At 41.9% G+C, this 139,225-nt stretch overlaps 10 protein-coding genes across 18 annotated transcripts; 4 read left to right on the top strand and 6 right to left on the bottom strand.

Annotated features, from left to right (window-relative positions):
- Positions 1–19,298: 19,298 nt before the first annotated feature.
- prr35 (proline rich 35) lies at positions 19,299–21,726 on the top strand. The gene is made up of 2 exons (XM_070852504.1): positions 19,299–20,704; positions 20,910–21,726. Exons 1-2 carry the CDS (start codon positions 19,299–19,301, stop codon positions 21,724–21,726), a joined length of 2,223 nt encoding a protein of 740 aa, XP_070708605.1.
- Positions 21,727–24,828: 3,102 nt separating this feature from the next.
- Positions 24,829–28,691, top strand: LOC139220010 (toll-like receptor 13). The gene is made up of 6 exons (XM_070852047.1): positions 24,829–25,650; positions 25,744–26,306; positions 26,397–26,544; positions 26,646–27,016; positions 27,724–27,817; positions 27,942–28,691. Exons 1-6 carry the CDS (start codon positions 24,829–24,831, stop codon positions 28,689–28,691), a joined length of 2,748 nt encoding a protein of 915 aa, XP_070708148.1.
- Positions 28,692–29,538: 847 nt separating this feature from the next.
- On the bottom strand, positions 29,539–78,149 carry LOC139219405 (myosin phosphatase Rho-interacting protein). Of its 9 annotated transcripts, none has more exons than XR_011585722.1 (26): positions 77,238–78,149; positions 74,857–74,934; positions 72,724–72,789; positions 54,595–54,746; positions 52,950–53,034; positions 50,159–50,212; positions 48,934–49,159; positions 48,091–48,622; positions 46,573–46,708; positions 46,373–46,489; positions 44,612–44,668; positions 44,417–44,485; positions 44,236–44,325; positions 42,149–42,258; positions 41,963–42,001; positions 40,055–40,826; positions 39,846–39,962; positions 34,379–34,526; positions 34,174–34,279; positions 33,749–33,908; positions 33,558–33,665; positions 33,358–33,444; positions 33,117–33,279; positions 32,133–32,218; positions 31,762–31,848; positions 29,539–30,886 (listed from the first exon to the last, which is right to left on the bottom strand). XR_011585722.1 is itself a non-coding variant. In XM_070851233.1 (26 exons), exons 1-26 carry the CDS (start codon positions 77,355–77,357, stop codon positions 30,815–30,817), a joined length of 3,663 nt encoding a protein of 1,220 aa, XP_070707334.1. In that variant the 5' UTR covers positions 77,358–78,149; the 3' UTR covers positions 29,539–30,814. The 9 variants fall into 9 exon arrangements, 6 of the variants coding, with proteins under 6 accessions (XP_070707334.1, XP_070707330.1, XP_070707335.1 ...); XM_070851233.1 differs by lacking the exon at positions 31,762–31,848 and having other exon boundaries at positions 48,091–48,354; positions 48,442–48,622; XM_070851229.1 differs by lacking the exon at positions 31,762–31,848.
- A 2,889-nt stretch (positions 78,150–81,038) lies between these two features.
- Positions 81,039–96,748, bottom strand: LOC139219589 (actin-binding LIM protein 1-like). The gene is made up of 20 exons (XM_070851507.1): positions 96,433–96,748; positions 95,819–95,836; positions 93,074–93,098; positions 91,411–91,511; positions 89,303–89,486; positions 89,098–89,207; positions 87,983–88,109; positions 87,716–87,809; positions 87,010–87,097; positions 86,870–86,928; positions 86,524–86,580; positions 85,964–86,041; positions 85,014–85,184; positions 84,359–84,388; positions 84,136–84,265; positions 83,885–83,971; positions 82,686–82,733; positions 82,273–82,337; positions 81,861–81,914; positions 81,039–81,422 (listed from the first exon to the last, which is right to left on the bottom strand). Exons 1-20 carry the CDS (start codon positions 96,746–96,748, stop codon positions 81,198–81,200), a joined length of 2,067 nt encoding a protein of 688 aa, XP_070707608.1. The 3' UTR covers positions 81,039–81,197.
- Positions 96,749–98,251: 1,503 nt separating this feature from the next.
- On the bottom strand, positions 98,252–102,971 carry mfsd1l (major facilitator superfamily domain containing 1-like). Its single transcript, XM_070851906.1, has 13 exons — positions 102,849–102,971; positions 101,685–101,785; positions 101,452–101,546; positions 101,309–101,364; positions 101,079–101,222; positions 100,824–100,982; positions 100,623–100,738; positions 100,378–100,478; positions 99,994–100,105; positions 99,743–99,880; positions 99,170–99,309; positions 98,949–99,060; positions 98,252–98,840 (listed from the first exon to the last, which is right to left on the bottom strand). Exons 1-13 carry the CDS (start codon positions 102,868–102,870, stop codon positions 98,700–98,702), a joined length of 1,437 nt encoding a protein of 478 aa, XP_070708007.1. The 5' UTR covers positions 102,871–102,971; the 3' UTR covers positions 98,252–98,699.
- A 520-nt stretch (positions 102,972–103,491) lies between these two features.
- eme2 (essential meiotic structure-specific endonuclease subunit 2) lies at positions 103,492–107,113 on the top strand. Its single transcript, XM_070851422.1, has 8 exons — positions 103,492–103,956; positions 104,512–104,633; positions 104,953–105,048; positions 105,228–105,352; positions 105,456–105,534; positions 106,051–106,166; positions 106,287–106,476; positions 106,684–107,113. The coding sequence occupies exons 1-8, from the start codon at positions 103,500–103,502 to the stop codon at positions 106,837–106,839; spliced, it is 1,341 nt and encodes a 446-aa protein (XP_070707523.1). The 5' UTR covers positions 103,492–103,499; the 3' UTR covers positions 106,840–107,113.
- Positions 107,114–107,172: 59 nt separating this feature from the next.
- On the bottom strand, positions 107,173–114,141 carry spsb3b (splA/ryanodine receptor domain and SOCS box containing 3b). The gene is made up of 7 exons (XM_070851655.1): positions 114,055–114,141; positions 112,171–112,306; positions 111,446–111,617; positions 109,340–109,527; positions 109,025–109,127; positions 108,360–108,485; positions 107,173–108,253 (listed from the first exon to the last, which is right to left on the bottom strand). Exons 1-7 carry the CDS (start codon positions 114,093–114,095, stop codon positions 107,721–107,723), a joined length of 1,299 nt encoding a protein of 432 aa, XP_070707756.1. The 5' UTR covers positions 114,096–114,141; the 3' UTR covers positions 107,173–107,720.
- A 480-nt stretch (positions 114,142–114,621) lies between these two features.
- Positions 114,622–117,840, top strand: nubp2 (nucleotide binding protein 2 (MinD homolog, E. coli)). Its single transcript, XM_070851423.1, has 7 exons — positions 114,622–114,701; positions 115,224–115,339; positions 115,614–115,812; positions 116,063–116,220; positions 116,517–116,627; positions 116,766–116,835; positions 117,372–117,840. Exons 1-7 carry the CDS (start codon positions 114,686–114,688, stop codon positions 117,509–117,511), a joined length of 810 nt encoding a protein of 269 aa, XP_070707524.1. The 5' UTR covers positions 114,622–114,685; the 3' UTR covers positions 117,512–117,840.
- A 102-nt stretch (positions 117,841–117,942) lies between these two features.
- On the bottom strand, positions 117,943–126,258 carry atp6v0cb (ATPase H+ transporting V0 subunit cb). Its single transcript, XM_070851424.1, has 3 exons — positions 125,986–126,258; positions 120,112–120,295; positions 117,943–119,475 (listed from the first exon to the last, which is right to left on the bottom strand). Exons 1-3 carry the CDS (start codon positions 126,053–126,055, stop codon positions 119,271–119,273), a joined length of 459 nt encoding a protein of 152 aa, XP_070707525.1. The 5' UTR covers positions 126,056–126,258; the 3' UTR covers positions 117,943–119,270.
- A 3,259-nt stretch (positions 126,259–129,517) lies between these two features.
- On the bottom strand, positions 129,518–135,548 carry tbc1d24 (TBC1 domain family, member 24). The gene is made up of 6 exons (XM_070851652.1): positions 134,536–135,548; positions 133,334–133,492; positions 132,746–132,809; positions 132,052–132,147; positions 130,897–131,143; positions 129,518–130,788 (listed from the first exon to the last, which is right to left on the bottom strand). The coding sequence occupies exons 1-6, from the start codon at positions 135,522–135,524 to the stop codon at positions 130,634–130,636; spliced, it is 1,710 nt and encodes a 569-aa protein (XP_070707753.1). The 5' UTR covers positions 135,525–135,548; the 3' UTR covers positions 129,518–130,633.
- Between the last annotated feature and the right edge of the window lie 3,677 nt (positions 135,549–139,225).

Below are 139,225 nucleotides of genomic sequence, written 5' to 3'. Positions count from 1 at the left end.
TGTTCATTGATGTACATTCACATCTGGGAATCCACGCACCAACAAAGACAGAAGACAGACTTCCTTTGTTTTGAATTCAGTCATTTCTCCAAACACTTCAGTCACCACAGAAACTCAACTGAGCTGCAAAAAAATACGTCTTTAAAAGTGAACCTGTCAAAAGCACCACAGTATGCCACCTCATGATTATCTTTGGTGCTGCACTAAATATAAAAAAGATTTGAGTCTTGTTTGAAGCATTTGTCTTACTGTTTTACTGTAGCTCGCTTTTTTTTCCAGAAGAAAAATATGAAATATGAAAATTGCACTTTAAGAGGGAATCTTGTGACTTCTACTCAAGTTTGATTCACTTATTCTTTTCTCAGCAAATCTTCACAAAAAGCGTTGTGGAGGGTGAAGCTATGACCTGAATATCAGATTACTCCTTCACTTTTCTGCTCTCTCTCTCTTAGACGTTGTAATCTGCCAGTATGGTCACTCGTCCTCCCCCTCTGGGCTGTATGAAAAATTCACCAGGCCTTGCCATTAGAGTCAGTCTGAATCAGGGAACAGGCGTTACAATGGCCACACACACAAAACACTTTTATCAATCGACACTTAGCAACGCAAATGTTGTGTTTACGAAACACAAAATCACAGCAGTTGCCAGTTTTTTTTTTTTTTTGTGCTGTAGGTCAGATGAAGCACCTACTGTACACCATGTACATACAGATGCACGCTTGTAACCGTAAGCAGTCCTGAATGGTTAACAACAGATGGACTATACCCTTTTCAGTACAGGCTTTTCACACCGATGGTGCGAAATCTGACCTTTAGTGTGTGATTGTGAGAGCATTTGGCTGTTTCCGGTGTGATACCTTCAGGCGGGACGGCTAAAACCGTGCAGTCTGCCTCAGAGCGCGCTCCCTTCCCACTGTCAGGAAACCTGAACACTGAGGGTGTACAGGGAATGGCCAGAATAATAGGAACACCTGACGAGACAACAGCTCATCAACAACTCAGAGCTCTATGAAGGATGAAATGTTCAGGTTTTGTTGAGACTGTGTCTGAGAGGTGTTGATTCAACTCCTTGTGATTTCCCAACAGCCAGTGAAAACACTTACATAATGTTTTCTGTGCTTCCTGGAGGAGTTTTGTCAAGTCTGAGAAAATTACATCATTTGAGTTTCTCTCGGCTTGGACTTCAAATTTTGACACACAAATAAGACATGGAGCTGTCAAATGCACAAATGTGACAAAAATGTGTAATGCCAAATATTTGCACAAATACCTTTTTTTGTAATATCACTATAACGTCCAAGGCTCTAATCTGAACAATGCTGAACTGCGTTGAGGCTCGGATCCCTTGCTTTTGGAGGTTTGCTCACTCCAGTGACTAAAAGTCAGAATATCTCAGTGTCTGCTGCACCGATTTTGACCATTCTTCTTAAAATCTGTGTCTTGTGAGTCTTGTGAGTGCAGTACAAAATCACTGGAATGTGCCTTTAATTTAACAATTTTTAAATTTGATTATCTATAAACTGGTTTCAGATTCAGAAATTGATCATTTTTATTGTAAATTGAATTTGCCAATTTGGACTCAGGGAACTTTTTAAGGCATTATTCCCTATTTTAAACCCTTTTTAAAAAAATACCTGAATCAAATATTTGAAAAATACTAAAATATAATAAAGAAATACAATATTAAATGAAAAAATTAAATGAAAAAAAAAAGAATATTAAATGAAAAATTCTAATTTATTTTGTCCATCTCCTACAGAAACCTTTAATTTAGAATGAGGCAAATTTCAATAATTTGTATATATACATAAAGAAAAGTGACAATACATGTCTGTGTTATGTCTGTGTTATATTCATGAGACTGAAAACACAATCAGTTGTAGTTTGTCAGTGCAGGGGATGACAGACAGAAGAGAACAATCACAGTAATGAAAAGTAAAGGACATATTCTAGTAGTATGCACCGTACAAAGCATATTTAACAAAGACACTATAAAACAAACGTCCAAACGCTTAACATCCTTCCAGTCCATCTTGGTGCTTTCCGGCCTCCTCGACCCCAAAGGATCGTGGCATCAGAGAGTGGAGGAGAGTGAGCGGCTCTGTGGTTGAATGCGTTGTGGCTTTTAGCAGTGAATTCCCCTCCGTCGCCTCTGGGCTGGCCTCTCCTGTGAACATATGAACCGTGCCACAGCGTGTGGTGCTGGGAGACGGTCCAGGGCCTCCTGATTAAATATTACAGCCCTCTAAATGGATGGAGATTAGCCTCTGTGGGAATGTTAGGGCTTAATTTACCCCCCGGCCAGATGTGTGTGTGTGCGTGTGTGAGCGTGTGTATATGAGAGAGTGTGTGTGTGTAGATATGAAAGGCAAAGCAGGGAGGGAAGGCATTGTTGTACATGTGCTCCTCTGTAAATGGACTGCATGTTTCCAGGAGTAGGTCAGAGCTGCGGTTTCATGAGGTGAATGTTCTGCAGCGGCTCAGAGGTGTGAGCTGTTTGACAGGATCCACCATCTGATCTGCCTGTAAACTCTGGATTTTTATTTTATTCATTTTAAAGAATCAGCCAGGTTTTCCAAGTCAAACACATGGCACACATAACACAAAGAGAAAACACAGCAGCACACTAGATTGAAGAAGTGAGAATGAGCACCTCATGTCAGAGACTTGGATCATCCAAACTTGCACATATAACCTGATTTATACCTGCGTTCAGAGAGTCACACAGTTCAGCTCATCTACTATATGAATGTTTTTCTTTTCATGTATTGGACATTCATTAAAACAGAAAAAGATGATTGCTCACACCTTTTTTCAAATATTTTGCAGGAATGAAAGAAACATATCATCTTTGTATTCTTATCTCACATAGCAATATAGACTTGAATCCTGCATTAAGTTATTTCACTGGCAGGATTTGAATTTATTATTACTGATAACTTAGATGAGAAATCAGTTTTGCACAGATAGATAAATATGGGAATAAATGTTTAAGAAATAAATGGAAAAACAACATGACAAAATAAGGTATTAAATGAAAAAATTAGAATCAAAAAACTGAACAAACAAAAAATTGATTATATGAAGTTACAGAAAATCTAGTAAAAAAAAAAGGTTATTTCAAGTATAACGTTTATTATATATCATATTCACTGTCTCCAAGAATTGTAAAATAGCTTTTGTGATCCTTTGTAATCAAACTAGTTTCTTCAGTCATGAGACACTGCAGAACTAATAGGACTTTTTTAAATTAAAATTTTCGTTGTTTCTTTGTTCTGTCTGACTTGATGATAAGATGTGCAGAGTAGAAACCATTAGAAGCATTAGTCACTGCACACATACACACACACACACATATATATTGTTATATTGTTCTAGGTCGCAAGGAGCCCATTCTGTTAGACCGCGGGTGTGAGTCGTTACAGGGTGAAAGGTGTAAGGAAATTATCTAGTTCACACATATGGAATAAATGACTGTCATTTTAATTGCATGCTGTTTCCTGTGTTCTGTTATGCCATCTCGACATTTGCTCTGAATTATTGATTGGTTGGTTTTGTAGTTCACCGCGTTTAAAATGCTTTTAAGGATGTGAGTGCGTGTTTTGAGGTCTTTGCATGAAAACTCTGAACTTTATTATTTATAAATGCACGTAACCTTTCTGGAAAGGTAGATCTATTTAATCATCCACTCGATTCCTGCACCTCTAATGTAGACACGACGGTGGTGACAGTCTGATAAACACATGCTTGTGTCTTTTATCTTTTTCTGCAAAGGTGTGTATCAGATGTATCATTGCAAGGCTTTAATTCTCTGTTAATTTTTCCTCTCGTAATGGACAAACACATCCATCAAACACACACCACATATGTGTGCAGCATTCACAGAAACACACCGCATCTGCACACACACACAGGCACACAGCAAAACACCAGCTCTCACACACACACACACACACACACACACACACAAGCACTCTGCGCCACTGGGCAGGGACTAGCCTGAAAGATTGAAAGCAATTAAAACTATCATCTGCAGTGGCTCTGGGCAGGCCTGTGGCTGCGAGGGGGGAGCTGCCACTGTGCATCAGCCTCTCAGTCTCAGCAACGCGCAGCGACATGAGAGGGAGTCGCAGCCCTCTCCGAAACACACAGGCACTGCCACAGCTCCCCTCGTAACATACACACATGTATGCTTTGTCATACGACTGCCATAACACTTAATCCTGCTGCTGATCTTTCACCTGCTCCTGTGTTTCAGTGTCTTCTTCTGAACACACGATGAGGCTCGAAGCTGAAGTATCCCAACACCGTTAGTCTCGGTGAAGTTGGAGAACGCCATGTGCAGTAACTGGGCTGAGTCGCTGCGTTAAAACTCAATATAATTGAGATTTAGTGCAGGCGCACTATGTATGGCTTCATAATGGCCTGGCCTGAAGCACAAGTAACCCAAGTGTCTCCAGAGGTGAAGTAACACAAACAGTAAAGAGAGAAAAAGTTGAAGTTACAATGCAATGATAAGAAAATGTGCAAGATGCCTTCGGTGCCCGGATAAATGCTTGTTTTTCTCATGTGCATGTTTTACACAAAAAAGTCTGCAGAGCCTTGGGTATGTGCGATGGCCAACAGAGGAAATAGTTATTGTTCCAGTAAATACTTTAGTGGTTTGGGATGTTTCATCAGAGCACACACACACACACACACACACACACTCACACACACACACCTGCACACAGGACTCATCAGTCTGATCTCATTAAGTGGAAGTACTGTAACTCCAAGCTGTTTGGGCCAAACTTGGAGCAGTTTACCTGCGTTTAGATCCTTGGGAATGGTGGCTGTCTGGCGCTGTCTGGACTGGCCCTTAACAAGTCTCCTCAGGACAACCACGCCACCATTATCAACTACTGTTACTGTCTCTCTCTCTCTCTCTCTCTCTCTCTCTCTCTTTCTCTCTCTCCATCCTCTCTCTCCGATCAGCTCTCAACCTGTCACTCTCACTTAGCGTCGACATTAGCACCGGTGGTTTCCTCATCCTGGTTCTCTTCACCCCTCCCCGCCACCATCTCCCCTTGGTGCGTTTGAATACATATCTCCGATATTCAGCCCCTACTTAATTTGACAGGCCCCTGTTTTGTCAGTCTGACAGGCCCATAGCAAGACACTAATAGGCCACGGAGACCACCAGCAAAGGCACCAGCCAGGGAGGCCCCTGCGGTGCCAGTCCCCATCACCCTCCACGTCTCTCGGGGCGATGCAGGCAGGAGAGAAGGGGTCAGGGGTGGGGTGGTCAGGCAGCGGGGCTGTCACACCAGGCCACAGCAGACTGGACCAGGCCTCAGTACTGACACCCGTCACGGCTCCTCTGCACCACCCCACCACCACCACCACCACTCAGCGTACACACACACACACGCACACACAAAAGAGGGTAAAAAGAGCAGCCAGTGGGGGCATCTAGGGATCTAATGACTGTGCCTGCCACTCACAGCCATGACTGCAGTCGTCACAGAGATGGCTGCTGAGAGAAGGAATTAACTCCACGCTGCTTGTTTGATGATGGACCCGTGGTGGAGCAGCTGGGACGGAGGAGGCTTATCTGTGCATGCGTGTCTCGCTTTAGGCTGCCTGTCTGACTGATTGTGACCTGCTAAACTCTGATCATGCTTAATTGGTGGCCGGTGGAGGTGGAAGGAGGTACCCTAAATAAAACCTAAATAAACAGTGGTTATTGCTCTACTTTTGTCTGCTCCCGAGGCAGGTGAGGGGGGAGCCCAAAACATGACATTGATGCAGTGGATGGTCTGTCTGTCCACCACTTTGTGTTATTGGATAAATTGCTATCAACATTTCTACACACACGGTTCCCAGAGGATAAATCCTACTGAACTGGTGAACTGGTGAGGCTAATTTTTACGTGTTTTCCTGGTCTAGATGGATTACCACTCTTGATATTCAGACATTTTTATAGCGCCACCAGCTGGTTAAAAGTTTTATCCTATAAAATATCTCATCATCTCCTGCTTGGATTAACAGAAAACATTTTGTATGTATTTCATATTTATGATTCTCAGGAGTTAGATGCCAGTGATTTGATGAACCCCTCACCTTTCTGCTACTGTGAGGTACACATAAGTGGAATGGGTCAACTCTAATTATTGAATGCATTGCTGCGAAATCTGATACAGACGCGACACCTTTTAGTCTTTTATCTATCATATCAAGCATCTTTACATTACAGTTGGTGGCGTCTGCAGAGGGATGGGAGGTTGAGTTTTCTGAGCACAAAAAAACAAAACAAAAAATCGATGGAAATCATCCTGCAGAAGTCCATCTGCTGATGAAGATCATGTGACATGTACAGTTACAGTTAGCTGCACATGCACGGCTAGTAAATTCACTTTGTGGTGAGATTGTTTTCTCTACTACTGTCGGACCTCATTCAGCTTGAGTTCTCATTGAGAGGCATAATTCATTACGCATCCGAGCAATATGATTAATCACATATTAAATGTCAGTTTTGAAGAGTATTTACTATTTTAGGCTTCCTAGGGTTTGCTGTCGGTTTGCAAGGCCAATAGATTAAAGGAAAAATGCCCTAAATTACATTGTCAGTCAGCTGTGATCTGCATCCTTCTTGTCTTTGATTTTGACTGTTAGCAGGCTGTCTGATAGAGAGACAGATCCAGAGGATGTGAGGGCTGGGATGAGACAGGGGGCCAGTCTGGGGGACTCCCGGGGTCTTTCATTTAGTGAATTATTAAGGTTTACTAATACTTCATAAATCTCCTCTTTGTCCTGTCCATTACCAGCCTGTCACATCCTCTCGCCGCTCCGAGACTGACTCACTTGCTTCATCTTAATGACAGAAGTTAAACTGTGTTCCAGAGGAGATGGGGGATGAGGGGTGGGGGTGGTGGTGGTGGTAGGGGGGTTGGAGTTGGGGCAACAGCACTCTGCAAGTAGGCCCCAGGGCTGGATGGGTTGGTGAGGGTGCGCGTCACTTCAGATTGTGTGCTTGTGTGTGTGTGTGTGAGTGTGTTGCTGCTCCTGTGTGCGTGTTTGTGTATTGTCCTGTGTATTTCTCGACTCAAAATCAAAGCATAAAAGTGCATTTGAAGACGGTGAGTGAGTGAGTGAGTGAGTGAGTGGATCACAGGAAGAAGACAGTGTGTATCATTTCTAAGATCCATGCTTCCTCATTAACTCCCCACGCAACTACACCACCAGCTCGCTCCCTGTCTTCCCTCCTCCCATCCTCCATCTCTCCTCCTCCCAAAACAGCAAACCTTGCCTCAGTGCGTGCCTGGCGGACTCTCGACAGCCGAGCTGGTCGTTGCCCCGAGCGCTGAGGAGCTGTCGCCTCTCGTTAGTGTCGCTGTGGCGACCCAGAGTCCTGCTTGCCTGCTCCTTGATTAGAGAGTGAGGTGGATGGAGTGTGTGTATGTGTGTCTCTGTGTGACTGTATGTGTGTGCGTTTTAGTAGAGGAGGGAGTTGGAGGGTGCGACTCAACCCCTCCTGCCCGCAGAGCTGCTTTTAAAGATCAGTGATTTGGTCAATTGGCCTGGCAACTCCAATCCCACGGAAGGTCACTGATGACTCAATGGACCAGTCAGTGAGGCATGCTGTCATGTCACTATGCAAGTGTCCATGTTTGTGTGTGTTTGTGTGTATATGTGTGTGGCAGTTACCAAGCCCCCTGACAAAATCAATGAGGGCAAAATCTATGAAGATGTGATCAGGATGCCAGAAATTCCACAAGATTGTCCAGGCTTGTTCTAATTCAGATTCACGATCAAATTATTGTACCATTAAATCAGGTGAATGTATGGACTGTGTGCAGTCAAGAATATTTGCTCATACCTGACCAAGATTACAGTATATTCCACATTCTTTCTCTCTGCTGTTTTAGTGCTTGTGTTCTTCTTTCTTTTCCGTCACTGTATGCTTGGCTTACTCTTTTTAATGATTAATTTCCCTGTAAAGCATGGAATTGAATGGTGCTATACATCGGATTTTCCGGTAGACATACCATAACATCTCTGGGTTTCCATTGTTACATGTCATCCTCCATGTCTACTTCCCCATCTTTCCTGTCTGTATCTCTATTGTGAACTATCCAATGAAGACACAACTGCATCCAAAAATAGAAATGATACATATAAACTAACTATTCACAGCCATAGATGTGAAATATATAGTAAAATATACTGAAAGAAACCTTTCACCTCTGTAGAGGTGAGAGTTTCATTACTGTATGTTCAGTACAGGTCGTGAGAAAATACTGTAGAAGTGCAGTTCTGTTAAACAAAACAATGGTGGTAGTTCTATCTCATCCTCTAACTGAAAACTGTGATGGATGGTGGCTGACCTTGTGAAAAACTTTGGACAGCCAACCGTCTGCCTGTGTGCTGCTGGATGGCCAGGTCAGTGAGTCACCAGACCCTGAGGGAGCCATAAATACTGTGTGCGATTTCACTTCCTATATGCCCTGCCCTGGGCACAGCTGTCCATCTCTGGACAATTTTTCTGCCCAAAGGGAGGACTGACTGGCTCCGCGGACCTTGTACACAAGCTGCCCATCTGTTTGGGACTGTCTCTCATTCACCCCTTGGAAAACAGAAACGGACAACTTGGTTAATTTTGAATTAAAATGACATTAAATTAAAAATAAAGACTGGATCATTGTTCCCTGGTGTATAAAAGGTCAGATTTAAAAGGGCATGCCACTATAGCTGAGTATAGTCCAAAATCTTTAGCTGTGCCAGCAGCAAGGCTGCTGATCGGTCGTTGGTCCATTGCTTTGATCCAAATTGACATATCTCAATAACTATTGGATAGATGGACATTAAATTTGGTACAAATTCATGGTGCCCAGAGGATGAATCCTAATGACTTTGATAATCTCCTGACTTTCCCCCTAGTTTCATACTGTCCAATATTAATGCCATTCCCATCAGCTTCAGCTGCACCTTGTATAAGTGATCAACTTAATCATTAGAAAATTGAAATGTGTACCTTAAAAACTGTTCCTTACTTTTTAGATTAATTATGTGACTGTGATGTTAAAAACATTAGTAGCTGTACATATGTAGTTCTAGAGTACTTCACAACTGCTATCATTACACATTTATTGATTAGAGTGAGAAAATATTTTGCAATATTAAAAGGATTGTCTTTCACACACACACACACACACACACTGAAGCGCACACTAAACTAAGATGGTGATAATGGAAAACATTGTACCTGCTAAACATTATATCATTGAGAGCAACGCTAGCATGCCAACAGTAGCGTTTAGCTCAAAGCACCACTGTGCCAAAGTACAACCTAGCGTGGCTTTAGACTCTTAGTCTTGTTAAGAATACTCATGATAATAACATATCTAAGTTTTGGTGCAGATATTTACATAATTTTCATAACCTATAAAATTAACCAATGTACCAATGCAATGAACTGTTGTTGTTTTTTACATCCAGTGCATGTAACAATGGCATTGATAAAGTTGGGGAAAGACCATGGTGATGAAAAAAATAACCCTACCTTCACTATGGTGAAGGTTAAACACACTTGCCACGAGACAGGTAAAGATCAGGGTCACCTGTAAATGCAGGTCTGTGATAGGACATGACCTGGACTTCACAAAGACTCACGACACAGCACAACTCATTTTCACAAATTAAGTCCAAAAAGTTTTTTCTTAGTCAAAAACGAGGGACTCAAAATAAAAGACACTTAACAAAAACACAAAAAGATATCACACACTCTCCATCACCATCTTCTGTGTCACAGCTCCAAATTGTTGGATGTGAGAGGAGAGAGTCTGTCAGCGACAGTGAGAATACGCGAGAACGACAGCCAGTGAGAAGGAAACAAGACTTCCCTCTAGCTATGGCTTCCTGACTTGTTTATTTGCTAACTGGGTGCGGGGGTTGGGTGGGGGAGAGGGTGAACATATGGTTTGCTAAAACATGGACTTGTAGTTGGGAGGCCAAGGCACCCTAAGGGATGGAGCTGACGGGCTTTGGTCCCTGTCTCCCTCAATTCCTCCCGCTTGGACAGCCAGAGCCGAACAGCCGTCCTCCAGGAGTTAGCAGCACAGTCAAGCCTCTCGCTCTCCCTCCCTCTCCCTGCTGCTGCCCACAACCCCACACCCATCCTGAGTCAAACCCAGAGATAGCGAAGAGGGGGAGGTGAGGAGCCACTGGCTTTGGGATGTACACTGGGGGGGCTGCAGCTGGGAAACTGACTGACACCATCTTCTTGTCCCTGGTCCCCAGAGTGTAGTGCTGTGCTGAACCCTGTTGCTAAGGGAATAAAATCCCCGGTCCCCACAAGAGGACATGCTGGTACTGTGGTCCCCACACATATGGACATTTGCTGTGCATTAGGCTTCAGATTCTGGACACGTTTGTCGGGTAACGGATACTCTCTTCTCTGGGAATTTGTCAGAAGTCAAAGATACCGAGTGAGGTCAGGAGCTTTGGATTTCTGTTGTCAATGACCTGCCAGCTACTGCAGCTATGTTATACAGATCACTGCACTGAGAGAGACAGTTATACACACACTCATACACACACCCTGAAGGTCTATGTGTTTACAGACACACTCACTCACTGGGATCAAGGCGCTAATGTACACACATGGTCTCACACACCCTGCATTGATGAACAAACATATGCACACACTCACATACACTCTCTGTGGGTCAGTGACTTAATATGCACATACTTACACACACACACACACATACGTACACATTCACATATACACACACAGGGTTAGTTGTTGATAGACTTATACACGCACACGCTCGCACACACCCTGAAGGTCAGCTCCATGATGGACAGCGGTCCTGATGCGCTCTGACAGACTCGGCTGCTTCCTTTCATTTCCACTTGCTTTTCCCCCATCAGGTGACACCCACAGGTGCCTTGGCGAGAGAGACCCCGCCTCCTGCGGCTGTGTTTGGGGGCAGCTGGTGGACACGGGAGGGCGGAGACTGAGACCATGAGTGAAAAAGCGGGCGACAGAGGCACCAGCTGCTTCCTGTCAGTGACCCACAGCACAGGCGTTGGTGTGAACTCCACCTCTCCTCACACTTACGGATATATGAATGATAAACAGTGAATGTTAGGCATCAGCTGCATCTCATTCCAAATGAATGCCTGCGACAGACTGATGGTAACGAGGACTTCTCACCTACTGATCCTGCATCCTTATCTGATGTTAAGACTTGGAGAAGGGCGTAGATATCTGCAGAGAAAAATCCAACGAGTCATAGGTCCAGTCATTACTGAACCTTCACATCTGCCCTTTTCAGATATCAACCCAGCTCACATTGAAGGCTGTGTTTTCACGTTGGAAAACAGCCAGTGTTCGTCTAGCCCTCCTCTGTATAATTGTGTGTGCTCATTTAAGTATGAAGCTGAAAATGTCTCATTAGGTGCTCCCAGCGCTGTTCCCTGACATACTGTGGGGGCAATTCACCTCTGAAAAGGACACTCGGCTGTTTTGTCAGGACTTTTGGATGTGAAAAGTGGGTCTGATAGCTTAAAAGACATTGATGATCTTTGAAAGGGACAGTTTTGATAGAGATGCTCATTTACTCTCTGGTCAAAAGTTAGATACGATTGATACCACTCTCATGTCTGTCCATTAAATATGAAGGTACCTTAGCTTAGGACAAAGACTGAAAACAGGGGGAAGTGGCAGGGATGGCTCTCTCCAGAGGTGAACAAATCCACCTACCAGCACCACAAAAGCTCACTAATAACACATGTCATCACTATGAGGTTGCCAGGCAACCAGCAGAGACTCCAACTCCCAGACAAGAAATAGTCCCTCACATAACTCCTAGTAAAACCACAACTTGTCAATTTTGCACTTCTGTTTTTGTGCTTTCTAAACTAACTGGTAAACTGACCACTTGACTTAACATTTGAACTTGTGAGCCATATACTAGTTGCCTGCAGGCTGTACCTTCATATTTAGAGTAATGACATGAGAAGGGCATTGATTTTCTCATCTAACTCTCGGCAAGAAAGCCAATAAGTGTATTGCCCCAAATCTGAAGTGAACCTCCTTTTAACAGGTTTGTGCATTGCTTCATTAAAACCTTAGAATGTACAGATGCATCACATCCATGCAGAAGAAAACAGAGACATGAGCGCACTCATAGCCAAAAACAATGGTTTAGTTTGCAAATCAATCACATACTGTGCACTTTACACACCACGGCCATCTGAACTGAAAGTCCATTAACATTCAAGTTGCAGAGAGGCCAAGCAGTTTGAGAAGCTGTATTCAGCTGCAGATCCCGGGTTCAAGCCTCTGCTGGTGAGGGTCCTGCCCTGCTGAGTAAAACACTGAAGATCCATTTGCTTCAGGACAGCTGAGATGCCTGGAAGGAAAAGCAAAAAAACGCTAAAAGTTTTCAATTTGTGCTCCAACATTGTGAGGAATGAACGCAATTATACATGGAACAGCAACGCCATACTGTACAGAAACTATATTATTGCAACAATGATGTAAGACAGTTAGGAGAGTGCTAAAGAATGTTATTAAGATAAAAACACACAAGGTGCTAAAGGTACTAAAGAAAACCAAAGGAAGTCACCAAAGGCGTGAGGTTGTTTTGTCACTGTGGCTGTGTGTTGGTAAAGATGGGAACGGCTGTTGGAGTTGTTCTCCTTTGAAAACGAGGGGAAAGGGGGAAATAGGGAAGGGGGGTGGTGAATAATTGATAGTGGCTGAGAGCGATATGAGTTTAGTTAATGTGCCCAGCAGCACAGGCTAAGAGAGGAGCTGTTAGCTATTCCACCTCAGGCCTAAAACTCAGGCAGTGGAAAGAACTAAAGACTAACCCTGGGTTGGTGGTCGCTGTTTAGTCATCCATCTTCCCATCTATATTTCTTTCTATTACACCATATAGTCCATCTTGTTGGATGGTGGGTGCACGCGAGTGTTGAAGATTTTTTTCTTCATTTGCATGGGTTTGGTTGTGTGTGTATATGTGTGTGTGTGTGTGTGTGTGTGTGTGTGTTTGGAGGCATCTGCACAGCTGGATCTCGCTCGTAGCGCTGTTGTTGCAGCCCTCAGGTTCCTTTCTCTGAGTGGTAATAGAGTGCTCCTGTCAGCCTCCCCAGATGCCGCTCCATAAGGACCCTCAACTCACTTAACTCGCCAGGAGAGTTCTGTGTTCACACTGCAAGTCTCAGCTTCTTCCTATTCCTGCTTTTCTTACTGAAGGTAAAACACTGCAGTCTGGGGTACGCTGTGATACTTGGAGTACATAGACGTTTTGGGTCAGACTGCCAGTTTGTTTGCTATCTGTTAAAAGAGGAATAATATACAAGCACACAAAAATCAAGGCCAAGCATAGTATTCACAACTGGGCTACCATTTAATCCTTTGATACAAAACACTCATTTAATTGAATAATTGAATACAGATTAAAGTGATTCATAAGCTACCACAGCAAACAAATAAATTAAACAATCTTTAATGCATAACCAGTGTCCATGTCCAAACAGACTCATATCAAACCGTGGATCCGTATAATCACAACATATAACACTAAAGTTTGAATGGGAGTTTTGTGCTCAGAAATAACATTATTATTATTTATTCTACTGTTATTTCAAAAATGAGAACATTTATAACTGTAGCAGTGATACGATGATGCATTACGGCACATTACGCAGCCAGATTTGGCAAAAACCTGCTGTAATACTATCAGCTGCTGCGGTACCTGTTCACACAGCAGATGAGGACAGTGGAGGGCTACAGTGTGCGCTGCTAAAAAGCATCGTGCAGGTGACGAATGTATTAATGTACCCACCTCAAATGAAATTAACCTCACTTGTGATACATGAATGAACTAGTGACAAAATGTTTTACTACTAAAAGACATGTCTTCTTATTCCAGATAACTAGTGAGTGTCATTAAATGCAGTGCATTTATCACAATGTAGCACCAGAGACGGTGATCTATCCACCTTTCTATGACTCTTTAACACATGGTTCTGTGGCTATATCATCAGCAATTTAACACTATTTTTTAATTTATGATCATTCAATTCAGAGGGAAAACATTACATATTAGTAATTTATTCCAATTTAACTCAATTAACTCATTGTCCAGCAGTGTCACTAAAGCTAAACCTAAAGTATATCACACTTAACCAAAACACACATTTTACGGCTGCACCCTTCAATCATTAAGAAAATACATGAGGTTCAGTACATTTGATTTACTTCCAAGTAATATTTGCTGTCTATGACAACTTATAGATCTTTACAAATAATAAAATGAATTTGTAATCAGTGCAAGAGATGGTGTTGGCACCTTTAACACCAGCAATGTCTCCCCAAACCACAACAGACTTGTGGATCCGACAATAAAGAAGCTGAGGGAGTCGGTCCTCACTTAACACGCTTACACTGAACGGAGCAGGAGAACATGACACTGTCTCCGAAGTGTCTCTGTAGCTGGACAGAAACAGTCTGTTACTCTCTTGGAAAAATAACTGACATCATCTCCCATGTGCCCTTGCTTTAAGAAGCAGAGGATCTTTCACTTGCTTCTCTTTACTTGTCCACTTCCCCCTCCATGTGATAGCGCGCTCCTGCCATTCCTCCTGATTTACCAGACATCCTCTTTCCCCTGCTGTCACATTTGGTACAGATGGTTAGGCTCTATGGAGTGGCCTGTCAGTCTCCATTTGGCCGCCTCGATGTGACAGCGGGTCTGATGGCTCGTGAAGGGCCCCCGACTTTCCCAGCACACCGACACTGACATTTCTCAAAGGGGCTCTCATGCACACTTCCCACCCAGCCGGAGGAGGGAAATGAAGAACCTGGAGTCGACCCAAAGCCTGCCACAGGCTAGGAGAGCCAGAGATGGAGGGAGGAGGGAGAAGGAGAAACTGGAGGTTGAAGTTGAGGTTAGAGTTGGGTTTGGAAGAGGAGAAAAGAAAGCGGAAGGGGTAGAAGATAAGAAGTGAGTGGTAGACATAGGGAGAAATAAGAAGGGGAGGCAAGAGAGGAGAGATTAAAGAGAAGTGAGTCTGAACTGTCAGAGGACACACACGTCAGTCACTGCCTGTGGATGCCATGTTACAGCTCACGCCAGTAATCCATCCAGCACCCTGTACCCCTGCACGCTTCCCTCTGAGTGATCCTGCCCTAAATGCCAGCCTCCCCCCTGCACCCCTCATCATCCGACTGCCTGCATGCTGTTAGTGATGCAGGTGAAGCGAAGCAGAGAGGAGAGAACTCCAAAACACACTTTTACCTCCACTGGCTGACTCAAGCTCAGTCAGACAGTCAGAGGTGCAGGTATATGAAATTCATTGATTTATTATTATTACTGTGTGAAAAAGATAAATAAATATTTTTAATAAGTGTTTTCTTGGGTGCCATTAATATACTGCATTTCAAAAGTCAGATACAGTTAGTAAAACTAGATGGTGAAACTAGGGGACAATAGTCTGTCTACAAATGCTTGACTGAGTATTTCCAAGCAGAAGAGAGAGGCTCTCTGACACGGAAAGATATCTGCAACATAAACTGAGGGATGGGAGGAATATTCTCTCAGTCTCTTTCAGTCTTTTGGTCTCCTAAATCAACCTGCATTACACTTCATTTGTATCGATGAATTATTACCAATAACAAGATAGATAGATAGATAGATAGATAGATAGATAGATGAAATATCAAAAAAAATTGATTAAGAAATAAAAAACTGTAAACTTAACAAGTCAGAGCATACAGTTTTTTTTACAGTGATCATTGAACATAAATCAGTGTGTTTTAACAAGACTTTTCTTGCAGCACTTAGAGACCTAGTTGTATCTTAACTCCAGAAAATGATTTTCTTATATTCACATAATTCTGATAGTGAAATAGCCTCACAGTTGATTGAAAACAAGAAATGATTAATAACGTTATTTTGTATGTTTTTCTTGATCCTGTTTCAGGTCTTATCCTCTTATCTCTGCTGTGTGATGTAAAATCAATCTTAATGCCTTTCAAGAGGGTTAAAATCGAGAGTTGCTGATAATCAGACAAACAGTGGTCATTGTTTCAGCTTCCAGTGCACACATTTGGTTGAGAAACAATAAAACATGCGTGCAGTTACTTCGGGAAATTGCCTCACAATGGAGGAATTAACCCGAACCAAAGTCCCATCTGCCCTGCGTTATAACGAGAAAGCAGCACCAAGTTAACCTTTGCCAATATTGTGTAAGTTGTTATATTGCGTCCTGGCTGCAAGGTAGAGACCACGTTTGACAGTCCGGGTTGGAGGGGGGGGGGGGGGGGGTGATGGAGGGGGGGGGGGGGGGGGGCGAGCTGCTGTATTGTAGCGCCTGAGGGCAATGCTCCCAGTCAATATATATCTCCACACTCGCTGCTGCGCTCCTATTTGAGCGGGACGCGCTGCCCTCTCAGTGCCGCTGCAGAGGAGTGACAGCACAGCAGCACCGGGACGCTCTCTAGGTACGGATGAATACATTTCTCCTCTACTCCCAAGTAGCTCATGGCATGCGAGCAGGTTAGTTTATTTAGATTAAGTGGTTTTAAAAAAGGAAGTTCAGGAGAGGCCTGTTGTACATGCTGCTTTTGGTGCTGTTTCATTTGATCATGTGTGGGTACATAAAGGTAGATTTGAAGAAGAGCTTTACTTTTAGTTTCATTTGCAACGAGGTTGGTAATTTCTAATACCGATTGTGGTCACAATATTTGATCAAATATGGTTTTTTTTTATTGCCATGTATGCACATTTGAAGTTCAAGTGTATACACTGCATTGCCTTTGATTTTACACAAGCAATGTGACATTAGAAATTAAGTTCTAATGTATGTAACCAAGACTCTATCATATTAAACTAGATTTAAAGTATCAGCAGCAGCATCTGATGTCTGACTGTCAAATTTAAATGCCCATAAATCCTTTTTCTATTCATGCATACAATAGATTTATGCATTTTGTTTGTAGAAGATGTGTGTGTTTGAAGATGTTTGGTTGCAGTATTAAAGTTTAATACAGTTTATATTGAGGATTATATTTTCAATTTAATGACAATAAATTTGTGATTTCACTGTTCCTTTCCAGACAAACAACCCATCATCCAGACAGCCATATTAGGTAAAGTATTTAACTTAAAGTATGAATTTTAAAACACATAATTCAAAAGCAATTTCACTTACAGTTGTTGTTTGCATGTACATACAGTACAGACGGCCTGTCCCACAGGCCGACTGTGGTGTGGTTACTGTTGCATGTAACTTGTCAAAGCTTTTAGTGATGGTGAGCCTCCTTAATTGCAACAATAGATGTTCAAGCGGTTAGACGTGTTTGATCATCAGCCCTAAAAGCTTAAAACAAGACCGCAGGGTTTGGATATGGGGCAGCGGCAGGGGGGGGGGGCAAAGTGCACAGTCAGTGGAGAGGCAAGTGGATAGCAGTGGCCAGGAGAGAAAAAAATCTACTGTAAAAATGATTTTTATTGATTGGATCGTAGCAGCAGCTGTTAGGCCCCATTATGAGCTCAAAGCCCAGGTCAGAGCCCCGGGGCGGACATGTGAGCCAATCAAATGGTCCGCCACTAAACAAGCCAATTCTGGGGGTCCAATTGGGAGGGCATTTGGCAACAACCTGCCATCCTGTGTTAGACTCACTACGTCTTTCATCATCACTGTTCCTGCTGTGGGTTTTATAGATGAGGTTGTCTGCTGTCTCTCAGTGTAGCCGGCCATCCATCACCTGTGTTTGCTTCACTGACCTTTATCTCAAAACTTTGTCTGCATGAGACAGAAAAAAAATTATTATTTTTTTTTTTTACTTCAGCTTGGACCCTGAACATTACAGAGACTTTCATCTTTGAATGACCTGGGGAAAAAGACAAAATAAAAGCCTCAAAGCAAAGTGTTTTAAATTGAGGAGCACACTCCTCCTCACATCTTCTTTCACCGCAGGGTTCACCCGTCGGCCTGGCTTAAAGTATAAAAAGATCACAAAGTTTCTGTGATTTAACAGATGAAAAAAAAATTTTTTTTTTCTACTATTTAAACTCATTTCAGGGGATTAGAGAGGAGAGGGATATTAATTAAAAGAAAGCCATGGAATTCCCGTCTTTACTGGAAGATGAAGAGAGACAAAAAATAAAAAGAGAGAAAACAATGGGAGAAAATGGCTTGAACAGTTTGCATAAGTAACTCTAGAAGCTGTGTTTGAAAACGTGTAATTACAAGCTGCTTGCTACAAATTTCGTAGAAGGTAGACAAAATAAAATATTGTAAGAAATAATAAATTAATAAAAATGTCGTTCATGAGATTTATCAGTGCAGAATAATTATCACAATAATTACATCTTTTTTTTAATTGCTTCATATCTTATTCGACACTAAAAAACTCCAATGTAACATCTAATAATTCATGCTGTTATTGCTTATCGAGTAATAAAGTATGATCCAACTCTAAATGCAGAGGTAGGAAGACGAAACAGAGGACAGGAGAGCATTTGAACTTATGCACCATGTCCTGACCCAGATCCCAGTCCTGGCACTAATGACGCCCCATAGGCATGACGCCAGGCTCTCATTAGGAACCAGGCCTCAAACCCCCAACTCCTCTCCCTTCCACACATGCCTCTGTGCAACCCACAGCCTGGCCGTGTTGTGCCTGTAGCCGGCCTCCAAGGGTCCGGCACAAACTCAAGCGGGCCTGTGAGTGTTGTTAGGGCCCCCTGCACAGGTGCAGAGTCCCCTGTGACGGTCCCGTTTGCCCCCCAGCCCCGGACCCTGCTAGCGCCTGGTACTGCACTGGAACTAATGAGTAGTGGCAGGTACAGTGAGAGCAGAGCAGCGTGGGCCTCCCTGCAGTTAGGTTAGTGGCAACACTCAGCTTAGGCAGACAACAAATGTGCTCTCCTTGTACACATATGTGCATAATGATAGATATGCCACCCTTCAGTGCACACACAACTTTACCTCCAATATTAAGCTTTTGTACGGAGCTGAACTTCTGCAAGCTGTCTCTCTTTTTTTTTTCAGAAAAAAGAAAGTGAAAATATCAGTAAATATGAAACTGTTGATTTTTTAGTAATGCAAAACTGTCTTGTGTGTTCACAGGATCAAGAAATGCTCTTTTTCATCTACCTGCCAAACTGAGGAAAAGCTCCCATCCACTGACATGTACCCTGGCAAACATCTACAACCAATCTAAAAATCTATCCTGAATTATCACTACTTTAACTCAATCACGCAATCTTCATAAATATTAAGACTCAATCATGTCCAAGGACGATGCTTGTAAAGTGACATCTGTCAGCAAACACAAGGAGCGCAAGCCTAAGAAGCCTCACTATATTCCCCGGCCATGGGGAAAACCGTACAACTACAAATGCTTCCAGTGCCCCTTCACCTGCATGGAGAAGTCCCACCTGTACAACCACATGAAGTACAGCCTGTGCAAGAACTCCCTCTCTCTCCTCATAGAGTCAGACTGGCCGTACAAAAAGGGGAACATCCTGCACCCAGAGCAGCTACGACCCTTTCAGCAGGCGCACGGCCTCCACGTCGCTGGGAAAGACGGGCTGGAGCAGGTAACGGGGACTGAGGAGAGACAGAGGCAACGAAGGGCCGTGGAGGAGGAAGGTGAGGACCGGGAAAGCCAGGGACCAGAGGATGAAGAAGAGGGAGGACGAGGAGAGGGAGCAGAGGTCCCTCCGCTGACGAAAGAGAGCTCCACAAACAACAACGGAGGAGACGCTGCAGAGTGCGCTACCAAGAAGATCAAACAGCCGGAGTCAGAGCTTCTGATGGCTGACATGCTCTCCCTGGAAGATCAGCTTTTACGAGCACGCTCAGTAGAGGTAGAGGCCCAGCTCAAACACTATAAACTATCCAAGACATGTCTAAGAGCCCCTGGCCTGCTGTCAGAACAGTGGCGGCTGTTAGCGTCCAGCCACACTAAGGCCAAGGCCGAAGGTGCTCAGCCTCGAGTGACTAGTTCAATCCCCTGCTACCCTCCTCCACCAAACCTGGTGGACTACCAGGATCCCACTGGACTCAACCTGTCAATGCTCGGGGTGGGCTACCCCATCAGCCCTAGCCTCTTCTCCTACATGAACTCAGCCATTCCCACTGCTGCCACGGGTGTCACTGCCCAGACCCACGCGCAGCTCGCCCAGCTCCCCTTCCTGGCATCGGCTGCTCAGCTGATGCACCCTGCCTCCAGCACCCACGCGGACAGAGCTCTTATCCCCCCTCGTCTCTACTATCCCTTCCTGTGTGAGCACACATTCGGACCGGCTGCAGGACAGACTGACGCAAGCAAAGCCCTCAAGACGTCCACAAACAGTTTAGAAGCGAATCCCCTGTCTGGCTTCCAGCCTAAAGTTAATCTGTGGAAAGTGCCTGCTTTGCGGCCAGCGGCCACCACGGTCTCCCCTGCTGGCTGGGTGTCACCTCAGAGAGACTCCCCTGACCAGGGCTACAGGTTGGGGGATAAACCGCAGGCTACAGCCAAGGAAGGTAAAGCAAGCTGGGGCCTCAAGAGGACAGGAGCACCTCTGGGGAACCATGAGGCGCCTGTGGAGAAGAAGCCAGCCATGGGATTCACGTTGGACCTTCTGAAGAATATTCAGACTGCATCAACTTTTAATATGGCAGCGGACAAACTTCTCATCCACAGCAGGTATAGATTTCCATAAAATGTCCTGATTTTGTAATAATTACTGTGAGTGCTGAAAACAGATTTTAGTACAACTGTGATCATCATGTTATCCATCATGTAATTAGTAACAGGGAAAATTCAGACTGTATGGGTAGTTCATTTTGTTATACTGTCACCATTTCTATATATTTTCAAATAGAAAGCCTTATATTTCTCCTTTCCTTAGTTTACAGGATGCTCAGCTTCAGACCCGGCCCACTGAACTGTGGTACAACGATCCTCTCACCAGCCCCAACAGTGAAACATCCTCTCTCTCTACCTGTGGGGGACCCAATACCCAGGACTCCACTGCTGCCCGGACAATGGGGGATGGAGCTTCAGAGTCAGTGGCTGCTCTCCTCAGTGACCTCTCCAAGGCCCTTCAGGAGTACCAGGAGGCCGAGCGCAAAATCTCCCACCTGGAGAAGGAGGACCTTCCCGCCCAGCGCCACCTCTGGGAGCACCTGAGCAAAATCCGCAGCGAGCTCTCCCACATCCACCAGGCGCTGGAGCGGACGGCTCGTCAAAGCGACGGGCCTCTCGACCTGTCCGTCAAAAGGGGCTCGACAGATTCGGCTGGTGAACACGGCATGAGAGAGGATTTCAGCCTTAAAGACAACATGACGGAGACGGAGGAGGAGGACGAAGAGATGGAGGAGAAGAGGGAGGACGAAGAGAATGAGAGTGAGAGGAAGGCGATGAAGGCTTCGTTGGAGAGTCGGAAGCAGTCATTGGACATGCTGATCAAGATGAGTCAGGCATCGGTGGTAAACACAGAGGTTCTCTCTCCTGGTCTTGGCTTGAGGCCCAGTTCTGCTGAGGCTTTATGGCCAAGCAGAACCACAAAGTGTGAGGCGGACTCCAGCGTCCTGCTCTGCCCCGACGGCCGATCAGTGGTGTTCACAGACGTTCCCTCCTCTGCCAAAACCTCAAAGAGACCCCCGTCCATCCAGCGACTAGAAGCCCAGTGTCCTCCGAGCCCTTTGACAGCTACTGACAATTAAACCTCTGCTCCTCTGACTGTAATATAGCTGATTGCATACAGTGGCTCTAATGCAGTTGTCTTCATTATTACTGGCATGCCTTTGATTTTCAGTGGCTGGAAGAGGACTCTCACTCTTATTCTCAGTTTAGACCTCACAACAACCTCAAACATTTTGCACCTTATAAGACAAAGAGAGAATGAATGACAATAATTAAAAGAAGTCTGGCAAATGCACTACGGACATTGATTGTTATAATAAGTTTCTCCTGAAAATCATTTTAAAATGTAACATCAGCACTTAACATTTCCAAGTTCCACCAGGATCATTTGAACAATGAAGTCCATTACAATCATGTTGAGAGACAATCCTTTGTCTGGATTTGTAAATATTGTAATTACAAGAGATGTAAGTAAAATGTTTTAAAGGGTAAATGGTTTTATATGGATGATGTCATGTTGGACTGCATCATTTGACGTGATGACAATAAATTGTATTATACACACTGTATTTCTTTGAATAAACTGAGTAAAAAACACTGAGTTTAATCATTTTTGTCAAAGTGGAGCAATAAAAGGAAAAACTGGAACAGGAAGAGAACCAAAAAGCATATGAAATAATAAAATAATACACTGTGATCAAATTGTGCAAAGGAAAAATCATAAATTGGTCAGTTTGCTGGTGGACCGGAAGGCTAAATGCCATCATCACGATCATTTAGAGTTTACATTAGAGACAAACAGATTCACAGTGGCAGCAGCGCTTCCTCTATCAGCTCTGGCTGTGCTAAAGGTGAAGCAGTTCCTTAAGCGAAATCGCCATCAGTGAGGTCACCTGCGCCTCTCCAAGTGGACCCAGGAAACCCCCCACCCCCACCCCCGCAAAGGTCAGGGCCCCGAGGCCGAGCTCCACATAGGCTAAACGGAGGACTACCTGTCGCCCCCAGGACGAGGGGCGCTGCCCTACGTCCTCTGGCCCCTTCACCAACCTCACACTCAAGACTCTGCGGCAAAGGTCATCTGCCATGACCAGGAGAGCCCACAGCGGATGTTCAGGCTGAAGAGGTCAACATGTCTGCCTGGTCTTTTTAACTTTTGTCAGTTTAGATTCGATATAGGCCAAATGTCCTTATTGAGTTATCACCAAAAACATGTTTGTAATTTTAACTGCTATGTATTTAAGCTATAAAACAAAATCTGCATATATATATTAAGAAATGTTAAAGCAAATATTTGCTGTCTTTTATGTGCACATTCATACTTTTGCCAAACATTTGCTTTTGCAAATGACAGATATGTAGCAGTGTTCATCAATTGTTGTATGTAAAGGCAACAACAGAAGAGTTTAGCATCACCTGGAGAAAAAGAAACAATCACAGTGTTGAAAGAACATCTTCTTTCACATCACATCTCTGATTGGTTTAAGGGTGTCTGCTAAATGTTAATTTGGTCATTTTAGACATGAAAAGTATTGCACTATCTCTGTTGTAGCATCACTACAACCGGGATCTAAGTAGAGAGCTCCCTCATGTGGGCAAATGATTTAGAGCCAGAGGGATGGCATGTTCACCGCTCTGTCAGCACACACACACACACACACACAGCGACAGAAACAAGGAAAAGAAAAGATATAAAAGAAACTCACTGTGATGATCTTTGTACACAGTCAGCTGACACTAACACTAAAATCAGTGTGTCTGTAAATATCATTACCACAGATTGTCACCTGGACTCCATAGAGGAGGTGGGTGTGTGGAGGACATTAACAAAACTCAAGTCCATCATGGACAACCCCTCTCACCCCCTGCACGAGACTGTGGGGGCCCTCAGCAGCTCATTCAGCAACACGCTGAGGCACCCATCCTGCAAGAAGGAACGCTACCACAGGTTATTTCTCCCTTCAGCCATCAGACTCTTCAACAGCAGCATCACTGGCTGATGTTAACACACTGAGAAACAGTCCATAGTTACTACATAGTTGCTAATTGGCACTGTTTTTCACTCATATCATTCCATTCGTTTCATATTCCTGTCCATACTTGTACATTTATGTCCATAGTGTAAATATTTATTTATCATTACAACATATATTTATTTACTATTTATTTTACTTATTGCTCTACTGTTGTTTTCTTTCTTCTTTTTTTTTCTATTACTTGTTGCTGCTGTAAAATGTGAATTTCCCCCTATGGGGGATCAATAAAGAAAATCTAAGTTTAAGTCTAAGTCAACAGTGTGAAAACAAAGAGTGCACAGCCTGAGACAACATCCTTCCCCAAAAGAGGCTATGATTAGACCTGCACAAACTTTAGAGAACTGACGCCAGTTGCACAAATTAAAGCAACATAAAAGGAGCGTGCGAGGGTAAGTTCTAATATTTTATAATTGTTAAGAACTTGCTTAATGATGTTGTAAAATATACTCAATATTAGACTTAATCAAGATGAATTTACGTATGTACCGGAGATGAAATATATAATGTTACAGAGTCAGGCTGGAGGAGTAACACAGTACTGTAAGATAGGAGGAAGTCGCTGTCACATTGATTTAATATTGTCAGAGATTTTTCTTCTATGTAATTATGAAGGACAGAGAGGCAAAATATCTGTATTGGATGAAAATAACGATGCAGGTCCAGATTTTCTTTGTCTGACTGATCATTCACTGCAACTCTGGCACTGATGCCGTATCTATGTAGAGTGGACATTATTTAGAATTTAGCAATGCTTGAAGTTGAAAGACAATTTTTAATTTCAAAAACGTTCAAAAAAGTTATTATGTTTTACTTCCTAATCCTAAATATTAAAGCAGCTATAATGAATATTTTTGTAACAATGGAGCAAATGAGAATGTGAAAACAATGTGACAATGTGAAAGGCGTCATCGCTCAGAGTAGTGAACCAAAGAGCATTATCACCTGAGCATCTCCTCTTGGTTTCCTCTTGGTATGTGAGTGTTTAAATGCTTTGTCTTGAATGCATGCTTTGTTTGTATTGAAAACGTCAGCGCAGCTATCTTGTAAGATTATTTTTTAACCTCTGCATAATGCAGCGGCTTTTGCTATCTTACTATTTCTTTCATGTGACCTCTGTGCAGTCTGTGCAAACGGAACTGTCAAGTAAAGATGATGGGAACTGTCCTCTTCCTGCTTCTGCTCAACACCTCGGCCTGCTGTGGTTTTGGCTTCAGAGGTTGCTCTCAGAACTTCCCCAAGACAGACACCCTGTGGTGCTTCAACCAGAACATTGCCAACCTCTCTGACGTTGTCAGCATGATCCCACATAACATAACAACCATCAATCTGTCGAAGAACAAGGTCAGAGTCATCCCGCCTGGATCATTCAGTAAGGTGACTGGGCTAAAACATCTGGACCTGAGCCAGAATCAGCTGGCTTTTCTAAAAGGAGGAGAATTCAGAGGCCTGGATGTCCTGGAGTGTCTGAACCTAACCAGCAACAACCTCTCACACATCCACTCTAGTGCCTTTGATGGACTCACCAGGCTACAAATGCTGCTCCTGACCTACAACATGCTTGCAACAATCCCTTCAGGTATCTTTAATTTCCTCCCAGCGATTCAAGAGGTCAATTTGTCTCTGAACAGGGTCACGGCTTTCAGCTGTGGAGAGTCTGGTGGATCCTCCACTCTTCTGCGGCTCGATCTTTTCGCAAACAACATCCAGAGGGTTAATGTGAGCTGCTTTCCTGCCCTTGAGTACATCAGGTTGTCCAACAACTCAAAGCTGGAGCTGCAGGCAGATGTTTTTGCCTCCAACCCCAGGCTGAAGAGTTTGCTTTGTCAGGGAGTTAAAGCAGAAGTGCTGGCAGGCCTCTCTGCGGAAACAAAGAAGAATCTCACTACGGTGGCGTTTTCTCTGTTTATTGAGAAATCTCCACTGACAATCTGTGGACTGCTAAAAGGAATGGACCAGCTTGAGAAAGTAGAGGTATGTGCACCTGTTGAGATGCAGCAACTTCTTGCTTATGTATCCTTAATGTGTTTTAAAGAAAAATGATTGATGACATTTAATTTGATACAGGTTGACCTGAAAGGATCCAGGTTACCTCAGACTAACTACAGCTTGCTGGACTGTGCCACTCCACCTGTGGTCGTTATTGCGGACGCAGACCTCGGGAATGTCGACCACTTGTCGCTTGGGAGGGGGAACACGAGCAGACTTTATCTCATCAACTGTGGGTTGAAGAGGATATCTCGCACCACATTTGACAGCTACCAAGGACTGAAGACACTGCAGCTGAATCAAAATAAGGTCGTCATTCAGCCGGACACATTCAAAGGCCTGAGCAGCCTCACATTTTTAAGCTTCGACAAGGGCAAAATCCGTGACATTGACCCCAAATGGTTCGCCCCCCTGAAAAGGCTGACTCGCCTGTCTCTCATGAAAAATGAAATCACTGAGTTGGCTCCAAAGGTATTCAGTGTCCACACGCAACTTGAGCAGCTCTACCTCCAGTTCAACCTGCTGAAATACATCACCAAGAACCCCTTCAGTAAGCTGCGGAGGCTGACGAAGCTCAACCTCAGTTTGAACATCATTGATTTCATCGAAGAAGGCTCCTTCCAAGACCTGACCAGGCTCAAGTATTGAGTGTTCTCTGCTTGCGAATTCATCCTTTCTTCACTGTCCATTTATTTAACAAATTCATCTGTCCACATTCTTCTGTCCTTTAGCTACCTGGACTTAAGTGGGAACCGCATCAGGAGGCTGACACCATCTATTCTTTCTGGCCTGATGAATTTGAAGAAATTTGTTCTGTACAACAACCGGCTCCATTTTAAATCCTATGAAACTCCTTTCATCAACGTCACTTCTCTGGAGGTATTTTAGAGTCAGTTATTTGGAAGAGAGATGTACTGAGGGTATAAATCTATCTTTTTTAAATCTGTCTAACTGTCTGTCTTCCATGTTTAATTAATTAGTATCTGGAGATGAACTACCAGGGGCCTGGAGGTAGAGGCATTGGTGACATCGGACCACATTTCTTCCAAGGTCCACGTCGACTTACCTCAGTTGCCATCGGGCACAGCATCATGGTCAACTTCCATCCTGATGCCTTCGTTCCTCTGATCAATTTGAAATACCTGTACATAGCTGGAGTGATAATGAAAACCACCAACCTGAGTGCAGTGTTGTCCCCTCTGAAAAGGCTTCAGAAGCTGACTCTTTACAGGGCAGACCTCGATGCTCTGCCCGCTAACCTGCTGCCTCCAGATAATTCACTGGAAATTCTCAAAGTCCAGTCAAACCACCTCCACATTGTGGACAAAATCATGCTGGATGCCCTGCCGAGGTACAGGAGCTTTTGAAACATCTGTCAAAAGGAAAAAGTTTAACATTTAAGAGAGATAATACGAGAAATTATTTTCTTACCAAGAATTAGATGATGAATCATGATGAATGAAACTACAACTTTTCTCACATGACCTTTTTTAGTTAAACAAGATATAACGTGTTTATTTGTGAGTGTTTGAGCTTTGTTGCTGGTAGGAGGATTTTGTTACCTTTTAACAAAGCCAGACTGGCTGTTCCCCCATTTCCAGTCATTGTCTTAAGCTAAGCTAACAGTTACCACACACAGCTGTGACAGTAAATAAGCACATCTCTCAATAATAAGGTCACAAACTCTAAACCTTGTCCCTGTCGTTCTACATCTCATCCACATCATATGACATCATCCACTCACTGCGCCTACACATTAGCCCAGACACCCTGGTTAATTTACTTTTCCCAACAAGAGCCTCACAGGATGGGGATCTCAACACGTGTGCTCTATTATGTGTAATTAACTTTATTAACTATTTTTGATACGTCTGTGTTGAAAGCAGAAATGTCAGCAAAATAAAATCTATTAAACATAAAAACAAAATGTATCATTTCTATGAATGAACTACGAATGTTTCTAAATTAAAGCTACTGCTTCTGTGTCCACTTCTCCTTTTTAATATCTGGTGCAAATTTAAATGTGATAAATCAAACTGTGCATGTTTGTGTTTCCAGACTGCGACTTTTGGACATTACAGAAAACCCACTAACCTGCACTTGTGATAACGCCTGGTTCAAGACCTGGGCCATCCACAACACTCAAACACAGGTAAGAGCAGCTGAAGATCGCCACATGCTTTTAGTCGATTCATAATACATTATAAACCATCTTGAAATACATGGCTAAGATTTTCTTTGATTGCTCAATTTTCACGATTGAAATATCTGTCCAGGTGTCCTACCTGTACAACCTGCAGTGTGACAATGACAGGAGATCTCCATACCTGTGGCAGTTTGACGATAAGACCTGCTCCTACGAACAGGTCTCCTTCACTCTCTTCGTCACCTGCTCTGTGATGGATCTGTTGTTTGTATGTGTGTGTCTGGCCTGGCACACACAGGGCCCTGCTCTGCGCTACCTGCTGCTCATCCTCAGGGCAAAACTACGCGGACGCAGAGGGGCAGCAGGGGCCAGATTCCAGTATGATGCCTTCATCTCCTACAGCTCTAAGGATGAGGTCTGGGTGATGCAACAGCTGGTGCCCAATCTAGAGAGGCCAGCTGCTGGTGCACCGGGGCTCCGAGTTTGCCTTCACCACAGAGACTTCCGCCCCGGCGCTGCAGTTCTGGACAACATCGAGGCAGCCATTTACAGCTCCCGCCACACCATCTGTGTGATGACACGTCACTTCCTGCAAAGTGAGTGGTGCTCTGTGGAGTTTCAGCTGGCCAGTATGAGGTTTTTATGTGATGGGAGTGATGTGCTGCTGCTGGTGTTCCTGGAGGAGATACCTGAACACTGTCTGTCACCCTATGCACGCTTACGCAGGATCGTACGGAAGAAGACCTACCTGCTGTGGCCTGAGGAACCACAGGAGCAGGATGCTTTCTGGGTCAGACTGATTGATGCTTTAAAAGACAATGAGGAGATGGAGGGAGGAGGAGGAGGAGGAGATGATGAGTTGGCACAGCTATTTGGCTAGACTAAATGTTCATTATTATCTTTTGATGGATTGCAAAATGTATTAAGCATTACGCTTTTGTGATTTACAGGCTGCTAATGACTTGGTAATTATGACTTACTAAATAAATAACTTCAATAACTTACCAATCCAATAGGAAATTATAGTACAAAAATGAAGTAATGACAAGACACAACACAGCCCAACTGAATATGTAATGGGGAGTTGTGCCGCTGTACTGAAGTGACATGTAGTTACAGAGTAAGACATTGCAACAGTAAATGGCTAGCTCTTTCTTCATAATGTGTCGTGTTTCCTCAGGACCTTTTCACAGCCTGATAAGAGTGCTCATTGTTTCTCACATGAATGGTTTCCACATGAAAAACTCATAATTCCACTATAATTTCATTACTGTGGTTTGTAAAGTCTGTGCTGTTTCTTTCAAATGTTGGTGATTAAGCCAATTGTGATTTCTTATTTATACAAAGAATACACCTTTCTGTGGTCTGCACACTTGGTGTCTACAGGCCAGTGGATGTTGTATTAACTAGAGCTGTTAACAGACTGCTTTAGTGACTGTGATATTTTAGAAACGCTGTCTTGAGGAACTAATATATAAAGCTAGCAGTGACAATGACCCTTACTACTTGTTTGTTCTCTTCCTTTTATATTACTAAACTGCAAACACTGACGACTCAGTTTGCTAGGCTCAAGTGCCGTTTAGTGACCTTTCAAGCCTCCTGAAGGAGAACAAAGAAAAAATGGGCAGTTTATTACTGCTAAACTGATTAATCTGGATTTTCATTATTTCAGGGGACAGTTGGCCAACAAATAATCTTGAGGAAAAAAAAATACTCCAAGATTTCCAAACACTTCATTTAATTGACGTTATACATTCAAATGAAAATAAAAAATATTCATATATATTTCATATAGAGCTAGTGAGCAAGGTACAAGTTTAAAACAAAACACAGAAGTCTTCCGTGTGGCATATATATGTACAAGGCGTGGTTTGAATACTATACAGTGTGTATCCATAGCTGCACAGGTTTCATGGATGTTTATATTCTTCACTCAGTTGAGGCACGACTAGATTTCAGTGAGAGGTCAGGGATTGGGCCAAGTGCTTCAAGACTGCCACTTACAGTAAAACATTTCAATCTCAACACCTAAACAGTAGGACTTGCAAAGCAAAGCTTATTAGTGTTAAGAGATCCACACTAAAGCATAAGTAGGAAAATGAGGCAACATGATCATTCTGCAAGTCAAATGATACTGTACAGTCATGCAAAGTCCTAAATAGATTTTTTTTTCTGAGATGATACTGTCACACCAAAGTCAAAACTGAGCAAACAAATTCAGATTTTAAGAAACATAAAAAAAAAAAAAGAGAAATCCAGTATCACTAACAAGTCACGGTTGTTCACTAAATTTGACAGAAGTCAGGATGTTTGGTTGCACTGCAATAATTGACTTGAAGTCACTACACCAATTTGAGACAAATAAAAAAAAGAAAAGATTCCTCAAGTAGTCAAGTGATAAGTGCAATCCCAGCCCTCTTTTCCCCCCTTCACACACAAACACTCCATTTTATAAAACTCTCATACATAAGCAAGTTAAGCATCACATTGTTTTCCACTATCAATCAAACCATAGTTATAGTACAGCAGATGCCCCAACAATCAATAGCAAACCACACTCTTACATATATCCAGCAGTTATGTACAACAGAACTGGTGCAACATAAACACATTAAAATTATATAGATATAGAAACTGTAACAATACTAAAATACAGCAGATATTTAATTCATATTGGGAAATATATATTATTCATACTGTGTATTGCTGTCTGTTTTGGCATTCTGGAGGATCAATAAAAATGCTGATGTGTCCTCTCACAGCTTATTTGACACATCTCCAACTGGGACAGATTATACATCTGTGGATATTTTAAAGAAACCGTACACAGGATTGATTCAATAAAACTCCCCCCCTCCCATTAATTACAAAAACAATAAACAACTTATCAGAGGCATTGAAGCAGCAGGTCCGAGTTTAGAGGTGATTCTGCAGATGATGCTGGCACGGCCGTAGGTGAAAAACCAAGATGAGGAAAGGGAAAAGAAACTTCAGTCTTGATTTTCAAATCTTTTTGGAGTCTTTCGCCTCAAAAAGCTTCATGCGCTCCTGCACAGTTAGTCCCTCTTTCAGGCTCTGTCAAAGATGATAAAGTAATTTATTGTTAATAAGGGTGCATGTGGCTAGAGAAGAGCTTTAAAAAAAAAAAGAAAAACAACACACAGATGATCATGTTTAATGACAGCCACCTGTCAATTCCAGGCATTTTTCTGCTCTGGACAACATACGGTGCTTTAATTTCAATGTGAGATGTACAGGAAAAAGTAGTTATTTCACACAAGAAAACCTACTGGTGCACACAAAGTACAAACAAGGTCCAACAGTGAAGGTGTGAAAACTCACAGACAAGACGACAATTACAGAAAGAGTTTCACATTAATGGAGCCAAACAATGTTAACACACACGAGATACATTTCATAAAAAGGCGCTCTCATTGCTCTGTATGATAACCTGTGATAATTCATTAGTCTGACATTCACAAACTATTATTGCAAACAATATCAGCTTACTGTCAATTTGACTAGTGACAAATCATTTGATTAATTTTTATGACTAAGCAGAAACACTTAAACATTAGATTTTTTTTTTTAATGAAAGCTAAGCAGGCTCTGTAGAGATGATACCAAATCTGCATACCTGCACCTCTAAACCTCACAAATTAACATGTTATATCTCATTTGTTTAACCACATTATTACACTTTGGTGTAAACACACAAAATGTCAAACTCTTTTACTTTACAGGAGAGGAATGTAACCAGAAAGGTTTTTAGCATGATGCTGTTTTTAGACTGTTCACCAAGAAGTGCTCCTGCTCACACCTGTGGTATTTAACTGAGGGGTGGACGCTATAGCCAGCTTTGGTGGTGGAGGTTGGGGCAATAAGGAGGGGTGGGAGGATCATGCGAAGGTGGCGAGGGCATGCTTTGCTCTACATCATGCTATACCTACAGCACATCTTGGGGCGGGGGTTGTGGGGGGGGGGATCACCCCACAATGGGAATGTCAGCTATCCCATGAGACCTGTTCAGTGACAGACTGATGGACAAAACAGACAGATGACAAACTTACAGGACAGGAGACTTTCAGTAAAAACGTCCTGACCGACCGACTGTGGGACACATCTCTACAGTATGTGGTGGCTAAGTTGCAACAGTTAACAGTGATTTAGCAGTGAAGTCTGCATGACAAAAGCTGGAACATCACATCAAACAGCAAACTGAACTGTAGCTTTTGACTGAATGAGTTTTACTTTGTATGTCTGAATTTGAGACAACATTTCTGTACTAGGGGAAGGAAAAACAATTGAACTTGACACTCACCTTTGACCTTAGGCCTCTTGATTGTTTGGAGGTTGTTGATTTTTCCTTTTTCAAGAAATCTGGATTACTTTTTGATTTCATGATATCTACAAAACACAATAAAGGTATACAATAATTAACATAAAGTAGCACAAGTCAGTCAAGCTCTCAAACTGATACACTTCCATGGCTGCAGCAACAACCGTTATGCTTCGTTAAGGTTCTGTAGATGGGATCTCAGCATCTCAGACCAAAACAAATGTGCTATGAATGCACAAGTAGTTTTCCTGGCCAGAGGATCACACCAGGGATGCACTTTCCTGGAAAACCTTGGCCTTCAGCTGCTGTGGCTGGAGAAAAGGAAAAAGGTGCCACGACTTCCAAAAGCTGATGGATGCTCTTCTTTCCAGAAACAGCTGAGGAAATCCCACAAAAACGCTGGAGATGCCACAGGCGTCTATCCATGCTTGACTGCAGTGGAGTGAGCGGTGGGTGCAGTGTGCACAACCATGTTGCAATGAGCACGAACAAGAGACTGCGATCTGTGATTACTGTGCTGACTAATTCAAGTACAAAAGGGTCTGGGTCGCTGAACACCTGAGCTATGTAGGAATGTTTGAAAAAACACCCAAAGCAATTAAAGTATCAAGATGTTCAACTAACTGATTTGCAAAAGAAAGTCTGTTCCCCTCAACACTTCATCCACAAAAAAAAAAATAAATAAATAAAAAAAATAAAACTTAAGAGACGTAACAACCATTGTAACTTCTGTAATCTAAATGTGTTTCCATCAAGATTATATGGAGCACAATCAGGGCCAAACAGTATATTTCTGATCCAGGAAACACTTCAAAGGGTGTATAGATTTTTAAACTTAACCAGTCGAAACAACAGTGATAAAACTGGTTGTCTTTACAGTACATGACTTCTGACTGGCTTCATTACATATGAAACTTTGGGTTAATGTAATAGGGTGTAAATGGTGATTAAACACTTCTTATTTACCGTATCCAGATGTGACCGCTCCATCCACAGTCCTCTCGCCTAAAGCTTCTGTGGCAATGAGCAGTTTCTCCTTCAGTTTGCTGATGTCGCAGTCGGCCTTTGCTTTCACAATGCTGAGCTCTGTGTAGATGTCCTTATATTTGTCTGTGGCATATTTCTTGTCCTTTTGAAATGACATCAATGAGACATGGAGAGGTACAGGTACAGACCTAAATTGTTTGCAACACTTAATGATTCTTACCCTTAATGCAGACTGCAGTTCATCTTTCAAAGAGTGGATTTCCTGTTTAAGATACTGGATCTCTGACTCCTTGATTCGTAGCAACACCTGCAAGATTGATTAAAAACTCTCATAAGATTAAATAACAAATCCTTAGTGTGTCTGTGTGTGTGTGTGTGTGTGTGTGTGTGTGTGTGTGTACATGGTGCGTTTCCACATACCTCTAGTTCATACACATCTTTGCCCTGGGTAACTGGTGACAGCGCTGTCTCACCACTGAAACAGGAGCGCATCCGAGTGATCTCTGCAGTCAGCCTGTTATTTAATTCCTGTTGAACAGAGTAAAGTTATATTTCAACCTGTGGACAGAAATGTTTTAGTGTGTACATGTACATTGTATGCGAGCTGAGACCTGGTTGTGAGCGTTGAGCTCCTGGTTCTCTCTCTGGCACTGCCTGAGGGCCTGCCTCTCGGCCTCCAGTGCCTGGGCCAGGTGAGCATTCTCCAGACATTTCTGAGAGTACTGCTCTGACAGCACCTCCAGTTCCCTCTGGATGGACTGCAGCTCCTCCCTAAACAGCCACATCGTCACAGTTCCCATCTGACGTTTACATAAGCCATCCAATTAAGCCAGTTCTTGTGACAAACATACTCCTAACACCTGAATAGTGTTTTCAGGGTTTGAGTGTTAAGCTTTACCTCTGTATGCTCTCACATTTAAAAAAAAATAATCAAGGACAAAGTCAAATAAACATGTCAAGCTCTTCTCTAGGAACTTGTGCGCAAAGCTTAATGGTTTTCATGTCCATGTAAAAAAAATAAAAAATAAAAACATACTCATATTGTAAGCGAAGTTCATCAATGTCAGAGTTCAGACCACTCAGTTGGGAGCGCTGGGTCTTCTCCAATTCCTCCTTGTGTGCATTCTTCATAGCTTCAATAGCTTCATTAGACAGACAAGACAGATCGCACACATTTCATTACTGTATGTCGGCCTTAAAATATAGCAGCTATGGAGGGGTAATCCAATTAATGTCTTTACCAGCAATTGTGGCAGCAGTCTCCTCAGCCAGCAGTCTCTCCCGCTCCTCCATAAGTTTGGAAATCTCCCTCTGATGCTGCCTCTGGAGGTCTAGAATTACTTTGTGGTGCGTTTCTTCCATTGCTGCAAAGCCACGTTCGCATGTGGCCTGAGGGAAGAGTGTCAATCTGTCATCACCACATTACATTTGCACTCACCAATGTTTTTACTTGTGACTAGTGATTCAGTGCAAAATCTATTAACTGTTTACTAGGCTACATGGTTTATCGTGTAAAATCAGTGATAGAAGCCATGCAAGCCTTTTATGATCTAAAGCCCAGCTACGTTAGTAATAGAGCAAGTTAAAGCAGTGAAACTATTCCAGCGGAGCAGCATTTTTCTCATTAGTAGACTTCCTTCTATTGAATGTGGGAAATGGTGTGATTGTTGATGCTCAAATTAAGAGGCAATGTTGGAGGCAACAGAGACATTTTACGCTCTTAACGGTCAGCATGTAATTCAATGGTGATAACCTGCAACAGATCACTTTGCATCATTACTCTAAGCTACTCGAGATGTCCCACTTTCTTTTGTCTATCATCTTGACTATATCATTTTTGATGCTGCAAAGATAATTTCACCTCATTCTGGTGAGATTTTCAAAACATTTTGGAGGTCTCAAAGTTCATCTCTAATCACACCATTTTCCAACTCCAAATCCTCTGTGCATAATTAGTAGATTGATGAACAAGAGCAGCAAGTTATTTATCTTTTTTACTATTTATCTACTACTCTCTCACTTATTGAAAAAAAAAAAAAGAATTCACTAAGGTAAAATGAAAGAGCAAAAACCTTAAGACTTTCAAAGTCTCTCTGGTATTTCTCTCTCAGGCTCGCCACGTCTCCTTCTAGGTGCTTGTTCTCCAGTTCGTCCTTCATGGTGTTCATCTGAGTCTCCAGCTCTTGGATCCGATCCTTAAGAACCACCATGGAGTCCACCTCCGACATATTCTGCGCATTCTCCCCCTTCCCCTGCTCTTCCTCTTCCATTGGTGTGGTGGCCTCATCACATGGAAGCAAGTGGGAAACCTCTTTCTGTTGGACGCCTTGAATATTTTCCATATACTGGGAATGTAACTTTTCAATCTCCTCTTTGTGGATATGTTGAAGCTCACAGATCCTCTGTTCAAACTGCTCCTCCAGTTTCCTCACATGACTCTCGTGCCGCTCCTCCATGGTGTCCATGTCCATCAGCAGAACCTCTAGCTTTCGCTGACTGTCAGCTGTTGTCTCCATGAGGGCCAGCTCTGTTGAGGCACGACCTTTCTCTGCTTGGCTTAGCTCTTGCTTGTGCCTCTGCTTCATCTCTTCGGTCTCCTGCTTGAAATGCTCCTCCAGGAGAGCAAGTTGCTCCTGCTGCTGGGAGAGCTGGTTCACACGTCTGCTGATCTCACTCGTCAGTGTTTGGTTCTCCTTTTGGAAACCGGCCACTGTTTGTGTGAAGCTGAGGCGCTCCTCCTGTAAGGACGCTTCATATTTCTCTTGGATTTCACTGACAGTGCGGGCATGCTGCTGGACAAGAGCATCCATGTTCTGACCCGTCTGCTTACACCAGCCCAAGTCTTGTTCATGCATGGCCCGTAACCTGCAAGCCACATAAGCCACTTGAGCCTGGATTAGGGCTTCACGCATACAAAGAGAGGTACTTGTAAAATTCTGACAAGCTTGCTGCCCTAGAAGAGCATGGATCATTTTAGCCAGAACAGGATGGTTTCCACCACTCTCTATCTCTTGAGCATACCTATGGAGAATTGCTGCTTGTCTCTGAAGCTCAGTAGCTAGGATGTCATGTGCATTTTTCAGTGATTCAATAGAGTCAACACCACAAGAGGGCATTTCTTCAGCCAAGTGTCGGTCTATGATTTCCTCCGCCAAGTCTCTCGCCTCTTCCATTTCAATCTGCTCCATGTAGGGAGCAAGTTCAGGGGGGTGAATGTCAGCTAACTTTTGTTTACTAAACCCAAAATTATTTTTGACTTCTTTGATTACATTTTTCAAATCAGGCCTTTTGGAGGCTTCAATGATTGCTTTCAGAGCCATTTCCCTTTGATGTAGGTTATTACGAGCTTCAGTCAATTCCCTTTTCAGTATTCTGAATTTCTCTTCATAACAATGTTTAAGGTTTTGAATAGAGTAGGATAGCTCTGACTTAATGAAGGTGTTAAAAATATCAGTGGCATCAACATCTACATCAGCTGAAACACTGCCCTCTTTGGATTTAACAATATCCATCTCAGCTTTCTCCAACTCTTTCCAGAATGTACTCTCTAACATCAACTTCCTGGTCAAGACATCAGCATAAACTATGGCCAAGCAGTCTTTATCGCTCCTTTTAATGTTCTCTATGTCTTCCCATATCTCTGCAAGAGCTTGCAGGAGGTCAGACTTTGAAGACTGTATTAACAAAGCCATCTTGTTCAAAACTACTGCCTCAAAAGACAGAGTTTTGGCAAAGAGGTGCAAAGCTTCTTTATCTAGGGTTTCTGGGGTTTGATTTTGATGGACAACTGGTGATTGCCCTTCCAATGTCTTTTGTCCTTGTCGGATGTACAGTGATGCATTGAACAAATCGCTTTCTATCTCGGACAATGAATGTAGCTGTGAATCAGTGGTATCATGAGAGCCACTGAGAATAGCCCTGACTTTATCTCGACTGTTTTCCACACAAGCCAGGGCTTTGGTATAATGTTTACTGGCAACACTCTGAATACCACTTTCACGTGTGAACTCTTTATCAGGGCTAGGTTTTGTTTCTGTCATTTTTAGATCAATCTTGGTTATGTGTTCAGCTTGGATGGATCCTTGCTCTTCTAGATTCTGTGTGAGGTTTCTTAGTTTGTCCTCAGTGGCCAGCAGCTTAGTCTCTAGGGCATGTATGATGGAGATAAACTTCTCTGGGTCACTACTGTGAGGGAATGTGGAATCAGAGGGAATGTTTTCTTCACTTGGATGAATGTCTTCATTTACATCCTGGTTAGCTTTTTGTCTTGTGTCTGCAAAGGTATTGTTCGCATGACTTGCGTCCAGGCACTCTAGATTCATGTATTTTTGGCACTGAATACTGGAAAAACGTATCCTTGGTCTCTTAGCTTGAGACTCCTTAACATCTGGGGAGTTCTCGGTGTTGGATGTATTGTCAAAGGAATCTGTGAGCTCCGTGTTTGCTGAGAAGGAGGTTGACGTTTTCCCCCTCCCTTTCTTGCTCTGCTCTGGAACTTGCTGCCTTTCCATGCGTAAGTCAGCATAGCCCAGCTGCAGGGCATTGAGATGCTGCTCTAGCTCAGCTATGCGGTCCTCTGCAACCACAAGCTTGGCTTGCAGATCCTTTTCAGCACTACATGGTGCAACCTTATCTAAGAGACTTTGGCTCATTTGACAAAGAAGCTCCTCCTTAGCTTGCAACTTCTGTTCGGTTTCCTCCAAACTGTTGCCAAGTGCAGTCATTTTAACAAGGGCCTCTTTCAGGTCCTCTTCCTTGCGTTCCACCAGCCTCTCATACATTTCCTTTGTCTGCCTGATCTCTTCCTCTTTTTCTCTAAGGAACTGGCTCATTTTCTGAAATTCTTGGGTAGCCCTCTCATATGAATGCTCTAGGGTGTAGTAATCAGCCTCTTCTGTTTCCAAACGATTGCGGAGCTTAGTCACCTCACGGTCTGCCTCTGCAATCTGGTTTAGAAGCTCCTGACAACGGCAAGTGAGATGGCCTTTCTCTTCTTCTAGCCTACGCACACTCTCCCTCAGTGACTCAACCATGTCAGTCTTCTGGGCAAGTTCCTCTTGCAACTTCAGTATTTCCTCCCTGCATTCTTTTCCTCCTGAGGCCTGCCTCCCTCTTAGCAGGGCCTCCACCTGCTGCTCAGCCTCCAGCAGTCTGTTTTCCATCTCTTTCTGTGCAGTTTCAGCCTCAGCTAATCGTCTACACAGATTCTGTCTTTCCCTCTCGTGACTCTCTTGCATACTATGCTGTTCCTTCCTCAGGCGCTCTTCCTTGAGTGCCTGACCCTCTTCAGTGGCAATTAGTCGAGCGGTCACCTCTTGCAGCCTCTCCTGCAGCCTCTGTATCTCTCTCATGTGGTCTCGCTGCAGGGCCTGCTGGCGCTCCAGATGCCTAAGGGCCTGGTTTCTCTCTAAGAGGCTGGCCTCTACTTCACGGAGTCTATCCTCACTGTCTTTTAGCTGGGCTCGTAGGGTGGTCTCACTACAACCATATTCCTCTTCTTGTTCCTTTGAACGTTGCTGCTCGAGCTTGAGCTCATTGCGCATTCTGGCCACAGACTGTTCACTGGCCAAGATTTCAGCCATTGCAGATGCTAGTTTAGCCTGCAGAGCTTGAATATCAGTCTCATGGCGGTCAACAGCATCCTGAGCTTCTGTGTAGCTTCTCTTTAGTGTCCGAATCTGCTGCTGAGCGAGGTCCTGCTTGCGCTTTTGGGCCTCCAACTCACCCTGCAAATCTTGATTAAGCGTGTGCAAGCGCTGCCATGGCACTCTGTGCGGTGAAGAGGAAGGGGGTGTTGCATTCTTGAAAAAGATTGATGAGACAGTTTCATTAATGACATCACCTTACTTCCTCAACCATATACGGAGAACCACATCTCGGAGGGTACCAGGAAAATAAGTTCTCCTTTCCCGATATCAATCTCGCTTTTGATAAGTGCTCCAAGCTTCCACTGTGCTTTTTCAGAGGTGACTTGTAAAGTGAAAGGTTAAAATGCCCCCCCCCTCCAAAAAAACAAACAGTGGGTGACTACTATAGTGATTTAAAGATAAAAACCAGAACAGCTACTTAACTTAAATAAATAAGGTCAATTGGATGTATGTGTATATATGTATGTGACAAGTTCACTGTATGACTTAAAACTGCACAATGAAAAAGAGCAATTAGTTAAAGTATGCAATTCTGAAACACCAAAAAGCATGCGGAAATCAAGCCGGGAAAGGACACACAGACAAAGCACAAATGAACAGAGAGAAAAAGCACAGCGCAAGGCTTCTTGATCAAGTTCTTACCTTAAGCATATCAGATCAAATCAATTATTTTCCCAGGAGATGTGAAACTCCGTAAAAACAGTTAGTGAAAACTCATGCTAAGAACACCACAACCATGCATATCAGTTTCAGAGAATAAGCACCCACACCTGTTAGTAGAATTTTACACAAATTACAGGAGCCACACAAATCTGATCTATCGTGAGCCAGTAGACTGTATTTTTAATACAATCTACACAGCACTGCTGATAAGATTAACAGCACTACATGTTTAACCACTACATGTATCCATCTTGCAAACCTCAATACCATAAAAAAATATTTAATACTCAAACTTTTTTTTGTCAAAATTTGTGTTGCAATGCTAATTGTACATGGTATAGATAGATAGAAGATATAGATAAAATTAATCCTAAATCATGAGTGGTGAGTGTAGTACCTGCAGTACATAGCCCTCTCTGGCACTTTGTTCTCTGCCTAGTGCACTGTCCAACTGCTCTTTCAAAACGTTGTTTTGCCTCTGTAGTTGGTCCAGTTCCTTCTGCTTCTGTCCCAGCTGAACAAAGAAACAAAGAAGAAATAATGAATGAACAGCACAAGATGCTCTGATGCCATAAAGATGTATATGACCACATTGAGGAAACACACCTCTTTGTCTAGCAGCGCAGCAAGCTCATGTGCAGGCAGTCTGTCAGAGTTACCAGCTGTGCTGATGGGCACTTGCTTTTCTTCCCTTAATGGTGTTGTCTCCACCTGATGCCATCGCTGCTCAATCTCTTCTTGGACATCTGAGGTTCCTGTGTCCTTCTTATCACTACTATTAGGATGCATGGCTGTAGGGTGGTCTACTTCCATCTTTCCTTGCTCTTGGCATTCATGTATCGATGGCTGTGCCGGTGGTGTAGTGTTAAGTGTTGAGGTCATAGTAACGGTGACAGTATTTGGCATGCGGGTGGCACTGCTTGTACTATGTGGAGAGGTACCCCTCCTAACATTCTCCTTTTGTTTCTCTTCTGTTATAGACGGTGGGTGAGCACCCGACACTGAAGAGGTTTGGAGGGAGGAGGTAGAGACAGGAGAGGAAGCTAATGAGGAAGGGGAGGAGGAGGAGGGAGAGCAATATGACGAGGTTGTGGAGAATGATGAGCTGAGGTCGACTGTGTCTGCTCGTTCCTTCACAGGCTTTTCTGTCTGTTCCATTTTGAACTCAGACCAGTCAAAAGTCTTGGAGCGACCCTCTCGTCTGCGCTCACGAACGCGGCTTTTACGGGGCTCAGAGGGAGGGGCAGACGTGTTGTTGCCAGCTGGCTGTCTGCGGACGTCAGACTCCGGGGCCTCAGGACTGGGGCTTGGCTCAGGGTTGACTTGTGGACATGGCTCCAACATCACTTGGGCTTTTATCTTCTCCTCAGGGAGGGATCTGAATGAACAAAAACACACAAAAAAATAAAATGATATACAAGTTGGCTTTAACAGAACACAATGATAAATTCAGACATTTACATCAGCTAAAGCTACAGTACTATTACATGAAGCTCTGCTGGACAAACAACAATGCAGACATTTCTGACTGAGCAGCATCATTTGATTGTGTATTAAAAGCATGATAAAAATCAGTGAAATGTACCACAGTCAAAGCATCAACATTATAACACTTAAATGACACACTGCATTAGGCTGGAAGCAGCTTTGGTGATGATCTGAGCCAAGCCTGGTGGCAGATGCTTGCCTTTAGCTGCTATGTTAATGCAATTTCTATAGTAGCTTAATGGGAAGAATGCTTTCGCAGTGAACTGCGCGCTGATTGGCACTTGTAGTGTCAAGGGGCAGAGCATCTTTTGAAAAGTGACCTGATGAAGAATCTATTTTCGCCCTGATGCGTGGAGGTGTCAGGAAGTGTGAGTGAGGGGAAACTGAGAAGGGCCAGAGCTCAAGAATGAGAAAGAGGTGTCTGTGAGGCGTCTATGTAGAAATACCAAAAATATCACACATTCTGTCCCCTTGGAGAGAGCTGCCCAAGTGACACACAGGGATAAAAAGGTGTGTGACTCAGTAAATATGGATCAGAGCCTGTATGCAGTATCACATTTGATGAGCCACCTGAAAGGCAATACTCAGCTTTTAAAAAACACAAAAATAAATGTTTAAGTAAAGAAATGTTTATAAGTTTAAGTAATAAATGTTGAAGAAACATCCTCAGGTGAACTGTACCAGAAAAAATAGCCCAGCTCTTCTCTCTATTCACATTTTCCATCTGTGTTTCAGTTGTGATTTTGTTGTTCTGTTAATATTTCCAAAAATTACTGGGTGGACAGTCACACAGCAGTGATCATTAAAATCAGTCTCTGCTGTTGATCTTCAGAAGGTTGGGTAGCTTATTCTAGTATGTTGATGTGATTGTAGTGTGCGTCTCTACAGTGGCACGACTGACAAGGAGACATTACTCAACAATCACATGACATAGGGTGGGACGACAAACACGCTGGGGCTGACATTGCTGAGCCATAACATCACTGTTCGAGGAGGGGGAGATATTCAACACACAAGCACTCCAACCTGGGCTTCAGAACGGATAGTTTCAGAGAGATGTTTTTCCTGGAGGCAGGTTGAAAATACCAGTTGAGGGAGGAAGAGAAAGAAGGAAAGAGGGTGAGGAGGAGAGAGGGATTAAGATAAAATGAGTGAGAAAAGAACTCTTTATATCTGCCAGTGGTTAAAGTGTCAATCCTCTTTGGGTATTACCGGGTGACATCGGGGGCGATAGTGGGTCGCACATTCTTCATAATGGCCTGAATCCAGTTGCGACGGATTCCAGAGGTCATGGCCGACAGTGTGCATGCTCCCTCTTTGCACTGAAAACAGACAAGGCATTTCATGACTGACAGGGATGAGACATGGTGATTAAAATACCTTTTTCACAGCTCTAAAATATCTAAGCATGTTTTCTTTACAAGATATGCAGCAGTGGAAGTGCCTACACAATGAAAGGCTTTTCCTGTTTCAGTGCACAGACTCCTTTGCTGCATTTCTTTGGCTGACTATAACCAGAGGTGGGTAGAAAATGTACCACATTAGATGTCCCTCAGTAACTTCTTAAAAACAATTACATTCTAAAAGTAACTTTAAAGCAGGATATGTCTAACTCCAAATGGAATACATTTAATCTACCATCTTTCTCAACTGCTCAGAAGGCTGTTTTATCACAGGTAGAATAATGATTGAATGTGAAATGAGGCAGAAGATCCTCAGCCTCCTCCTTTGCTTTACCTGGTTGTGCTGTTAAACTACAATGAGCTCAAATTTTGAAAGCTTGCTTTCATGTCAATAGACTCTGAGTTTAGAATGAATTGAGGCAGATGCAACACGTTTACAAATATCATTACATTTATAGACACCGGTCCTCTTACCCCAGAAATGTTCTGTTCTGAGCAGCATGCATCTCTCTTTAAACTAAGGTATCCTACACTCCTAGCCCTGTAACTCAGCTTTAAATTGAAATGTAGTGCATTCACAATAAACAGTGACCCCTAGTGGAAGTTAAATGATTTCTACAAAACCACAGTTGCGCTGCGTTCAAATGGATTAAATCATTTTAGTGGATGAGAGGAAAGATAGTAAAATTAGGTGAAGCCAGCAGAGAAAACCAACAATGGTAACAGTAGAAGGCATTATTGTCCAAAGTCTCCGGATGTTAGGAAGCTCCCAAAACACAAGGAGAGAACTTGTAATAATGCATAATATACTGAATAATGCTATATTAGCATACAGTAATTTTTATTTAATATAGTTCACTCATTCATTTTTTGTAAACAGTACGACATGACCATAGCATAGTCATCTATATTTCATTTTGCTGTGCTGCCATTCAGTTTTTCTTGTGCCATCCAGAGGGTGTTGTCCATCTGCCATCTACCTGAATCCATGTGAATCCTGGATTATTCATTAAAGCTGCCAGACATCAGGATTTTATCTCGTGTTCACAAATTACACTACACTGCTTTAGTTGCAATAACAAAACAGCGCCTTCCTGTGTGACCATGGAGCAAAGGGAGTAGACATAAATACTGGAGTTATTAATTTCCCGACACCAAATCCATGTTGTTCTCAGCCAAAGAGACACGATCCCCTCGACTTCTCTATTTCTGACTTACTCCAGAAAATAAGTGGGGGGGGCTGTTTCAAGCAAATGCAAACAAAAGAAATTACTTTGTAGCTGCTGTTCTCCTCATATAGGATTAGTACGGCAAGTTTAAGTCTATATGTAGCAGGAACAAAACCCCCACTGACATCAAATGGATAACGAAAGCATTGCATTGCAACTATATGAGTCCTGTAAGTGTTTTGCCAGCAACTAGTGCTAAAAATGTTTAATGGTCAAAGGATTATGTGACGAACGTATTCTGTCATAGGTTTCACTGCACAACTGCAATTATGGTTCAGAGTAAAGCTAGCATAAACAGAAATGTTTTTAAAATGTGGGTGTTGAGCAAATGCGGACAAGGACGGGGCTTTTGAATGCAAGAGGTTAGGTAAACAATGACTTCATAGAGACAAGCAGGGCTGGCAACGGCTGCAGCAGATTTAGACCACTATGATGTCAGCCTCTCACAGAGAGATGACAAGTCAAGTGACATCCATCCTGACAGACAAAGAATACTTTCAGAAAGAGAAATGGCAAAACCTGATACCCAAAGTTGCACCACATGGTTTCTACGTCTGTTTATAGACTGGCAGGAGACAGCAGAGCTTGAGAGTGTAGACAATGAGTTTAATCTTTACTGGTGATTAATGGCAAAGGACAATCGATGACATGAAGAATCAACGCTCACCAGGATTTGGAAGCCGTAATTCCTCTGGACAGGGTACTCTTTCACATCATAACATGTGGAAAGGTCAATCTCACCATCCAGTTCTGAAGCCTGAGGTAAACAACAGAACAAACAACATCAGCAAAAATCCATGTAAATTGCCCATTTATTGAAGGTAACTTCTCTTGAAGATGAGTTTTACCTCTTCAGCGATTGAGTCCTTGTAGTACCTCAAACTCTGATCTGTCAGGACAAACCAATGCTTCTTCCACTATGGGGAAAAAAAAACACTAAAAATTGGATTTCACCAGTCTGCAATAAGTAAAGTATGACATGATCTCATTCAGTAGGGGAAGAGGCAGGTGATCATTTAATCCAACTAATGAAAAGAAATTACCATTCCATCTTCATAAAGCTTTGTCATCCATCCTTTTTTGAAGTTCAGCAGATCTGGCTGCAATTAAGACAGATCAAAGTGATGTAATATGTGATGCAACTAGATTGACTCATTAATAAAAATCAATAATAGGAAATTCATTCATCATTCAATTAAGCATTAACCACAGTAAGAGCAAAACAATAAAATTAGATTTTGTGGAAACGTTTTGTAATAATTTGTCACTAAATTAAAAGTAGCCATTAATGGATTATCCATCAATCTTGTAATCAGAATATGTAGCTCACGTCTCCCTAAACACTCTTGCATTTCGTGCTTTTGTTTACATTAAGGTCGCTGCCGTTCGCTCAAGACGTTTAACTGCCAATACGTGGCTCCAGCTAAAGAGACTGACTGGCGGGAGCTGGATTTTCCCTGTGAAACACAAACTGCCACACATTGAAACCAAGCTCAAGTCTGTTTATAGACCCTAAAGTAAATTATTCGTCCAAAACCTGGCTTCTGCTCACTCAACAATACCTTGTTTTTGTTGAGCTTCATCAGGTGTGGTGTCACCGCCTGGCACAGAGTCATTCTGATGGCCAACTGCCTTCAACTCATATGCTGACAATCTGTTTCTTTCTGTCTGTCTCAGGGACATACACACAACTGCGGCTGCTTCTGTGCCTGCTATTTATAATCATCGGTAGCAGTGGCGGCAGTGGTGTGTACATGAACGTGTGTGTGTGCGTGAGGGGGTGGGGGTTCTGGCAGCTGCAGCTCGGCCAGAGAGACCAACCACACACTGACTGGATATCCCTTGCTGAACTCTCTGAACAGACCTCAGATCAGTAGTAGTTTGTCAGACTGGTAGGAGTCTGTCCTCAGGAGGACACCAGTGCCACCTTAAGCAACTTGAGGGCTACTTTAATCTCACATGTAAAGAAAACAAGTGTTGATATGATACTGTATATGTGGTTGTGTGTGGAACTGCAGAAGTATTTGGGTGCGTGCATTATTAATGTCAAATTATGCACCCTGATATTAATGCTGACTGGCGCATACCGTCATTCTTAGCAGTGCACATTACAAAAAGGTTAACATGGGTGACTGGAGCAATGAGTCCAGCTGATCATTTATACATCACACAACAACTTATAGTTGTTAATTACTGTACTGGTTATTTGATTCCGCAAAGTGTTTTTTATGTTGTGGGGAAAACATGCTATGTTGATATCATCTTGCATACTACAAATTTCTAGAACACATTAGTCATTTCACATACTCTGTCAATGAGGCAGATTTGTGAAGCATTTTGGTGGCAGACATCTTGTCTTTGACCCTGCACCCTCCTTGAAATACCTACCAGCCTGAGTGTCTAAAGTATTAAATGAAAAATGCCTTTTCCATAATACCGTATGCCAGAGTGTAGCTCTTAATATCTCTCTCTTGTAATCTGCCAAATACATATCAAAATTCATTTTTGAGTCCATCTCATGCCAAATCATACTCCTTTGCACATTTAAGAGCAAAACAAACTTAAAAAAACATAGCACCACTGAAGCACGATGGGTTCAATGTCTGCAGCAGTGCTTCTGGATTGGCCTGAAGCTGTATTGAACTGGCAGTTGTAATGAGTGGGAGGGCAGTAAGGGATCACAACCTATTCTCGCACTACCTCACTAATACATCACAAATCCATTTCTGAGACTTTGAAATGATTTCGTACTCCACTGGTTATGGCCCCTATGCACTAGGAGCAAAAGTACTGTCAGTACTCACAGTCATTGAGGACTCGGTGACTCTGCGGTCCAGTGACTTGGCTCTCCTTAAATTGGCAAAAGTGGAGCTGGACACATCGGGGACTGATCGGTCCTTCCCTGCATCGAGTGACATCTCCTATACATATAAAATTAGATTTAGAAACTACAAGTAAGCCCTTATGAATATTTTTCATGTTTAGATTTAAGAGAATGGCGTACATGTTTGTTAGCTAGGTAGCGTCTCTCGCTGCGGCCTTGTCTCAACGAAGTGTTAGATGAGGGCTCATTTGAGCTGCTTGTGTCCATGCTCTCAACATGCTGACCCTCCTCGAACCGGCCGATGATTTGAGAACGCCTTAGAGACACAATAAGACCATTCATTTCAAAGTATTAAATACACAGAACATACAGTCTCACTCAACATATGGCTTGTCTGACAAAAAATGTAATATCTCAATCATTTAAAAGTGACATTTTGCACATTACTAAAAGAATAAGTCAAATAAATTGCTTGCTCTTAAAAACATAATAATGCCGCATATCATTCTGAAACGGTGCTAGAACCAGCATAAAAACAAGACCAAAGCATGATATGAAAGAAAATTTGAGTTTTTGCCAAACTCACTTTCTCATTTTAATGAATACAAGTCCTTTCTGTTTCTTGTCTACAGAATGCAATGCTGCCATTACTGCACAGCATTTATATACAATATGCAAGACGTTAGACTTTGGATATCATTCTATACTCAAAGTCCCTTTCATTTCATTCATGTACAATGTGCAACATAAGGCAGAATATCCCCAAAGAGAACAATCCATAGATGTATCAAAGAACAGAGAGTAGTGTTATATGATGAGAGATTAAACTTTAGAAGAAAAGGAAAATGACCAGGATGGTGGATTAAACAAATTGCAGAAGTAGCAGCAATGGCAACTGGCATTACCTTAAGACACTGCACTTGTTAATTTCTGTATGTAGTGTGCGTGCGTGTGTGTGTATGTGTGTGTTGGCGTGGGATAGGTGAAGAGATCCAACAGTATGTAAACCCACCATCTGTACCAACCATCAGCATGTTTGAGTGTGCACAGCATATACAGGAAAACAAGTTTTTATGAATCAGTGGATGTGTGTGCTCCCAGGCAGCGCAGAGATGAAATGATAGAAAGCAGGAATCAGCGGTGACCAGCAGGGAACAGCATTGGGACAGGGGTGGAAGGGTTGGTTGAGCATTAGCTCTGAGAAGCTCTGTTCAGAAGCCCCTGGAAAAGATCGAAACAACAAAACTAGCAAAGTAGCAAGAGCAAAAGGTAGAGAATACAGAAAAGAAATGAACACATGCATATATATCCCCCAAATCATTAATGGCAAACCACTGGTAAGCCTTGGGTAGTCAGCAATAGCAAAAAATGCTGAAGAGATAGGAGTACCTCAAGCACAGCAGCCACAGGGTGGTGCTACAAAGCTAAAATGCTGAATGCTTTAAGTTATGCATGAGCTTCTCTTCATAGTTTACTTGGCATGTTATCTTATTTTAAGGCTGTGCCAAGGGCTAACATCCAGTGACTCATTAATGATCATCAATTATGTTTGGCTGGCATCATCACCATGTACGTTTCTGCTATCCGATATGTCTTTGGCATGTATTTGATCTATCAGACAGCAGATGCAAGAAACTCTGTCTCTGAAGAATCTTTTTTGCTTTGTGCTGAGCATGACACTCGTCCATAACCTCTTACCTGCGCTCCTCACCAAACAGTCGAGCCACCTCTTCTCTGCCAGGACTCCGTGTCCGTGCCCGCAGCTCTTGACGCTTTTTCTCTGAGCGGAAGGCCTCGCGGTAGCTCAGTCGGCGAGCTCGTGGCACATCAGACAGTGTTGCGTACTCCCTGCCAGACCTGCCCACTCTGCTTCCTCCACCACCACTGTGTCCCTCCCAGGTGGGTGTGGTCCCGCTGGGTTCAGAGTCCAGCGAGCTCTGGGAGGAGCTGATGGTGGAGTAGCTGGGGGAAACAAGTGCACCTGGAGAAGGGAAAGGATCTTGGGAGGGTTGATAGGGGGAAGTTTGGGGTTCTGACTCAGTGTTGTACCTGGGACTGGGAGCTCCTAAAGAGGAGGAGGATGCTGAAGAGGACAGGGGCAGATGCTGGGGAGGCTGGGGTGGCTGCGAATGCTGTGCGGACTGTGGAGAAGGCTCTGACTTGGTCTTCTCCAGGGAAAAGTAACCACTCTCCACTCGTACCTTGCGTCCGGTGCTCACGCTGCCGCCATCTGAAACAATGACAGTGTTACTGACGAGAAACACTCAAAACAGTGAAAAAAGAATGTGCTATATACTATAAAACCCCTAAAATAAAATTTCCCTTAACAATTGATAGTCAGACTAATGTATGAGCGCCTGAAGAATCTTATGCTATAACTCAAGTCATTTGAGATTTTACATCCACGTGTAAAATTGAGACAAGCTGTGTGACGATGCCTCTATGTCAGCTGTGACTAGCAAACCTTCTCAAAAGTGAAACAACTGCTGCAGATATATACATGATGTTGAGGAATTTTCATGCCGCCGTCTCAGTCCTCACCATCTTGAGTAGTGATACTGGAGTCTGGTTGGCTCTGGCTCAGCTGGCTGATACAGGAGGCACTGCGGCTGCAGGGGATGGTGGCCCTGCTCCAGCGGCTCTCCTCCTGCCACAGAGTGGCACGGCTCATCGGGACACGCTCAGCACTGGCAATGCTGCTGGGAAGGCAAGAGATGCTTCCTCCGCTGCTGCTGCTGGTCACTGTCACCTTGGCTGGACCGGGCTCCTGGGTGGGGGTTTGGGTCGGAAGGAGTGGATGTGAAGAGGAGAGGACATAATGGGAGGTAAGGTCACAGAAAGACTACAAATGGGAATACAAGGAGGAAAGAGAGTGACGAACAATTACAGACTGAAAAGTTCATGTGAAAACTCATATATTGGAAATACATGTATATATTTTAATTCCTGACTTCTTGAGTATACACAGTCCATTGCATGCCTACTCTCAACTGCAGGGATGTCCAATCACAATATCACTGTATCATTATACCAGGTCATTATATTCACTTGTACTCAGTTGCTTCCTGTCTGTTTGAGGGGCTAGATAGGCTAGTCTCTATGCAAGTGAGTAAATGCTCTCTGCACAGCACAGTATATCCTATGTGTGTGTGTCAGGTAAATCCAATAACAAAGTGACATAGCAAAAGGAAATTGCTTTCATCGTTGGTAAAATAACTAATTCTGGGAAGAGAGGAGGAGGATGTGTGGAAAGAGACTGACAGCTTGACAAAGAACAAAGAGTTCATTCATTGCAAACACCTGTATTACTGAGGGATATAGAGAACAAAAAACACAACAAGAATATTCTGCGCAGGTGGAATCAACTGGATAATAAACTGTAAAAATTATATAGATTTTCTTCATCTGTTTAAAGACTACATAAGAGCAAACACAATTAAGCACTTGCTGCTTTTGAGTTCAAAGTGTGATGTCACCAGTACATATTGGAATCAGCAGACTCACGAGTTCATAAGAGAAAGCAAGATTTCCAAAGCAAAGCAACCCTCAAACATCGACTTCAGAGCCAGTCTACTCTAATCACCACACACATGCTGTTGTGCCAAGAATGACTCTTTCAGTATCAGAGAGAGAAGGAAAATCATGTGCTTTTTAATTCACCCTTCACCTGGATTGATTGGGATTATCATATATGTAATTTATTAGGGCTGGGATTCCAGAGCCAGAGGGTGAAGCAGGATAAAAGGTTTGGCCAAGCTGAACTCACTGGGTGTCCATTCATGTCTTCAGTGGAAAAACACTGGCTTGGAGTTACTCCACCCTGCCAATCACAAAAAGCCTTTGATGTTAATGCTTGCTCATGTAGTGCTGATTATAATCTATACAGGTAGACCCAAAAATCTGTCTCCATGATTTCATAGTTCCTGTATTATTTGAACTATGTGGCTGAGTTTACAATAAGGCCAAATTCATGTAAATGTATTATCTATTAAATTAAATGTGGGGCGGCACTGTGGTGCAGTGGTTAGCAACCTTCACAGCAAGAAGGCTCCGGGTTCGAATCCAGGTTTGAACCTGGGGTCTGTGTGGAGTTTGCATTCTCTTGGTACTTCGGCTTCTTCCCACAGTCCAAAGACATGAAGGTTAGGTTAACTGGTTGCTCTAAACTGCCTGTAGGTGTGCGCGTGAATAATCGTCTGTCTCTATTTGTGAGCCCTGTGATTGACTGGCAACCAGTCCAAAGTGTACCCCGCCTCTCGCCCAAAGTCAGCTGGGATAAGCGGTTTAGACAATGGATGGATGGATTATAATTAAATGTATTATTCATTACAAGATGTTAAGTGTTTTGTTGTTTCAGAGCCAGCACAAGAATCTGAAAGTAAAACCTCCATTCAGTTAGGATATGAGACACAATAATACAAGTGTTGCCAAGGTCAGGGGCTTCAATGTAGGGGCACTACCCAGAAGGCAAACATCACTCTGCTCAAGTATTTACAACAGTTTCTGAGCACGTCTCAAGTATCTAAGTAAAAGAGGGAGAAGAGCTTTGAGTTGGAAATCTGATGTATATGAAATCTATGTCACATTTCCACCCCCAAGCAAATGAACAGTGAACCAGACATTGTTAGAAACAAAGATAGCTGATATAACTGACAGAGGTCACATTGGAAATGGTCAAGGTCATCACAGTGCCACCACTGTCCCTCTGCAAATGAGCCTGTTTAAGCCCAGCAAAGTCAGTCTGATCCAGGGCGCCATCATTAGAGGAACCAGACAATAAACTTCAGGGAGATTTTTGTGTCGACTCACCACAAATTTGGCCTCACATCAAAAAGGAGGTATTGAAGGGGAAACTGTATTCCACAATGGGTGGTCTGTACAATATCATGTGATATGCCTACATCTCTTCTTGTCATTGACAGTGTTATTATGGTAATAAAGCTTTACCCAGTCCTGCTATTTTGTTTCTACTAACCGAGGAGAAATCTGACTGTGGTGACATGAAAAGTTCATTTTCATTTCCTATGTGATTAAAGGATGTCACGTGACTGGCTTGAATCACTTTGCTCCCAGAATTTTGGTGTCTAGTTGTTAACTTTGTGTAGATATACTGAATATCATTTCATTTCTCTCTAGATTCTTTCTATACACACTGCTCTCCAAAGGGAGAGTTTGCCTTTAAAGTCTTGCAGACTTTGACATGTGTTCTCAATTAGTCTGCAAGGGCTCAGGGCTGTCACAGTGTGAAATCAGAAAATCTGTCTGGGACAGCAATTTACAACATTGAAATGTTAAAAATGGGTTACATGAGGTAGTCTGAATTCAGGAATGATGGTGATTGATTTGTTTTCACAATTTAAGCTCCTGCACTCACCCTTTCACAGGACACATGGGTGATCATTTATTTTAAAAAAAAATCTGGTTTGACCCAGCATGCAAAGTTAATAAATGAGCAGGCAGGACACTGGGCAAAAGCCTGGCAGGTGAGACAGCAGCTGCTGGATGTGACAATGAAACTGAGTGCACCAGCAAATTCATAAGCGAGAGGTTCACGGTCACATTGCTGAAAGTTACTGCTGAATGTTATTTTAGCAGGCAGCTGTTATCATTACCCTTGATGCTTTGCTCAGGAATATTTTGATAGCTCACAAATGTTTGCAGACTTCTGACTAGGTGATACTCTGTATATATTAAAAGGCAGGTAGCTGTTACTAGAAATATTACTTTGTAGAAAAGCTGACAATATGTGAACTTGTAATTCACCCATGGTACCATCCAATCACTTGTTAACACTATAATTAGTTTGCTACTGTTTACCAAAGACCATTGCAATTCATTTGGACAAGTATGAGGCACACAGTCTATTCGCCTCTAGAGAATGATACATCATGTGACTCAAGAATGCAAATATGGAAAGCATAAACTGTTGATCATGTTGCTGGTAGAAAAACAAAACATCTCTCTCCCCCTCTGAGAGGAAAACAGCTGGTGCAGAATCCATACTGCATACTTCCACAGCACATGCTGTCCTTAAATATATGTTTATATTCTTACTTTGCTGTAGCAATGGCACAACTGCCACACGCTGATGTTCACCTTATTGACATAGAGTCATATCCACCTACAAAGTGTGAGCATGAACTTGTCACACCAGGAGCCAAACTGGGCTCCATATCTGTCATTTGAAAATACTTCAGTTATATTGCAGAGATTAAGCAAGATTTGCATCAGAATTGTTGCTGCACTTGCCAATATGACAGAGTTATTCCTACCACCTAATAATCTCAAAATACTGTTCATCTGTATTCTCACTAAAGTTGCATCATCCTCTCCTTATTCTCTGCTCTACGTCTAAGCACAGGACTCTCCTGGTTTATGTTTGCCAGGATTATGCAGCATTCAAGCGCCCATCAATAAACAATAGGAAAGAGAAATCAGAGCAAAAAATATCACAAGCATGACCATCTGATTCTGGTTACTTACTATTCCCATCTCACCTTGTTCAGTGTGAGCAGGTGAAAGCACTCCACTATGGAGTGTGTGAATCGGTGCATTACCTGGTGAGTGGGTGGGTCAACCTTGCGTTTTTTCTTCTGGTTCTGCTTGTTGGTCCTGGGGTATACAGTCAGAGCCTCCTGCCACCTACGAATAGTGAAAACAGTCTTGTTATTTTTTGAACACTATGTGCAGAGTATGCAAACTCAGCACCCATGGAGGATCAATATATGACTGGGACAAAATTCTTTGCAGCAAAATATAAACAATTACACTTGCCAGGACAAGCATGTAACAAAATGTTACAACAACGCTGCAGTACATTAACCACCCTCTACTCTGTAAACAGTGGACAAATGCAGTGAAGAAGAACTCTTTTCAGTATTTAATCCTGAGTGTCAACACAAAGCATCTTAACACTTTGTGCTGTATGGGAACATTGATTTTCCTTGAAAAAGGAATGTTTGCTTTTTTGCTCTTTGTGAAGATGCACAATATCATGTCATTCATGAGGAATTTTAACCTGGAAGCGGTTTGCTGACATTTTACTAAAATGTTTTTGGTCATAACTACAACTAGATAAAACTGTCATGTTTTTCCTTGATTAAGACAAGACTTAAGTGTTCAGAGTTTTAGTCTCCTAAAACTGGCTAAAAATAGGATTCACTCCTGATATCAGGACTAACATATGTAGAACCTGAAAATAGCCATCAAGATAAACGCTATTCTTCATGAAATTGTAAAGCATATGACTTCATGTTCTATAGAAAACCCCTGGCTATTTTGTGATCGGAGTAATTAAGCCTGTGACTATGGTAAAGAACGCTTTTGCATTATCAAACATTTCTCTACTCCACCCACTTTGTAAATACTGAAAGCCTTTGGTGTGGAGACACACACTGTAAACGTTCATTCTGTAGATACAATCGTGGCACATATGAATTAGTGAGTGCCCACAGCGGACTGTAACACATACTACAGCATAACATGAGTCAAAAGACATTTGTGAGGAGCATAACGTAACCAGGAAAACACACAAAATATTACATATATGATTTAAAAATCCTGATTGTCAGTTAATGGCAACCTTGCGAGGGTTAATATGATTGTGTGATGGCTCAAAACCAACACATGGGAGCCAGATGATAGGAGAGTGGGAGGTGTACAGTGATAGAGCAGGTACCATAACGGAGAGTGGGTGTTGTGAGTCACAGTTCCCTAAGAATAGCCATAATATGTATGCTACAGCCAGGGAGGGAGAGTGCAGAGCAGACACACACTTTGAATGTGCAGGAGTGGAGGAAAGGCACAAGAGACAACCAAATTATGAGACTCAAAGCTTGAGTGTTGTGATCTGTGTCCTGGCATATGGGGGTCTGTGAACAGAGGGCGAGAGGCAGGGAGAGGAAACAGTTCAAGAATGTGCACTGTCACTGCAGTGTGGATTTCAAGTCTCTGAAAAGCACAGCCCGAAGGAGACAGCAGGGGGCAGAGCAGTTTTGGCAGCAAAGGCAGTTGCGCACAGCTATGCTTTCCTTGTCCAAGTCTCTGTCATCAATAACCACTTGAACCAAAAGAGACAGCAACGCAAACCTTACTGCCCACCTGAGGCTGCAGTTATTTTTCAGTATCTCTCATATACAAAGACTTGACAGCAGATTGTATTCCCAACATTAAGAGAGCACATTCCTGGTTATTGTGTCTTACCCATTGATGATTTCTTTACACTCAGCCCGTATGAAGTGCTCTTTCTCAGGGGTCAGGATGCACAGCGAGTTCTTCTGACCTGTCCTGGACTCTCCATCGATTACGTCAGAGCACTGGTTCATATTGATTGTACCCTGGGGTAGAGTGCTGGGCTGGAAGACACAGAGAGACACACAGATAGTGTTTAGTGAGGAAGTGAGCAGACGTGCCCACATATCCCTCCACATGGTCCGTCTTCTCACATAATCCACCCCATCATCAATATTCATGCCAAGCTTGGCATGCCACACACTGATATGACAGTCTGTGCACAGGCAAATGTTCTTGTTAGGGCTCACTGTGATATTTTTGCTTCTTGTGATATTCATTGCAGCATCTAAAAAACCTGAATTACATAATTGCATCATATACACAACTTTTTACTTCACAAGCTCCATCTGTAAAAGAAAGTATCACTCTAATAATGATTTGGGTGATTTTAGACAGGGAAATTATGTAGTTGTTCACAACTCTGTGAATAGAGTGGCTGCTATTAACCAAATGCAATAATGTCCTGCTGAGTCCGTCACTGAAGTCCATAATCAACACAGTAATAATGATGCACTTAATGTGGTTGTTAAAGAAGTGGGGTGATTTTTGAACAGGTTGAAAAGGGCTGGTATCTTGAATCAGGTGCAAACAAAGACATAGAAAAGAAATAGTTTACATTATTTATCAAATTAACTGTTTTACAGCAAGATTACGTACATTGTGTCTGCTCCAATGGGAATACAGCCTGTTACACAGCTACACAGCCATGTTGTATATTGTAGCACTAGAAAGAGCATGAAAGGACCTGTAAAAAGGACTGTCTGTTCCATTTACAAACAGTGTTAGTTCATAGGTTCACTGAAGTTTTGAGTTTAATCTGTCTGATGCCTCGCTGTGAGGTGTAAACCCAACTATGCACACCAACATGGATACCATCTGTCAGCCATAAATAACATGACCACAGGACTTCCACAATAATACTACTTTGTGTACAATGACTTAAGGTTTCACATGCAGGTTTATGAAAGCACACAGTGGCTTTGTGCGTAGGCACGACTCATTTACAATGAATGGAGACATGCTAGCTTAACCTGGAACAGATAAGATCGTCTATTTATAGTCCACTGCGCTGCATCTCTCCGAGTGAGCCTGTTGTGCTAGGCATACAGTTTTTGCAAAATGATGTGTTTCTTGGTGCATTAGTCAGAAAAATACTGCATATGCATTCTGCGAAAGACAGCACCTAAAGAAAAAATATTTGCACATCCATGACCACAAAACAGACTTCTGCTAAGTCCGACCTCCAAGTGACTTGCGCGAGCAAAGGGAGAAGCCTTGATAATCTTATGTTGACTGCGGGATTTATATTTGTTCAATGAAGTAAATGAGTACTGCATAACTAAGCACAGTGGGCATGGGTAGCTGTTTGAACAGCTTTTGGGCCCTATTTTCACTGCACTAAACATACAGGCAGAATTATAGACACCAAAATACCACAGTGGTTCCACACATAAGTACCAGGTAGCCACAGATGATAAATTATAGCCCTCAGTGAATTGGAATATATTAGGAGATAGAGCTGGAAACAAAATTAAAAGGTATTACATTCATGTTTGCTAGTGACCAAATAAATCTAACTCAAGGACCCAATTTGTGCAGCATAACCATAGCCTGTCAGCAAAGGAGTAATTAAAGCCTATGGATGGCCTCTAATGTGTACAGTGAAGTCAATAGTTAGCAGTTCTAACAGTTCGTAGTAATTCTCATCCTGTTTAGACCCTGTTTACTTTGTCACTGTTAAATGTCACTTCCATTCTCAATTCTTTTATCACGGTCTATATCATAACAGCTAGCAGTGGAGTTAAAATTTGGCACAACCAACTGGAAAAGGAAGATAGAGGGTTGGTCTAACTGGGCTACGAATATGAGAAAAATCTGAGGCAGCCTCAGAAACAACAGCTTCAGGTATAAATTTTGCAGTTTCTTATGTATCATGGTAAAACCACAGACGCAGTGACTTAGTTGGCCATTATGTTTTGGTTCAACTTCTTATGCCCGTGGCTTTAAAATGGTCCACCACCAAAGGGCTCTTGACACTGAGGTGAGAGGCCAGGGCAACAGCCGGGCTTGACAGACAGACGGACAAATAGACGTTAGGACAGCTGGGCGAGGGCCTGGGCCTGCTTCAGACTGGACAGAGAGACCGGCGTCAGCTTGACCTGAGAGCCCTGTCATTCTCAGACATGGAGAGAGGAAGGAGGTTTGGGGACAGAGAGTGGAAACAGTAAGAGAAAAGGGAGATTAAGTCTCAAGCTGGTGGTCAAGGAGAACAGCAGGGCAGCAGAAAAAATGGGGTTTGTGGACGATGACTTTGGACTGCTAGGCCATCTGTCTGAGTAAATAAATCTAGAGTACACTGCACATGTGGGCTTGTCCTTGAGTCAAAAGGGGGATAAACAGCAAAATATTTCAGATTCTGTTGTTCAGTTGTACAAGCGGCTTAAACCTCCGGGTTTATAATCACAGTATTGGATTCTCTAGGAAATAAATCAGACTGACAACAGCTCTGATTAAAAACCTATTTTCATAAAGCTGCTCACCTCTAAGAAAGATTTGTGTGCTTATATATGAGGTAGGTGGTGGTTGTGTGGGAGTACAGTGTATGTTTTGCACTGAAGCTGTGTGGCATGCAGCACGGGACTCCTCTCACACGTGTGCACCCTCCCTGCCCCAGAACTGTGTCAGCTGAGCACCAAAACACACCCCTACTTTGGGCCAGCCATCGCGGCAGTAGCCCCCAGACCCAGGCCCCCCGAACCCACACCTCTCTGTCACCTAGCCTAGACCCAGTCCCCTCTCCCTGGGCCACCGCTCTCCACAATGGTCCCTTTGTGAGGCAGCACCAGTTCACACAATGTGGGATTGTCAGCCGCCACAGTCCACAGAGCCACTCCTCCCCTTAACCCTCAACAAGGAAATGACTGAGAGACAAGTGTCCTTTTGTGATCAGAGCATGGAAATTATGAAGCCAGCATAAACTTATTCTAGTCTCTGAAGTTGTTCAGACAATAAGATAAATATTGTCTCGATGGGAGTAATTGAGCAGAGTCTCAAGGGAAGTTAGGGACAAATCAGAAGGAGGTCTGGATTCTCGAGGCCAGTCTGTGATGACTGTATGGGCAGGACGGCATTTGGTATCAGCAACGGTAATTAACGGAATACTTCTATGAAAATATTATGAAAGCAGCAGCCAGATGTGCCATTTTAGCTGTCGTTGTCAAGTCATTAGGTCTTAACCGGAATACTGTGCTTCAGTGGCAAACATCAAAATGAAATATTGTCAAGCAAGTGGTGGAAGTTCATGAGTATATAACTCATTAATTATAAAACATTTTTATTAGTTCACTCAACATTTTTAATCATTTTGTTTTAGTCAACAGGTGTTAGTTGATAAACAAATTAGAAGTACCCAAAGTGAGATCTTTAAAATCCATGCAATATGAGGAAATGGAGACACCATTCCCAGTTGACCTACTCAGTGAGCTACAGCTGATGAAAAAATAAAAATACTATCATGGCCAGAGTGCTTTCAATCAAAACTTTTTATTCCCAGTTCAGCATTGCATTAAATGCAAGCCCATTGCATAGTTTAGGTCCATCTCTCCTCTGCTTTCCATTTAGTATTCATATGTCTTGTGATCTCTGTCCAGATGCTGTGTAGCCTGACAGTGTTCATTAGGAACCCACTCTCTGTTTAGAAAAAAGGTAATTAGTAAGCTCTATGCATGCATGCATGCATGCCTTTTTGCCCTTGGCTTCCTTCACTCTGGCCATTCTGCATCTTAGCAAAACATCTCATTCTCCCTTATGACACAGTGAGAGAAATATTTGCTTCTTTTGGCAGCTGGCTAATGGTCTAACTTTCATTTTTGGTTGCAGCAAATGCTCTTCCTCTGCCATCAACATTTTTGGGTTTGACAGACTCATTTCTGGTCATGGAAAGCAAGAGTGCAGTTAAACTGACTCAGAGCATGAGGGAATTAAATGGCATTTAACTATGTGAATGAGTCATATATTGCAACATCCTTTTTGAAGCATTCAAATTGTTTTCTATAAGTATGAATTCACCTGAAATATTGCTCAATGTTAGTTATGAACACCTGTTAGCTGATTAGAAACATCTGTTATTTAGTACTGGGTGCCAGGTTGTCTGCCAACATTGATGGTGACAAATTCAAAAGCTACAACTTCACTCGTTAAGTTACATTACTCTTCTTTAGACATGTAACAGCAGGATGCTCAAGCACTGTTGCCAAGTTCCTCGCCCTGCATCCAAAGCTATTTGACTTTGATCATTTAAGACACAGGAGCCTAAAGGAAAGCTGATGAACTGGCACTACTTCATCCTGACTCATGAACATGGCCTAGACTCAGGTCTTTTCAGGGTCCAACATCCTCTGCTCATTACCGATAACAGCAATTATGCAATAAATCTTTCCTTAGCAACTTAGGACAACAGAGGTAAACATACATTTTTGATACCAGCGAGCATGCCAACAACCAGCTGTGGGGAAATGTCCTCAGGTGCCAGACAGATGGAGTCACCTCTAGTCTTGTTACAGAGGAATATCAAACCGTGTCTCCCCTCTTCCCAAGTCCACAATAATCATACAGACACAGAAAAACAAAGCAATGAGGCCAGGAACAAGAGTTGACAGATTGGTCATTGACATGATTACAATCATCACTGTTTCATAGTGCTCACAGTCCTATAATTTCACCATAATATCACAACAATGTTAAGCCAGTACAATCACACATGATATTTACCTTAATCTCAGCTATAATACCAGCCCTAACCCCAGTCTGTACTTTAGGCAAACATATAGCTCTAAAAAGCCATACGGTGGATATCTGACATCTCTGTTGCAGGGCCAAGCACAGTCCTCCAGGCATTCTCAGATACACCTCACTCCACTGGTATGCATTCAAGACGTTCAGATGAATGCTACAGTATAGGCATCTGCTCTAAACCTGGTTACACAGCAACAGCACTGCCGTGAAGACTAACTGCAAGAAATACATCAAACACAATATTCTGAGAAAAACGAACATTTAAAAAAATAAATAAATCAAAACGGCACACATTTCACACATATTTATGCCAGGTATTTCAGAGTGGACTGTGGGTGGTAGCTGTGCTGCTCTTCTTATGGAGAATGGTGAGAGGATGTGGGTGGTTGAATGCTGTGTTAGGGGTCCAGCAGTTAACAAATGCAGAGGAGGAGGAAGACGAGGCAGAGTTGGAGGATGAAGATCATTTTCTCTAATGGTATGGCAGGATTCTTGTCAAATGAAGGCTAGGGCTGTGCTATCAGGCAATCAGATACTGTTGTACTGGATCTACATGAAGCAGATCTTTTCTAGTCCAAGGTAGAATAAACACACGTGTGGGTACCAAATTTAACAATTTATCTACGATATATTAGGTTCTTATTCTATAACATTCAGTGCTGCAATTGGATCTTTATCAGTAGTGTTTATGTAATGCACAGAATAATAAAAAATGAATAACTGCATGACAGAGAGTGTGAGAAACCAGTACGTCTATGTCTGGGTGGTGACAGAGTAGAAGGGCCGGCTGCAGAAACAGGTGCTACGATCGAGTTGTGTCATGTTGCGTTGGCTGTTCAGACTCAGACCGTCTACGGAGAATTATTGTGAGTGTGTGTGGGTTCACAGTCTGGTAACTTTTTCCTTTCTTTGCTGTCCAACGCCCTTTTAATATTTGTCAAAGCTGCTTCTTCTCTCTCCTGCTTTTTTCCACATCGCTTTCTTTACAGAGGTATCGTTCATCACAGATGAGAAGTAATGTCTGCTTGCTCTGCTTATCAGTTCAGTTTTTACCCATCCGCTCTAAGTTCTATAATCAGGGGTGACTAGGGATGAGAGATATGTCAAATTAATTGATTGATTAACAATTTGATAACTTGTTGTTGTTTTGCATGATATGTAAAATGTCTAAATAATCAAAACTGACTTATTTCAATGTACACAAAAGGGTTACTAGTCAGTGTCAGCCAAACTGTCTTGTTGGTTTATGTTACGGGCGGCCACCAGTTTTAAATATTTCAACTTTGTTCGTGTTAAATTATGTTTTTGTCCATTATTTTAGCATGGCAGACAACTCATAATATTACAATACCCATCAGATTTTGCCACTGTTGCCATGGTGAAGCAGCCATGGTGATGCTATGGGAATCAACTGAATAGTGTACAGAATTCATTTTGTTCAGTCTGTCCCTGTCAAGTAGCCGGGTAGGCTAATATCTTGCAATATAACAGCAGATGCCGATGACTTTTCTGCTCCAGAAACTGACTATTATGCAGAATCTGATTGTTGAAGTGGATTTTTGTGCACTGTTTTGGGTCTTCAGATCAGGAAAAATGAATTATAACCAAAACTTGTCCTTAAGCTTGAAATACTGAAGGCTGTTGCCATCTCTAAATTAGGTGTTGTGAAAGATTTTAGTTTTGTCACTAATCACAGTCAGGGCAGTGGACCATGGAGGCAGGAAAGCATGGCTTATCTAAATCCCTAGGTGGCTTGGCGCAGAGTTCACAAATGCATGTCGCACTGATAACGCAATTAGGTCCTAAATAAAGCACCTGCATCAACAGCACGCTCCAAAACATAAGATCATTACGACTGTGACAACAATGGTTACAAATGAATGCTCTGCACATTGAACAAGTTTTCATCTATGGAACAAATAAATTATTAACCTGCATTGTTTTTCCAAGTATCTTATCTTCTTTTCCAATAATGGTGCCACTCACTCACTAACTGACTTCTAGAGCAGTAAAACCCTCAAGTTGCAGCTCTAGCAGCAGGTTTTTGTCTCATTGCCGTTTGGGGGCACATTGTGATCTTAAAGCAACTGTTCTTTTGCAGTGTCTGGATTACTGCAGCGTCCCATACGGCGCTCTGACACTGCACTTCAGAAAGTAGGCCAAGGTGAATCAGCACCCATAATGTGCTGTGGCTACTGTAAGGACACAGGGTTCCAAACAAAACTTTTCTTATCAAAACACAACACATACATAAATATCATTTACTCCTTTAGTACAATTAACAAGAAGCTATTTTCTGCAACACAGTATTCACTATGAGAAGAAATTGTATAAGACCTGTAGTCAGGCTTCAACTACCTTTGATAATGACTGTAAATCTGCCAAAGCCTTGCTAAGTCAACGCAAATTAGCCCATCAGGCAGAAGGGAAGGGAAAATGGGGGAGGGATAGGAAAATGTTCCTTTGGGAATACAGCTAATACCTCAGTTTTGGAGTTAGCCATTTTTCCACAGGGCTGAAGAGCAGCTTCCTATAGGCCCAGGTCTGTTGGTTGGCAGTCAACCTGCCAAAAACAGTGCTGTCAGCAGACAACTTTAGAGGCTATGGAGGAAATTCATCAGGTAACAAGACCAGATTTATGTGTTCTAGGACCAGAATACAATGCTCAAGTTTTTGTATCAATACCCAAAAATCTTTTTAGAATTCCTTACTTTGTAGAGGATGAATGACTTTGTTCAAATGTGTTAAACCATTTCACAAAATTACACCTAATGCTGATGTCTCAACACATAACAAAAACAAGAACACTTCCCAAATATATAACATAGTGATTTAACCATACATTTGTTGAATGCACAGACAATCTTGAATCTTCAAGAGAAAGAATATGACCTAGCCCAAGATATCTTGATATCTGGTGAAATTGCTATTCTGGTGATATCTTGTGTATTTCATAGTTTGTCTTTATTTGCAATATAATAAGTAATGATATTTTATTGCTGTGCTTTGTTTTATATTTTATTGCACATCATTATTTTAATGCAGTAGTTAATATTTCAAAGGACCGCAGTTCATTTAAGTAGATGAGGCATTTTTTGTTGCTTTCTCTTAAAGTCGAGAAAAAACACCAAGGAGAGAGTACTAAGCTGATTAGGTGCTGAGGCTGGAGGTAGGCCAGCCCATGGCTGCTTGAAATGGGAATTTTGGGCCAGGTCCTGAGGAAGCTGGAGTGGGTTATTAAAGAGCAAGTGGCTCACCCAGAAACAATTAGCAACGAGCCAACATACTTAAGGGAGACATATTATGCTCTTTTTCAGGTTCATACATGGGTTTGGGAGGGTTCTACTAAAATATTTTTTACATGCTGTAATGTTCAAAAATATATAGTTTTCCCTCATACAGTTAATAATACATGTTGCTCTTTTCAGCCTCTTTCTGATCGCTCAGTTATCTCGTTAAGCTGCCCCTCCCAAAAAGCCTGCTCTGACTGCTCAGCTCCCACAGGCATGAGCAGGTATCGCCCACCAACACCTGCATCAGCTCTGTCTGTGTTTCTGAAGGGGAACCACCGACAGTGCCACGTTTAACCCACTCACATGCCAAATAAAACTAAGAAAAATTAAACAGCATAAAACACAGGTCACAGACAGTATTGATCCATCCTTGAGGCTGTACTGTTAGCAGCCCCATTTAAGAAAGCAGTCCCACCTAAAATAACCCATACCCACTCCAGTCGCGGTGGTGACATTTCCATCCAAAATAAAGTAAATCCACTGGGTATTCACTTGCTCATGGGAGGGAGGAAATGAATTGACGGTCGTCACAGCCAACTAAAAAATGTGCATGCTTTTATTGTACCGTCAACATCTGAGTTTTACAACAGCTAGCGTTAGCAAAATAATAACAATGGCACACAGCAAAGTGGATTCAGTGTTTCAGTGGGCGGGACAGGCACCCTGCTGAAGACCTGAGGAAGATCAACAGCCTCGTTTCTTACATAAGAAGAGGGGTCAAATCTGAACGGTATCTTCACATTTACTAAAATATGGAGCAGGAAAAAGAGAGGATGGTCTTCTTTCATGGTTTGGGGGCCTCTAGACACCCTCGGGACACATATTTATGTTGACATCAAAAGACACCAAAAACTGTAATTTGCATAATGATCTGCTTTTTGTATCTTTTTGTGTATTTTGTATATGGGAGATATTTTCACCTGCATCTAAAATATTTCTATGCAAGCATAGCAGGGATAAAACATATGTTGTGGTGTCTACCATGACGTATGTTTTACTCTTGCTACGTTTGTATAGAAATATTTTTATATTGTATTCACATGGAACTTCACTACACCCACTTCCGAGGCTGAACTTTCTTTCTAAAAATAGCTTGGCCTCTGAGCCCTGACCTCAACAGGTGGTTGGATTGGCAAGTCGCCAAGCAGAGGCGAAAGGTTAAAGGTCATCCAATACACCTGCACCTGTTGCATCTCTGAAAGACATTCAACTGCAGCTGTGGCGACAGCAGGCCATCAGAAGGCAGCAGCCTATTAGACACCCAGTCTGAGGGCCAGTTTACAACTGGACTTCATCCAACAAGACATCTTAGTGCAGTGATGTAACTAATAATGTCTGTCATTCGTCCCGACTACCAAGAAACAACACAGAGTTATAGCTGAAGAGCAGGAATCATGTAGTCAAATCTTAATTTAAATGACAAATATTACCTCAGTAAACTGGTGGGCTCTAGTGCGGTATACCTGTGGGTAATTCACAATTGCAGTATTTTCAGTCTCTAAATTGGAAATGCCTCTGTGTCTCTACACCCCCACCATCACACATGCAGACACCTACCCATCTACCCCACTGTTTTATTAGTGCCCGTCTCAGAGCTGTCCAACCCCTCATCCTGATGCTTAAAATGAAACCTTTTGTCAGTGTCCTGGTCTAGTATTTAGAACAAACGGAGCGAGCAGTCCGTCAGGACATGTTTGGCTTTATAGACAAGGGAGGGTTTGGGGGAGACAAGAAGTTACACAATACTGTTGGCTGCTCTCTCCAACACAAATGATTTATTGGCCAGAGAGAACGGGAATGAAAGACAGAGACATGAGAGAGAGTGGCAGAATGAGAGAAAGTGAGGAGGTAAAAGGAAGGGAAAGTGAATCGGACTAAGTGATGGGAAAGTAAAAGTGAGGACCATGCGAGTGAGAGTGGACACTGGTTTAGCCAAAGCCTCCTGGAGCCAGCCTTTCTCTGGATAATGAATAGCTGGAAATCATTAAAAAGAACAAGAAAATGAAGGAGGGTACAAAGAGAAGGATAGTAAAGACGTCCTAAAAAAAAGAAGTCTTTGAAAAAAGGACTTCTCACCATGGTGCAACAGTGGACCACCATAAAAGATTTGGCTCAACACAACATGGCAATCATAATTACAAAGGAAAATTTAAAGGAGAGTACAAGTTCACCATCAGCTGAGATCCCACATCAATAGAAAACTGATACCTTATGAGGACCTGTTTGCTATGAGCAATATAGTGCCATTTTACCCAGGGTGATGATGGACCTAGTGCCCTGTGCTAAATGATCCTGTCCACAGGCTCATGCAACAGTGAACACTAATATAATAACAGACCAGAAGGTTGAACAGAAGGACCGTCTCCAATTGCTTGCAGCCTACTTTAGTTGAAGCTCAAAGTTTAAGTAGAGTATATTTGATATTATAAACCATGGTTAGTTGTGAAATGTGCTAAAGTTTTGAGTTTTTTGAAATGCTAATTGAAGACAAAAGCCTATTTATTGAGGTGATTGGTTTTTATAAGTGCCTAGGATTTTTTTCTGACTTGAACCAATTTGTCTATGCATTTCCAGGTCAATGCATGGCAATGAATTCAGTCCTATTTTCAGTGGGAGCACTTCTCTGCACATCCAGTCAAAGGGGAACAGTTTTGTCGCCTTTTCTGTGTGTTTGAGTGTGCATACTGGAGAATAATGCTGTTTTATTGACTGTAATTTGAATTTAATAAGTATAATTTGACAGCCATTATTTTTAGACTCATTAAGCCTTTTGGCTAGGCAATGTACACAAACAATAAATGAAGAATGCAAATGGGTGAGAGGGGGTGGTCTGTGAGAAAACAAAAATGTCTCCCCTTCCTTCACATTTGATCCGTGGGAGCTTAGAACAAGCGCAAAACCACAATTAAGTTTAGTTTAAGATCAGTGGGGATCATGTTTCTTGGCGGTTCTCTGTGAGTGTCTGTACACTAATGTAAATAACGTCTTTAAATTACACTTTTAAGGACAATAAAAGTGAGTACAGTGGTGCCATGTTCAAAAGTGCCATGCTCTGAAGTTAACTGTTTAGAAAGCAGACTTGGCTCTAAGCCAGAGAGTTACTGTACGTCTGACTAAAGAAACAGAGGAATTCAAACAGTGAAGGAGATAAGATTCTTATCTCAGCCACATCCGGGATGATGTGGTGACTAAAGCAGAGGCAAAAACTAAAAAAAGCATACATAAGAAGACACTGGAAAGTCAGGCCAAAAGGCCAACAGAAAGCCAGACTGGTCATTTATCAAGTGAAAATTCAACCTAGGCCATCTTCAGTGAGATCTTTCATTGCATTCAGCTTAATCATACTCTCCTGGTAATGGTAAACTCATGTCACTTCAGAAAACACAGCACACAGTTGGAACGTGGACACGCATAGTGGGTCACTTGGAGGACAGCAGGGTTCTTGATTAGTGATCACTGTGAGGTTGAGGATAAGAACCTCTGCCTATGCAGGGATGTATGATCACATCACAGACTACCAAATTGCTGTAGTGAAGTTTGTTTTGTGCCCTGTCTGGATGATCATCTCTAAAGGGGTCAAACTGAGACTTTGAGGCTGATTCCTTGGCTTGGATCTGCTTGGGAGAATGACCCGGAAAACCCACCGGGAACGTCTGTGTCACGTTCCGGCTGCAGTCCAGTTTTGTTCCGTCCTCTGCGTGGTTATAAAACCCATCAGTAGCGTTTGAGAAGCGGCGCTTTTTGCCTTGCCTTGTAGTTGACTTGCTCACATTTAGTTGATTTGGTCTTTTTCCTGTGATTTTCGTGCTTCTAACAATTTCCAAAAAACAAGCTACGTTTCGTATTTTGTTTGTTTTAAATGTGTTTCTTGTGTGTATTTACTGCTTTGTTGTATTGTAGCCTACAGAATGCAGCTAAAGTGAAGGTGTTTTTTCAACATCCAAGATGAACCACTTGTCGAACATGGTGTTAAAAAACCCTCTGACTGGTTAACATGCATGGTGCTTGGTGAAGGAAGGCAAGACCTTGCCAAGTTGCCTTAACATATAGGAAGAAAACCTATTATAATCCTGCGTTAGGTTATGAGGCTGCAAATGATAAGCCACCATGTTTTTTGATGACACTTCCATATTACAGTACTTGTTTTCCTAATAAAACTTAACAAGAAAGCAATGGGTGTGGTACAGTATTTTTAAAACCTGTACTCCCACGAAATTACATGTTGACACTGGATCTTGTGCTCATGAGGTGGCCTAATGCATCATAGTACAGAGGGTCAGCCAAGAGAACTGTAAAAGCATCACCTTTGTAGAATTTTTTCCATTCACTTTATTCCCAATTCTCTTTGCAATGCCGTCCTTCTCACTGTCAAATCATTTGGTGACCACCCTGGCAGTCAGCTATAGGGTGCAACACGCAGTATGTCCACCCTAACTCTTTTTTGGTTTGCCTTTTGTGCTGCAATATAGTTTAAAGTAATTAATGTGTGGAATTACACAGTCAACTAGAACAAGAGTTTGTTTGATCAAAAACATTAAAATAATTTTGTCTCACTACAGCTGTGTTCATGGGAGGGACAGGTGGTGAGGGTTCTTGTATTTGTGGCTGCACACTAGTGCTCCCACTAGTTGGTAATACCTTCACAGTGGTTGCTAAAACTGGGAAGGATAACTCCCAGTGCACTGCACCCTCACAGTGAAGTTAACTGTTGACAGTCTCCCCCAGCCAACAGCAGGCATGACAGTGACAAGGTGACAAGTGCATAGGGAACTGCGAATTCCAAATTGGACCAAACCATGACAAAGAATTCGCAAGATTTCCCCATTTCTGTAAATGAAAACAAAAAACAAGAGAATGTTCTTTATGAATATATTACACTGAGCTACAGCCTTGGGATTTGGGGTTTCCATTGGGTTGAAAGGCAGTTACGGTGTTGTGGACCCTGATGATTACAAGCTGTATGAATGGCTGTTCCCATGGTTTTGTGGCTTTGTGCAATGGGAACAGTGACCCCACTGTAATCCATGGCTGTTTACATTCCAGCAGATCAGTTCCTACTGGAACCATGGGGAAGGAAGGGCAGGGGTTAAAGAAGACTCTCACGCATCATATCTCTACAAAACCAACACACGCCTCACCCTGGACCCACACTTGGTAAACAATCCACAATCACCCCATATGGCAGGCTTACACCATTGTATCCACATGAGCAACATCTAATTTATTCTTTACCTTTTTCCCGCTAAATCATCTACTCCTCTCCCCAATTCATCTTTTGATCTTAAGTCACCTATCTTCCATCTACCCTAGCATCGCTCTAGCTTTATTTACCACTCCATTCAGTTTCCCATGGCTTGAAAGTGGAAGACTGGCGCTCCCCTATAAGTATCCTTAATTTGATGGGGTGGGGTGATCAGCCTCCACTTACAACTTGCATCGAGTTGCCTTGAGGCAACAACACAGCTCAGAGGCCCTGCCCACTCACCCATCCCCTAGAAAGCTCTCCTCATTCCTAAACACAAGACAAAAGCTCCTCAAAATTGGTTAAAAATAGCCCTCAATTTCATGTTTCACAAGGATAGAAGGGGAGAGGGTTTGTGCATGTTTCAGCATGTCAAAAGGTCCTACAAGTCTGAGGGCAAACACAGGCTGAGGTTGTATATGCTTATGTCTAGAAGATTCAGGAGAGAGGCAGCAGAATAGTGTGCCTCAAGTTAAAAGAATGCACAAATGTGTGGGAAATGGAGGGAAGTTTGTCAAAACTCTTAGTTTTTGGACAGTACTATGGGGCAGGGGTCCACTATTTGAATTCCAGTAAACACAGGAAACTAACTGAGCTGAGATGAAATGAGAATGACTTCAACATCTGAAACGTCATGAGAACAACTTGTTCTCCTTGGAATAACGAGGGATATGGCTGTGATACAGACAGTAAACTGCAGTCAATACAGTGCAAAAGGCGATTGCAATTCAAGTGTTTCTGAATGGGTCTTTTATGTAGTGCAACTCAGTGGGTAGCCTCATTTTATTTGGAGGTGTACTGTGCTTGTTGGGGCTGGACTAAAATGACTTAACCTGCAATGGCCTCCAAATTGAGGGAGGAAATATTCTGCACAGTCCAACATCAATAGTAATTTAAGGGTTTCAACGCAGAATGCAAAACTTTTAATTTAGGGATGTAAAAAAACGGAGGCTGTGATTCAGTGTGAGCTCCATGTGACCACAACAGAGATTGAGACAGAAAAGAAAAAAACAAAACAAAAACAGCCTAGATCATATGATGAGGGGTGTGTGTGTGTGTGAGAGAGAGAGCAAGAATAGTTTAGAATTAGGTCATTGTGGGAGCTAGGTGTTGTGTGGGGTATTTAGAACCGCATAGTGAGGCAGTTATTATAGTGTGGGTGTTGATCATATTAACGGGCACTGAAGTCGAAGTGGAGCTGGAGCGTTCTTTACACCCACATACCTGCCCTCACCATGAGGTGATAATGGATTTTGTGTGTGCACATGTGTTTCTCACATCACTTAAACAACTTAAACAGCTTGATCCACATTTGGGTATGGGTGTTAACGTTGTTAATTTTTTTTTCCTTTACCTCTAAATGATTATAGGACTACCTTTTCGCAAATGGTTAACTCATGACAGCTAATGCTGAAGTCAGTTTAAAACTGAGGTTTCTCAAACCTTGCAACACCTGTTCCTGACATGGCCTTTGCAGTCAAGCACCCTTGGTCCCAGGTGCAATCACTCACACACACGCACGCAGAAACATGTGCAGCTCAGCACAAACTATAACTCTGCCCGATCCAGCCTCCAGCCTTGCACATTTGTTTCGATGCTGTGTCTGATGTTTTTTTCTTTTTTTTTTCTACAGCTACTGTAGAAAGGCTTGCTCACCATATGACTGAGCCTAGAGACAGCCTCAGCCCACACACTCGTGCTTTGCTTCCAGAGTGTTCTGTCCAGTATCCCTACAGGCAGGACAGAGACAGCCAGAGCTCTCCACAAAACAGAGAATAACTGTCCCATGTTGCACATGCCATGGTGAACTGTTGCTGGACAAAGGGACAAAACATGTTGCCTTGGTAACGCTCCCCTGAAATAACTGCATCGGGTTGCTCTGGGAAAATCTAGCTTGTGCTTTCAGCAAATACTGGAGACTGAATTGTAAGTGGATTTTGGGGTGTAAATGTATCTTATTTATATTTACAGCTAATAAAATGTGCTGTACAAAAATTCAGTAAACTAGCTTACATACAATGCATTTCAACCCCCTTCTTTAGAGGCCTTTGCCAAGAACAATTCATAACATATCTGCCTCGCATGGAAGCACATGTTCTATGCAGGACAACATTTTCAGCACTCACTCAACATCCTTCCAATCAGAACACATTTCTCTTTCTCTTACTGGTTCTACAGCTATATTTTCTTCTTTTTACCACATGTCTCTTGCACACAACAGCTCTTCAAAGCCACCGCTGCTCTTAGATTAAAATGATGGCAGTCGTGTGTAGTGTTGGGTGTTCACCGTAGGTGGGCAACCCCAAATCGATGGCTCTCCCAGGCCTTTGCTAACCCATTCCTTTCCCCCAGAGCCATGCCACATCCTGAAGCTTGGGACCACAGCCCATCTGGGTTTGGTTAGAGCCAAGACACAAGAGCCATAAAACTAGGCCGAGAGGAAAACAGAGGGGCACCTCCTCATCTACAACCCCAACCAGTGCTCTCAGATGGGGCTCTGATGTGGTCTGGAGCAACATTATACTGGCAAAAGCTGGCAGTCTTTAGATTTGACCTGATGTCATTTACAATACAGCATTTAATCTGATCTTGAACGTCAGTCTCTGACTTGTATTTAACATTCACAGTAGCTATTTGAAGCATTTTGCACTGAACATTTTTATCACATTTCAAAACCATCCCTGTCAACCAGCATAGGCAACATAACATTATAATTTTGGCGTAACTTCACAAAAATGAAATGTTACAATAATTGCAAAGCACACTTTATAAAAAGCAAAACAATACCAACTACTAAACCACCACTTGCTTTGATCACTGGTATAAAATGCAATCAGTTGCACACTCAAATGGCTTTGGTGTTATTAATATCTATTGTAGAATCAGTGTTTCAGCACTACATGTTTTTATGTCATTAGCTATACTGCCCAATTAATATTAATTTTACCTCTTTGTCCACAAAAAGCGAGTGCCATATATCCCAATTAGCCAAGTTTGTGCAGCTGCCTATTCAACACAAAAACAATTATTCTAATGCGTTTTGGTTTGAGAGGTGAAGTTCTATATTTAGTGTCACTTGATATTTCCAGCTCCAGACCCTTGCTGCCCCCCCTCTCCTTTTGATCCTCGTTCAGAAAGGAGATGAAAAGATGAAGAGTGACATCCAGAGAGACCGATGAATGGAAGGAGGACATCCGCCTCTCTCCTTTGTCTCTTCCAGTAAACACATCATCCTTTGCTCTTCTGGTGTCATCATTCTCCACCAGTACCTCACAAATACAATTCATTGGCTCCAGTTTGAAGATGACATTATGGCCAATAGAGTATTTTTTGCCATGTCTAGTACAATAAAATTCTCAGAAAACAAAACCTCTCAGCTCTTGGATGCATGTAGCAGCCTTGCAATTCAAAATTCAGCAGATTAGAGGGAGAACGAAACGACCCTGAAAAGAAAAAAAGATCTGCTCCTGTTGCTTCTATTACATAAAACCTCTCAGCATCTCTGTGCTCTGCCAGAGAACGCCACGTACAGTATGAAAGGGTCAAAAGCAACAAAGCAAGTGCTGCTTCAACTACCTCTGCTTTTGCCTCATTTCAAAGCACATCCCACGGCTAGAAAAAAAACTGGTGAGCACTGCTTTGGGTCAATCAATATTCAGCGTGCCCACATGCTGCAGTATAATGCAGTAGTAATAGAACTGAAACTATACAGTAACCTACAAAAACATGAACTCAACAGGAGAGACAGTCAGCGTACACATTAATTTTCTAACTGTCAGAAAGATTTTTGACTACTATCTTCGATGGAAATCACTAAAGACATTAGTCTTTGTGGTGTTGAGCAGTTTTTCCAGTTCTCTTGCATAATCAGTATTAGCCACTTAAACAAACGCATGCAGCTTGGCACATGACTTTTAGTATCAACACTATGTGGTGTCACACCATTCCTTTTGATTCCACTGTGCTGGTTAGGGTTGTATTTCACATTCACAAAATACTCTGCTGTATGCAAGAGAGCACTGGTGTTAACAGCATGGCGGGTGCCTGGTCATTGTAATGAGCTCAACACACGCTGCAGGTATTCCACAGACAAGTGCCAAAATGCTGGTAACAACTACACTCAAACCTAAACTACCAAACATCTACGTTGTTTAAAGTCAGGAAATAAATCTGTCTCCCTTTTCAGTCAGACCTTTATCTGAGGCATGCTACTATTTAAAAAATAAAAGGACATAATTTCCTCCATATAACATTTCATCAGATTTCTGTAACAAGCCGGCATGTTTGTGTGTTAACTTGCTGTGTTCTCGTAATGCAAACACTTCCTCAATCAGATTCACATTGGAACACTTCCAGGAGTTGAAGGGGCATAATCACTTCACTTTCATTGAGAGATACAGTGCTGAATTTCTTTCACAGCAGGTTAACACAGACAGAAAAGCACAGGGAAACCAATCTTATGTTTAGTGAGTGAAATCTGAACAGAAAATCAAGAGCAAGAGAAGGGTAAGTGGGGAGTATTGTATTACTATGCTGGGCCAAATAAGACTGTGTAAAAAGAAAAAGTGCCTGATGCTGAATTTACCGCGCTGGTATTTGATATCAGGTCATTATTGAGGTATCAGGCTATATTTCAGAATTCATTATGATAAGTGTTTTATTCAAAACGAACAGAAATCAGCAACTGATATAAAAAAAGCTTTCACTCACCATTTCGTCCAGAGCATAGCGGAGCAAGCCGTGCTCGTAAAGAATGAAGAACCTCCTTTGCCATTTCTGCATGAACAAAAAGGGAATTACTGACATGGTCACTTGATAGATATCCATTTCAATCCAAGCGGTAAATCACACCAGCATTTTATAAATGAAGAAGGAACATGTAAAGATATTCAGCTTGGGTTTGCAAACTGTTCTACATTTCAGCCAAGGAGGTTTAACAAGTACTGCTAGAAGTATGGACAGATATTTAGTATATAAAAAGGCACAGGATTCTCTCTATTGATCTGTAAATTAATCTGTAAAAGTTCCAATTTAAATATTGAATCTTATATAATGTACACCTCAGGGTATTAAGGCTTGGCAACTACACTGATGCACACACATACAAAACAGTAAATACAAAAGGGCGAGCGAGCCTTTGGGAAGCAGTTGTCATGCAGTGGCAACCCAGTTCTTGGAACGTTTTCAGCATATGCCACATCACAAGGTTTCAAGCTAGCCGGACAGCTTTTTCTCGTCATGCAACAGTTCAAAAACCGATCATGGTTTTTGGTTTGTTTTTCTTAAGACACGTATCAGGAAAAGGGAGTAAAGACAATAGACAGAACTGAATGCAGGTACAATGACAACAAAAGCTATGTAGGTAATATATGACGCTCATATCTGTCTGACAGGATATACATGTTACGTGCACACAACTTTGAACTAATATCTGACCGTATCATGTCAGTTTGCCAAAAACACAATGTTAATGGAGTCTAGTGAAGAAGTTGAACCGTATCATATTTCTTAAACTACGAGGTCAAATTTAACACACAGTGGAGTCATATTATCTGTGTTACAATGGCATTTCTGACGATATTTGTGCAAATGATAAGGTGACAGTTTTCCTTCTGCTTCCTCATTGGCTTGATGAGCTCTCCGCCCTCTTGTCGCCCTCTTAACTTAATGCACCGTTTTGTCTCAGTGTTAAATATCCTGGGCTCCGATTCCAACTGAGTCCAATCCATGAAATATTAAGAAGTGCTTTGTGACCTAAAAGCCTTTAGAAGGTCTCAGTGGGAGTGCCGATAAGCTTTACAGGTGATGTACGGTTATATCCATTAAAAGATGTCATTAAAAAGGTGAAAGATATTTGACTTACAGTGGGCTTCTAAAGATCAACTCTGCAGTGTTGTTGATGGACAGAAGATGGCCACAGACAGACGAAAGTGGTCCTGATACATGACTCATCCAACATGTCAGCTCTTTTTCTCTGTTATTTGCTTGTTCGTCAGTGAAAACCTGACCAACCTGCTCACCTCAGCACTACGTACAGGCCACCAATTATATCCCCACAGGGAAAAGCTGATTGTGAGAATAGGCAGAACACATCAGTGATTATGTCAAAGCAGTGGCAGACTGTTGACAGTAGTTGAGCTGAAGGATCCAGAGGTGCTTTTCCCAAAACCCATATGGAAGCCATCAGTGTGGTTGTGAGAACTGGGACGTTTCCCTTCTCCTCCCCCACATTCTCCCTACTCCTCTTTGGGATGCACCACCACAGCATATTCTGGGAGCTGATAAAGGAAGCGGTGCAACACAGCAAGGCTCCCATTACATGATGTTGGGGGAGCGAGATTCATGAAATAAAGTCAATATTAGGCTCATTACTGCCTGAGAATGTGACTTCTTCTGATAGAGGAACAGGCCTCCCACAGGAAGCTGCTGAATCCATGAAACGGGGGCAGGAGCCACAATAGCCAGAGCTCCTCCTTGTCAGATGTCAAATGAGTGCCAAAACGGATAACACAATTATAGGCAGGGTTAGGTGAGCCAATTGCTTTTTTTTTTTTTAAACTTACCTGGCACTCTTAGAGCTGCCCTAATATGCTAGATTTTACCCATCTCATACTCAAAGCTGTTTAACACAAAATCCTAAGTACTGTACCAATTAACTCTTGGCATGAGTTTAGGTTACAAATATGGGTCAAATAAAGTTACTCCCTTTAAAGAGAACCAGTTTGTTTTCATAAAAGGTCCAGCAAAAGTTTCTTTATTAAAAAGAAACCATCAAAGGGTGAAGAGACAAAACTATGCTCCATTGTGAGCCCAATCAATTGTAAGTATGGCAAAGGAACTTACTCGAGATCTGTGTAAGGGATTGTCAAAATTTGTTCCCTCGGGTGCCAGCAGTAGCCATCCTCCATATATAGGTTTTGCCTGGTGAGGAGAAACATAATTAGAGTGTTGAAAACAAATATAAAAACAGGCACATTAACATATTGATTAGCAGTTCAATTATTGACATTTTAATTAACTGTAGATACAACTGGAGTCCCTACTTAAGGCTTCAAATTGCGACCCTTTATCAGACAGTACACACACTTAAGTTTAAATCCAGGAAGGTGTGTATTAGTAACTAGCTGCCTTGAGTTGACTGCAGGCTACATTCTCCAGCTGGCTGTATCCCAGAGCCCCATGCCGCCCTGGAAAAAAAGGAAAGGCTAACACACATGATTTTCCCTCTGATCCTCTAAGTGGGTGGACTGGTGGGTGGAGGGGGTAGTGAGAGGCAGAAGTTAGCAAGAAAAACAATGGATGAGGAGCAGGAGAGAGAAGTAGTACAGAGTCTGAGAGCTTTTGTGGCTATAGATTTGCAATTCAAACTTGTACTGAGAAACGCAGGACGGCCTGGCAGTCTTTCTTAAATAGTTCTGGTACGAACTTGAACTCTAGCCACACTAGTAGTCAGCATTTGCTTGCGGAGCCAAAAAAGCCCTGCATAACCACTGCAGGGTTGCGTCTACAGGAGCACAAATTTGACTAAATATGTTTACAATCAAATCTTTCCTACAACTAATAAAACTTAACAAATTAAGCATCTTACATAATTCAGCTGCACTCCCACTATGTGGTACGGTAGCCAACAAATCAAGTAGAAAAAGCTCTGACATTTACAGCTGCCAAGCACCTCAATGTCCCCCTATCTGTGGTTTTGATTACAGTCATAACTTCATCCCATGTAAAGCCAAGTATAATCCGCCATAAAATCCTTTCACTTTGATTACAGAAGGTACAGCACATTTCTTGGCTGACTGACTCTGTAAACAAAATGACGTAACAGGAATTTTCAATTATGCAATAAGTCCTAACCATAACCTTGGACAGTCAAGAGTTTGCGAGGCATCATCCAACTTTTTAAAGACAACCTGAGAGGTGACAGCACACGGGAATAGCAGGAATAGTGGAATCATACTATTACTGGGACACTAGCTTCCTCCTTGCTTGTGTAAAATGAGTCTAAAGCCCAAGGAGGAACACTGGGACCTACACGATTTAGAAAAATGTCCCGTCTCTCCTCACATGACCTAACAGCAGCCCGAGTGGCAAGTCCTCCTGAGGGAGAGAAATACACGAGATGAATCTAGGTCATTTTTTACCCTTCGTTGGTTCGGTGGTTAAACGCAGTCATTTGAGCGTATTCGTGTGTGTTCATTTTACGACCCCAACCTCCCATCCCCCCCCCTATCATTAATGACTATGTATTCCTGCACATAGTGTGGGCCTTTGAGTGGTGAGTCGGTGGAATGACAAAACTTCTGGATGAAAATATGCACAGAGTGAAATTCACAGGCCTTCATCATCTCCTTGAAGTAGGACTTTTAAACAATGAACAATCTGTCCCAGGTCTTCAGTCTCTGACAGCTGATGATAAACTCTCCCTGGGTGCCGTCATCAAAGGATAAGACTGATAGGCAGTGGGGTGAGAAATTCCACTGAGAAGGACAAATTAGCTCAAAACTATTTCTGTTCAGACAGAGAAGCCATTGGTCATTATGTTGGTCATTATTATGACATACAATGTTAGTCCAAGTAAAGAAGCATCGCTGTCAACTGTCAACCTGGATACAGGTGACTCTTAACCTGTCCCGCTAAACAGCTTAACCAAAAGGAATGAGCACGATACAGGCAAACACAGTTCAATGTGACCCGATGCCAACATTCACAACCTGCCAATATCAACAGCCCAGCAGAGCAGGGAGTGTTGGTGGAATATCTCCATTTGTGATCTATATAGTATTGGAAAAAAACAACAACATCCTCAGCGCCTTTGGGACCTTACAGGACTGTTAGTTTGGGCTTAAAGATGACAACAGTGGCAAAGATTAAGAAGAAGACAAAATGGTGGGCCATTGTAGCAACTTTTAAAGAAGATGTCAGAGAAACAACAGGAGATCACAGGATCTAACAAAAGCAGAGGATGGTAGGCTGCTGTGCTGGAAGGCATGGAGCTGGGTGGGGGCCTGTATCTGCATGAATTAAGGTCAATATGCGCCCTTGGGCTGGAAAATAATTATGTCCAATTAACCTAACCTTTGCTCTTCATGGTCTATTGACACGACAAACCGTTTGAAATGAGCACATCAAACGGGAAGACACAAACAGGCTTTCGATTTTGTACGAATATAGGTTACACACACATACACATGTATATCTAATGTTTAAAAAAAGCATTTGTTCACCTGATTTAAGTCTTCGTCGTTCAGCAGATGTGATTCTCTGGGTTTAAAGCAGTTCTGGCATTTACTCTTGTTGAAAATGTTGGCTTGAAATTTCCGACAAGGATTGTCTTTGAATGACATGATTGATTTTTTTTTTCCCACAAAAAATAAGGCGACACTTGATGAGTAAAAAAAAAAAAAAGAAAGAAAACTCCAAGAAGTTTGAAGAATAAACCTGCTTAATTTTCGCAGTAAAATGGGTTGGAGGCAACCTGCTGAAGGCGAAATATAGTAGGACAAGTTTCTAGAGCAAACCCAGCAGAGGAAAAAGGCGTGGAGTCCATTAAAAAAGGTAAAGGTTCACCTGTCCTGGGCTACCTGAGGTGGTCGATGACCTCTCGTTAAGTCATATCAATGATGGTCATTTTGAAGGAGGGCTCGCTAACGGTGACCTGCTAACTTTTTCTTAGTCCTAGCTTTGCTAACAAGTTGTCAAATGAGTCGTACAAAGCGCGGACAGGTGTGCGCGGCTCCTTAATTACGTCCTCCGACGAGGTGCGGACGTCTCACAGGTGACATGTCGGGCCTCGAGCTCTCTGCAAAGGTCCCGTCAGCCTCCATCGGGCGGAACGAGCTCTACCGAGGGAGGGAGGGAGTTTACTTCGGCCCCCCCTCTCTCTCTCTCTCTCGCTCCCTCTCTCCCTCTCTCTCTCTGTCTGTCTCTCTATCTAACAAGTGATAGCGCATTCATCGCAGTTTAAATCTGTTTTACGCTTCTAACGTCTTCCGTTCAAGGCCAAACGCCGTTATCCAACTTTAAACACGCCATCGACTCGGCTGTCACGCCGCTGAATCCATGGCGTCGGGTCCGGTTGGTTCGTAGCACTCGTCCCGTTGGCACCGACACGCAGGCTGCGGTGGATGTTTTCGTGAAAATCGTCGCCTGGGCCGCACATACAGTCTGTGGAGGGACGGGGAGGGAGAGAGTGAGTGGAGCAGTGAGTGACAGCAGCCTCGGCCAATCACACGCCTGGACACGCCCACAACCGGGGCTATGACTTTAAACGACCAATAGGAAGCCTCGAATACTTTCCGTCAAGCTAGGTGGGCTTTAAAGAGCCCATGATAACAAACACTAACTTAAATGTGGGGCTGTTATCAATATTAACCAGAGCCAATATTTTTCATTTCAAACGGGAAAAAACAGGATGTGGGGCTGCATTTATTCAGGTTATTTCTTTATCTGACTTTTTTTTTGTTTGTTTTTTTTTGGGTGGTGATCTCGTGATCTTCAAAACAGGATAGGGAAGCAAAGAAGAAAACAAACCACCTGTCAAAACATTTCTAGTTCCTTATTTTTAATCCAACATTTGAAAAATGGTTGCTAAATAGTCAAAATATCTGAAAGTGTTACTTTGTATGAACATGACACCAGCTTAACCGGGGGTTTACTTGATAAAGATAATTTATGAACAAACATAACACCTGCATGCAAAAGTCTAAAGAGTACTACACACAAACATTCCTTCATGACCTTCTATTAAAGTGACCAACAAATAAGAGTTGGCGAGCAAAAGCTCACTACAGTAATTTCATCTTATATCTGAAAAGTTTTACAGTTTACACATAATATTACACTTGAAAATTACAGTTTAATAAAATTTTTCAGCTTTAATGTTTGATAGCAACAGATGAGTAAATAACAAAGCACAAATGTAATACATTTTATGGGGATTTAACTGCTTACATTTTTCTATCAGTGTTGTTACTGGGGCTGATTCAAAGGAGGGGACAGTGATGGAGGCGATTTTCACCGTCCTACCACTACTGCTACTACTACAGTACGACAATGAACGTCTCAAATATACCGCTCAAGTACAAGCTTAAACAAAGTCTGGGAAATGTGGATTTTAAACATGGAAAGCAATCCTAAAGTGGTGTTTTGATTATAGGCTCTGGAGCACCATCTGTTGGTCTTAAATTTCCAGTGGCCGGGTCCAAGACTGGATCAAGTTTAAAGATCGAGAAAGAAAAAAAACACATTGTGCAAATATGTCGGAGCCAAATATGAGTTATGGATAGCAGGTGAAGTTAAGTCAGGGGATTTTGCAATTCTTCCACCATGCAGCTGCTTTTCTGAGGGAACATATGAAGTGTTGCATCATGTTCTGATGAAAATGTTTTCATGCTTTGCAGTGTACTGGTACATCACCTGTTGTCTATCAGGACTGATACTGATTCTGACTGATGCACCAAACAAGTGAAATTGCAGGAAAAATGTATACAGAATCTCATTCATTCTGTCAATAAGAAAACATTAATTTACTAAGTTTAAATAAGTGCAACGTTTTATTTAGGACGCTTGACGTGGTGTGCAGGGACAGCAGTGTCAAGGTACTATATACAGTGATGTTTATCACAGCTAAGTCAGGGGAAAACAAAATAGAAATAAGTTTAACAGTCGCATAAAGAACATTTCAGTAACAATCTAGTGACATAAAAATATAGAGTTCCCAAAAATGTTCTCCTTTTAGTTTTGTGTTTAAACATTTGTGTAACTAGGAGACCACATGGTGAGTATCTGAGTAACAAAAATATAATATCATATAGTAAATACAATGATAACATGGGTGAAATGCATCCAGTGCTTCAGGGATAATTTAATGTTTTCTCATTCATTAAATCACATGTTGATACATTCTTGTAAGTCAACTTTCATAATCTTTAGTTCTCCTTAAAAATGTTGCTACTGATCATAATCATCATTTCGTTCTTGAATGACACAAGGTTTGAAACAGGGTGCAGAGCCTGGTATGACACACGTTATTTTCTCTAGACCTTTCACTTTCTGGCCCACTATTACATTTACAATGAATGGACATAAGTAGTATACAGCTGAATCGTCCAATATGAACGTAATCCCTGGGGAAGGCAGGGCTGAGTAGAGAGAGACAAAATAATAATGGCTATCTAAGTTGAGTTCTCGTGTTCATATCTGTTTTGAGGTATCATAGATTTAAACATTATTCATTACAATAGTCTACAGAAACTAACTGGGAAACACAATATTGTGCTCCTGAAAACACGTTATATCAAATGTAAAGAGTCATCAGCACTCTACATGTGTTGCAAACAGTGTAACAATGACTCAAATATGCATTAGGCAACATTTAGAAGAGATTTGCGTTCTTCTTCATGTCATTACGTTTCCACAGTGGAAGTGTGTGAAATTCTTCAATCTCCATGCCAAAGATCTCAAAGAAAGAATCGGGGGACAGGTGACGCTACAAAGAAAAGCAGGAAAGAATAAAGTTGCTGTGGAAAAAACTGCACAGTTCATCCGTTTGCTCCATTTCTTATTGTAAAACGAAACTCATGCTGTAGGTTTGACTGACACAAAACATGCCCTCATCTTGTTTTTAAAGAAAAGGGTTTCAGCAGTGACAGATGATGCCACTTTTGATGATTTCACACAAGGTCTAGAACATCTTTAGCACTTGCACTGAAGGCGGTTTTCTTCTTCACATCACTGGTATTCAAGTACAGACAAAAATGATGCAGAACAGTCTGAGTGCCACATTTTAATAATGCTTGTCACTCGTGTTACTCTACCTCGAGTCTTGTCCTGTCAACATCCTTGGGAAGCTTCACTCGTCCTCTATTAGCAACTGTGAGCATTTCATATGGGTAGACCTTGACAAAACAAAGACTGGTTGAGAATGCTTTATAAATGGATTGTCCCATATATCACATATGCTGCACCTAAACACAAGGACACAACACACAGGGGCAATTTTTTCCTCGTATGTTGGGAGCTATTCAGATGCGAGATGGGGTTAGAACATCATGTACAATGCAAATCAAAGATCACTGAAAAAAAACACAGCTCCTGCTTCTGTTAGTCTTTGTCAAAAGACTCAGTGTATTTTCAAGATGACAAAGAAGTTGTCCATGAAACCTCAGCAATCCGCATACTCAGCACTAACCTACAGCTATTATACTAGCAAGCTTGTGTTTGAAGTCCATCCTATGCTCCACTGGATTGTACTGTATTAGCTGTTTTCCCTCTAGCACAGACTTTGGCTGAAAACTAAATGGTGGCAAAAACATGAATATGAGAATAATACTTGCTTTTGGTTCCAACAAATTAGGCATAGACATTCCTCTGTCCATTTGTGATAATGGATGTTGACCGTCATGGATGTGCTACAGAATGAAGTAAACACATGCAATGGGAAAATGTCAAGACAGGATTAGTCACTTCAAAGCTCGAAGCCAAATAGCCAAGTCAAGTATATTTTTAAAATGAGTGGTTGAAGAGTCAGTTATGTAAATTGTGGGATACATATTAATGGGGAGATCTGCAAATACAGTGTACACTTCAAATAAAACATGCTCAGGCAGACAGCGAGGTGAGCTCAATCCTTCAGAAATGCAATAAACCGAACAGGGACAGGGAGCATGAGCGGGGATTCAAGGTCACATGAAGCTCCAGTCAGCTCTTCTCACATACCTTATAGTCTGAAAGGCAGGGGGAAAGGAAAAGAACAGGCAACACCAATTATTTTTCTAAAGAATCATCCACTTAGTTCATATATAGTTCATATAGTAGTGATTTCCATGATAGATAATAAAGATGTCAACATACTTACCAATAAATCTGTCGCCGTTGTAAGGGGAGAAATCAGCTGACCGTGGCTTAACGAGAGGAAAACATATTAAAACACTGAAAGGCTTCTCAGAGGAGACATTAACTCTATTAATTAAGTGCTGTAAATTAAACAAACCTCATATAGTTTCTTAGTGTATTTCTATAGCTACCCGACAAAAATCACAAGTAGTATGTACTATTTTGCTGTGTGGAGTGTTATAATTCAAATAGGAAGTGAAATATTAAATCCAGGAAGTGGGTTGCCCTCCATGTTTATGATTTAGTTAAACTTCAAAACAAAGTCATTTCAAAATCATCCAACCCCCTGAATCAAAATTATGTCACTTCACAGCGTTATGCAATAGTCTTGCAGAGAGAATTAGGTATCAGTCATGTTGCTCTTACCGGATTGAGGCCACTGCGACCATATCCAGGCAAAGAGGATGTTTGGGATGTGGAGGAATTTGGCTCTATGTGAAAGTGAAACAGCAGATAGATCAGCTCAGCGTGAGACGGCTTACAGTCAGACTCGGCTCTTTGCCCCAATTTACATCAGACTTACTAAGTAAATATACCATGCCAGGTTCTTGAATTAGCCTTTGGCTACCTGTTCTGTAAAACCAACTTCTCAGTACTGCTCTATTTTAATATTTACATTTCCCATAACACCATGTTGGACATTTACATCTTTACTAAACAGCCATTATTTAAGTTAATCTACTTTCCCTCATTGACTGTTTACATGTAGTTTACAGTAATCAGCATTCATATGAGCTTTTTTAAAAGCTTAACTGAAAGGTAAAAAGGTCATATTGTACCTTCCTGTTTATAAATTGGAGGCCTCTTGTACATGTTGAAGCCTTCCTCTGCAGATAGAAAAGAATACAGCATCAGCAGATAATTCATCCTGAAATATTACACAGCAGAACCAAAATGATACGTTATTGGTAATAATCAACTGTCCCGGCAGCTAAATCACTCCTTTTACACTTTCAATCTTTAAAGATATTATTCGTATCTATCTATCAATTGATAGAATAGCAGAGCATGTGTCCATATAATTCAAGCTTTAAGCACAATCAGCACACAAAACATTTACATTCACAAAACAGCAAGTGTAGTAACCTTTTTCTCACAGTTATAGTTTAATTTCATGAAATTTTCATGTAACAGAGTTTCAGAAATGATCATCAGGATCACTGTAAGAATCATGCAATAATATTTCAAATGAATTGATTATGAAGACTAAATAAAGTAGTGCACCACTCACTATTATATACAGGAATCAAAGCTGAATTGTTAATGATTTTCATTTCCTTCCAAAAAAAACCCCATGACAGCGATTGCCTGTCAAAGCTCGTCACATTTCATCCACAAACATGATGAAAGAGGCTTTAAAAAAAAAATCACAGCACTGCTATAAATAGGCACGGCTGCAGAGGCTTGTGTGAGTGAAGTTGGGAACAGGCACAGGAATATTTACTTATTTAATCAATCAAACCAGTTTTAAAAATAAACACTTTGATATTGAATTATAAAGAGGGTTTCAGTTTGAGCAGGGGGTGTGCTGGCAGAAGAGAAGAATAAAGGTAGAGTGAAGTAAAACATGCAAAGTAGTAAAAGGAAAAGAAAGTGAAATATCTGGAGGAGGCTGTGCTGTCTCCCACTGTGAACTATGAAGAAAGAGTGGGTGGGACTGACAGTCTCTCTGAACTTTGACCACTAGATGGCTCAGTGTTTCTAAGAATAAAATAAATCACATCTCAGTGGCATCTTTCTTACAAACTCTGACCCTTAAACCTTTAAGCATTTTAGCTCTAGCAATTTGGATGTTGTAAAATTTCTTACTTTCCCTTTACACTCACCACAGTCCATTGTGTTTTAGAGCATAAAATGCTGGGTGTGCTATCAAACGTCAGTGTTTAATAGGAAATAGAAAAGATAACAGTAGGCAAGGAAATAGGGGGAGGGGAGGGGGGGATGCAGAAAAGGGTGACAGAGGAGCAGGGGTTCTTACCTTTGGTGTGAGGGAGAAAGTGGTGACATAGAGGGGAAGTGGGGCAGGTGTCATTGTTTCCAGACAATAAAGAGGGAGAAAGTGTCCCTGTTGTTTATTATTCCATGAAAGAAGTGGAAAGAGGAGGAGGAGGAGGAGTCGTGGAAGTGAAGAGAAAAGGTGGTGCAGAGAAATAGTGAGCACAGAGTGATTAATATCTTTCCAAAGGTGATAAGAAGATTGAGATAGTTTTACTTAAGCGCTCCTCTCACCTGGCCGGTGGAAGTGTTGCGGCGATCTGGACAGAGTCGGCGTGTAACTATGACGATTGTACATTTCATGAAGTCCAAAGGTTCCATGGCTTTTAGATTTTGGTATGGACTTTCTTATTTCAAAACTCTCCTTGGAAGAAGAAAGACACAAAACCAGTGTAAAAAGTCTGGTACACACTGTATGTGACCTTAATTAAGTAAAGCTAATAAAACATGTATTTACCTCAGTGTTTTCAGATATGTTTCCTGGTGACTAGATCAGAAAGACAGAGAAGTAAAAATCAATGTATGAACCAGAGAGAAGATACACTGTAGTCACTTCAGGTGAAGTCCTCGTATCTCCAAATTTGTCTGATGTGAAGAAAAACAACCTTTCCCGACCTATATGAATTTTTTTAATGTTTTATAAGAGGAAGACATGTATGATATTCTTCACTCTGTAATACTTTGGCTGAATTTGAAAACAGTTGGAGTTCTGAGATTTTCACATGAAGACAAACACATAAAAGTTAGGAAACAAAAGGATTTTATCACGATGGTACTAAAAACACTACAAACTGTAATCACAGGGTGAGTACCCTGTGTACCTGCCTAGATCTTGGCTTAGAAATTTTAAGCTATTTCATCCATATTCATTCTTTATATGTTAGTGTACAGGCACTATTACACTAAAACACATTTAAAGACACATCCATTATTCATTATAAATGTCTTTGCATTTTGGGCCAAACACAGTTAAATATAATAAACAAAACAAGAATATAACAAAACAAGACCTTACTTGGTTTGATTGATAAATCAAACCAAGAAAAAAAACACCAAAACAATGACACACAAACATGTCACTGGGTATGACTTGGAGCATTGAATTAAGTTACCTCTGCAGGGCTTTGCCTGTGCTGCCTGTTGGCCTTGTTGTCCAAAGTAGAGGAGCTGTTGTTCACACACTTATAAGATATCATATCTGGATGCTCTATATCATATATAGCCTTGACTCTGGGAATTGCCGCTAAGTCTCGGTAATCAATGGTCTCATTATCTACTTTTGCCTGGAACCAGGACAGGGAGGAGAGGGGAGAGGGGCACAGAGGGTGGAATATAGAGGGAGCACAGTGTGGTTTAGGAAAGGTCAAAGGTTGCTTATTACATCACGTAGTGAAGGAATGAAACTTTAATCCCATAACACCTCAAAGGTTTGACTTTGGCACATGAGGTGGTCAGATTAACATCATAACCTGTGGCCTGCTTCTGTTTCACTATATTAGTCATTTCTAAGGCTTTCAGGAGTTCAAAAGCTAATTGCTTTTTGGCTCATTTTGAGGTGTTTTGTTGGGGTAAAGTTTATTCCACACAATAAACCAACAGGATCATAAGAGACTGGGTGGAGCAAACAAAGCACAGAAAGCACCAGATTGCTTTTATGGTCACATACAATCTGAATTGACAATGCATTCACTTTGATTACACAAATTAATCTAAATTCCTGTTCAATATGTGGTTGATTTTTTTCAGTATATCAATAATTAAATTGAGAAAATGTATTCATCATTCAACCACAATTGAAATCCAGTTTTTCTCTCACAAGCAAGATGAAGCTATTTCCGACCAGTCAAGGTTAAGTTGAAAAAAAATGTTTAAAAAAAAAAAAACATTGGCTTTTTTCCTAAATGTTTGTCTTCATTTACTATCAAATAGAAACATCTTGCAAAACAGACACTTTGTCCATGCGACTCCCCTGTATAAATAAAGGATAAACGAAATGTAAATCAACCCATGGTGAATTGGGCACCATGGAAGATGTGAAGCAGATGTGATCACCACAACTTACACAGATAGTTCGACCGGGACTCCCTGGAGTGCATGAGCCCGGCCTGGAGCAGGAGCTCTCAGATGACGATCTAGTGAGCTATGGAAAAAAAAAAAAAAAGATAGTTGTGTTAGTTTGACTGAGAAACATCACTTTCTGCTTCAGCTCAGGTGTTTGTAGACAGCTTCCATTTCATTCTCTCAATATCTTTTCATTACACACACACAGCTTGGTCGTCACATCTGGCCTAGTTTCCCTGTCACTCGTGTGGGTAAAAGCAATTACAAAGAATCATAATGCAGCAAATGCAAATGACTGGCATCATGCAGTTTTGTGTATTGTTTCATATTTCTACATTTATTTGTAACTACATTGGTTGGTTTTGCATGGAACTTGAATCATGCTGGTCATATACTTAATGGTGAAATAACACATTGGTGTATATTAAACTGTGCAGGTACTAGTAGATGGCAGGAATGACACAGCCAAGCATGCAGCAAATGAAATCGCATATGTGAGATCACAGCCTGCTCACTCTAGAAGACCACCAGTGCAAACGGCAGCCCGCTCACGATATTAACCTTGCGTTCATGTGGGGGGAAAAAGAAATCAAGACATGGTGTTTTTGGCCTGCTGACCTGGGAAGGAATAGAATTCACGATGTTCATATAATCATGTGTAGGACAGCAACTTACACACATATCTCACTCACATCCTCCTTGTTACAGCAGTTACACCAGCTGGACATTAACAGCTTATTTTGAGAGGTTATATATATATATATATATATATATATATATATATATATATATATATGATATTGTGCTTTGATACAAGTCTGTATAATCAGAATACAACCTCTAACACATATTAAACTGTAGGTCACAGATGAAAACAAAGTTGAGTGTAAAGTCAGGAGGATCTTACCCTGTAACTGTCCTCAGTTCTGCTGCTGTCTCTGCAGTCTGGGTGCCAAATGGTTGATCCTGTGAATGAGGGACAGTTAAAAGAAATGCCCAGTTTACGCAGACTCCCTTGAACAAACACTTAATAATTTTCAAACTGACCTTGCAGATACATTTCTTCACCTTCTTTGAACATTTTGTCACATCGGCTGCATCTTGCACAGGTGGGGTGATAATGTTTGTCCCCTGCCTATAGCAGATAATGAAAGTTAGGCATTGTCACCGAGAGAGAGAATGAACATATAACACTGTAGGCGTGGGGCTCTCAACCTCAAGGATGTGGGGACTGGCAAGCGAGCAAAGAGTGATGTCTGGACAAGCTGAGGTATATCTGCTTTGAAAATCCCCTTGAGATAGTTTTTACAAAATAAAAATAGTATTCATTTCTGTCTGACGTGGGTTTTCTACAGGCTTCAGATTTTTACCGGGAAACTTTCCGTGTTTAGCTGATGAAAGTTCAGATACCGTAGGTTGTCAGAATGAAAAGAATAAACGTTACACCTGTCATATGCATGTCAGAATCACTGACAGAGTTGTTTCTATTTTAAATAAAATAAGAAGACCAATGATGGAGATGAGATATCATTTACAATCATGATGCAACTCATTTTGCTCTGGTTTTTGTGGTCATGTAGCAGCACACTTCCTCTAACAAACAGACGTATGTAATACTTCCTGTTTATTCACATTGTTCACATATTTTATTTGTTCAGGACAAGTCATGATAACATGTTGAACATGAGACATGTTGAACATAGTGAGTTTATTCTCGGTGAGCTCAGTCTTCACTGATAGTAACATTTCTCACCTCGAGGACTTTTCCGGTTATAAACTTCTGACAAGCTTCGCATTGCACCCCAAACTGATTCTGGTAGTCCCTCTCACAATAGGGAATGCCATCCCTGAAAGATAACACACCTTATATTGAATACACATATTCTCAAGCTAAGATCATCTCTAATTCTATAATAATGTAATAATATAATAGTACAACACCTTTTGCATTTCTTGGTAAAAAAGAAGTAAAGAAAGAACTATGAATAAGAGAGGGTATGAATGAAAGCTTTGTATTTACTTGCTGATATATTCTCCGCTCAGCACTTTCCTGCAGGCTTTACACTTGAAGCAGCCAAGGTGCCACTGGCCACCCAGGGCTAACAGAGCCTGGCCATTCTTGATGTCTCTACCACAGCCACAGCAGTCTGAAAACACACACACATGTTTCATTAAGAGCAAACACTGAACAACAGGCTGTTGCCTTTTTTTTTTTAAATAAATGTGTTAGGCCTATTATCCGGTGATAAGCATAAATTTTAATAGGTTTTAATTTTCCTTGTATATTTCTGGATAAACGTAAATGTAAAAACTGAACATTAAAAGTCCATCTGGTCTCTTTACAGCCAACTATCAGTGGCTGTAAATTTCCTCTACAATCCCACAGAGAGATCCTCTTTTAGATTCAGAGGCTTTGTGAGTCTGGATCCTCTGTTCATCCCCCCTGCTATCTATAGATAAGATGAATAAGGTCAAGTTGAGGTGAAGCGTGAAGTTCTGCTGTATTTCTGAGTCCATACTGAGTCATTGACCTGGCAGGAACCCGAGAGGATGACCAGATCTGTGAGGTAATGTCAACTCAGCGTTGTGAAAAGGATATCAAGTCTACCTGGAGGAGGTGGCATTAAGGACACTGTTTAGCTTGCATTCCGGACAAAATTGATAGTGTGCAGACGTGGAAGGGGCTTTTCGCACAAGTAATTGGATGAAAGCTGAATGGTTGTCAGGTCCTGCAGAGTTGTGCTGATCTTTTACATTCTTTTCTTTGCCCTGATGACATACAGATCTATTGTGGATGATTAAAAATGTTCTGAAAACACACTGCTCCTTCTCTTCAAAACACGAGGAAGGAAATACACACATATAGGTATGCAATCAGATGTGTGAAGATTTCATCTCCCTATGATGAGGGGGGCTGGCAGGTGTGGCACTGACCTTGAATGACTCTAAAGCACAGGGCAAAGTAAACAGGAAGCTGGCATAAGAGCCACAGCTGACCAATGTTCACTGTCTGCAAATCCACTGTTGGATTACGTCTACATGGGATCTTGATCTATTTTAAAGCTTCAATAATCAGTATTTTATTTGAACACTGGATACTCGCTTAGAGAGTAAATTCTACAAGAATGCACTCACTACTGGGATAGCTGATGTCGCTGGGTGAAGGAGACACGGGTCGAATGCAGCGTTGACAGAGGCAGTCTTTTCCACTGAAGGTGACACAATCCCCGGCAGGAAAGGGCTGTCTGTGAAACACAGAAAGAGGCAGAGATATACCTCACACAAAAAAATTGTTGTTGCTGCCTTCGAACATGTTTGTGTAGCTAAAACTCCCAGTTACTTGCAAGTGGTGCACACAAAGCATGCTGGGTGGTAGGTCTTCCCCAGGACCGTGACCACCTCTCCCTCCACGAACTCGCCACAGTTACTGCAGATTGTGCCGTGAAGCCTCTGGAAGTCCAGCGGGCAGAGGTAGTCTCCATTTCTCATGAAGAAGCCACTCTGAGCCAAGTCACAGCCACACACTGCACACACACACACACACACACACACACACACACATGGGTTGAAAGTAATATAAAGGTTGGATAACAACATAAAACATTAAAGCTGCAATAATCAATATTTCCGTCTGCTTTTTGTCAAACAAGATATCACACTGCTGTTTCCCTGCCCTGCTCTTGTCCTTATAATAAATTAGAATATAATAAAATACAATGGTACTAGCTTCAAATTTGTGATGATTAACCATTTGCTTGTATTATAGTCAGAACTCACTCTAAAATGTATTCTTTTTCAATTTTGTATTAATGTGTATTGGTTTGCTTACATTGCCTTCTGCTTTACATTCAGTTTTCTTATTGTTTCTTTATTGTTCTGTACAGAGCTTTGGTCCAAGGGATTTATAACTTGATACACCTGTTCTGTATATATTTTTATTTGTTTTATTGGGTCAGTAAATATGAGTTTTGAGTTTAAGTTGTCACCTCCTGCCAGGCTGTTGTCGTAATAGTGAGTTGACAGCAACTACATGATCCATCAGAGGGATGAGATAAATGCTATTTGAGCTGCCTGACCTTGTGATTCTGCCAGGATTTCTGAGGTGTTTATGTGTTCTCATCAATTTGTGTGTGAGTATGTTTGCTGATCATCCCAGTGACAAGTGACAGGGAGGCAGTGTGTTCTCTCAGCTTGTTTGGAGTCATTTAATACCGCTCAACAACAGAGTGCACCGAGATGCCAAGGACAGATTTATACTGCTTTATTCCTGTCCTACTGCCACTCACTCACAATGTATATGGGTTTTATTTTAAAAAGTATTATTTCAAAGTCCGAATAAAACATGCACACACATGAGTGTATATTCCTCTGATCCCAGAGAGCAGAGTTTGATAGAAATGATATACAACTCTACTGAAAACCAGATGAATCTTTATGTATCTTATTATGTTCATAAATGCATAAAGTGAGAGTCTTTGATTCTTAGCTGCTTTTATACTGACACTATATTGCCATTGCTTATTATTGTTATCAATGTGATAGTTCTTTCTTCTTATTTCCTTCTTTCTGTACCATACAGTTAAATTCAGATTGATGAAATTCAGATCAGTTTAAAAACCTTTGCTAATGTTCCCTGTGATTTATCTTAATCCTAATTTATTCACATTCAAAGTGAAGCCCACGAACCCCTTCGATCCCTGGTCTTCCCACTGTTATAATAATGTGGCTTCTCTGCACTGAAAGTGTCTTTGTCTCCTCTGCACTGTAAACACTGTCACAATGGGATGAAAGGGCAACAACACGAGAAGGTTGTCAGTTTCGATTAGAGGGGACAATAGTGTGCTGAGGAAATATGTTTTCCACAAAAGAGACTAACTTTTGATTGTCTGTATGACAACCCAGGAGGTTCTCACAACAGCCCATTGTTAATGTAGAATATTTTCTAATAAATTGAATTTGAAGGCACCAGCAAATTCCGCTCAATTTAAAACTAACCTACTAAAAATAAGGAGCTTTAATGCAACATAAAGAGTCAAATGTTACTTACTGCTAGCATATCAAATTCTTAATATGTCTTAATCAAGTTTCTGGAGATTGCAGTGTATAAAATTCATCATAAAAACCTGACCACAGTGCCCCAGTCCCATTGAATGCTGAGAGAAGGTGAATGCATTATTATCTCTGATAATATTTATGTTGCCTTTTTTCAAGAGGAGATTTGGAGTAAAAATCAGGAATTCAATCATGCTGTGTTCAAGGCAGCTGCCAATTCATCTCTGCTGCACATGAGGAATTCTTTTCATTGAGTCGCTTTCCCAGAAGTCCAAATGTGGACACTTCCATAGAGCTTCCCCCGATCACCTGAGTGTGTTCTGACTGAAGTGTCACTGCAGACCACTCCAATAGTGCACCAGCATCTGATCACGCCGACATGTTGACGATACTCACGCTTGCAGGTAAAGCACTTTACATGGAAGTGGTTGGTCTGGACTCGCAGCACCTCTCCCTTGCATGGCTCCCCACATCTGAAGCACTGGATGACTTGCCTCCTCCCTGGAGAACTTGGGTGGCAGCCATTCTGAGCAAGTAGCACTGCAGGAGATGGAAGAACAAATGAATCAGTGAAGTGCTGACAAATTAATTATCACTGTTCGCGATGTAAAATGTCATTTTACAGTGTCATCTTTATGCTTGAAGAAAAGTGTGGGAAAAGTTAAAAGTTCTGGTTGATTTAGCAAAGCCGCCTGCTAACATTTGTTAATTAGGAGTAAGCACACACAAGTACAGCTGAGGCTGATAGGAGTATCATTAGTTTTGCAGGTATTTGATTACAAAGTATTGGACAAATGAAAACTTTGACTGGCTCACTGTATGGAATGTGAAAAGGTCAACAAAGTTCTAAAACAAGCGTCTGTACCAAATGTTGATGGCATTTCGTTCAATAGTTGTTAATACCTTTCACTAAAAAATACAAATGTTAACCTCGTGGTTAAAGGAACCAGCAGAGACGTCACCCAAATCAGTATTACTTATTACACGGTAATCATGAGTGGATGTAGAAAATTCTGTACTAATCTATCAGGTAAATGCTGTGATATTTCACCGAATAAGCAAAAAGTTGGACCTGCTGGTGGTGCTATAGGAAGAGTCTGTGGATCACCAACATCAGGTCATCAATGTAAATGAGAAGCTGTTCTCAACTGATTTTACCTGGTAAAATAAAGGTTAAATAAAAAAATAATAATAAAATCATCAAAGGGGGGCGGTATGAATGACTGCCCAAAATATCATGGCAATCCATCCACTAGTTGTTGAGATATTTCAGTCTGGCTAACTGACAGTCACCCCTACAGACCTGCTGCTATTGTGGCTAAAAACATGTTCAATTTTATCAGCTCGTAACAAAACATTATAAGCTTAGCTGGTACACAGTTCAGGTATAAATCCGGGATTAGCTGAGTTTACACATTTTCAAATAAGCAAATGAGTAGCACACTCCTCCCAGTGTAAAGGTCTTTCTCTCATCCATGCAGTAAGTTTATCCTTTTCTGCCTGAGCAGTTCACTACAATGCAACAGTCCCTCATGATTGTCCTGTCAGTGCTCACATAGCTGAATGTAATGGTTAGACACGCTTTGCTTTGGCACAGAAACATCAGCATGAAGCTCACAAAGACAAGTGAAGGAGCCATTATTCCTCTGAGCGAAAATCGACCAACATCAGTAAAAGTCTCCTGTATAACTCATGCTCATGTGTCATACTGCAGCAGGAAAGCTCAACCTCATTCCCTCTCCTTCTGTCTCTTTCGTGTCAATATGGCGGCAGAAGCAGCGGATGCTTGTGCAATCTAATCACAGCCCACTTGAGAGGCATTGAATGTGATTAGCAGAGGAGAGAGGGGAAAGAATGTGGCACGTTGAGAGCGCTCTGTCTCCCTGTGTGTGGACACGCAGCATACAAATAGATAAACAGACACATGCAACTTCTAATCTTATTACATATACGGTTGGCCACAGAAAAGTCAGAACAAATTCACTTTTAAACTAAATATCAGGTAGAGAGGATGAATGGACGAGTTGTGACCCAAACAGAAAGATTTCTGCACACGTACAGCTGTGGGGGAAATGTTTTCTTATCTGTTCCGACGACCCAACACATGCCTCGTGAATACTGAGAAAATTGAGTCAAGCACCATCGGAATGTGGCCCCAGTCTGCCCCACAACAGGAGAGATTTGTCACTATGGTAACAAGTATGTAGTAACAAACTAGATTAAGAGACCATGATTGTCAAAGGTTAATATAGAGATCACTGTGACTGACTGTACAGTTTTGAAAACACAAGTTAAACCAGCGTGCACATTATGCTGTGATTAGGTCAGCTGCTGTAATGTAGACTGCGTATGGGATGAAAAAGTGTTAATTTTGTTTGTGACAAAGACTAGTAATCCGCAAACTAACATGCTGGAGCAATCTAATGGAGTCTGGTAACCAAGAGCTAACAAAACAAATGTAGCCGTAACTTAGAAATGCTGTTTGGGTCACACTGAAAGAAAAAAAGGGCTTTGATTTTGAAATTCTTTCTGCCAGTTGAAGAGCAGGTCATTGTGTGATCGTAATCGCATAATATCAGATCTAAATAAAAAAAATAAATCTCTTGAATAAGTGTTATTTTTGCCAAACTTAGCAGAATCCTAGTGGGAATGTAAGCCCGTCCTTTTGGCCATGGCACTCCAACAATGACGGAAAACCCAGCCAAACCGGCCTTTGTCCTGGAACGCCTCAGATATTTGTTAATGACGGAGCCATGATGCCAACACACATGTATGGAGGCCATTTGTCACGGCGACATGCACAGAATTTAGAGTTTAGAAATGTTTAGAAAAGACAGGCTGCACTATGTTGTAGTGTGTATACAGTGATGCAATACACAGTGTGTGTGTGTGTGTGTGTGTGTGGTAAAGCTGACGCGTGGAGTCCAAAATGTCTTCCACTCTTTCTTCTCCCAGAATGTGAAGCTGATATGGTGTCAAGTATTAGCAAATGGTAGATTTAGAAAGATGGCAAATGGAGAGAAACCTGAGACAGACAGCTAATCACGCAACCCGCTATCTGGTGTGTGCACGTGTGTGTACAGGGAGTGTGTGAGGGAATATCTATATCAAGTATTTTTGATGTACAAGTGCAACTGATTCTATTTTTATGGAAGTACAAAGTACTGAAATGTGAGGTACGCTTAATATATAACACTATGAATTTAACCACCCAACATAGTACAGTGAGGTCACATAATCACATTTATATTGGCTACAAGCTGTATTTAGTCATTCTGTATGTGTTGATAATCATTTGTCTTCTCCTGTTTACTGGTTTCATTGTCAGTAATGTAATAAATAAAAGAAAGTAAAGCAGAAGAGGTGAAGGAATGAGAGTTTTCTCTTTCATTCACTAAAAAGGATCCTGCACAGGTGCACATTTCCCATTTGGAATGCATTTGAGTTGATTTTAGATGTTTTGGAAGAGCACCCAGGGTGACTGGGGCATGTGTACATGCTTTGATTCACAATTACTAACACCTTCATGTGAAATGAGCGTAAAAACTACTTCTATTCAGTGCTAGTGGAGCGGTTTCAGGAGTTTCTGGAGGACATCAAACTAGAATCTCACTCTCCTTTTATCTTCCAGTAGTGAAATTAGTTTTTTCTCCATCACTCCATGCTGGCTGAATAAAGAGTCACCACAGCAGTTTACTCACAATAGACTGAATCTGTTCCCTGTCGCTGCAAAATAGAATAATTAGGGCGAAACAGTGCTGAATTCAGAAGTATGGCTGGGATCACATGCTGGTCTTACCTAACCATGATGCTCTCTACGAATAGCTGTAACAGCTGGGTTTGCACTTTTCCCCACTTGGCAACGACAATTTTAATCTCCAAATTCAGTTTCGAGATTTGGAAAAGGCCTGAGAATCTTAAGAAATCTTAAATAAAAATCTTAAAATGCACAGCATAAATGAATGTCATTTTGTTTTCAGAATTCACATACCAGAGCTTCCATACAGCCAGATATCAACCAAAGCTCACCAAATTACAAACAACACGTACCTTAACAAGATTTGTTGTAATATATAACACAAGACAACGTCAAATGACACCTCACATAGAAAGCCAAAAAGATTGCAAGCACAAAACACAATATGTTTGAAGTAAAAAAAAAAAAAGTTAGCATTATAATGTGTCACATTGATTTGGTTCATTTCTTTCCACAAAAAAAGTAGCCATAGATGAAGCTCGGAGACTTTTGAGTTAAAAATACACTAACAAGTTCCTGACAAATCATACGTATGTAAAGACGAACACAAACATAAACAGTGTGCACAAGCAGACACACTTCACACACACACACACACACACACTCATACATACACTCAGAGGCAAAAATGTCTACCTTTCTCTTTCATGGTTTCTACCCGTCAGTGGGAGCGTTTCACTGCAGTGGATCAGAGTGAGGAGAGGAACTGACTGGACGGCTGGTCCAAGGGAAAAGGGGGTGGTCCCAACACAGAGGGCAGGAGTGTGTGATAGTGTAAGTGTGTGTCTGAGTGTGTGTATGTGTGTGTGTGTGTGTGTGTGTTCTCATGGAGGACAATAAGAGCGAAATTAAATGTTTTTGTGTCTCACAATCAGCCCTCTGCATTGCCCTCTGTCCCCTGTCTGGACTGCTTGCCTGCCTCATGATGTGTAAGCTTATGTATCTATAATTTGCACATTAATTCAGTGACCTGCATCAGCTCCGCCTCAGTCATCTACACTTGGGTCCTATCCCCTCTATCCCCCCATTGTGCTTCTGAACTATGACCTAAATCATGCTGAATATCTAAATCCAGCTGCACCTCCATCAGTTTTGAATTCCTTCACACATGGTGATGGAGTTCACCTGAGAATAATCAGCACAATATTGACCAAAAGTGTGACTGTAGGTGCTGGTTTGTTATAATTAAAGAAGGAGAAATGCTGTGTCATGTCTGCCAAATACATTCTGAACTTTGATTCAAGCATTAGCTTGTGTTGCGATGATGTCAAAGGATCGAATCAAGTCAAGATTAACTAGCCAGCCAATAATGTCCATATTACAGTCTGACCTAAAACTTTCAATATTCACATACGTTCAGAAATACAGAATTATGGTAATGAAGAGCAAAATCAGCTGTCTAGCAGCAGACATAATAGCACATGTGTGCAATGTTATGTTCTGTCTAACAGCTTGATATCTGGTTACATTAAATTATTTAAAATAAAAAAAGATTTTGATTACACAACATAACCAGAACATGTTGGGTTTAATCATTGCCAGCCTTTTTTCTATTTGGTCACATGATACACCTATAAAACATTTTATGGCCAAACTATACAGCATAATAACAAGTCATTAGTATAACAGCTCATAAGGAAGTCAACAAGAGTATGAGTTACCTGACATCTCTGCGGGAACACTGGCCAGCTTTTCACACAGGAGGTAGTCGTTGGGGTTGAGGAACGGCAGCTGCTCCATCATGGACTGTTTAGGAATAAGGTAGAGAACTTCTGCAATTTCACCATCTTCAATGATTGACATGCGCCTCACAGAGTTCTTCCTCTTGACCCGGTCCAGAACCACCATTTCGTTGCTGTGACTGGAGCCGCAGATCCTTCCCAGGCTGCTGAGGTTGAGAAGGCTCGACATGCTCATGCTGTCAAGGTTGTCAGCCAAGCAGTTCAGGCTGCAGATCGACTCCAAGGGAGAAACCATAAAGCAAACGTCAAGATGCTAAAGCCCTCTGCTGAATGCCAGGTTTTAAGTTGCTCTTTTGGATTGACTCAGTGTGTGTGTGTGTGTTTGCACTGTCCATCAGACAGTTAAAGACTAACCCCTACCACAGGCCCCTTAAGAAGATTAAGCGAGGTATATATTTAGGGTTTATCTTCATGGCAAACAGAGGATCTAGACTGGAGTAAGTCTCTATCTGGTAACCCTCTTCCCTCCGTTCCAGTAACTTTGACTTGTCATCACGGGAGATGCATTTTTCTCATGATTGGGGAACTCTTAAGAAGATTATGAGCAGTACCCCTGCTCTGCATCATCCAGTTATGTATACAGTTAAAATCATATTATTTAAATCTGCAGTAAATGTCCACCATGTCTGTACAAGTTGGTCAATTTCTGACTTTGGTTGGATTATGAATAAATACATGGACCAGCTGGATATAAAATAATGAATCTTCAGAGATCTTTCATGACCTTCTGACTGACAATATTAAGCATGTATGAAGCATTTATTTTTATCTATTTTTTTTTTGTTCTCAGTAATCTACTGTCACAATAGGGACCTCTCCACATTTAACCTGGCACGGACAAGAAGTTGGCACTGGATCTTTAGAGCACTGGTTGTACTTAAGTATTTGAGGACTGCGGCATTAACCGAACACAAACAAGCCTGTCTAGATCAGTTTAGACACTCTCTAATTTGCCTTTTAATAAATTTCAGTGCTTCCTTTCACATGTCTTGCACAAATCAAATGACACATCTTCATCTGTAGGATGTGACAACTCCTGCATTTCACTTAGTAGCAGCTGATGCAATTTAATTCAGAAAGACAGCAATTAAATCAACAGTATTGCTAAAATGACTAACACAGCAATATGAATTGGCACAAATGATACAGTTAGGAATGTGTTCAGGCTTAAAGGTGCATTACATTTACTTGTGGTGCTGCCATATATGTAGCTGTTTACATGTCACCTACAAGCGATATGAAGTGCTGCTATCATGACTGCCTTAACCCAAAATAGCCACATCGACTTAAAAACCTTTTCTGATATGCAAGAATGTAGTTAATAAGAAATCATGCAGTTAAAATAGCAGGCTGCATATGGGGAAAAAACCTGAAGAGCTGAAGTAAAAGTCACTGAGGCAAACACAAAATGATCTTAAATCCTCCTAATCCCATGTTTACTACATGAAATGCAGTTGTAAATAAATGTGGAAAGAGCTCCACCTATTGGCCGTCATGTGCTAAAAACACTAGTAAGTATTTCTAGGGAAGACACTGGTTCGGCTGCTCAACTTTATATTGCATGTTAGGATTAGACTGTTTTTTAGAAAACTGGTTTAACTTTTTATTGTAAAGAATTCTCTCTCCAAAAGGAAATTTCATCCTAGCTTTTTTTTTCCATTAATATGAATTACTGAATTGCTATGAAACTATGAAACTATGAAAGGATCAAACTGTTAAATAAATGTTAACGGCATTTTATTTTTGCTGTTTTGGCAACTTACATTTCCCTTCTTCAAGTTCATAGTGAAAGCTCTCACCATGAACACACAGATAAGTACAAATATTTCACTGTTTTGTTAGAAACTCATAATCATAAAAACACATTACATTACATTTTAACATTACATTAAAATTAGTGTACACTTGATAGCTGAGTGATGATGTCACGATAAAATGTTTTCAGCTCAAATAAACTAAAAACACATTTCAAAAACATTTTTTCTACCATCATTATTTTTTCCTGTGCACCCGTGTTACTGAAAAACCTGCAATAACTCACTCACATTTAATACAATGTGTTGATACTGTCTGGGTGTAAATACTGTTTAACAGGGAATAAACCAAATTCACCTCGAAAGCTGGTAAATATAAAATACACATAAAAAGAGAAATGAGAGAAAAGCGTTCAAACTTGAAGGAACAATTTAGGAATTGATAGAACGAGATCTGACCGCCTCGTCCTCCTCGTCTTCCTCGTGCTCTTCATCTCCCTGGTTGAGCGGCTCTCTGTCGGAGTCTCTCTCTGTCTGCTCTGACCTCTTGGTTGTCTTGTTCAGGGTCCCGCCCTGTAGACAAACAAAGCGTAACTGAACACACTGTGTGCCGAGCTAAAGTCAGCTGACAACAGACGCACGCAGAACATGTCTAAACAGGCGGCCTGTGGCGAGTCTGACCTGTCTGCGGTCGACGACGTTGAGCAGCACTGAGGTGACGATGCAGCTGATGGTGTTGGCCAGCATGAAGATCATCATCCTCTGCCAACGCCACAATGGAATTTTAGTTTCACTGGATGGGAAATGGAGAAAACAGTGAAGAGATCAGTAAGTAGAGATCTACGATACAGAACGGACCATCGCAGCCCTGAAATGAGACGCTGATCTGAAGCATTTCCTACCTAGATTTGGTGCCCAAAATCTGCCCGACAACCAGATTGGACACTCCGATCCCAATCATCTGTACGGAGGTGGCCAGACCCATGGCTGTTCCCAGGGTGGCCTGAGGTACCACCAGGGGAATAGATGGCCACATGCTTGCCTGGGATACAGAAAAAGTAGTTTAAATTAAGACACACGCTTTTCCTAAATATCAGGACAAATATCTACATGATAAATATGTATTTATCAATGTCAGTTAGTAACAGGAAAAAGGCCCACAGTAATTTCTCTATATATATATGTGTGTGTGCGTGTGTGTGTGTGTGTATATATATATATATACACACACAAACACACACACACACACATATATATATATATATACATACATATATATATATATATATACACACATATATACACATATATATATATATATATATTGAGTAGTTTCTCATAGATGATCGATCTAATTTGGATTTCAGAACATAACTAAAATCTCTACCCCAAAATATTGGCAGAGTGCAGTGATAAGGAACAAGACAAATATCTAATTACTATCATGCAAAACAATGACTCTGAGCTAAACTCACAGCAGCAAAGGAGTAGGTGACTCCGAGCCATATGGTGGAGACGAGAGGAGGCACGAAGGTGAAGGCAAGGAGCCCGAACACAGGCAGCGTGAGGACGGCACAGGCTAAAGCAAAAATGCCCCGCAGGCCCACATAATCCTGGGACAAACACAAGAGGAAGTCACATGTCACAGCGACGTAGCTACTTATTTCATATGACTGCACACAACAGACATCTTGAACAGTTTAGAAACCAGGTCACAGATACTTACGATGAGAATGCCCACGCTGGCTGAGAGGACCAGTGAGCTGTCATAAACGGCCCCGGCGATGTAAGCTGCCTCCTTCTGACTGTAGCCGTCGTACTTATCCTGAATGAACTTACTGGACAGGAAAAACACAGCAGCACGTAAAAATGAAATAAAGTGTTCATGCACTAGTCATATCCATACAGTGGCTTATGATGAATACACATCCTGAAGGAATTTAAGTCTTTACAAATGGTCTGTCCTTAAGTGTATGAAATGCCATCCCTATGCCTATTATTTTGGCCTAAAGGAGTTTCAGCTGACAGCATTCATATCCTAAAAACATCCCTGCATACCAGCCTTAATAAACCTGATTTTGTGTTTTGTGTTGTGTTCTGAGAGCTCTACCTGGCATCTGCAATGAACGGGAAGATGCCGTTATAGAAGAACATGATGGTGAGGACCAGCAGCCAGTATCTTGATGACAGGAGCTTCACATCCTGAACCCTCTACACGCAGAAACAAATTATTTAGTCCACACAGTCACTTCTAGACATACTGTGGACAAAGAAGTTCATGAACATCAGCAGCGTCCTTGCACTTTACAGTGATGTTGGAAACAGATTATTATTACTAAGAGATACTCCTCATACCACTTTGCGGGACTCCTCTTGGATGGCGCCATCGAGACCCAGCTGCCTCATTCCGACCTTGTCCAGAGCACTGACTATAATGGCGGATACAAAGCCCAGCACACACAATAGTGCACCTAGAAAACATGTGCCATATAGCATGAGAAAAATACTTTAACTTTTTTCTAACATAGTTATTGTTCAGTCACGGCATAAACGTACCACCCCAGAGAGTCCACTGCATGCCATAATTCTCTTCAAACTTCTGGGTGAGGAAGAAGTTCAGGACTGATCCCAGGCGAGAGAAAGCCAGGGTCAGACCAAAAGCCAAGGCCAGCTCCTTCCCTTTGAACCAGAAAGCTGTGATGCGGTTCTGAACAACTAATGAGGAAGCAAATGAGAGACAGGTTTCAGGAACGTTCCTCTCAGGTGACACTGTAAAGGGTATGTGTGTGACTTCAGTGTGGCGGCCTCAACTGGTCAGAGATCCGTTGCCCGATCCAAACAGTAGTCGGCCTGTGAGCATAAGTGGCAGCAGATAGGGAGTTCCTCTAAAGTGGGCGCCCAGTGCGAACAGCGACGAGCCCACAACACACAGGAAAGAGAACAGAAATACTCCAACTGCAGAGAGGAGGGAAGGGGAGTCAGTACCAAGGGTTCCCATAAGTCTGCTGTTGGATGTGCAGATGAGATATAAACAGACTTACAGCGGTTTCCTAACTTGTCAATGAGGAACCCAGCCAGGACGACCACTACTGCATTCCTGTTGACAGGAAGGAAAAGAACTGACTGCAGCGCTTTGCTCATCAGCTGTTTAAACAATAGAGTCAATATGTGAGCATGTGCTTACGTCCAAGCATAGATGGCATAAAGTAGATTGTACTGCTGGGGGCTCATCCCCAATCCCTCCACACAGTCCACTGTTGCATTGAGACATGTCAGGTTCTGTGAGGTGAGCGGAGGCCAGTGATTACGATTTTTATCTAACAAACTGAGGGCAGACGTCTGGGGCGGTTTTGACGTACAATGATCATGAGCTAATGTGGAGAGATATTTATCTTTAAGCTGCTATCTCTTACTTACCCCTTGGAACTGATCCTGCAAAACGCTGGGGATGTCAAAGCAAAAGTAGGAGCCAAACGTCAGCAGGCAGTTGAAGAACAGCACCACAAAGCGGTAGTACGCTGTAAGAATAACACAAAGATTGGATCATTGTTGCTGGCTATTTCAAAATAAGAGTCTAACTTCACTCTGAAGGTCAGACACATGGACACAAAGGTCAACATGTTAGTTTATGATTTTTTTTTTTTTTAAAACTTCAAATTTCATATTTGTACACTATATTCTAACCCTAAAATATGTGATTATACTCTTATACTCATACATTTAGTGTCATACATCTAGTAATAACTGAATTTATTGGAGCACTTTTGAGAGGATTCATTCACGATAAAGCTTCAAAGATCCCCTCTTGACCTGCTTAAATAGATACAAAAATACTCCTCTTTGAATAATAAATCTAATTAATGTCTGATATGGATATGGATGAAAAAGTTAAATTACCTTCTCCTACTGCACAGTGAAGGCAGCAATAACATTAGTTACACAGTTACACAGAAAAAAATACTCTGATCTTTAATTGGAGTAAAAGTAACAGTACCACAGTGTAAAAACACTCTGTTACAAGAACTAGCATGAAAACAGATTTAAAGTCATGTATCATGTATATTATCATATCACTGGACTATTACTACACAACCACCACTGGTGCTGAAGCTGCTGGAGATGGAGCTAATTTGAGCTATTTCATACACTGCTGTGTATCTTGTGACAATGTTGATTTATACTCGTATTAAATATCTTATTCAGCAACATATCTACAAACTAATGATGCCAAATGAACGTAGTATTAGCTTCTAGCATAAAGTACCACAAAATGGTTTGACTCCACTAAAGCTCCAGACTGAGCTTCAGTAGTGGGGAAACAAACCACTTTAAAAATAGGAACCATGGGTTTATTTTTTAATACATTACATTCTAACATTACTGCTGACCTCAGCTTTCTGTCCACTTCCCTTTTAGTCACATGAACTTAAAAGTATGAAGCTAAAGTATGAAATGCTGAGCTGGTCGTTCAGTGGCCCAGATTTGAAGGAAAGTGCACCGAGACACGGAGGTCTGGTCCGGACTGCTGAGCTACAACTGGAGTCGTATTGTTTTGAAGAACAAATACGTAGACAGACGTACCTTTCTCCGCCGGCTGCGCCATAGTGAGCAGAAGAGACTGTAGGCTGTAAGAGGAAACTCACTACTGGCATCTTTCAGTGTGTTTACATGGACAGACTGCTGTAGCTGCTAGCTGGCAGGCTGCTGCAGCTCTGCTGATCTTTAAACCACATGGATCGATCCAGTGAGCTGCAAACACTCAGCAGACACTTTCCAGATCTGCACGCGCTGCTGAACTGCATTTTTTTTTTTTTTTTAAATCTGGAAAGCTTTATTTAAAAACAAAATCCAAACCTCTATTTTGCTTTATTTTCTGTGATTAACATTAGAGATTACATCAGAATAAGTACATTAGAAACCATACGAGTGAACGTAAAAAATAATACAATAAATGTGTTCTTCAATTGCTAGCTATTGAACGTTTTTATGTGATTTTAAAGAGCGCAAAATAAAAAATAAAAAAAAAGGGAGTCACTGAAGTCTAGTAGTTAGCCAAGTGTAATGATACAAAGTACAGTGTTATCAGTGTTTCGTGTGTAAAGGTTTCTGAAGGGGGTAAAAAGGGAATTATGTAGCGCGTTTTTAACATTTTGTCCCTCAGCGGACACCGTTGTGTGCATGAAAGATGCGTTCAATGAGTTTTTGTCATATGTTTCAAACCAAACATATGAGATGTCTGTGTTGCGTAGAGCTAAAACATGGGAAATATCTGAATCTGAGGAAAGCGACGCTGAGATTAAACAAGATTTAAACCGTGTTGGGAGCAGTCAGACAGTAACAGTCAGCACTGATTTAATAAAGGAGCAGAGTTCAGACCACAGGGACAGGACCCTCCCATTGTCCCCGGCCAAAAGCGTCTCCCGTCCGGCCTCGGCTCTGTCTCCTCCGCGGACAGGCGGACGTGGCACGCCGAGCCCCGCGAGAAAACGCCGCAGCAAGGAGGAGATAGAGGCGGACAGAGAGTCGGTAAGGGAGAGGAGGGAGGCGAGAGAGAGGCAGAGGGCTGCCAGAGCTCATGAGAAAGAGGAGAAGAGACGGGAGCAGCAGAGGAGGAGAGAGGAGGCGGAGCACCTGAGGAGCCTCAGGCCGGAGAACTGCCTCCGCTGTCTGACTGTGTGCATCGACCCAGGTACACACCGCGCTGCCTTCAGGACTGTCGGAAAGTTTAACATTTAATTATAAGGCATTTTAAAATGTTAAAAAAAAACACAGCAAGTATGTTTACATGATTTATATGTTTACAATGTTGTTGTCATATAAAGAAATACAAAATGATAAATTACAACAATGATAATAATACATACATAATACATTTGATGAATTTTAAATATATTGGGGGAAATGTGCTTTATTATTTCAGCTTCCTGGTGTTATTTTTGTATCTTAATTAAAAGTGCATTTAGTTTATTTATAGTTACACTATTATTTGCCTAGTTTTCAATGGCATCTGTGGAATAGTAATTCGACAGAGCTACTTATGCAACTGTGCATTTCATTTTGCTTCTCCAACCAAAATCATGCATACATGAAAATTTCTATGAACAAACTTCAATGTGTTGGCCTACAGGGACCAGTGAAATGCATCGTCCGACTAGGTTATGACTTCCACAACTTGAACAATAGCCTGAAACTATGCATATGCACAAGTCTGCTCATCTATAAGCCTGCGTGTGCTTTTCTCCAGCTCTTCTGCAGCAGGATGGCTCAGACATCCTGCTGGACGCTCTGGCTACCTTTGAGTGGAGGTTCAACATTGAGAGCCAGCAGCTCCCACGCAGCATCACCTGGACCAGAGATTTACCTCAGGTAGGTACCTCACGCTTCGGCTAACATTATTTCTGTGTATGTTGCTCCTACACCCTGAGCTTCTGGTGGGTGCTCGGCTAGTAATGCACATGTCCACATCTGCTTGTTTTCTTTTTACTGTATGTTATCTGCATCTGTAACATGAGTACAGTTGATATGCATGCTTATGTAGAGTATGCCCGTCTACAGCCCTGCTGTGTACATTTTGTACATTTGAATTAATTGTGATATTTTGGCTGCTTTACATTTATTGATTTCCATGTACATACACTTCCTTTGTCTCTTGTCTATTGTGACATCACTACTGTTTTGTCTTTAGCAGGGAGATGATGGCAAGACCTCAGTGGAGGAGGAGCAAGTGGTTCTGGTGCTGGATCTGACTGACTTCATTGACGTGGTGATTTCTGTGAAGAAAGTAAGCAACTTTTTACGCTGTAAATTAAATGATGACCGCTGACACGGTGGACTCTTTGGAGGCTTTGTTGTTGTGATTCTGACCTCAGGTTGGCTGTATTCTTGCACGCTTTTAGCAGCGCCCATGCTGTGCTCTACACCCTCCTCCATATTATTTTAAATTTAATTTCCATACTGCAGATGTTAGACAGTGAAGGGGAGGAGACAGGGATGGGGCCTTTCCTCAATCCTCTTTTGGAGTGTCTCAACCGAGATTCCAAGAAGGTGGTCACTCTGTTAGTGACAGACTCTGATCCAGATTACAGGTTAGTGTTTGTGTCCGTGACCGATTAACCTATCTATTAATCTCTGGTGAGATTATTTGCTTATTTGTTGGCTGGCCTCACTTATTGGTTAAATTACCGACAGGGCCGATGCCGGGGGTGTGCATTTACTAGATGAGACGCTGCAATCCAAATTGGGGATGGAGAGCCTGGACATCGAAGAGGTCAGTTTACTTTATATCTCCTCCAACTGCACACACGCCCCTGTGCACTTTATGGTTATACGACAGGGCTGTTCAATTCCAGTCGTGGAAGGCTGGAGCCCTCCGTTGCTGTACCTATATCCATCACAGTCCCGTCTGTGCTCTCTCAGCAGCTCAGTCAATGTGACCAAATCTTCTGTTGCGCAGAGGACTGTTGGGGTCAGAATAGCTAGAAAAGCATGCTGGCTTGAATACTGAAAAATGTGACCTGTAGTGGGACGTCCTGGTATTTTTTGGCACATTGCTATGTATTGGAACATACTAAATCTTTTTCTTGCACACAAATTAGTATGGTAGCATGGTTATTGGAATGCAGCCCTGGTCCCAGGTAGCTACTGGACAGGTCTAGCTCATTACCTACCAGGGAGGAACAAATTGAACAGCCCTGGTGTATGCGCTGAGCTTTAGGGTTTAACTAATGAGGCTCAAGTACAGAAAATGAGGGGTGTCTTCTGTACTTTCTCCATTTCTCTCTAGGTTCTTGTGTACCTACAGCTCTGTAAGAATATCTCATTGGTCTTCCTGGATGGCTGGCAAGATGTCACTAACCATTTGTGTGCTGTCACCAAGGCCTTATCAAAGCGCCCTTTCAAGTACGCAACCACTTTAGTTATTGTCTCATATATTATATATATGATATATATGACAGATATTATCATGTTAACACCTGACTTATCTTCCCTCACTTCATTTTTCCTTCCATGTTTTTGCAGACTGCTGACAGAGCGAGCAGAGCTGCCCTTCTGTGTGGATGGTTCGTGGGCCAGCGGGGTTCGGGTAGAGAAGGACGGCTTGGGGCTTATCCAGGTCTGGAGCAAGCAGATCCAACAGCTGAACAGAGTTAGCCCTGCCGTGGCCTCCACTGTGACTGCAGCCTACCCGTCTCCTCAGCTGCTGCTGCAGGTACATCAGAGTGCACTTCAGTATGGTGGCTGAGGATGGTGCCAACACTAACAGCGGTGTGTCATGGAATCCCAGTGTGACCGCCCACCGTGTGCAACTCAGGCATTTTGGATGCTTTTTACTGCTTTGAAAACACATCTAAAAACTTTTCAGGAGATGAACAAAAAAATGATATAATTTTAACATTTCTCGTGTTGTTTTTTTTAGGCGTACCAGAGCTTGGGGTCAGAGGAGGACAGAAAGGGGCTGCTGGCTGGTCTCTTAGTGAAAAGTGGAGGCAAAGAGAGACGAATAGGACCGGAGATATCAGCCAGAGTTTACCGCTGCCTCACAGCCCAGAACCCCCAGCTGGTCCTGGACTAATGTACCCACTTGAAAATGAGATGGATGGACGTCAGCGAAGATTCATCTGGCTTCTAATGGCACTTTGTCACCACTTGGCTGCTAATATGTTAATGTTGATGTTTACAAGCTAAAAATATGCCTTAGATATCATGTTTGCCTTCCAGGAAAGCACTATTTATACTCCTCTGAGCACCAGCAGATTCAAGGAATAAATTATATTTAAATAAGGAATTATATGATTTATATTACTTGTGTGCAATATTCTGTTGTGTTGTTAGAGGGACCTCTATGAACTATATGATGTAGCTTCCTTATGTATGAAAAGCCTATAAAAATGAGTTGCAACAAAACTTTTCATTTTTGTTTTTATTTTAGAGTAAGAAATTTCATAAACAAAGCAGAACTGTACATAGAAAAACAAATGCTCTTGTAAGCCAGAACACAAACACCGAATGCTGATTACAAAACACACATTTACTGTACAAAAAGTCATTTCAACAGTATCAAAAAGTGACTCCTCTCCCCCGGAGTCTATCCCTGAGTATAATAAGTGAACACTTTCACAAGATTTCCAGCGTTTTTAAGCATTGTCTAATTTTGCAAACCCCCATAAGCAGTGACTGGCATGTTTTAGAAATTGGCTAAAATGAGATGTCACACTAAATACCTCAACTTCATGAAATGTTACGCTCAATACACGCACTCAGTCGCTTCTCCCCACTCACTGACAAAGTTGTTTGAATGTCACAAACTTGCTAAATTAAAAAAGAGAAGCAATAGTCCACGGAAAATGTTGATTGAAAAATATTGGCTAAAAGATGAGATTGCTCTCATCTCTGATTTCCTACAGGAGGTTTTGATGGCAATGGTAGAATAGCGGTGTGCCAAACACGACTGAGTCATGTCCAGCGGCATCTTTTACACTGGTGATCCTCTGGCTCGGAGCAGCAGCTGTCATAGTCGCTGCTGGGAGGACTTGGAGGGCAGTGGCAAGTGCAGGGTTGAGTTTGAGGTGACATCTGACAGGGGCACTGGTAGGGGACCGTGTCAGGAAACGGGCTGGTGCAGGGGCTCGGGGAGGCGCAGGCACTCAGGATGGTTACTGGACTCGGGCTGGGGTTGGAAGGCAGGCTCATCTCCTTGTGGAAATCCTCAGGGAAGTCCCCGGGCTGCTCCGATGGCTCGGGGCTGCCGCTGAGGGTGAAGACCCAGCCTAGCTGTGTGTGGAGGAGGGTGCGCAGACCCGGGGGCAGCTCCACAGCGTTAAGTATATCAGGGCAGCTGGGAAACATTTGGCGGAGCCGCACACAGCAGAGGTACTGCAGGGAGGTGGGTGTATAGCAGGCACGGATCACCTTCATACTGCTTTTGGCTGCCGTGGAGCACACCATCGGGTAGAGCTTCTTGTTCTGCAACCTAGTAGCGGCAACACCTGTTGTAGCAGCAGAGGTGACGGGATGAAAATAATTCAGGATTAAGAGCCACTCAGCAGTCAATGCAGCTAACAAATCCTACTTGCATGACAGAGAAACAAACACCTATGCAGTGCCGGTTCTTGTAGAAGGTCAGGGTGCCGTGCCATGTGTCCAGGTGCACTCCTATAATGGAGCCTTGGCCAAACCGAGAGGAGAACTTCACTTTGTTCCCTTTGTGCTGGAGGTGACCTTTAAACCGAAAGAAATGGGTTTTTTCTTTTGTCATTTTTTCATGGTGAAAAGACTTGGTATTTGCAGCACTTAAAGAGTACCTGAAATTATTAATTGTGGTAGGTGAGAAGAAAAGGCAAACTACATAAATTTGTTTCAGTTTTTTGGGACTTTTTACTAATCCTTGCTTTTGTGAAAATATTAGATCATTTCAATGAAATCATTTGAGAAGTTTAGAGGAGAAATGTCTCATTCGTCAAGCTAATAATACACAGACATCTGAAATGTGAGAAATGTGTCCCAACTAGGTGCCGCTTTTTTTTTTAAGGGGTCAGAAGCCAAAACACTAGAGATCCACTGACTATATTTTACAAGCTTATCATAATCTGTTTCTACACCTGCCAAGTAAATGTTATGGAGGAAAAAGTATTTCCTTCTGAAATGTGAATAGTAAAGTAAAAAGTTTTTCACCACCGGTAGAAAGTTTCCATCCACTTTCATAGATCATTCTGATAATTTGTGGTATATACTGAATCCCTGTATTCTGAGGCTCTGACCTGTGTAGGAGAGCCCCCAACTGTCTTCGTCGTGGCCCAGCAGACTGCCAAAGCTGTACTTGAACTTCTCCAGGTTCACCTCTGAAGTTCCAATTCCCACCATCTGCACCAGTGAAAAAGTACCAACAAGATCAAACCAGAAACAAAAACATTAATTAAAACATTAGTGGTTCAAGCTCCTAAGCTCCTTAGAAGATGATAGATTGACAGATTCTCAACATCCACTAGACCAAACAGAGATTTAGAGACATTTCCACATGTGGTTTAGGCCACTGCTGATAGAACTTTGGCATTATTGAAGGGACTGCTACTCACCATGTCTGTTCCATACACGGGAGAGGTCATCTTGACTTCCCAGAAGTGCTGGCCATCTGTGAGCTCGTTGGTGCCGCGGATGGCTGCTGTGCCACAGCTGTAATCTGAGTGAAAGCTCACCTTCCTGTTGTCACAGCTGAGGAAGGCTCCGGGGGACTTGTAGTGCTCATCCCACACCCAGTCGAAGCCTGAGAACACCGAAACATGAACAGTCGAAACAGAACTGTTATGATTTCATATTTTGGTATTTGTATTGACCCATGTTATATGCTCAAAAGGCTAATTATAGTATGTGTAATACACTTTCAAAGCCTTACAGTCCCTGACAAAAGTCTTGTTGCTTACCAAAGTTGTTGGAACAACAAATAATAACTTGACTTGTAGTTGATCAATTGGAATCTGAAATGACTTATATGAAAGGCAAAGGCCTCTGGATTATGTGTATTGTACCAAAATAAGGTTTTGTATCATTCATTGAGTTTTATCATTTAATTAGAACAGAAAGGTCAGATTTGGCTTGGACAAAAGTCTTGTCGTATACAAAAAAAAATGTACGGTAGAAATTATATTTTATTTTGAATACACAAACATGCTACAATAACATCACAGCATAAAGCTATGGTCCCTTGGGAAGAAGAATTAATATCGTGTATGACCCCCATGAGCTTGGAGGACTGCATCCATACACCTCAAATAATTTATTGATGAAGTCATCTGGAATGGCAAAGAAAGCAGTCTAGCAGGACTCCCAGAGTTCATCAAGATTCTTTGGTTTCATCTTCCAAGCCTCCTCCTTCATCTTACCCCAGACATGCTCAGTAATGTTCATGTCTGGTGTCTGGGCTGGCCAATCCTGGAGCACCTTGACCTACTTCGCTTTCAGGAACTTTGATGTGGAGGCTGAAGTATGAGGAGGAGCGCCACCCTGCTGAAGAATTTGCCCTCTCTTGTGGTTTCAAATGTAGTGGGCAGCAAGAATTTGTCGATATTTCAGGCTGTTGATGTTGCCATCCACTCTGCAGATCTCTCGCACACCCCCATACTGGATGTACCCCAAACCATGATTTTTCCTCCACCAAACTTGACTGTTTTCTCGGTGAATCTTGGGTCCATGCGGGTTCCAACGGGTCTTCTGCAGTATTTGCTGCGTTTGGGATGCAGTTCAATGGATGATTCATCAGAAAAATCTACCTTCTGCCACTTTTCCTCTGTCCATCCTTTCACCAAGCTGTGGGCCTTTGCAAATGCAACACGATTTTTTAGTTGCCTTCTGTTTAATGCTGGCTTCTGAGCACTAATTTGGCCATGGAGACCACTGCGTGAGAGAATTCGACAAACTGTTCTTCGAGATACAGGGGTTTCTGGTGACCACTTCTCATGCAGCTCTGCTGCAGTTGAAAAAGGGCTGGCCCTGGACTGTCGAAGCAACAAACGGTCCTCTGGAACAGTTGTCTTACGGGGTCTGCCTGACCTGGGCTTGTCATGAACTTCAGCAGTTTCTTCAAATTGTTTTCTTATCCTCTCCACTTGACGTTTGGATACACTGAAGATGTCTGCCACCTCAGCAGCAGACTTGGTCTTCAGGTTCTTGATGATCAGCACTTTGATCTGTGGCTGAATCTTTGGCATGTTGTGAGAGGTCAGGTTGCACTTCAGATGAAGGTCTGGTGTGCTGGGGTTCTTTTTATACACACCTGGGAATGTGTTAATTACAGTATTTGTCACAGGTGAAGCTCTAATCTGTGATTGGTTGAATCATTTAAAGGCACAACAAGACTTTTGTCCAAGCCAAATCTGACCTTTCTGTTCTAATTAAATGATAAAACTCAATGAATGATACAAAACCTTATTTTGATACAATACACATAATCCAGAGGCCTTTGCCTTTCATATAAGTCATTTCAGATTCCAATTGATCAACTACAAGTCAAGTTATTATTTGTTGTTCCAACAACTTCGGTAAGCGACAAGACTTTTGTCAGGGACTGTATATTGTTATATTAGTCTGCCCTGCTTTGACACTTTGACACTTTGACACACGCCAATCTACAGTGCACCCTGCTGTGTTTATAAGGCATATTCCTGTACTCATCAGCTTTTGCTCACCTTGATCCTCCTCCCCACAGAGGCAGTCACTGGGGCTAAGCTCTTCTTGTCCCTGCCGCTCACACTGGCAGAAAGACTCCCCTATCACCGGCACCGTGCTGGGCAAGGCCACCACCTCGGATACAGTCTGAGAACTCGCCAGGTATTCCACCTCAGACTCCACGTCGCTGATCTGGTTGACACAAACAGTACAGACATCATCTTGTGAGCGCATAGACATGGCCATGGTCCAGGGATGGTGGCTTGGTAGTAAAAGGAGGAACTGGGTCCAGTGGAGAGAGCACGAGGATTGTATTCAGTGTTTCCTCGGTTCCATTGGCAGCCCTGACCCCTTTTTGTCCAATCCAAGGAGCCAACTGAGAGCCAGGTCACCCATATGCCATGTTTCACAGACTCAACAAGAAGCCCTAAAAGCTGTTCGTGGTTCCTATTGGTGAAAGCAGTCATGTGTGCTAGTAAGTAAAATTAGACTCCTTCCAAAAATACTGAGCCTTCTCTCCTTGCCTTTGGAGACCTGATTATGTCTTACACACAGCCATTTCAGATGGGGGACAGTCCCAGTGGAAAACTACTGGTTCTCAGGTAGAAACATCATCTCTTTCTTATCCTCTTACATCAAGCAAGTCTTGCTTGTGTCTCTTTCTTCAGCTACACCAAATATACATTTCCCTCTCCTTTTCATACTCTGCACACTTTGCTGCACTTCTCTCTCCCCGGTGTCTCACCTGGGTTGTTGTCTGGCCTTCCCATTCCTTCCTGTCCAATGTCTGGATCGCAGCCACGACATCTGTCTCTTGCCGTGTTTCGCTCCAGGCCAAATGCCGAGCCCGGCCGTTCCTGCCTCTTCTCAGCATGGCAGCTCTGTGGACAGCAGACCCAACACCTTATGACCAGCTGGCATGCGTACAGTGGGCCATGTACTCTTTATTTGTGTCGGGTATGGTCACTGTTGAACTCCTGTTTGGCAGCTTATGCACTCTTTGATTTGTTTGCCGAGGTCAGATTTTTTTCTAGCATACATATCTGATTACACATTTTCTAAACCTTGCAGGCTATATTCATGGAAGAGAGACAGAAATAACGTGTCCTATTGAACCTATTTCAGATTGAAGAGGGCTCACTGGGAATTAACAGCATGCTGATTCACCTGAATATGACTTTGACTTCAAAATGAGGTCTAAATGAGGTCAAAACAAATGAAGAAATATCCTAAAGTGATGATTAGAGCATATCATCTTAAGTTGTTTGCATTATTTGATTTTGAAGATGGCATCTTTTGTGGTTTGACTGATTAGTTTAAGGGTTAGAATAAAATTCCCTGTTGGACAGCAGGTCAAACTAGTAAGCAGTAAAACATTCTCTATAGGCTTCTCTTAGTCAAAGAGCATGTTCACTAACCTTTACTCTCCTCACCAGCTCTTGCAGTCAGTGTGAAGCTGCAAAATATCTTCGTCTAGTCACCTATGGACTGATCGTTGTGTGCTACCGCGCCTATTTCCATCTGTCCCATATGCCACAGTTGGCAGGAGGAAGTCTTTCCATGCACTTGTTCAGCCTTTAAACCCAGCCCTCTGCTTTGCCACTGTGGCAGCATGTCTGCCAGCGAGCCACATGGACAGGCAGACACAGGTAAGGTCACCTGAACTACTGACTACAATGTGTACCAATCATAGGATCACAAATTCTAATATCATTGTGTCGGCACACCTGCTAAAACTGACAGTGACACCTTCCTACATAATTATTTGGCAGTATAATTCACTATGTAAGAAAAGTGTGGCGGTGGATGTAATTCTGGTGGAGTGGAAGCTGATTTATGGATTCTGTAAGAAAAATGTAACTTTGTCCGTGTATGAGCCACCACTTTTAAAGAAAACTTCTGAAATGTATCCCCTTCTTTACATTTAACTGTTTAAAAAAAACCACTGACTTGTGGAAGTACTATTTTACTCTATATTACAGGTATCATAGATTGTTCTTTCATCATATAATATAGAGTTGATGCCTAAAGAAGAGTCTTTATTTCCTAAACAGTCCTGAACCCTGACTTGATAGCATGTCTTGGTTAATTCCATCGCTGAACATAGCAGCTGGTGACTGCTTTGCAAGCAGGTGCAGGAGATAACTACCAATAATTTGGATTAGTTAGTCTGGAGCTAGTCTCACTTTAATTGGGCCTTGCCCTACATACTGTAAATGCATCATCTGGACAATCCAGACAAGACAAACTCCAGTATCTTTGTCAGCCAGTGTTCCAATGATATGAATGCAGTCACAGTGGGACTGCGACATGAAGGATTTGGATGTTTCAGATATCCAGTTACATGTCCTGCCCAGCCACTCTATTCAGAATATCATTCTGTCTTTTCAAAGTGATCCACTTCAGGAAGCTTGAATTTACTACACCAATCTGTGCACATAAATCATCTGTAATTCTCACTCTCAAGTTTTTCTTGGCAATGACATCAGTAGAATGTAAAAATCTCATACAGATACAGTGGGTATATAAATGCAACACTAAAATGCTGTTTTGTTGTATCTTGATCTCACAGCTCAGTCAACCACAGCACAGCATGAATATGTCACTTTAGCAGAGGTTTAGCTCTTACCTTACAGTGGTCTTCCTATACACAGTTTTGCAGTGGCTCATTTGAACTCCGATGTGTCTCTACACCAGACCGTGTGACAGGTGCAGTTTGCACTCTGTCCCACTTCTCAGCAAGCTGGACGTAAACATTACTTCTCCACGCCCTTGTCCTGTGCTTATTGGATAAGATCTATGCAGGGGGAGGAGTTTGTGATAATTTATTTAGTCACCTTTATCTAGGTGGGGGATACCAACTGTGGCATGTGATGTAGAGACGTCATGAGTGACCTGCTGGCTTTATAACACAAGCAAGGAAACACCCAATGAGCCATTTACCCAGTTAAGGACAAAAAGTGAATAAATGTAGGGTTTTCCAACAATCTGGGAAAATAATGACGTATATCTGGAGTCTAGAGTCAAACACATCTAAAAGATTTAAGTAACAGAGGCACAGTTTAACCATCACTTTGTCTCTGTTTCTTGTGGTGTCCCTGAATGCACCACGAAGTGCACCGACAGCTTATTGGTGACACTGGTAGAGAGGCGGGACTTAGGTGTAACATGCGCTGTGTGATTAGTTGGATGGGCATGACGACATACGGAAGTAGTAGATCCCTGTACTGTGCGCATGATTAATACACCGAATACAAAATATGGAACAAAAAGATGGTAAGACGAAGTTTGTCTTTATCCGCAGAGTTAATCAGGAGGTCACGTCGCTATTCGTAGGAGTGTATCCTCGCTTATTAACGATGGCAGCTGTTAGAAACTGTAGCTTGTTTCATAACAGTTACCAGTTACAGCTTAGCTAACTGGCTAGCCGATGCTAATTGAAAATGAGCTAAAATAAAGAAAAAATCAGCTTTATCAGCTGCTAAAACGACCAACATCGGAGCTGACTGAATTTTTTCAAACTCTTAGAGAACTTATTGCTTACATGGTTAACGATGTTAAACATTAAACATTATTTCCAAGGATGTCCAACCTGCTAATGTTGAACTTGTGAACCTGGGTGATGAAACATTACGACGGTCCCTGACTGCAACATGTCTGTCTAACGCTAGTTTCTGCCCACTCTGTTGTCAGTTGTGTCACATTTTAAAGACATTTAAAGTTTAGAAGTAAACTTTCATGTATCCACTGCTCTCACGCTGAACTGAACAGTTTTCTTTTTTCTCCTTTTCACGTGAGACGGGAACTTGGCCCAGGTCCGGCACGTTGTGCTGGTCCTGTCAGGGAAAGGAGGAGTGGGCAAGAGCACCATCACCACAGAGTTAGCACTGGCTCTAAGGCATGCTGGGAAGAAGGTGAGCTCAAACACCAGCTGTGAGTGTGTGTGCAGTAGAGTACAGCTTTGCTGACATGTTGTTATCCTTTTTAAAACACAGAGGAACTGTTATGGTTAGAGACTATATGGTTATGATGTGTGTACTCAAACAGTACTGTAAATATTATCTACTAAATAGTCCACGTTTAGTTCTGTTTCCTTCTGTGCACAATACCTGAAGTGCATTGATACAAATGTCAAAGAACGAGCATCATAAGTAAACAGTCTAATAAACTAAACCCTGGGTGCATCAGGTAGGCATCCTAGACGTTGACCTGTGTGGGCCCAGTATCCCCCGCATGCTGAGTGTGGGCCGGCCTGATGTGCACCAGTGTGACGCAGGATGGGTGCCTGTCTACACCGATGCCCAGAAGAGCCTCGCCCTTATGTCCATCGCCTTCCTGCTGGAGGACCCAGACGAGGCAGTGGTGTGGAGGGGGCCGAAGAAAACGGGTATGCCATTAAGCCATTGTCCTGGTCTGTGGCATCATTTAATCATGTGGGCACAGCAAACAGATGATCTGTGTTTTGGATGGAATCACACTGACAAATATAAGAAGGAATAATCATTGTGATCTGCTGTTTGTCTTCTCTAACATCTATGTCACAACACAAACCCCTGTGCTGCATGTTTGGCACTTGCTCTTGAACTCACCCTTTTCTGCCCGATATCCTCTCTATTCCTGAACGTCCTGTCCTGCAGCTTTGATTGGCCAGTTTGTGTCAGACGTAGCGTGGGGAGAGCTGGATGTGCTGCTGGTGGATACACCGCCAGGGACGTCTGATGAGCATCTGGCCGTACTGGAGAACCTCAAAAAAGTCCACAAAGTGGATGGAGCCATTTTGGTCACCACACCTCAGGTACTTACTAATGTGGAGAGATTCTACTGTCCATAGAAGGATCATGTAAACTCAATAAAGCATATTTGTGACACAGTAAGGAACCTGCATGTGTTTGGAAAAAAGGAAGTTTACCAGTGTTGTGGCCCTATTGTTGTTAACAGCTCATCATTGCCCCCATCTCCATAATTAGAAATATACCTAATACTGTATGTGCAATCTATAAATCCACCAAACTGTCAGATTTTCTAGCCTGAAGCCTATTAAAGATGCATGACATCCAGTGAAGTGTTCTTCTGGCCTTGTGCTGGCTACAGGCAGTGTCCACGGGGGATGTGAGGCGAGAGATCACCTTCTGCAAGAAGACGGGTGTACGGATCCTGGGCATCGTAGAGAACATGAGTGGCTTCGCCTGTCCGCACTGCTCTGTGTGTAAACCCTCATACAATTCTTTGTAATCTTCAATTTGGTCTAAATACTCAAATTGATATTCACCAAAACACATACTTGTTTTTTTTTGTCAAGGTCAGATTTAATCCATTTGATCTAATATTCTCTCTTTTCAGGAGTGCAGCAATATATTCTCAAAGGGTGGAGGTGAGGAGTTAGCCAAGCTGACTGGGTCAATATTCCTAGGTAAGATCAATGGGATTGAGGTGCGCGTAATGTTAGCTTCCAACCACAAGGTGTCACAACACGCTGCAATTGCACATCACTCCTCACCCACCATTCATGATTTAGGAGGCATTTTACATCACTGCCATGCTGATAAAATGGTCGGTACAGATTTCAGTGCAGCAGCACGTTCTAATTTCCTCAGCGAGGGCACAATAAATGCTTATCAATAATTCTTGGTCAGATGAGTAGATCATTTAATGTTTTCCCTCAGCAGTTATCCGCTTTGCGTGCAGATCAATCACTTGAGTAATGATGCAGCTGTATCTGACAGCGCTGCATAGCTTTAGCAGTGCAAGTATTTGACAGATCAATGCAAACACTCACTTTATTCTCACTATTGATTCTCACGTATTAGTACCTTCATTGAGAGCGCTTCTTTCAGACTTGAAGTAGCTCTGAATGATTCAGCAGTGCTATGCTGTGTGATAAGTGGTGGTGCTGTTAACTGCTTCAGGTAAAAATCAGTAATCGACATTATGTGTTCTCCATTGCAGGCTCTGTGCCCTTGGATCCTCTCCTTAGCACCAGTATAGAGGAGGGCAAAGACTTCATGCAGTCATTTCCCCACAGTGCCACCTTCAGTGCCATCAGCAGTATTTCTCAGTCTCTCCTCAGCAGCTTCCAAACAGCTTGAGCCGATAATTCATTTGTTCCATATTCTGAATTGTGTTCACATTAGTCAGGAAATATTACGTGCTCTGCTGATGTAATGTCCATTTTGTTCTGTATGGTTAAATATATAAAACCATTTGATTGTCTGGTTTTATGCTTATTAAAAATCAGTGTCCGTCAATAGTACAATACAGGCTTTGTCTGCTTGTTATCTTTCAGAGCTGCAGTTGCAGTTCAAGGCGTTAACCACAGTGTAAAGATTAACAGCTCTGACCACACAGGAAGAGATTAATACTGCAAAACAGCAACTCATTTCATCTATTTTACAGCAAATTTAGACACCACTTAGTACTAAACATACCAAGCCATGCTGCCTGTATAAGACAGTGTCACAGTAAAAAATATACAGTACTGAAAACACTCCATTTTGTGCGTTTAAAAGCCAGTCAAATCTAAGTTGGAATCTCTTTTAATTCGATTGTGACACACACGTCGACACATCAGGATAAATTCAATACCAGTGGTAATACAGGATTGGAGACCGGCGCTTCAGTTAATGCGTCAGCAGCAGTTCCATTTTCAGAAAACAAAGTCCAGATCAAATCAGACCAGTCCTTGGATGAAACTAGGCCAAACATGAACACTAATCCCACTGGATTCCTGCTGCACGCTACGAACGATACCATCAAGTCTTCTTCTGTCATTTAAGCTCGATTTAGTTTTTTTTTTTTTTTTAAGAAAGGATCTATATGACAATAAACTACCTATTTGATCTGGATTCATTCTTCTGAAACTAGCCTGCTCTTCAGCTTCATATCCAACAGCAACAAGACACTGAAACCCATGCAGGATTTTAATGGCTGGAATGTGGAAGAGATGAAGTACAGTCACAGATGAAGGAAGGAGGGAGGGAGGGGTGAATAAGATGGAGAGGAGTTGAAGTTTGGAAATTACACTTGTGAGACCCAACACGGGGCACACACACCTTTAATGCAAACAGCAGCACTACAGGAAAAAACACTGAAGTTTGAGAATGTTTGCGTAATGATTAGAATACAGCTACACACAAAACTCCCACTTCACCAGCAACATACTAAAGGCAATCTTAATTATAAACCAAGAATTACATCCAGAGGAATTCCAACCACTTATCACAATTACCCCACAGTGCATTAAATCTATCTATATAGATATTTATATGTATGTATGTATATATATGTATAATATATCCTGGGGAATTAAAGACTTTTGCTGCATTTAACAGTTCCATGAACAATTTCTTATAAATAAAATCAGTGGAAAAAAATCGTAAGTCCATATACATTTCTCTTTACAAATAGATCCTCAAGATTAATGCAGAAATTGTGTCAACTCCCAAGTTGATGTGGGAGGAGAAAAAGCTGTGCGGCCCTTTGGTCAGCTCTCTTAAGACCAGAAGCCAGGCTGCCTCGGCTGGCCTCGAGGCCTGATATAAGCGGAGGGAAAAAAGGAATCTTCATCATACAACTGTTTGAAACACACACACACACACACGCACACACACATACACACAAGACAGACAAATCACTACATTGCGCATTTACAAGTTGACTATCAAATTGGGACGACTGTACACATTGCTGAGATAAGACCATATTATGGAGCCATTTTAATTCATTTTTCCCCCCGACTTCACTTCTTTCATCTTGTGTGGCAGAAATTTTACAATTTTTTTCCCCATTTACACTTTTTCTCCAGCAGCAACATAAAGGACAGATCTTGTAGTGGAGATGTTTGGGTGTTTATTTCGTGGAGAGGATGAGGGCAACAATGAGCCCGTAGAGACCCAAGACCTCAGCGAAAATCAAAATGAGGATCATGCCCACAAAAAGCCTCGGCTGCTGAGCTGTGCCCCTCACGCCTGCGTCGCCCACGATGCCGATTGCGAAGCCTGCTGCCAGCCCACTGAGGCCCACGCTCAGCCCAGCGCCCAGATGGAGGAAACTCCTGCACACACAGACGAGCGTTAGTCTGCACAGGCCATGCTGACTATTACTTGATGAGAGTATTTGCTTAAACAATTTAAGCGACTGAGAACACTTTTAAATAAATATGCAAAACTCAGAGCATCTTTAACATTTGTGTAGCTGTGATCATAGCCTGTAATGCCTGCATGGAGCGAGAGGTTTTCTAAACAGTTTTAAAATGATAATGCTGGTGTTATCATAGCAGCCAGAGTCATTAAACATTAGACTGTGCTCTTTGTAACAGTGGTTTATGTCATTCAGTACAACAGTATGACTCGTGTGCAATAGTTCGATTAGTGGAGTTGTATCAAGGCAGTAACTTAGTGGGAAGAATTTGTTCTTGGTTTTGGTCACTTCGGGGGCTTTGATGAGACTAACTGATTAAGTAACACCAGTATCTATGCACTTGCTTCACTGTTTTTGTTATGGCTTATGTTGAGCCGGACATATGACAGGGTCATATCCCTACTTTGTTACTACCAATTAAATGAGCCTTTCCAACTCAATTTTGCCACTGAATTAAAAAAAAATAAAAATACATGAGATGTTGACAAATGAATAAAAAGGAAATGTAGACAACACATGTCTCAAAATATGAGTGGTCAACTGAACTCACTTGTAGAGGCTGATCTTATCGGTGATGCCGTTGGCAATCAGCACTGCTACTACCAGGCCGTAGATGGCTATAATACCCGCCATGACCACGGGGATGATTGACTTCATGATGAGCTCCGGCCTCATCACGGACATGGCGGCGATCCCTGTACCGCTCTTGGCTGTGCCATAGGCTGCTCCCAAGGCTGGCAGGGAAGAGGGAGAAGACGACGTTTATTAATAAAGACAAGACGGCACACTGGAGCAAACAATACAATGCAAGTTACAATAGGCCAGCAGGCTGACAACAGAAACCAGTGGGCAGAGCTGAATAATGAAGAAGAAGTGAAAGAAGAGATGGAGCAACAATACGACAACTGTTACAGTTTCAGTTCCCCTTAAAAATCCAACATGGCTCCACCTGGGGAATTTTGCTGGTGTCAAAATCATCTATGACATTTTTGATAAAGATACTATGTGACCAAAAATCAGTTGTCAGTCAATTCGTCAAGTCATCTGATCTCCTCGAACTGCTTCAGCCCTTGTATTTTCAGAAGTGACAGCTGCAGAGTTCTCAATCACTCTCTGAATGAAAAAAGCCTCATTAGGTTTAAATACACAAGGAACTGCTGACATCACAGTAGAAGCAGGATGCCACATCTCCAGAGACCGCATCAGTGTGGGGTGGGGGCCTAGTAGTGCACACTCTGCTCTGTGAGTCGTCTCTGGCCAGCATCACTGTAATGTGGCAGGGAAGGAGGAGAACAAAAAGCTCCATCAGCATATTAGCTCTGTGGGGCCGTGACGCTGAAGGGAAAACATAGTGCCACCTACGTCACACACGACAAGGTCTGACTGCAGGAGGAGAGGGAAAAAGAGAAAAATCAATGATCATTCAGCTCTAAAATTAGAAGCCATATATAACCAAATTTAGAACAGCAACTGTCCATTAAGAACTGGTTTCACGGCAACAAAGCTGAATAGCTTTCCAGTGAGATGAGTGAGACAAATTTGTTTATACAGCCCAATGTCAGAAATCTGCATCAGGGGGCTTTACAATCTGTACAGCATACAATTCCCTCCATCCTTAGATTTTCAATTTGGATAACACCCCATCAAGCCCAGAGTGGAAGAAGCCTCATGAAGAGCCACAGAGGGATTCTTCAAAGACAGACATGCGATGGATGTCATGTGTACAGAATAGACCAACAAAAATCTCCTACAATATCCAACAAGGCCTGTCAGAGCAGGGCAGTGTGTCATGAATCAGGGACAAGCTGGTCTGATAAGATTGCCCCTCCCTTCAGGTGTGTGTGCATGCATGTGAGCATAAATGTGAACATGTTCATTTCCTCATCCACTCCAAAGGCAAGGCTAATCACACTCTTCACCGCAATATTTTAGTTTTGATTTCTATCACGGGAACAGAAGCAGGCAGGAAATTCTCAATGAAGCAACACTAACAACATGGACGACAGTGAACGTAACACAGAACAGGATCATTCCAAAAAGGAGGACTCTTATCAGCCAAGACAACCCAGGCTTCTTCTGTCGCATGGACGTGGTTTGGGTATCAATCGTCTACCACCGACTAGAAAACTGTACTTTGTAAATTAAGCTGCCTCTTTGTACTTTGTAAATTAAGACAGAAACACCACTAGCCTCTTTCACCACCTACGCAAGAATCTTGATATGTATTGTTATGTGGAAATGAAATGACCTATAAGACCATATGAGATTTTGGTCATAATGCAGAGACCGACCGTCTGCCTGATGTGGCTGCTCTACTGCATTGACAAAACATGCCAAAGCTAGTTGTTGCTTGTATGCAATTTGTGAACAGACTGGCCACATAACAGTCAGTAAAACACCAATTACCTTTGCAAAGAAATATCAAAAAAGAGAGAGCAAAAATGCAGCCTTTGACACGCTGATCTTGTCATATCATTGGACCCAGCAAAGTAGTTTTCTTGCCTCTTCATAGCCAACACATAGTGTTGATGATTAAATCTGAAACGTCTCTTGAGGGATCATCTTGTGAGACAGCCTTTTACATACAGTTGGAGGTGCTCTGCCCCATTCTCTCTCATTTCATGGGACAATGTGTTGAGCTAGCCTGGGGATAGCTCTGGTTAACAACACAACTAGCTGTGAGGCTTTCTGGTAAATGGATCTGGGCAGACAAGAAGATGATGTGGGCCAATCTTCAAATGGCACATGGCAGTCAGCCACGTCCCTCTCTACTTATACTGATTTATCTCCAGACTGATGCCATCAATACAAGGTTAAATCACTCCTGCCCATCTACAGGAATGTCTTTGAGAAAACTGGGCACTGTCTAAGCCCTGATAAACGTACAAGATAGATCATCTTCCTTTCGGTTTTGACTTCCAGCACAAACTAGTGTACATCACATCAAACAAGAGGACTTATACCTGCATGAGGAAGGACAAACTATCTCAGCAGCTGAAAATACAAACTGACAAAGACAGCAGATCCAATGAGGATATTTTTTCGAAATAGAATAGAGAAAGAAAAAAAAAAAAAAGCACCTTTAGGACAATATTCTGGGAACACCTTAGTCTTCTCTGAACAGCTGTTTCTTTTGGTCATCCATCAACAACCTGTGTAGTATGTTACCTTCAGTAACGTTATCCTCCGACCTTTCTTGGTAAGCTTGGCCTCACTGAAGTGTGACAGGTGAGGGTTGACGGAGAAACACTGGAGTCTTCAAACACTGCCATTCTGTCCTGATGATTAAAGGTTTGATGTGTGGCAGGGCGACTTCTACAATGGTGCCGAGGCACAACCTCTGGGTTTTAATCCTAATCCCCTAATCTTAGGTAAAGAGCTTTTACCATTTTCTTTTTTCCTCCCTGCAGAATATCTGATGTATGGGATGCCCTTGTGACGTCTTGTGATGTCAGAGCAGGAGCTGCCTGCAGCTAGGGGTGATCTTGCATGCAATATGCCCATGCAATATACAGCAGCAGCAGCAGTCTGCTGAAAGGGGAAACACTGATTTTTAAGAAGTGAATGAAAAAAAAAATCATGAAGGTCATGATTGTAAAAACATTTTCCTGTTTTACAAAACTGCATGCTGACTTTCACCTATATTGTGTAAAAATGTGAGGCAGGGTGCAGAAATTATGAGATTTGCTGAGCAATCTATTAAAGCTGAGGGAGCCTGAGCATAAATGCTGCCATCACCCAATGCAACTCTCCTTGAGAGAACAACAATGTGAACATTAACTTAAGGCCAAGCAATTAAAAACATTAATGACGAAGTTGAAAAAAATAACTAGTTACCAGGCTACCCTACATGCATGCTTACAACTGCACAGAATTGGTAATGACATGTGCCGCAGTGAAGCCGTTTTAAGCTGTGCAGCAAAGACGCATCTTAAAATTGTTGTCAACACCAGTATGAGTAGATTCATGTCAATTGTCTGAGATATGAGTTTGTTTTATATTTCAAGTTTCCTGACAAAGAATAAAATATGACCTGAAATATGAGTTGAAGTTGCACTGAAAGGGGTGTGAAAAAAGAACAACTGCAGCTCATCCCAGTATCATGGGAGTGGTGATTCTAATCCCATGGCTAATGGCACCTTGTGAGCATCATTTGTTTTAAGACAGGCATCATTAAGGGCAGTCCTGACAACAGGAGGTCATCACAAGACTACAAAACAACCAACTCACAAAATCACAGCATCCTACAGCGTGTTCCAGAAAATGGCTATTCTGAATTCTTCTGAAGTGCGTGTGGGTGTTTTTATTTGTTGATTAGAATAAGTGAGAAAATTTGGACCATCCACTTGAGAAACAAAGTGTGCCACATTACAATTTCTTGTCATTATTTTTGATATTTCACAAACTAAATGATGCATAAACCCCAAAAAGATAACACACTGATGATGACAATAAACATTGATTGCAGCCATAGGCATTCAGCTTCTGTGCACTAAAGGGACTAAGATCACAGAGGCATAAACTACAATTTCATGTCAATGACTCCACAACACACTAAGATCCTTAAAGCTGAAGCCAGGTGCCTGTCCATCCTATCACTACCACATCCGTTCTTTGTGCCAACATGATCCCCTCACTACTAGCTAATTCCCCAGCTGTCACTCCTTCACCACCGCAGACTAGTACAACTGCTGCTAGCTTCAAGAGTCGCCATCACCATGTTGCCCTCGCCTGTAGCTACACATTATAGCTATGACAAGATCAGGGTTGGCTTTGGCGTGCGGCAGCTACTCTTACTGTGCTGCCTAAGTTAATACATCAAACATTAATAACTAGGTTAGATTTATCTTTCAATATTTGAAATCTCTAGTTGAAAATGATTTTAGATTTCTCATTACCATGCAGCCCAGTGTGGTTTGTTGAGGCACATTATGGTGGGGATAGAATCCAAAGTTACAGTACGTAACTTTATAAAAAAAAAAAAATAGATTCAATCAATTTTCTGGTGATGTCCATCACTTAGAATCTATGTACCATTCAACACCATAAATGAGCCACTTTTGCCAAAAAGCCTCGAGCTACAGCAGGTCAAGCCCTCTGTTGATTTCCCATTGGAGCTGCTTTCATCCCACTAGCCACATGCTTGCCTTTTTCCTGTGATACAGCATACCATTCTTTGTCATGTGATTGAACTCTTGGATTAAAGAACTACAAATAATAAACCTGTAAATTATCCATAAAACAAGTGTCACCACTTATAAAACAATCTTGTTTCAAAGTTCACTTTCTGATCCACTTCCCACCTTCTATCCAAAAACACAGATATCAACAGTGGTCTTGCACTTAATATTTTGTCAAAATTTGCAATACTTTATCTGAACAGGTTCACTGCTAACTTGTTAACTTAAACATTTACATTAACATTTCACAGGATCAGCAGCATAGCAATTCCAAGTAAGAAGTCTCATCATGTGATAATCATGTGACCTTGTGTCATTCCTCTGAGCTATAAGGAAGTTAACCAGCTGATCCTGGTTTCCAATGGCCACACAATATGCGAGAAAAACCGGTTTCAGCTCAATATAAATTAGATGCGACATCATCTATTTGACAGATACCAAACAGTTTCAGTTTTAACACGTTATGTAGAAGACATCAGCTCAGTTATTCAGTGTTATTTATTGGTTACTGATCTCTACTTTCAAGCTACAATAAATTTCTTATAAACACTTATGACCTTTTGCCTTTGCAAACTTGCAGGCTTTAATGGTGCTTAAACCCTGCAAGTTCTACTGTGGCACTTTGTAGAAAAGGTGGGAATCAACCCAAGCTATATACCTCCTGCTAAGTGCAGCAAGCTAACAATCAGCAGACTGTATGAGGGATAAGGGGAATACGTTTTGACATTTTTATAATGACTGTTAAACAATTGGCACTTCTACAATAAGATGTTCACATTTCCTGAACAGTTAGCATCATCAGTCCTTTCCATTCGGGTAAAGCACACAGTGTACATAACCGAGCTAACGTTAAGCTAGCGCCAAAGCTAACTAATGTAGTCGTCATCAGCTAACCAGCCTTAACTAGTCTTTGCCGTCTGTCGTTGAACCAGAAGGGCTACCTGCTATAACTGCATCACCTAACTAACACAAACTAGTCACTGCCATTTTGAAAATTAACTAAAGCCACTGGCTGCTCCCAACTAGCTGTTAAGTCTAAATAAATGACAGCTGAAGATTAGCATTGCGACGTAACGTTAGCATGGCTAGCGGAAGGCTTTTACGAGAGCTCAATGGTTGACAACTCAGAGCACCCTGTGGAGAATGGTGTAAACGCAAAAAAGGTTGTTAACAGCAAAAACACACAGTAACATTTTGTAACCAATAAACATCTTAAATATTGAAGGTGATAATGTGATAATTACCGCTGAACACCATAGCCGCAGAGGCACCCATCACTGCGAAGAACGGAGCGTATTCGGGGCTTTCGGCCATTCTTTCTCACACAGTATAAAAATAAACTAAATATACAAAATTAAGTAGCAATGCCGACTCAAAAATCGCACTTAATAAAACCTATAGAAGGCCACGGACTTGATATGTAAAACCGTGTACACCAAGGACCGTCTGACCACCTCAGTAGCAGTGTAAACGGGACAGTCACGACTCTTCTGATAAATACCCGGCACAGCAGCACAAAATGGCGAAGCGGAAAATATCACCTGACTGGCCGTACGGATAAAACCTATCATCCTCTGGGTGTGGGGGCGCACTAAAACAAAGTTCGTTAATGATCTACTCTGCAACGGGGCGCATTTATGTAGCAAGACGAGTAGATTTAAAACGACAAATGACTTATTCCGCGCAAAGAAAGGGTTTTATATATAGTTTATTCATTTATTTATTTATTATTTTTTGAAGGTCACCCCTATCAGGCATCACTGTGGTGTGCTCCGCTGCAGGCTTCCCCTTTGATATCTACGCGTTCACCCTTCAAAAGCAGGAGGATGAAATGATGGGGATGAGCAGGAGGGTGTGGAGACACTGCTGATATTCAGAAAAAATGTGTTTGTATTATTCTAGAAATGAAATCAAGACAAGGTACAATTCATTCTAAGTGTCTGAGTAAATTATGCTATAAATCAGACTAAATGTGATGTGAATGTCATGCTTCAAAAGAACCCCACATTTGATTTAAGTGACCCCTTCACATCCCTAATGGTGCATATGTTCATACACATTTCTGCATTTTGCACCAGGACTCTACCATGCAGCAGAGGGTGGTTTACAGTCAGCTGTGATATGCAGCAACGTGGAGCGTGAGAGTGAGAGAATTTGAGTGTGTATGGTTGAATGTGTATGTGGTGGGGGGAGGGAGCCGAGAATCCCCATTCCACTGTATAGCTCCCAGCAAGTGCAGGCTCAGAGATCCAGAAAGAGGAGGGGAAGAGGGAGCTAGGACACCATGGGAGAGAAGAAGTGTGTGCGTGTGAGTGTGAGTCAGAGAGAGCTTGTGCAGTCCCCGTGCCTCCTCCTCCCTTCCCTCCATCCACCCCTTCATCCTGCTCCCTCTGCATTGCCCAGTCTAGTCAGCACCAGAGAAAGACCCCTCCCCCCATACCACTGTAAAGTCCCCTTCACTCGTGATGCAATTTCTACACCAGCATGGCAGGCCTTCCTTCCTTTCGAACACTTTACTCGGCCAACATCTTACTCCAGCTGCGAAATGCAAGGTTGCATTATGCAACGAGAATAAATCATTTTGGAGCGGGGATGATGTGTGAGTGTGCAGTGATGCATTTGTAACAACAAGGTCACAATGGATGAGATGAGATGATCTTCACCATGTTTCCTGTTAACTGCTGACTGACTGAACACTTACTGACCCAGGACTGACTCTTTTAGGTAGGTAGGGACGTCGCCTTCCTCTTGAGGTTGGATTACAATGTTCCTGCCTGAGATGTATTCTCAGCAGACATTTGCAACCAGGTCATTTACCAGCATGCTGTAATGTGATAGCCAGTGTATCCGCATGTTGTCATTTCTGTTTGTTTTGGGTGGATGGATGCAGGGAGTGGGTGGAAGGTCTTGTCCTTGGTGGCACCAATCTGTGGGGATTATGTGTTGATGGCTGGTTCTTCAGATGCTGTTTAAGGAAAAGAAAAGGGGAACTGTGAGAAATTCTCACGAGGGCATGATTCAATCAGGATACTATTCAAGATTCACTATTAAGTGTTTGCTTCTAATCGTTCATGTACAGTATGATGTGATTATACGTACTGTGTACAAGTAAGGATGTTGATGTGATTCTAGATCTAGATCCTTTATTCTTAGGTGATTCTTACTTTGAGATATAATCAGACCGGGAAACAGTTCCACATAGAGTCCCACTCTGTGTATGATTTACCCAGAAGAAGTTACTGAGCTAAGCTAATCAGGTTTGGCTTTTCTTCCACATGGCCAAAAACATGCATCCATCAAAAATGCCAATGTTGTGGAAAAGCTTTAATCCTGCATTAATCACAAATGTTTTCCTATATGACAGTTTGAAGAAAAAAATGTGAATTTTGAAGGACAGATATACAGTCCATAAAGCAGATTTGTGACATTTAATTATTAACACTGGATGACTTCTGGAAGCAGAGACCTCTCTCTCTCTCCCAATAACCACATTGCAATATTTAGTCTGTGAATGAAAACAGTATCTGTCGGGACCTCCTTAGTCTGCCTCTTAATCCCCTGTCCACAACCCCTTGTCATCTGAGGGGTGGGCGCTGGTCAAGGAGAGACCCATCTCAGTGTAGGGTTAAACACTTAAGCATCTTATTCCTCGAGGCTGGAAAGCATGGTTTTCAGGAGATGCGCCAGACCAACACCCAAAGGAGCAGCTAAATATAGAAGTGCATGTGCGATTAGCAGAGTGTGGATCCTGAATGAACAGCACAGCCTTGGCAAGTCAGAGTCAATGCCACTTACTGTAAAGAAGGAATTACTCAACCACTTTGCCATCTAAGATACTGCATTTTTCCTCATGCATTAGGCTGTGCCACACCCACTGCAAATGAATTGTCTATACATTCAAATAGAGCTCTACTACACAGCATCGACATTGACATGGAATGCTTTCTTGCTGACGTTTAGTCAAACGTTAGAGTCAGTTGCCAAAATGTGCACTGTGTATAGCAAATGCCTGTGAAGTGGGTCCGATTTCTTCATTAGGTTTCACTGAAATCTAACAGTGAGTTCAATGAGCTGAATTCTGCAATTCAGCTGATCATTAAAAGGATTTTGCTGTTATATTTGTAAGTATGTGACTCATCATCTGTTAAATATTTTCCAGTCATGCAGTTCACTGTCAGCTTCCACAAAGAGGAGACATCCAGACAAAAAATAGACAGTGTGCATCTCGGCGCACATATGAGTAATTTAATAGTGACACAGTTAGTGTTAAAGACCCTGACCTCCCTGTCATATGTAATTTACAACTGTTTCATTTCATTTATCTCCTCAAACTAGTTTTGACTTAAAACATGGATGTTTTCCCCACCACCTGGTTTTAATCTTGCAGCAAAATGCAAGTTTTTCTTTTAAACAAAATATCTACTAATAATCTTAAAATGGAAACATACAACTTGCCTTTGTTTTTGGGGATGAATGTATTATTACTATATTTGGCTCGGCAGGGTTACTGGTATTTTTACTATACCATGAAAAAAAAAATCACATTTTTCATATAAAGATATAGTAATCATACTCGCTGTAACATCTAAGAGTAGAGCACAAGAAGATGGGGAGTAGGGAGTTAGATTCATGGTCAGCTGACTTAAAAAGGCATCTGGCACACTTCTGTGACAGTCTACAGAAATGTAAGCCTCTCTTTGCTGGGACAGAGATGTGATAGATTTGGAAGAAACAAAGCAGAGCGAGCAAGAGACAACAAAACAAAGACAGAGTCACTTGCGCGATTGAACGTATATTGCTGTATTTTCACATGTAGAATACATTTGCAATTACTCAATTGATATTTCACTTGCGCACATGTTTGAACATAGATACAAGTAGGATGTATAACCCCGACAACACTTTGCCAACAGGACACAATTTTGGACTTCTTTTGTTACGATCTTCACACTGCAAAGGACGGAAGTAATGGGAAAGGAAGAGAAGGATGAACCAACTGCATTTATATCCAGTACTAATAGTACTTATAAATCAAAATAACCTTGAGATTTTTCTTAAAAAAAAAAAATAAAGTACTGTTATTCACAATAATATCCATATACTATACAAAGGAGAAACTGCCACTCATTGAAAAGAAAGCTTTGACATATGGTGCAAAATGGCAACACTCAAATTCACCACTGATATTCACAAACATTTACCTCATTAATTCATTTAGCTGGTCTCCCACTTATGTACAGCAAATCAGAGTGTGGGAAAATGACAGGACTTGACCAAAAATGTAGCTGACCTGGTCTTAATCGTAGTATTCCAACATTTAAAAACACGTCTCACCAAATCAACTCTTGACTTCACACACTTGATTGTAAACCTCATTTTATCAACATGGCCTGGTGCAGAGCTACCTATACAGTCAATTTGGCAGATTGAGATAAACCACAGAACAAAAGAGACTGAATTTACGTTCGGAAATTCAAATGTTTGAGCTCAGCATAAACATGAACACATCACAGCTGACATAAAGATACCCTCTAAATGAACCTTCAATCGGCTTTATCTGGAGTTGATCCTGGACACTTGCTTCACATTACCAGACACTTTAACACCAAAATACAAATCTGTAAATACAAAAATAAACAGAACAAACAAAAATATCAGATCACATGTTTAAATTTGGATTAACTGCATTAATAAATAAAAAATAGTTAATCATATATGAATTTTCAGGACGGATGTACTTCTGTTTGCATATCTGTGTTTTCCACAAACATTTTGCTGGACATTTTATATGTTTAAGTGTAAATATTGTGTGCATGAATAAGTAATAATGTATGTGTACAAGTCTGTATGAATGTAAATGCATGTATAAGTAGTGTGGGTTTGTGCACAGCTTTATGAGGCCATGGCATCCTGGAAGCCCCACACTTCTAGCAGTGAAACCTGGAAGCTCTCAGCACACAGGGGCGGGTTGTCGAAGGTGGCACATCTGCCACTGCGCCCATGGTTGAGCTCAGAGTCGATGTAGAGAGCGTTGCCTTCGCCTCCCCCTGATCAGATGCAAAAGAACACAGTCTGTATGAGTAACAAGTTGTTAAGTGCAAAGACTGCATTTCTGCAAATGGTTTTCACTCCGTTTAAACTAATAACTCACTCACCCACTATGATGGAGTCAAAGTTGCCAGCCATGAACATGGAAGTATTCTTGGAGTTAAGGTTGAAGTGGCGGGCGGAGAGGAAGGGCGACAGGTCTCCAGCAGCTTTTTCTGGCTGCTGTAGGCTATTGTTGTCTGGGTTTTGGCCCTCAGAGGAGGCTGTGTCTTCCTGGTCCTGAGTCTTGATGGAGGAGGCTAACTCAGGATGGCGGATAACCACCCACTCGTAGCGCTCAATCTCTGGCTTCAACTAGCGAGGGAAGCAGGCATTTATCATTAAATATACACACCTGAGCAACACACATTAAATGGAGAAGTACTGCACACTTATTTACATAAATGGAAATACCCATTTAGTCACAGTGTCACATATATACATGGTGACAAAAGTATCACCCAGTTCCCCGATTCTGAAACATGTCTCACTTTTATGTGTGAACTTTCTGTGTGCCTGTCCATATTCAAACTCTACATGTGAATTCTTCTGCACAGGTCTCTTTTGAAAAACAGATCATGAGCTCAATGAGACTTTGCTTTTAAATGAAGGATTAAATGAAATTAAATAAATAACTGATGGACAGCAGTCCTTGTCGACTGTCTCCTTTTTCCTCTGGTATCAGGTGAGATCCTGGTCAGATACTACTGGATTAGGTTACAGGAGTTTCCTATCTGTGCTTAGTGTGCTAGTGTTTTCTGGTGTGTGGGCTCAGACAGCACACGGCTGTGCATCAACACAGAGAGCCAAGTAAATAATTCAGACAGAAGGCATGAGAGAGCTGTGCTATTTCTGGCCTGGGAGCTATTATGACTAAAACTCAATGCTGCATTATCACAATCAGAAAAGAATGATGTGTGGATATTTTCACAGAGGAAGACACAGCAATCTTAGTATTGTGACTTGTGGCCTTCTATGCAGGTATTTTCATATTGGGAGCCAGACACAGGTAGGGCCAGTGACAGCGAAATCAACATGCGAACATGTGAAACCAGAGTGGATGGTACCCTCTGGTGGCCGCAGTGTGGTACTGCTCAAAATGTGAACATTCAATTTTCAAATGATCACTAAAAACCTTCTTAAACTGCACCAACATAAACAAAAAAGGAAAGATTTTTTGCTGAAAGGAATTTAGTAGGTCAAGATACTAAGAATAAACTCACCCTGAAGACAAAGCACTCCCCTGTGCCGAAGAAGCTCACTTTATTGCCTCCTCTCTTCCGCTCCTCCCAATCTGTGGACAGGAAGGCTCCACATACCTGAGGAGAAAAAAGAAACAAAAAAAAAATGGTTATCTCTTTGATTTGCACATCTACAATGGCTTCATTTGATAAAATAATTCAGAATTCATGCTAGTTGAAGATTGCTATATGTAAGCTACCAACATTCGTGCAGGGATGCCTCTGCAGCACCGTAATCCAATCATATGACACCCGTGTGGCCATGGCCTCTGACACCAATTCACAAAGCCCAAGACGAGAGCTAACACCTGAGTCTGTTTTGCAGTGCACAAAGCTGCTGTGGATCTTTCGAGTTATGACTGACTCGGTGTAGGTCAGTACAGAAGAGACTGTAGTGCACATCACATGCCAACGGCAAGTTTTGATATTGCTCACTGAAGTGCAGCTGCAGTCGGCAAGACTCATTTAATTCTGTCCTAACAAAGGACATAATATAAGATTTACATAATATTTAACATTATATTTGGCTATACATAACAGTCAGATGGGGAAACCTGAATATTAAGAGGATGTCAGAATATTATCATATCCTAGGTCAGCATTTTTAATCCTAATAATGCCCATCTAACGTGGGGGAATCATAAGAGAGTTTGCCGTCTATGTATGTGTTGCATACGTCTCCATCTGTGGTCCGGATGAGCAGCAGAGTGGGTTCGTAGCCTTCACAATGCGAGTAGAACCTGCAGGAAAAAGTGGAAGTTTACTTCATTGTGATTTAACAAACACCCAATATTGAATCTAAGGATTAAACTGCTGTCAATTGTTAATGGACCATGTAAGTACAACAGTGGTGTACTTTGGGGCTGCTAGATTTGCTAAAGCACACAGACATGTAAAGTTAAGTAAGGCGCTGCTTAAATATAGAACAAAACTCTCAGCTAATAGCTTCTTAATTACTAAAGACTAATTACTTCTGTTCCACTGTAGATATAGAACCAACTAATGGGGGGGTGAAAGAAATGCTTGACATAAAGACTGACTGTACAGGCAGTTACTGTGGACAGAACTTCTGTGTATAGAGGACGTTTAAGCAAAAAAACAAAATCAAAAACTTGACTTTACTTCCTCTTTGTCCTTCGGACAACAATTAAAGAACTTTTTCTATTATTTTTGGTTTACAGCTTTGCTTCCATATAGATTTATATTTTGTCAATAAATCAAATTCAAAAACTCAATGTACTGAGGTGGGCACTGGACAGTCTACCTGTTCAGGCTGCAACCATGGGTAGAGGTGGTGAAGAGGAGTTGTGGTTGGCACAGGGCAAAGCGCTCAGGGATCCATGACCAGATGTCCCGCATCTCCTTGGCAGTGACGATCTCAGAGGAGAAGGTGTCAGGGTTAAGTGCCAGCTGGACGTTTTGCCTGGAGACACCCCAAAAATACGGACACCAGGAGAGATGAAGAGGTACAGAATATGAGGCAGATCACACAGGAGGTGATGCAGACATCCTCAATTAAAGCAGATGATGGTGTTTATGTGTTAAGGTGATGCACTGATCATATGATACATTATTATAGAGTATGAATCCCTGTGTGCCAATGTAACAACATGCATTATTTGGAAAAAAAAAAAGAAATAGATCTAGAGAGAAGCATAGAGAAGAGAACCCACCTAAAACTGTGAAATAACCAATGTAGGAAACACAGGAGTGGAGTGAAGACGAGACAGAAGATGGTGGATGGAAAAACGTGGCACAAACCAAACAGAAATGAAACAACAGCATAATGTTAGACAAGGATGCAAGGGCAACTTAAACCACTCCCAAAAGCATAGCAGAGTATAAGACTTAAAAAGTGCAGGACATCCTTGCCAATGAGACAAATGAAACTCTAGTTTATAATATATTCTGTGTTGTCTAAATTGGTCCTGTACTATTTTAACGTCACATTCCTCTCGTTCTGTGCATACCGCTGTAACTTAATTTAGAGTCCAGGAACTGTGTCTGCTTTAATTATATCCAAGAAAGCCCATTCAAACCAGTGTGATAGAAATCTGGGAAAATAAACTAAATTTAATTTTGAATCAAATAAGTTAATTAATGTACAATATTCAAGTGTTAAATTGCCAAATATTGCATCTCATGTAGTGGCACCAAGACTATAACATTAACCAAACACAAAACGAAAAAGTAAAAATATTGGTAGCTTTATATTTTGAATAAATATATCAAATCCCCAAATATTTTCATTATTAATTATATTTGATGATAAAAATTACATCTAATCTCTCTGGAAGATAACCAAAATGCCTAGCAGAGCTGAATGTGATGGATTCCTGGTTCTTGCTGGCCATATAAACCACAAGTTTGCCAAGTAAGGCTACTAGAAGCAGCATGGTTTCTAGACAAAGGGCAACAGAAAGATGCTCGCAATTCACCACATAAAAATCATGTTATTGACTATACCGCTTCTGCTTGACAGTGATTCCTTTCTGCTGCAGGGACTTTTCATTTGTGAGCTGCAGCAGAGTGATCTCCTTCCGGCTGAACAGACGGATGGAGAAAGCCTTCTCTAGCAACTTGTCGGGTGAGACGGTGGAGGCAATGCCCTTGACGAAAGCTTGAATGTCCGCCCTAACTTTGCTTGAGTCCTGCTGCTGCTGGTTGCCCTGGCCTCCCTGGACCCCTGCTTTATGTTTGCGATAGAACTTGAGCAAGGCTATGGCCACGCGGAAGAGAATCTTGTAGCCCTCCACTAGGTAGACATCCAGGATCCTGACTATGTGGCTGAAAGGCAGGTCACCCAACACCCAACGCTGCCAGTCGGAGTAGACTTCAAGCACATCCTGCGCTGTGGCCACGATCAGTTTGTGGGCGGCTGTGCAGTACTTGTTGGCCAGGTCACCAAAAGTCATGCAGCTGGATTCATAGGCCAGGAAAGTCTGGTCCAGCAGTCGTTTGCCTGGCTCATTGCAGGCCAGTATGCGGCTGACGTGCTCAAAACACTGAGCTTCGTCTACGCTGAAGTGCAGGAGCAATGAAGTAACAGCCGGTAGTGACGGGCAGTGGGAGATATCTGGAAACTGTCCGGCCAGGCAGTTGATAATCTGATGGGCCGAGGTTACTGCATCTGTCTTCAGACAGTACCGTGGCACAGGACTCCCATCCACAAAATCTGGAAGTGGGATGTGGGAGGCGGGCTTCTTAGTGGCTGCATTTCCCATAAGGTCTCTGTATACTTCTGCATCTGGGGTAACTGTACGGCAGGGAATAGTTTTGATGAGCTGCTGGTAGACTTGTGCCCGAAGTTTGTGGTTTTTGGCCCAGTAACCCTGCCGAGCCATCTCTTTGAACTCTTTCAGGTCTTTACAGTCTACCTTGGTGGGCCCGCTGCTCTTGGCCAGATCACCCATCTGGTTCCAGTCCACAAAGTGGCCATAGTCTTCTTCAGCCATGGTGCTGGAAACTTGCTAGACTGCCTGAGTACTAACCTTCTGTTCTCCACACAGCAGATATCTAGCCTATTTTTCTTAACTGCCCATGATGGTTACTGGAAGACACAAAGGAGAACAGCAAAAGATTAATGTGCATAGCTTCGTCATAAAAAAGATAAATAAATAACTACACTTTGTCAGCAGCACTGGAGCATAATTAAACCTCCATTTATACAGTTATGCATGTTTCATACTGACCAGTATCAAATTAAGAGAGACAAATATGCGCTAAAACCTCTTAGACCTACAAAACTCAGTTCTTGGTGAATTCCTGTGAGCCCTACTGTCCCTGTAGATTGGCTATCTCCTAAACTATGACATCAGTTAGTTGAGTATAACACACTGCATAGTGCAAAATTAGAGGGGGGATGCATTACAACATGACCACAGTAAATCTGCACTGTAAAAATAGCTTTAGCCAATGTCACCAGATTTATACTTAGGTGAAGATCTTCACACAGAAAAAAAAGCATTTGCAATATGCATTTCATACTTTGAAATGAAAACAAATCAAGTACGCCCCTAGCTTGATTGGAATGCAGTGCAAGGCTATCTTATGATACCATAAGACAGCAACGAATCTTCAGATGACATGCACAAATATATTTTATTGGCTGAGCATAGTTTGATACTAAAGGCATTAAACTGGGATTAAACCTGTGAGGAAAATTAAAAAAAAAAAAAAGTGTATGCTGTAAAACTGACTGTAAGACAATAATCAGAACCTCGTGCATGGAGATGCATGTCCAAAGATCCTTTGCTATGATATACTGACAGTCATAAAGTAATCAGATCACTGCCCTCCAAGAAGTCACATGGAGGTGCAATACATCACTTCATGTAAAACTGTAAGAATTTATGATCAGTCTGTTGGGACATCAGCTGTCCTACTTAGAGGGCATGTTTTCCTAAGTGCTGTCATTAAATAAGTTCTAAAAATTGGGCAATATCAGCCGTCAGCACATCATTAATTTTAACACTTAATTAGATTAACTGGGGTCCACTTACCCAAAGCTTTGCTACCTATAGTCTTCCAATGTTCTCAACCCAGTAAATATTCATACAAAAGGTAGGCATGGCAGAATTTAGTACAGCAACAGTAAGTTAAAATGTTTAGTAAGATGCCAAACTCAACACTATTAGCTGTCATTAGGTCCAACTGGCCGGCCCTTAAACTTTAGTGTTGGCTAGTTAAACTGGGGTCGAATACCTCCTGATGACAAAATAACGTCGCATAACGTACAGGAATGCTTAGCATAAATAACAAGGGGGCGTTGTAGCTCTGGTCCTGCAGGGTAGAATAGTAACCTACCATCCATCCTCTCTGTAATGGACATTTCCCATACAGCAGATACCTATCCTCATCTTGAAAGAGATTAATTCAATTCAATTCAATTCAACTTTATTGATTAGCTCATTAAACTTATGTAATTCTTATGTGTATAGGTCAATACCACTGTCTCATGGTCTGGAACCAGGATTTCTGCTTTTTGGAAAAAAGCAAAAATGCTCACCTATTGAAAATTAGACATAACCTGTAGGGTTCATAATAACCAGCAGGTGTTAAACTCTACTGAATGAGTACACAAAGCATCCTCATTCACAGGATTCCTCCACCTGTCCCATTTTAATATTATGTCCCAATTTTTTGACTGTAGTTTTAGGGCTATCTTGGACGAGGATAAAGCCCAGTTCTTGACCAACAGGTCTCAAAGGATGTCTTGCTTTAGCTCTCAAGGTTTAGCTTGCTTTCAACAGTTAGTGAATTTATCATAACATGAATCATATGATTGCCAAGATTCACAGCCAATAGATGTAGATGAGAAATGACAATAGGCTGTCAACACCCCTCTCATCAGTATGTGTTCGAGCATTGTGTCCCTTTACAAAACACTACAATCATTTTCATACCTATAAAGCTATAAGATACTTGTCTGTGGCAAATTACATTATAATACTTGAGTGGAAAAGGAGGCTGCCCATTAGCCTTAAAGGAAAACTTATTGAAGCGGTCTCACTAGACTGTATCTCTGGAAAACTGGACAGACAAGGTTAACTAGGCAACATTACTGTAGGCGAACCAATGATTTCATAATGTATCTTGAAGTCTCAGCAAATGCAAAGACATAAGCACGGAGAAGGCTATGGGGACACTGTCTACCACCCTGAGCTGTAACCTTTGCTAACATTATCACACTGTCTGCGGGCACAGCTGTGCCTACACACACTGGACTGGCAGCTGCAGATGCACGTAACGCAGCCAGAGGTATATTTCAGTGGAGTACACTGTTAAACGTCGGCTAGCCAGCTGAGGTGATGGTAGCTAACACGCTACAGGAGGCCAGTACACACGGGTCACAGGGTGTTTAACATTACCGCCCGAGTAAATCTGAGACACCCTTTTCCATTCACACTTGCCAAGTTAGCACCGTTAGCATTAGCTAGCTGCAAACCGCTCCTGTCAGTGCGTGTCAGCAGCTAACGAAACCTTGGACAGTCACACAAAACTAGCAGCCTGACAGCATAAACACGAAGGCAGACACGAAGCCACGCAAATATTCCCCGACACCAATACAACCCAGTAAAATATGCAGCTAGCGTTGCTGCACCAGCTAGCATGAATGCTACCCACCACAAATTAATTTGGCACCAGGCTGTCTTGGAGTTTTTTTGATGCGGAGAGATTTCAAGCCTCAATTTGGGGGAAAAAAGCGGTGCATTTAAAGCGCGAAACCAGCGACAGGAATAAGATTTACCTGTACCGCACAGGACCGCAGCCTGGTGAGCAAATGATAAATAAGTGAGGGCCAGTAACCTGACGTTATCCTTCACGTTACCTGGACGGCAGATGTCTTGAGACGTGAAGCGGCATTCATATTAAGTTGACTCGAGCATGCGCAGTGCGTCCAAACGCGGTTACGGTCCGCGTCTGTGAGCGTGCTCTTGCTGAAGCTGCAAAGAGGGGCTCAGGTGGTTGGTTATATATACACCGGCTAATACACATGCTGCGGTCATTATGCGCCATTTGCATCACAGACAAATATCCATACACTTACATAGTATATGCTGACTGCAGTATTATAGCAACAAAACCACCAAAGTGTCATAACGTCCTCTTGTGCATACAGGAGTGATCCAACACATATATTAGCCTAAACCCTTTTATTGCTCACTTCTAGGAGTCGGCTTACATTGATGTGACCATGCAGAGGTAGCATGTCAGATCACACATATCTGATTTGTCTTACTTGCAGGCATGCTCTGTCAAATAAGTGATGGCACCAAGACAGGATAGGAAGTACCCTAGGAGGGGCAACAAACCCTGCCTTTGTCCTGCACTCAAAGCAGCACATGACAGTTATTACCGATGATTAAATTGCAGAGCCATCATTGCTTTCCAGAAGTACTGACGGTGTAATGTTTGTTCGGGCATGTCTTGTCTCTCCTAGACACAGCTGATGTTTTTCATGTCCTCATTAACTGTGGCCTACTTACTAGTGGTACTGCAATAGTGGAGACTGTGCCTTAGCTCTGGAAACCATCTGAATGTTTTGTCTATTCTATCTATACCATTTTCTTTGATACATTTAAAACTGTGCCAGGCACTGTTACACTTTTACGCTTGAGAAACCATCTACATTTTTGTTTAGAGTGGAATAAAA

The sequence above is a fragment of the Pempheris klunzingeri genome, chromosome 20 (assembly GCF_042242105.1).
Source record: "Pempheris klunzingeri isolate RE-2024b chromosome 20, fPemKlu1.hap1, whole genome shotgun sequence".
NCBI classification, from domain to species: domain Eukaryota; kingdom Metazoa; phylum Chordata; class Actinopteri; order Acropomatiformes; family Pempheridae; genus Pempheris; species Pempheris klunzingeri.
The sequence above is the reverse complement of the archived record's forward strand: the minus strand, read 5'-3'. Positions and strand labels throughout refer to the sequence as shown.

Excerpts from the sequence above, each read along its gene's own strand:
- tbc1d24 (XM_070851652.1), bottom strand. The coding sequence starts at position 135,524 with ATGGCTGAAGAAGACTATGGCCACTTTGTGGACTGGAACCAGATGGGT. Across the intron at positions 132,148-132,745 it reads TCCGGACCACAGATGGAGAC|GTATGTGGAGCCTTCCTGTC; the intron begins GTATGCAACACA and ends TTTTCTCCTCAG. Across the intron at positions 131,144-132,051 it reads GGGAGTGCTTTGTCTTCAGG|TTGAAGCCAGAGATTGAGCG; the intron begins GTGAGTTTATTC and ends TTCCCTCGCTAG.
- spsb3b (XM_070851655.1), bottom strand. The coding sequence starts at position 114,095 with ATGAGCCACTGCAAAACTGTGTATAGGAAGACCACTGTAAG. Across the intron at positions 112,307-114,054 it reads TATAGGAAGACCACTGTAAG|AGCTGCCATGCTGAGAAGAG; the intron begins GTAAGAGCTAAA and ends TGCTGTCCACAG. Across the intron at positions 111,618-112,170 it reads AAGGCCAGACAACAACCCAG|ATCAGCGACGTGGAGTCTGA; the intron begins GTGAGACACCGG and ends TGTGTCAACCAG.
- eme2 (XM_070851422.1), top strand. The coding sequence starts at position 103,500 with ATGTCTGTGTTGCGTAGAGCTAAAACATGGGAAATATCTGAATCTGAG. Across the intron at positions 105,353-105,455 it reads GACTCTGATCCAGATTACAG|GGCCGATGCCGGGGGTGTGC; the intron begins GTTAGTGTTTGT and ends AATTACCGACAG. Across the intron at positions 106,477-106,683 it reads CTCCTCAGCTGCTGCTGCAG|GCGTACCAGAGCTTGGGGTC; the intron begins GTACATCAGAGT and ends TGTTTTTTTTAG.
- nubp2 (XM_070851423.1), top strand. Across the intron at positions 115,813-116,062 it reads GAGGGGGCCGAAGAAAACGG|CTTTGATTGGCCAGTTTGTG; the intron begins GTATGCCATTAA and ends CCTGTCCTGCAG. Across the intron at positions 116,221-116,516 it reads TTTTGGTCACCACACCTCAG|GCAGTGTCCACGGGGGATGT; the intron begins GTACTTACTAAT and ends TGCTGGCTACAG.
- LOC139219589 (XM_070851507.1), bottom strand. The coding sequence starts at position 96,748 with ATGGTTTCTCCCTTGGAGTCGATCTGCAGCCTGAACTGCTTGGCTGAC. Across the intron at positions 88,110-89,097 it reads CGACATCAGCTATCCCAGTA|ACTGCTGTGGCTGTGGTAGA; the intron begins GTGAGTGCATTC and ends GTGTGTTTTCAG. Across the intron at positions 87,810-87,982 it reads AGCGGAGAATATATCAGCAA|GGATGGCATTCCCTATTGTG; the intron begins GTAAATACAAAG and ends GTTATCTTTCAG.
- LOC139219405 (XM_070851229.1), bottom strand. The coding sequence starts at position 77,357 with ATGTCATTCAAAGACAATCCTTGTCGGAAATTTCAAGCCAACATTTTC. Across the intron at positions 50,213-52,949 it reads TTGACCCACCCACTCACCAG|GGTGGAGTAACTCCAAGCCA; the intron begins GTAATGCACCGA and ends TGTGATTGGCAG. Across the intron at positions 33,666-33,748 it reads AGCTCAACGCTCACAACCAG|GAATTAAATAACAGGCTGAC; the intron begins GTCTCAGCTCGC and ends TCTGTTCAACAG.
- atp6v0cb (XM_070851424.1), bottom strand. The coding sequence starts at position 126,055 with ATGGCCGAAAGCCCCGAATACGCTCCGTTCTTCGCAGTGATGGGTGCC. Across the intron at positions 120,296-125,985 it reads TGCGGCTATGGTGTTCAGCG|CCTTGGGAGCAGCCTATGGC; the intron begins GTAATTATCACA and ends CTTCCCTGCCAG. Across the intron at positions 119,476-120,111 it reads GATAAGATCAGCCTCTACAA|GAGTTTCCTCCATCTGGGCG; the intron begins GTGAGTTCAGTT and ends CTGTGTGTGCAG.
- prr35 (XM_070852504.1), top strand. The coding sequence starts at position 19,299 with ATGTCCAAGGACGATGCTTGTAAAGTGACATCTGTCAGCAAACACAAG. Across the intron at positions 20,705-20,909 it reads AAACTTCTCATCCACAGCAG|TTTACAGGATGCTCAGCTTC; the intron begins GTATAGATTTCC and ends TCCTTTCCTTAG.
- LOC139220010 (XM_070852047.1), top strand. The coding sequence starts at position 24,829 with ATGATGGGAACTGTCCTCTTCCTGCTTCTGCTCAACACCTCGGCCTGC. Across the intron at positions 27,017-27,723 it reads ATGCTGGATGCCCTGCCGAG|ACTGCGACTTTTGGACATTA; the intron begins GTACAGGAGCTT and ends TTGTGTTTCCAG. Across the intron at positions 27,818-27,941 it reads TCCACAACACTCAAACACAG|GTGTCCTACCTGTACAACCT; the intron begins GTAAGAGCAGCT and ends ATATCTGTCCAG.
- mfsd1l (XM_070851906.1), bottom strand. The coding sequence starts at position 102,870 with ATGGCGCAGCCGGCGGAGAAAG. Across the intron at positions 100,106-100,377 it reads CCGTTCATTGCAGATGCCAG|TAAGTTCATTCAGGATAAGT; the intron begins GTAGAGCTCTCA and ends TTTCCTGTCCAG. Across the intron at positions 99,310-99,742 it reads TCACCTACTCCTTTGCTGCT|GCAAGCATGTGGCCATCTAT; the intron begins GTGAGTTTAGCT and ends TCTGTATCCCAG.